Below are 144,179 nucleotides of genomic sequence, written 5' to 3' on the forward strand. Positions count from 1 at the left end.
CCCTCACCCAGTGTTAGTCTACTTACTCTAAAATCAAATTGTGCCCTTCCTTTAACCCCTCCACCCCCCACCCTAAGGAACCCTCTCTACTTCCACTGGAGCAAATACTCCTATTTTGGAGTCCCAGGAACTTCAACATTTCCATCTAAAAAGGATCACTTTGCTCTGCTCTAATAATGAGCGCACCTCATCAGGTTCTCTTATGTTATATATTTTGTTGTTCCACATAATTCTAAGAGCTGCAGGGAACCTCATCTGAACAGTTGCCCCCAAAGCTCGGAGATCTTGCATGTATTTCCCCAGTTCCCATTGCCTGTCTTGGGTATCCGACCTAATGCGAAAAAATCAATCTCTTTGGATAAACCTGTTTGTTCTTAAGGCCACCGTCAAAATCTTTTCTTTCACATAATAAGATCTAAAATGAACCAAGATTTTCCATGGGTTCTTCCTATTTAAATTTTTCCCATAGGAGTCTCAGTGAACTCGTTGGATATCCTCCTCCAAATTTATGTGCTGTAAGTCTGGAAAGTACTCCTTAAGGAGCGATACCAAAAAAGCTTTAATATCCTGCCCTTCAACCTCCTCTGGGACATTCAAAATTCAAATGTTGTTTCATCTCATAATGTTTTCCAGGCTTTCCAGGTGATCTTGTAATAATTTTTCCCTTAATTTTAATTGTTGAATGTCATGTTTATTAGAAGTTACTTGCATATCCAACTCCTTAACGGTATTATCCAAAAATGCAATTTTTTCAGTTAATGTGCTTATTTTGGTATCCATAGTTTCACATGCTGTAAAAATCCTCGCTTAAGTCTGCTTGGAAATCGATAAATTCCCTCAAATCTCTTCCGTTAATGTGGTAAGGAGGTGGACAATATTACGCACATTAGTGTTCATAGGTTGCATGTTTGTAAGCGAACCTATAGGACTTGGTCTGACTTAGGGGTCTGTATAATATCTCTATGCTCTTCAGGAGGGGAGGAAGTGCTTGCAAAATCCTTCCCTAAGGAGCCAAGATCTCCTTCAATGCACCCCCCCCCAATTATGTCCAATATTTGCTTCTTCACCCCAAGGAATAGTCTTTGGCACATTTTATGGTATCCGAACCTCTAACCCCCTAGCTTAAAGAGTGAAAATACAGGGGGTTCCGCTAGAGGAGTCTTTGTTGCCATGTTCTCTTCCAAATCCCCCAGGGTGCCCCTGTGATTTAACTGTGTAAAATTACCTTTAGTGGGGTCCCCCCTCCTCTGGGTGATTGAACTTTGACCAATGAATTGACCTTCTGGCCCCCCCGGGTTTATTTGTGGCTTAATTCCAACCCCACCTTTCCTCTACTCTTCTTACTGGTGAGGCGCACCACGTTACGAGTGCTTCTCTCGGGCGCCTTTCTCAACCTTGCTCAACTTGGCATCATACCCTCTCCAACGTCGAATCCAGGGCTTCTCATTCTGGCTTCAACCAAAGCCAGAACTGCAGGGCTCTGCTTCCAGGAAGAGACAGAGGGAGTGAAACCAACAATGCTGCCTCTCTTCCCCCGGAAGTAGAAAATAATCATGAAGCGGTGTCCCCGGACAACGCTCTGGGCTGCTGCTGCTTCAGAACACCGCCCAGAGCAGAGCTAAGCCATCTCCTGCTCCTGAAGCCCAACCTGTGATCTTCGGTCCTCTCCAGACACAATCTGGACCTTACCTCATGAGAGGTAAGGAGAGACTGTGCACCACCCCTTGGCGTGCAGATCCTACGCCTCCAACTATCCGTTTCCTGGCAGCCCGCGACCGCCTTCCCACTCGGCTGCCATGTTCCTCTGAAGTTCCAGGAAAGTTCTCCATTTTGCTATTGATCCCTTCTCCCCCTGGCTCATCCCAAACCTTGTAACTACTACGAACTCCCAAAATATCCTTCTCAATCTTTCAGTGCAGTCCATTGACAGTGATCAAAATTGAATTTGAATTTATAGTGATCAAGTATTCCTCTCAAAGAAATGTTGAATTTTAAAGGACATTGGACCAGCACATCTGCTCACAATTGGATGAAAATAATGAGTTTTTTATATAAGGGCTCTGACAGCTGTCTGCATGTATGCTGGTAACTGTTAGACTTGTCAGCCTAAGGGTGATTGTTCTCCAAACCTTTCGCCTTTTCCCTCAACTTTTTGCTGAAATCAATTTTGTTGGCCTTTGGACTCTGCACTTTACCAATGCTAACCAGTGCTGAAATGCTTGTGCTCAATCCCTAAAACATAGTAAAAGTGGCTTACACATGATTTGCATAATTAATTTACTTATAAGTTATTTGTAGAGTGGTCTCCTTATTTCAGACACTGGCAGAATTTCTCGTTATGGTTGGGAGCTCACCAAGGTCTCCACACTGTCTTTAATGAGGCCAAGTTTACTTTAGACACAAGTTGCTTTCCCTATGTTACACACTGTGGGAGCTTACTAAGGTCTCCATTATTATAATATATAAATATGTACTTCTACCAGAACCACCACACATCTGGACTGGTCAATTTTGCTCAAAACGTTTAGATACTATCTGAAAAGATACTCTAGCCCTCAGTCCGTTCCATAGGATTTAAGATGCCTTTTCCAACTCTTAATTACACACCAGTTTGTGCACCTAAAGACCTCTTTAGACCCACAGGGTTTCTTGAGGATTTTTCAAAATACCGTCTCTGGGCCTCGTTATACATCATATTTTTGTTAGCCTTGAAAAAAATCACTCTTTGTGATGAAACACATGTCGGCTGTTGTTGTTATGACTCATACACTGGAGACCACAGAGCATTGTAATTAAAAGGTTGGACATGCACTTTTAAGTTTTACATGTCCTGATAGTGAAAAACTCCTAAATTCCTTCTTCACTATAATGAGATCTGCCTCTCCCATAGGATAACATTGGGTTGCATTATCAAACTTAACAATTGATAACTTTTAATTGGAATCAGGTAAATAGGCAAACATTTCATGTCTGGTGTCCGATAATTGTAATTAAAAACCCTTTTTAAAAGTAAGGTCTTTTTTTTAAGATACACTTTTTAAAATGCCACTTATAGAAAGTTAGCATTCTCCTGCACTAAACTGTTTGGAGTCTGCAGCCTTTCCTGGGTCACATGGAGTTGGCACGTGCACTTTGTTTATCACCCCTATACAGCCCCACAACAGAGGGATTGGGTATGCCTGAATGTGCCATCAACTGGCAGAGCTGAGAACAGCCCAATTTGCAACTGAATAGACTGTGCTCTGCCTTTACACAAAGGACTTGTCACTCCTACATTGTCAGGGCAGGAGAAGCAGGAAACTTCAAGCACATCTAAGGGAATTATGTAGAAACGTATCCTGCTTCAAATGAGGCACCATGTATAAAATGGGGACCCTCAGACCCATTCTTCACTTCACTTTCTAGGCCTACAGAAGTACTGTCAAAAGGACTGCCTGCAGCTGTGGCCTGCTCTGTATTCCACAAGACTGCATTGCTGCACTTGCAGGGGCAGCTTTGCTGCACCTAGAAGGACTGCTTTGCTGCCCGGAGACTGCCTTGAACCCTCAGAGGCCTGCCCTGCTGCTTGAGCCCTGTTTCATCACTTGAACCAAGGCCTGCAATATTGATTCTAAGGGCTAGCTGGCTGGCCTCATTACAATCTCAGGGACAAAAAAGCTCCAACCATCTTGAACAGACAGCTGTACCTAGCCTGAGTGAGCCCTAATCCCCCTGTTGCCCCTCCAGCCCTGGACCATTGGTTGTGGTGCTAAAGGTAGCCAGATAGTCAAAATCCAAAACTTGGGATTTAGACTTTTTTTGGGCTAAAAACTGCTCTGAGAAGACCAGGACCAAACTGCTTGTCTGTCCATCCAAGGTGCATTGCCAGTCAGCCTGAATTTGCATCCTCTCTCACTATGTTCTTCTCTGCAGTAGCAAATCCTATACAGTGGTCCTTTGGAAAAGGGGTGTCCGCCTCCTGGAACTTTCATTGGCTACAGCCTCCAGCTTCGGTCCACGGGACATTTTCGACTTCCAAAAAAGTGACTCTCTCCGAAGTTGGAAATCTTCAGTGTGAGTTTGCCCAGTAGCTCCCCAACAACATGCTTTCTCCTCAAACACAGCCTACAGCCTTGTTACGCTGAAATTTACCTTCTTAGAACATTTTTCACAGAAATTGTTTTAAGTCCAAAGAGTAGCACCAACCAGAACCAATCCACTTCTTTGATCTGAATCGTGCTCCATTGCTGTCGGACAGTTTTTTCAACTTTGACTCGGTCTTGCACAACCAGATATCTGTGGTTGAAGCTTTGATCTTTTAGGCTCTAATTTTTACTTTTTACTTAATAATTCACAGCTCTGGCTCTATTGACTGAATTTTAGTTGTTTTGGTGTCTAATCATTTATTAATATGTACTATATTGTTCGGTATTGGTGCTGATTTTTTCTTGTGCTGTGTTGTCACTTTATTACTGTTTGTGTGCTGCAAAAATACTTTACATACTGCCTCTATTTTAAGCCAGACTGTTTTTGTGCCAGGCTTCAAGATGGTTAAGTTAAGTACAGGTTAATTTAGTGACCTTTGTGGTTTACCCTGGCAGGGATTGTGGCTGTTGCTTGAACATGGGTCACCCCCCCATTCAACCAACAACCTAATTTCTCATAGTAACATTTGTTGCCACATGGAGCCGTCTGAAGAACATCTGGAAAGTAACACTGGCACAACCTTGTTTGGATTTAAATACAGCTGTACACAGATGATTGGGGTTATCCCACAGAGAACACTTAGGAAAGGTAGTGACAAATAGCCTATTTCCAGGTCATCACACTAGCAACATTATTCAAATACTAGTAAGGGTAAAGAGGGTTGGACAATCTCAAGGAACGTCTAGTAAAAATTAGTGGGAAATTGCGCATTTTAATTATATCATTTCATTAACGGTGCTCACAGAGGAACAAGCTATAAAAGGCCAATTTGTAGGGGTTTAAGGGATCTCTTCAGATGCCTTTTCGGAGGTTCTGTGATCAATAATAAAATTACGCTAGTAACACTGTGGAATTTGGCAGAATGTAAGAGCATTTTACAAAGGAGTCTAAACATACTTAGCACTTTATCACAATGCCACTGGTATTAGACATTGCAAATTCACATAATGCATCATTTGGTGTACTCTGTCCATTATTGCCCTGTAGGGAAGTCCACAGACATGCTGCAATGTTGCTCCAATTTATGAAGTAGTTTGTATTTATCCTTGTGAGGCTAGGGTCCTGAATCAAAGTTCAATTTTCTGCACTAGATGGCATTTACTTTAAGTTGTCGAGCTAGATATGTGTTAGTGTTAGAAATGGGGTTTATGGTTGCCTAGGGTATGCACCTAAGCCAGTAAAAACCCACCCACTCCAGTCAGGGCAAGGGAGTTACAGGTCCAAGATAATCCGTGCTCATCCCCTTGGTAGTTTGGCATGAGCAGTCAGGCCTAACGCGGAGGCAATGTGTAAAGCGTTTACATAACATACACAACACACGTGACACAAAACGTACACCACAAAGTAAACACAACATTGAGCTATGTAAAAATAAACTGTATTGCACAAAACATAATTAGACCAACATTACACGTAAGTAATACCCAGCTACCTTAGCAGTTGTCAGAACGTCACACAAGTTACTAATAATCTGCAAGAATACGCAGTTGTCACATTAGAACACGTAAGTACTCAGGATTCTGCAACATAAGCAGTGGTCAAGAATCACATAAAAGTAATGCCCGCACTTGTCATAAAAGTATTATAACTGCCTATACTAAGAGCATTATAAAGCATATGGCCGGGCAGTGCAGGGGGGCCTCCGATGAGGCTCCAACCCCGCTCACAAGCTTTAGGGCGACCGGTGGGAGGGTTGCAGCCTGATTCTCCTCTAGGGGGGTGCAAGGACCATGTGTGCCCCCAAATGAGGTCCCACTTTCCCCTTCTGCAGTGAAGCAGCAGCCGCAGAGTGCGTCCTCTTAGTCTGGCTGCCGCCAGAGAGTCGCGGCTCCTCTCTCTTCTTTCGGCCGGGCTGTGTCGGTGAAAAACACTTAAAAGAAGGTGATGGTTGGTGCCCCAGGGCACTGTTAGGAGCCCGATTGCTCCTTCCCTCACTTGGCCGTACCCCGGGGGTCCTGGGCAGAGGCGATCACTCGCTCTGGGAGAAAGCGGCCCACCAGGGCTGCGGTGGTGATATTTGTCGGCATTTAGGAAAGCGCTTACGAGCACGGGGGCATTCCTAAGGAGCCTGGGTCGTGGTGGTGAATCTCCTGCAGAATAAGGTGCTATGAAGCACAGAGGCATGGGAAAAGCACTCACCAGGCACTATATCAGAAGCAAAGCAGCCCTCCTTGGCCTGGTGATTTACAGGGGTCAGGGGCCATGGCACCCTGCCCCTAAAGACAGAAAAGAGGAGGAATCACAGGGCTAGCAGGGCCTAACAACAGGCCAGCACAAGGGATGCAGATGGTGGCAGTTCCTCCTAGTGACCTAGCAGGTCACTAGTCAGCACAGCAGCAGCAGTCCAAGGTGAGTCCTGGTGAGTCCATTCAGCAGCATCCCCTGTACTTATACTCAGTTTACTGTGGGTTTCACAAAGGAAAGGGAGAGGAGGTTCCAGCAGGTTACAACCGGTCCTGGGAGTCCCCCCTCTCTCCTCCAGCACAGGCTCCAAACATCAGTGGGGGTAAACAACCCTATTGTGTGAGGCCAGGGCTCAGCCTTTACAAATGCATGCGTGCCCCACCTCTTCCTTCACTCAGCCCAGGAAAACTATTCAGTATGTAGATGCACCTCTGTGACATCTCCACCCTCCCTGTGTACAGGCTGTCTGAAAAGTATGTACAAAGCCCAACTGTCACTCTGCCCAGACGTGGATTGGAATCAAGCTGCAAAACATCAGAGTCATAAGCACAGAGCAATGCTCACTTGCTAGAAGTGGCATTTCTGTAATGATAATAAAAAATCCACCTACATCAGTAAGCAGCATTTCTCACTAGCATTACAACCATGCCAAACATGCCTACGCTACCCCTCATAAATCAGACAATACCCCCTACACATAAGGCAGGGCATTTCTAATGAAAACCTATGAGAAGGCAGCACTCACAGCATTGAGACACCAAGGGCCAGATGTAGCAACTTCCGAGTTTGCGACTCGCAAATTGGGAGTCTGAGAGACTCGCAATTTGCAAGTCGCAAACCCGGATGCAGGATGGTGTCCCTGACACCATCTGCGAATAGCAAGAGGGTCGCAAAGACCCACCTCATTAAATTATTGAGGTGGGTCGCAATTTGCGCCCCCCCTTGCGATTCGCAGCACTCACAGGGATGGTAGCCTGCTGGAGACAGCAGACCACCATGTCTGTGACTGCTTTTTAATAAAGCAGTTTTTTTTTGTATTGCAGCCCGTTTTTCTTAAAGGAAAACGAGTTGCAATACAAACGAAAAAATGAAACCACTGCCTGCTCTGAAAATTTTTTGCAGGGCCATTCACAAAGGGGGAGGGGTCCCCTGGGGACCCCTTCCCTTTTGCGAATGGGTTACCACCAGTGTGACACTGGTGGTAACTGCGAACTGCTTTGCAACCTCATTCGTAGTGGTATCCCTATACCCAGGGCCTGTAAATTAAATTCTACTAGTGGGCCTGCAGCACTGCTTGCGCCACCCACTGAAGTAGCCTTTCAAACCTGTCTCAGGCCTGCTAGAGCAGGGCCTGTGTGTGCAGTTTTCTGCTACAGGTACCTGGCATCTAACATTTACTTGCCAGGCACACCCCTTTTACTACATGTAAGTCACCTCTAATGTAGGCCCTAGCTAGCCCTTTGATCAGGATGCCATGTATGTAGAGGGCAGGACATGTGCCAGGTAGCATGGCCTGTCCTGGTAGTGACAAACAGCCTAACTTGGGGCCAGATGTACGAAGCTTTTTGCACGGCGCAAACAGCGAATTTCGCTGTTTGAGCCATGCAAAAAGTACATCGCGATGCTCATGTTAATGTTTTTATAACTCTTCTCTCAGTTCACTTTGCACTCATCTGCAATGGTAACACTGGGCATTATTTGTCAATTTCTCACTGGAAAAAGGGACTTTGCTTGTGTCAGCCTGCCAGTGCAGATGTGTTCATAGATTCATATTCAAACGAAGTATTCTACTGCCCCATCAGCCTTAGAAACAGAAGGTGGTAGTACTGGCCGAGCAATTGCAGAGTTGCATGTGCTGCAAGAGAAAGTAGGTTGGAGAAGAAGAGATATTCTGTCTCCTTATTTCTCTTCCTCTCCTAAGATGGTTTGCAGCCTTTTGATGCACCCATCAAACAATTGATGCCTCCTACTCTTCACTCTTGTGAGTTCTTGTGAAGACTGTATGAGAACAAAGTTTACAGTACCCTTTAAGAAAAGCCAAACTACAATTAAAGAGAATCAAACCTCAGTGCCACAAATCCTTGAATGACAGAAACCAGGTGCTTCTGCAAACAATGCCCTAGGGAAAATGTATCAGGGTAGCAGCCTTGCAGAAAAAAGCAATCAAGAAAGTTTCTTAATTAATTGATTCCTGCACAGGGTAGCACCTACAAAAAATACATCCGGCGGACATTTTAGGGTGCCATCAGCGACATGTAGATCACAGGCTAGTCACTTAGGGCCAGATGTACGAAGGTTTTTGCATGGCGCAAACAGCGAATTTCGCTGTTTGCGCCATACAAAAAGCTCATCGCGATGCTCATTCCCATTTACCGACTCGCAAAATGGGAATGTGACTCACAAATAGGAAGGGGTGTTCCACTTCCTATTTGCGATTCGCAATGCAATGCAGAATTGCTATGTGACCGCAAACGTGGTCGCAAAGCAATTTGCAGTTACCACCAGTGCCACACTGGTGGTAACCCATTCGCAAAAGGGAAGTGATCCCTATGGGACCTCTTCCCCTTTGTGAATGGCCCTATTGCCCTATGGACCACTGCCTGCTCTGAAAAAATGAAACAAAAACGTTTCATTTTTTCATTTGTATTGCAACTTGTTTTCCTTTAAGGAAAACGGGCTGCAATACAAAAAAAAAATGCTTTATTAAAAAGCAGTCACAGACATGGTGGTCTGCTGTCTCCAGCAGACCACCATCCCTGTGAGTGCTGCGAATCGCAAGGGGGTTGCAAATTGAGACCCACCTCATTAATGTTAATGAGGTGGGTCTTTGCGACCCCCTTGCGATTCGCAGATGGTGTCAGGGGCACCATCCTGCATCCGGGTTTGCAACTTGCAGATTGCGAGTCGCTCAGACTCCCAATTTACGAGTCGCAAACTCGGAAGTTGCTACATCTGGCCCTTAGTAACACTGACCTAGAACAAGGAAAGTAGTAGAACATGGGAGAATTGCACTGGGCGTAGTCTTGATGCAGTACAGGAAACCCCACATTCTCAAATGAAGAAGGAAAGGTTAAGGCAAAGTAAGAAAAGGAGGTAAAAAAGGTAATTTGTTGTCTTTGTTAGGTCCCATTATGTGTGTTAGGTAGAAAGGAAATGTACTCCTTAGATCTCAAAGGCCAAAGGAAGATGAGTTTTCAAAATTCAGGGACTCTGAGTGACTAATGTAACTGTCAACGAACCTCCTGTCAAGAATCTGACGTGAACCAAGACAAAGATTTTCAGTCAACAGCACTAAGCATGCTTGAAACTCTAGGCTTCTGCATAGAATGGGAGTGTAAAACTACAAGTGATAAAATTCTCAGAGGTGACAGACAAAGAACCAACGGCATGATGTACTAAAATGCAATTTTGCATTTCTTAAATAGCGACTTCATAGAAATCGCTATTTAGGAAATGCAAAATGCTATGTACAGAGATACTGATTTCCTAATAGCTATTCCTACAAAGTAGGAATCGCTATTAGGAAGTCACACATTAGGAATCCCATTGCATTTGTGTCAATGGGCTTTTTTTGCATTTCCCAAATAGTGACTTCCTATTAGAAAATCTCTATTTGATGAATGCGAAACCAAGGATGGCAATGGGCAAAAGGCCCCCCTTGATGCAACTCAAAAATAGAGGTGCACATCTAGAGCACACATATGCCCAAGGGGCATGTGTGTTCTCTATTGAAATTTTTAAAAAAAACATTTTGGTGGTCATTACAACCCTGGCAGTCGGTGTTAAAGCGGCAGTAAAACCGCCAACAGGCCGGCAGTAAAAAAAATGGAATTACGAATGTGGCGGAAACCGGCAACATAGACAGCCACTTTAACACTCCGACCGCCACTGCGGTACAAACAAACACCGCGGCGGTATCCGCCAACAGACAGGTGGAGGACAATGTATCGCCCACACTATTACAACCCACCAATCCGCCACCTTTTGCGGGGCGGATTCACCGCGAACAAAAACTCGGCGGAAACAGGACTTCGAAGGGAAAACACTCACCTCTACACACCGCACGAGGAACCAGGACGCCATGGAACCGGAACTTCAAATACTCCCAGCCTTTATCTTCCTGCTCCTCTACCAGGAGCACGAACGCGGCGGCGAAGACCACGGTGAGCACTGCACCTACGACACAGGGGAGGGAGAAAACAGTGACACACACACGCAGCACGCAACACCCCCACCCCCACCCTCACCCACTACAACACACACACTAATACATATTGATACATTACAGTTACACCTTCAACCCCCCCTGGAAGAATGCAAGGACAAAAGGAAATGAGTCGAATAACTGTGATATATTCAATTAAATAAATCAAAAATATTTACAAATTTATACATTTATACTATATAAAATTATATACACCAAGAACACAAGTCCAAGGGATTCTAGCATCATAGTCCGTGGATCACTGGGCCCAAAAGGCATGGGCGAGGCCCACACTCAATACCGGAACAAGACGGAGAGAACACTGCAGGGGCATCAGATAGAAATAAAACAGGCACCTCAGGGGGAAGGGAACGGGGGCACCTCAGCGGTTGAGTGCACAACGCCAGATCCACGAGGGGGCTCCATGCCCACTGTTAAATCCTGGGGAGTGCAAAGCCACAGTCTCACAATTCTCTACAGTGGGTGGTTTGCCCACTGTTCCATCCTGGGGAGTGCAAAGCCACAGTCTCTCAAGTCTCTACAGTTGGCGGGTTGCCCACTGTTAAATCCTGGGGAGTGCAAAGCCACAGTCTCACAAGTCTCTACAGTGGGTGGTTTGCCCACTGTTCAATCCTGGGGAGTGCAAAGCCACAGTCTCACAATTCTCTACAGTGGGTGGTTTGCCCACTGTTCCATCCTGGGGAGTGCAAAGCCACAGTCTCTCAAGTCTCTACAGTTGGCGGGTTGCCCACTGTTAAATCCTGGGGAGTGCAAAGCCACAGTCTCACAAGTCTCTACAGTGGGTGGTTTGCCCAATGTTCAATCCTGGGGAGTGCAAAGCCACAGTCTCACAAGTCTCTACAGTGGGTGGTTTGCCCACTGTTCAATCCTGGGGAGTGCAAAGCCACAGTCTCACTAGTCTCTACAGTGGGTGGTTTGCCCACTGTTCAATCCTGGGGAGTGCAAACCCACAGTCTCTCAAGTGGATGTAACTCTCCACTGGTTCTGGAGTGGGCTTTGTGCCCAGAGTGCTTAATCCTGCCAAGGACTCAGGTAGTGGATGTAACGCACCACAGGTTCTGGAGGGGGCTTTGTGCCCAGAGTGCTTCACCCTGCCAAGGACTCAGGTAGTGGATGCTTTCTCCACAGGTTCTGGAGGGGGCTTTGTACCCAGAGCGCTTCATCCTGCCAAGGACTGAGGTAGTGGATGTAACTATCCACTGGTTCTGGAGGGGGCTTGGTGCCCAGAGTGCTTCATCCTACCCGTGGCGGCCTCAGTAGCGTCAGAATCATTGGCGCTCACTGGCCTGCGTTGCTGCTGGCGGTGGAGTCCTGTGCAGCTGTTCTGCTGGTGTCGGTCTTGTCCTGGCCTGCGGTGCTGCTGGCGATGGTGTCCTGGGCAGCAGTTTTGCTGGTGGCGGTCTTGTCCTGGCCTGCGGTGCTCCTGGCGGTGGTGCCCTGGGCAACGGTTCAGCTGGTGGCGGTCTTGTCCTGGCCTGCGGTGCTGCTGGCGGTACTGTCTTGGGCATCGGGGCTGCTGCTGGCGGTCCTGTCGTGGGCAGCTGGGCTGCTGCTGGCGGTCTTCTCCTGGGCAGCGGTGCTGCTGGCGGTCTTGTCCGCCGTGCTGATCTTTCCAGACTTGCCAGTTTTAATGTGCCTCTTCCCCACCTTGGGTGGTGTCGCAGCTGTCTCCATACTCCCAACTGTACCCCTGGGAGCGGCTTTGGTGGCTGATTTCTTTCCCCTCTCCCACCGGACACTGGCCAACTTTTTATGCTTGACAGGTGGGGGACTGTCCGTGCTCTGGCTCCTTGTTGCACTGGCTGCCCTGCTGCCTGCTGCACTCCATAATCCGGTGACTACTAGCACCACTGGTCCCGCCGATGTTGTGGCTGAGGTGCTGAGGTGGGACCTGGAGAGTCGGGCCCTAGGAGACTGAAGGGGTGGGGGAGGTGAGGGAAAGAGGTCAAGGCTCGCCAGGAAAAGTTTCTTAGAAACACTGGGACGGGTAGCTGGAGGGGGTTTGGGAGTGGAGGAAGAGGTTGTGTTTGTAGGAGGTGTACGTTTGCTGACTTTGGGTGAAGGTGCATGGGCTGGAGGCTGTCGTGAGGTAGATGGCTGTTGGGTGGGTGTGTGGCTGCATTTGTGTAGCTTGGGAGGTGGCCTCACAGACACACTGGGAGAGGACACAGGGGATTTGTTTATGGTTGTGGGGGTGGTGACTGCACGTGAGCGGGGTGTGGTGGTGGGTGTGCTGGTGATGTACGTAGTGGCTGAGGATGTAGTGCATGCAGGTGTGAGTGGAGACGAGACAGGGAGGGAGGAGGGAGACGAGGAGGTGGCGGACACAGTGGAGGCAGCGGATGTTGGTGTGTCTGCATGGGTCTGATGCTTGCGTGAGTGCCTGTGGGATGTGTGGTGCTTATGTTTGCCAGAGCTTCCCTTGTGTGTTGAGGTGTGTGCATGCTGGTCTGATGGTGTGCTTGGGATAGGCTGAGGTACAGGGGTGTGGGTCTGGGTGGAGGAAGTTGGAGGGGTGAGGCTAGTGACAGGGACAAAGGCTGCCATCAGTGCCGAGGCCAGAGTCTGAAAAGCTCGCTGAAGGGCTGCCTGACCAGAGTGAATGCCCTCCAGGTATGCATTGGTTTGTTGCAACTGCCTCTCTACACCCTGGATGGCATTTAAAATGGTAGACTGCCCAACAGTGAGGGACCTGAGGAGGTCAATGGCCTCCTCACTGAGGGCAGCAGGGGTGACTGGGGCAGGGCCTGAGGTGCCTGGGGCGAAGGTGATGCCCACCCTCCTGGGTGAGCGGGCACGGGGCAAATGCTGAGGGGCTGCTGGGAGGGCGGTGCTGGTAGGAGGGTGGCAGCTGTACCTGTAGATGCGGGGGCAGAGATGAGACCGCCACCGCAAGGGAGCTCCCATCAGAGGAGGAGTCCGTATCGCTGGTGTCAGCTCCTGTCCCCGCCATGGAGCTCCCCTCGCCCTCCGTCCGTCCCACTGGTGACTTGAGACTCCGTAGTGTCGCCCTCCAGGGCCATGTGGGATGCAGCTCCCTCCTGCTCCGGTGCCACTGCTCCTCCGCCTGATGATGCTAATGCACACAAGAACAGGGAGACCACAAAAAGGGGGGGGAGACAGAAGAAAGACATGTTCAGTGCATGCAATACCGCTACCGTTGGTGGACACGACAGACACAGAAGCCCCCTGCTCTACGCCTCACACTTGGAGTCCACTATTCAATCCCTGGGACATGGCTTACAAGGCTATGGCCGATTTCTGCACACATGGATGTCACAGGAGCCTGACTAGGTGTAGTTGGCACTGTACACAGGTGGGGATGGAGTGCCACAGGGTCTGCCTGAAGAAGGGACCTTAACTACTAAACTCGCCCTGGCCTAGGGGAACCCACAGCCCACCTCCCCCACCCAGACACCTACAATGCAGGCTGAATCAGCAGAATGAGAGTGTACTCACCCCCTTGTTGCTGATGTGATGCCCTCAAGCGTCCATCCAACTCCGGGTACGCCACCGCCAGGATTCTGAACATCAGGGGGGTCATGGTGCGACGGACATCCCTCCCACGTTGGGAGGCCATCCCCAGCTGGGCCTCCACCGTCTTCTTGCTCCAGCGGTGAATGTCCTCCCATCTTTTCCGGCACTGGGTGCTCCATCTGTGTTAGACCCCCAGGGTCCGGACTTCATTGCCGATGGCACGCCAAATGTCCTTCTTCCGGTGGGCGCTGACCTACAGGAATTGTACAGAGGAAAAAGAGAAGTTATTACCAACTGTACCATCACAGTCATTGGCCCGCAACCCTACCCTTGCCATGACGCACATGCACTCACCGTCGTTTCATGCACGCCTCATTCTCACCCCCCCTATCTTTCATCCACCCTACTCCACACAGGCATTGCCCATACAGCATGCTCACAGTGTGAGACCTGTTTGTCTGGAGGACCGTAGAGTAGTGTGTACTGGGGGAGGACCCCATCCACGAGTTTCTCCAACTCCTCCGTGCTGAAGGCAGGGGCCCTTTACCCAGACACACGAGCCATTATCTCTTCCAGACTGAGGTCACAGCAGCACTTGCAGTGTAGGTCCTCTCCCGTTGAAGATCAGGTATCGAGTGATTGAACAGAGAGAAAATGGTGGTCACGTCCGCGGCGGTGCGTACCGTCACCGCCGGCGTACATCGTCATTGGCTCCTGGCACCCCTAGGTTCCAATGTTAACCAATGCAGAATTGCGCCGCGGCCTTCGACCGCCTACCACGACGGGGTACAACGCCAGCGCAGTTACCTCATATCCCATTGTCCCACCTTACAGGTCAGGCAGCCGCCATTTCAGGGGGCCACATGGCATTATTTTTTACTGCGTCACACATACCTAGGCCTTGCCTAAACACTCATACAGGCAAATTTCGATTTATGAATATTTTCAGAGTAAGCTGTGTTTACGTACCTCAGAGTTGGTTGACTCTCTGCTCGCTGTTCTCCTCCAAAGGCACTGTCTGCTGGGGCATGTGAGGAGATGGCGGCATCCTCCGGTGTACAGACCGCTGGTGAACCTGTCGATGATGGAGGAGTGACATGTGATCATCACCTACAGGCTTGATCGTGCCGCAATCCTAGAACTGTGTGCCCAGTTGGAGCCAGACCTGATGTCAGCTATCCGCCATCCCACAGGAATCCCCCCTCAAGTGCGGGTGCTGTCAGTACTCCATTTCCTAGCAAGTGGGTCTTTTCAAACAACAGTGGCCATAGCATCAGGGATGTCCCAGCCTATGTTTTCCAACGTGTTGTCCAGAGTGTTGTCTGCCCTGCTGAAACACATGCAGAGCTACATCGTTTTCCCTCAGGTGGAGGATTTGCCTACAGTGAAAGGTGATTTCTATGCCCTGGGACATATCCCCAACATCATAGGTGCCATTGATGGGACACATGTGGCCTTGGTCCCCCCATGCAGGAGTGAACAGGTGTACAGACACAGGAAGAGTTACCATTCCATGAATGTGCAGATGGTGTGTTTGGCAGACCAGTACATCTCCCATGTTAATGCAAAATTCCCTGGCTCAGTGCATGATGCTTACATCCTGTGGAATAGCAGCATCTCTTATGTGATAGGGCAACTACAGAGGCACCGGGTGTGGCTATTAGGTGAGCACATGGACCCAATACAGTGGGAATAGTTGTCTGGGTCTGTGGATGTCCCTATGAGTTAGTGTGTGTCTAACAGTTGTCCCTCGCCATTTGCAGGTGACTCTGGTTACCCCAACCTGTCATGGCTACTGACCCCAGTGAGGAATCCCAGGACAAGGGCAGAGGAATGCTACAATGAGGCCCATGGGCGGACTAGGAGGATTATAGTGCGGACCTTTGACCTCCTGAAGGCCAGGTTCCGGTGCCTCCATATGACAGGTGGTTCCCTATTCTACTCACCAATGAAGGTATGCCAGATCATCGTGGCCTGCTGTATGCTTCACAACTTGGCTTTGCGATGACAGGTGCCTTTTCTGCAGGACGATGGTCCAGATGGAGGTGTTGTGACAGCTGTGGAGCCTGTGGACAGTGAAGACGAGGAAGCAGAAGAAGAGGACATCGACAACAGGAACACGGTGATCCCGCAATACTTCCAGTGAGACACAGGTAAGAAGACAACACTGCCTGCTACATCTAATTTGAATCTACTACCTCTCTACTGTCTGTCATTTTCACCAAGTGTATGGTCACTGAGTTGTCACTTTCCCTTACAATTTCACAGATGTGGGTCCCACTGTGTGACATCTGCTTTGTTTGCTCATGGACTAGAGCTGTGTGACATAGGTATGTTGACATTACATTTGAAAGAGCATTTTGCCACTGTAATTGCTAATACACTATTTCAAAATCACAGACAGACTCCAGATTGTTTTGGGCTTTAAGGGTGCTTATTTGAAGTGCTCAATATTGTAGGGGGTTGTAAAATGGTGAGGGGTGATGGTGGAGAAATGTCCATGGCAGAGGACAGTCTATTAGTCTCACAGGTGCATTGTCAAAAGGGGCATAGGAAGTGGAGCTGGGACGGTTTAAGGATGGACAGGGTGACAAGGTGGGACAAATGGAGGACAATCAAGGTGGTCTCATTTCTTGGCGGGTGTCTTGGCATCATTCTCTGTCTTTGTCCTGGATCTCAGGGACCGTTTGTGGGGTGGTTCTCCCTCTGCAGGGGGTGGGGTGCTGGTCTGGTGGTCCTGCGTTGACCCTGTCCACAATTCTGTGCCATAGCTCCATCTTCCTAGCTATGGAAGTGTGCTGCACCTGTGATCGGAATAGCTGTGGCTCTACCCGGATGATTTCCTCCACCATGAGCATGAGCTCCTCCTCAAAGAACCTGGGGTGTCTTTGCAGGGCCATGGGGTGCTGTGGGTGATGTGTGGGGTGGTGTATGTTGTGATGTGTGAGGTGATATTTAGAGGTGTGCTGTGTGAGGTGCGTGGATCTTATGTGAGTGATAGTGTTGAGTGCCTATGGATGCTAGTGTTGTTTCTGGTGGTGTCTCTCTCTGGCCTTCAGTTGCAATTGTGGTCGTAGGGGTTTGTGGGTGATGTGGGTGTGTGTTTTATATTGTATTGGATGTGTGGGAGTGGTGTGTATGTGTATCAGGTGTGTATATTTTGAATTGTCCAATGTGGATGTGTTTTGTAAAAGTGTGTGTATTTTGAGCGCGGCGGTGTGTAACGCCAATGGAATACCGCGGTTGAAAGACCACCGCGTGGATTTGTGGGTCGTGATAGTGTGGGAGTATTCCTGTTGGTGTGACGGTGGAGGTTTTGTTATCGCCAGTTTATCACTGACCTTTGGTGTGGCAGACTTGTGTGGGTGTCTAAATGTTGGCGGACTCCAGGCTTTGGGTCATAATGACTGTGGGGGAATTCCGCGGCGGTGTGTTGGCGGTCTTCTGCACGGCGGTAAGTGGCTTTTACTGCCTATGTTGTAATGACCCCCTTTGTGTGCTTTTTTTAAATTGCACTTGTTTACCATTGGCTTCAAGTCGGTGGTAATTGCATTTCTTAACTGCTCAAATCACACTTAGGAAACTCTTTGTACATCAGAATAGGAATCACAAATAGGTAATCCCTCTTTGCAATTTCCTATTCTGGGGATCGCAAATTGCAATTTCTACAGGGTAGAAATCGGAATTTGCGATTCCTAAAGGCCTTTGTACATCAGAAAAGGCCGTTTTGCATTTCCTAACAGCCTGAAATTCCGACTCAGACCGTTAAGAAATACAGGAGGGCATTGTACATCTGGCCCCAAGACTGCTTGAAAGTCACCTCAAAGACAAAAGAGGAGTTAATCTCTGTTATAGAATCCTATTCCTGAGCATATTAATGTTCATGGAAACCACTTGCTACCTGGATAAACATACTGGGAACTCCAGGAACCCTCCTCCTTTTCCACAAGGTATCACCAACAAGAATTTCAGTGTGTGGCATTATGCAAATTAATTTATTTATTCATCTTTTAGTGTACATATAAGGGCACGCTACTTTAAAGGAGGTTGAACATTCTTCTCAGGAACGTGTATGAGAAAAGGCATGATGCCATGTCCATCTTGACAGTAAAGTATAAATGATAGTGTTGTGAAAGAACAGGGTGGCATTTAGATAATTTGATAACGAGAGGTAGATTTCCAATGTGAGTTTATGAACTGGCCTGCACGAAGTTGCTATATCTAGTGGTTCACAACTCTCTGCAGTGCACTGTAACAAAAAAGTTTAGCAGATTCACGAAATGTGAGCTGCCATAGATTTAAAGAAGTGGAAAAATAATTGGTTAAGAAGGGGCTCAGCACTGCAGCAGGATTTCTCCTTCTATTGCACATGGTGGAAAACGGTATTTGTTTTGGCTGTCATGCTCCTTGTGTGTTTACCAGTCCGGAAAGGGAAATTGGACAGCAGGAGTTAAGAGACAGGAAAAAGGTGGTGACATGGCCGCGTGGCTGCTTGGATGCTTTATTTCCTTTCCTGGATCCCAGAGGGCCTGCCGCCCGGTTTCCAGGATCGAGCAATGGAGAATTTGCCCAATCACGCAGGCATAACTCCAAATCTGCATTGCTCCATTTCTGAATATGAGGTGGACTGTGAGCTTTAAAGAGGCGTTTTTTGTGTTATTTTTTCATATTTTCTTCTAGTTGTTCAACACATAGCACATACTTAGGGCGGTCTTTGGGTGAGATCCTTGTTCATGATTGGATGGCTTTCTTGTGTCTATCAGGTGTCGGCTTTAGAAATGAAGGATTTCTACTTTATTATTTTGCTTGTCCAGCCCAAGAACATTTCTTTCTCAGTGTTTTGATCGAATGACTTGAATGACTTGAATTCTTCCATTGCTTACTAGATGGGACTCGTTTTTTATTTTGCTTTTAGTACTATGTGGGTGTGTATGTATTTCCTTCCTGTTTTCCCTGCTTGTTTATGTGTCCCCCTGCTCTATATTTTCTCCATTTCCCAACTCTGCGATACTCCTCGTAGCTATTCATTACGCCTTTCTTATCTCATTTTGCGGTTCAAAACATATTACCAAATTGCAAAATAAGGTTTAACCGATTAAATTATTGCTAGGTTTCTAGGTGACTTCATAAAACCAATACTTAATAATAACACAACAAAACAACACAAATAATATTAAAAATACTAATGAAAACAGTGCTAATGATAATCATATAGTTATCAATAACAGTAATAATAATCAGCACATATAGGGGCATATTTAAGAAAGGTGCATCCCTGAGCATCCGCTACCGCCACCATGTGCATACCCTTTTTAAAATACAGCGCACCATAGTGCACGGTAGGGGGCAAAAGCATCATTTTTATTGACGCTTTTGAGGCACTCTGTAGGAAGAGCACCAAAATAGCAGAGTACATAGGGGCCCACTGTATTCAATGGTGTGCCCCTTTTAAATCCTGCTCTGAGCAGGTATTAAAAGTGCAGAACAAAATGAGGCAAAGAAATCAGTTGGATTTTCTTGCACCGTTTTTTAGCCCACCCGCCCCATGGGGGAAAGCCCCTTTGCAAACATTATGCCTGGTGCAGGCATAATGTAGTGCAAAGGGTTACAAAGTGGCGCAATGCATACATTGTGGAACTTTCTAACTATGGTGCAGGTATTTTGGCCATCTATTGAAACATTAGCGTCAACAAAATGACGCTAATATGTTGGTAGATGGTGCTAGGAGCTCTTAAATAGTATTACATTAATTTCAATTTGGAACTCACTTTTCTATGGGAAAAATAAACATGTTTTCAGTTGCTCCAACTTGTACCTAGAACAAAGAAGTGTACTCCAAGAATCATTTGGCTGACCGTTAGACATGTTATAGTACCACAAAGTACTGCAAAAACCTTTTTACAGTTTCAACTGGAGGTACCCTAGACCCTGCTGCTAGCTTCTGCTGGGCTGAGTCTTAATCCCCAAGCATTGTTTCTGAGGTCCAGGTGTAGTTAGAAACTTTGGGGCTCTGAAGACTTCCAGAGGACCAGGACAAACTACTAAGTTGATTCAATCAAGGTGCATTGTTGCTAAGCTGAAGATTTAGGTTTTTCAGCTCAGAGCTTTTACGCAGCAATGAGGAGAGTGTGTGGATGTGGATGGGAGACAATTTTCCGGTTATGCCTCATGGCATAATGTCTATTTGTGAAGCGTATGTGCACCTCCTGATGCACGTTGCTGCTGAATAACATGTTTATTACGCCATCTAGGTGTGGATAGGTGCAATGTAGGTAAATTATATATGAGTACTGATTTGAGCCATATTAGAAGCAAAGGACCAATCCATTTGAAGATCATTTGAAAACTGATAGTCACTTTCTTATGTTCATTGCACATCCTTGGGAGACCAATGTTGTACTATTTTTATCATATCCTTGGCACCGTCCATGTGAGGATGCAAATGCATTTTGCATCTTCACATCTACTGTAAAAATGCCTTGAATGCAAAGAAAATGTGATTAGTGTATTGGTGAATATTTCAAGCTGTGCAGTTATCTAACACATTGCTTACTCCACTCACAGTATATTTATGAACATTTCATACTTTCTTACACAATTATCATCATTCCTTGTTTTATGTTCTGTGAATTATCTTTACACATCGAACACCATCTGTTGCTTAAATAATTTATTGCTTTTCTCATTTCAAACTTCATTCATGCTTTAATGTTTTACACATCTTGTGTCTTGTTAATTCCAAATGCATTTCACACTTCGTAATGCTTCTTCAGATGAAATATCAACGATTTTAAACAGCATATCTCAAGAAGGCCTTTCTTCTGAATTACTTGTCCGGATAACCTGTAGTGATTCATTTAGACTGTTCTCAGACACTCCTACTCGGAGCTGAAGGACATAATTTTCCCTGTTTTTGTTGCACTGGTGGTATGATACCCGCTTCAGAGTTCCACCCTCGAACTGAACACGTCTGTCTCTTCTGTTTCCGAGTCAAGTGAACACCAAGTGCAGTCGGACAATTCTTTCTAAACCACTGTGTATGTGTTTAATAAATTAATCCGCCGCCACCCATGGCACTCAACGTTTGGAGATGATTTAGTGAACCAACAGCGGCCTGTCAGTACGGGCTGAGGGACCAGGCTGCCACCACCTTTTCCCTGATGTGAAGAGTATCTGTCAGGCTGAACAAAAGTCAGTTTGACAGATACTTTTCTGGTTCAAGTCAGGCAGCCAGGAACTGGACATGCACTAAATATGCAGACTCCTGGCTGCCTGAGCTGAATTTTGTCAGACTGAGGAAATCACAGCACACCCCTGTAGGTGTGACCTCTTCAGCCTGGCAAAGGTGCCTCAAGACACTCCCCCTCATGATGAGGGGGAACGTAGATGACTGCTTCAAACCTGGCACCTCAGTTTTAAGACCTAAAGTGCCCAGGACCGAGTGACAATCAGTGACACCTCGTCACAGAGTGAGTGGGGTCAGTAGTCTCACCGACCCCATCCCACTCTGTGACAAGATTGGGACTGCTGTCTTCCCTTGTTGGTTGACCTTAAGTCAGCCAATGAGAAAGGCTGCAGTCGCAACACTCCTGGGACCTCCGAGGCTTCAGAGCTGCTGAGGTGAGATTTATTTGTTTTTTTATGTTTGGTGCCTGCATGCTTGTATGAATCTATGTGTATTTGTTAGAGAGTGTTGCGAACGGGTGTGAGAGCGTGTGTGTGAATGTATGGGTGTGAGTGAGGTGTATGTGTACAATTAATGGCTGCCGCTGCAGTGAACACACCTAAAGGAAGGAGCATTATTGTGAAAGAATTGCTGGAAGGTTCATCAGTTAGTTGTGACAGACAGCAAGTATGTGCAAGAGGCAGTCTGTGAAAACAAAATTGCACAGTTTGGAATATTGACAGAGAATTTCAGATGTTTGGGATTTCTGGCTATGCATCTAGACATGCATACAATGAAAACAAGCTGCTTCTGAAGAGTCAGTCTAAAAAGCAAAGGAATGCCTCCAGACAAAGGATTATATGTTTGTGAAAATAGACATTTTTTTGGTGGTAACAATAAGATGAATGAAACACTTTTCATACAATTTTATTTATGTTTATTTGGGTTAAACACACATGGATATTATTTATGCCAAAACAGATATTCCTTAATAGCTCCCCTTTGATTTTTCATACAGTTTTCATTTGAGAGCAGGCCAATGTTATGGAAATTAAAAAAAGTTGTACATATCACATACTTCCTTGGTGCCATCCCAATTGATTGCCATAGGATAATTGTTTATGCTATTACTACAAGTCTGTTTTTTGGCCTTGAGCCATACCCTATGTGTATGGTGTCTCATATGACCCAATTTGAAGTGTGTTACATGTAGGCATATATTGCTCTAGCGTTCATTGTGGCACATATGTTTAATAATTGCACATCTGTAAACCTAATTTATTTGTACTCCTCAAACTCAACATCTGCTTCATGTATTTACAAGCCAAATGTAATATCCATTACTAACAAATCACTGAACCAGTATTAATGTATGAATATCAGATGCAAACAAACACATTCTCATGTGCGCCCACTCTGCTTATATACTTTTTGCGCAACCTAGGACTCTTTAGTAAGTCAGAGAAACCCTTAATCAGGTGGAGTAAAATCTGATTTTTACAGGGATGTGCATTTGAAGAAATACTTGTAATACAATTGGTCTCTAGAGCACTATGCATTGATTTTTTTCCACATTATTTAGCCAGTTTACATCACCTGAATAAGTACTGTGTTTGCCCCATACATTATCCAGCTAGCACACAGTCGTCTAGTCTCAAATGTTTAATTGATGGAGGGGTTGAACACACTTTTTTTGGGTGGTCAGCAAAACTGCCTCATTTCCTCAGCTATAGCCCGCCCTGCCAAATTTACGCATTAGCAGCTGGTATAATAGCGGAAAGGTTCTCTGCATGTATGGGAGGAGCTCTTTCAGCATATGGTTGGCCTGGATGATTTTTTTTTGTTTTCAGAAGACAATCCCCCAAAGCAAGGAGTTGCTTTTGGAACTTTCTCCCCGAGCATAGGTCGTTGATGGGTTTTTTCTGCTCCACACCCACACCTCTGCACAGTGATCATAGGTAGGAAAAAGTACAATATGAATGGTGATGGGAGGCCACCATAGACAGAGTGGTCCTTCTTACGCCATGACTCATGCCCTAGTTTGAACACTAAAATGGACTTAACAATAGTGGAGGGGGTTGCTTCTGACAACTACATTTGGTGTTAGGAGCCCTACAGACTCCGCATTCCTTTAGTGACAAAATATATATTTGATTCAATGAGTCTCCAGGTAGGAGACATCATCACACAGTCTCCTGGAGGCAATCTCCAAACAAAATGTCAGTATCATCTAAATATATTTTGTTACTTATTCATTTTCCTCTTACTTCTTCTGTGCTTTCAAAAGTGCATATAAGCAACAAGGGTGCAGTAATTAGCTTGGCTATTTACATCATGCTTCTAAACCTAGTGCCTTTTTTTATCAGGTGAAGACTTCCTTGTTGTAAGACAATGGATTTTGACTGTCGTAGCCACCTATTTTTTGCCATTGGATTACCTGGTTTTGGGCCTTTGTTGTAAGTCTCACTAATGAATCTCATTCACTGTAACATCTGTCAAAAAGGATTGTGATTGTTAGCCACCAGCACCCTCCTTTTAAAACATGATCCTCTGGTGTGCAGATGGAGTAAGAGGCTCTGTGCTGGTTTCATGTGAACATTTGTGCATATGCTTGTGCCTACATGTATGGGCTAAACAAGTAGGAACATATGGGCTAAACAAGTAGGACTATTGTCCCACTCAGCATTGTATCTGCACATGGGGGTGCCCTTCCTGAGTTGGTGATGACCTGTGCAGGCCTTACTAGGTGAGAAGATATTCATAGTGTAAGTCTGTAGTGCTTTACTAGAAAGAGTGTTGTGCTTCAATGTATTGCACATTATGGCTGAAAACTGCACCAAATTACAGTTTCAGTTTAGTTAGGTCTAGAGACTAACTTAACATACCAATTTTGTTGTTACCAAGGATCTCAAATGCCTGTTTAATATTACGTTGAACATATCCGCACTCCTTCTGGCACTTCATGTTTTAATAATTTTGTGAGCCATCACATTAATTAAATTCTGGCTTTGGATTCACCTGCTGGTCAAAGTTCATTACTCCATTTGTCAGTGATTAGTCCTGTTTCTGGTAGAGGAAAGGGAGAGGATCCAATTAGCATGTTCTAACATTATTTTCATATTGCACCAGGGCTTGGAAAGATTAACCAGCAGAAAATGAAGTGGAGAATGCCAGACCTCTGGAGCTTATTGCAGGAAGAGGTCCCCTTTGAAGTTTTGTAGGAAAGGGACCAGGCAACTGTGAAAGTTAGGGGCAGGGTTTCAGGGTCTTAAGGTGTATTTTCCACAGATCACTAGAGGCCACATGTTGAAAAGTTTCAAACTGCTGCGCAGGAGAGTGGAACAGGGCTGGAATGAATATATGTAATCCTAGGATTGAACAGAGGTCATTCTCTACCTTCTGGAACCTTCAACTCTCTCTTAAAATACTTTGTACAAACGAGAGAGGAGGAAAGAAGATAGATTTTGCAGGAACCTGATGAAGACTGGACCCTTGTCTGGGTTACCGTGAAATCTTTGGCTTGTTCTGAATGGGACTTTGTGAACCAACTTCTGCAGGGCCAGTGGCACCGCCCCTCTACATCTTTTGGGGAATCATAGAGGAGTGGCCCTGCTGGATGACCATAGAAGGAAAGAGGAATGGGTATGTAGGTTGGTAACCCTCAACTGAAGGGTTGCCCTGAATCCTGCTGATACAAAGGGAGCTTTGCAAGTAGCCAACGAAGGCCATGGGACCAGAAGAGTACAGGATGGGAGTATATTCTACCTTGAGGGATTTGGGGTGATGCCGAAGGTGATCCAGGTCTCAGGGGAGCGCCAGGCACAGGCCAAAGGACTGGTCATTGGTCTGGAGCAAATGATCAGTGAGCAAAACAGCTTCAGGAAACTACAAAATCCTAGAGGTAAGGAAAGCAAAATGTAACACTTGTGCTGGCCGGACTGTGCCATCATGACCAATATGATCCCAGAATCATCAAAATCATTAAGGGAGAGGCAGAAGATCTTCATTTGTATGGGCCGTTCATTCTGGTTTTCCTTGGCAAGTCATCTTGGCTGTCAGGCTCTTGGAAGCAGAGGAAAGTGCCTCCAGGTGCCCCTGGGAGGGCCAATGCAATGGGGAGAGGTTAGTTTATGCTGGCCATGAAAGGCATCCCCCTTATTGTTTAATTGGTACCCATTGGGCTCCCACTGCCTTGTAGATCAACACGAACAAAGAAATGATTATTGTTGCAGTCATCAGTCAACCTTGTCGCTGGGGAGACCCAGGGCTCTGGGGACAGAAGCCTGTGAGTACCACCACGCTCCAGAAACATCTGTCAGATCCCCAGGAGTGGTGTTGTGTTCTTCCCCCACTCCTATGCCCTTATCTGGAGGGGGAAATCTGGAACTGCCACAACGTGATCTGGTGGATGGAACACAGGGGGCATCATGGAAATAGCTAGCTGGTTCTCATAATTGCACAGTTGAATGTGCTGGGTGGGGTTAGGGGCTGCCTGGCTTAAAAACACAAGTGCCTTATATAAAGGCAGGGGCACCCAAGTTGAAAAATAAAAGGAACACATCTGAGAGTGCATGTTTTAGAAATAAAAAATAAGTTAAAAGCAGCTCCCAAAGAGCAAACCAAATCAAAAACAAAGCATAGCCTGAAGGCAAAGCATGCCCCAGAAGCCACTGGACTGCCTTAAAAGAAGACAGGGGCATCCCCAACTGATTTCAACATATTCGGGGGGCTACCAGAAGTGCAGCAATCAGCAAAGGATCCCCATTTAGGGTTTGGGCAAAGACTTCCTATGCCTTTAAGGTTATCAAATTCACAATGTTGGGAAACTTTTCCTCCCTTTTCAACCACTCATGCAGATAGGCATTTTGTTTGAAGTATTTTGAGGTGTAGGGTCTTCTGTTTGTGAGTTCTGAAGCTGCTTAGCAGCAAGTTAAACACAGAATAAACTCACACACTACCATATTCAATGTTAAAATGCTTTATTAATGTTGGCAATATCCTATACTACTTTACATTGCGCATTACTGAAAGGTCTACCATTTGGCAATGGTGCAGTAGGGCTATAGTTGATTTTTGGTTATATGTTTATGCTTATATTGTTGAGGTTGTATCCTGACAAAATCAGTAGGTCTGACATTCATTAAATGGATCCAACATATGTGTGAGGTGCTATTGTTTTAGAGATCGGGATTTGCTGGTGTGTATACTGTCAGGGTGCACATAGGTATTTTCACCTGCCTGCTTGTATATATTTGCAAATTAATGCATAATACTAGGAATTGTATGCATAGTAAAGTGCTTTTACTTTTTATAAGAAAAAGGAATGACTGGACAATGATTTACTAAGTGTTGTTTTTCTCGAGCCTGAGGACTGAGATACTGGCCCACATTACATCCCCTGAGAAGGCGTTGAACTCCTCTTCTTCATTACCCTGAAAGGGTAAAGTTCTACTAAGAGGTGACGGGTTACCAGTAGAACATATATGCAATTTTGGCTTTGGAAAGGTACTTCAAAAGTGGTACTCTACCTTATTTTTACATGTAAGTCACCCCTAAATTCTCCTCTAGGTGCCCCAGGGGCGGGGTGCTATGTAACTATATGCAGAGACAAGATGGCGGCCGCATAATTCGGCCGCAAAGCGTCTGCTCCGGCCGGAACTCCCCAGTGCCGCGGCTGCCTTCCTGCGAGTCGGAGGCTTTCTCAGCGGCGGACACAATGTAGCGGCTTTGTTTTTTTTTTTTGCCCCGTTTTTTTCGACTGGATACTTTAAAGCCGGCAGAACTGCTACTTTTAGAATAACTGAGGATACTGTTGCCTAATGCAAAAGAATCATATGTTACTCTCATGAGAAGTGCTTTAGCTTGCTCGGCTCCTGGGTTTTTTTGGAAAGTAAAATTACGTGGGTATTGCTGACAAAGGATAGCATATTGCCTCCCCTGGAATGTGGCCTGGTTCGCTTCTGCTTTTGCCTGAAGGCAACGCCTGGTCTGTGCTCCCGGATGTCAATTAGGGACAAGTTCTGACGTGGACAAAAAAAAAACGGTCAGAGTTTCTTTCCTTTATTATAAATGTTTGGCATATACTATAATAACGAATCTTTGCTTCAGAAAGTAAAAAAAAAATGTAAAAATGCCACCAAAGGGAACGAAAAATGTGACTTTGTCTGGACAAGGCAAGCCGGCAAGGACTAGTTTGTCAACTCGGCAGGGGGGAGCTATGGATATAAAACACAGCTCAGGTGAGAAGGCTGTCTCTAAAATTAAGAATGCCTCATTGGAGAGGTTTCTTGAGAGAGGGAAGGATATACTGGTGGGGGGTATAAATACCCCCCTACCGTCGTGGAGGAGGTTGATCCCTTAGTAACCGGTGAGATGGCGGCTGCAGACGGGCCCCCCCCCAGGAAGATGGGGGGAGGCAGAGTGATGTCGTAGACGTGGCAGGTCTAGAAAAACAAGATACTGGGAGCCAGGCGGAACAGAGGAAGAGCTTGCAAAGTGTTATGATATTGACACAGGTAGATGAGGGAAATCAACAACAATCACAACAAGAATTTCTCAGCGGTACTGGAGATTCACTACACCCTGCCGGTTTGTTAAAGCAGGGGCCCGCGATGGTACGTGATAATGAGACAACACAAGGGTACAAGTTTTTTTCATTATCGGATCATTCAAGTTGGTCAAGCAATGAGCTGCTGGACTTAGAGGCAGATAAAACTTCTTCTGAACTTGATTCCGAGGTATCCTCCTTGGCACTGGCAATGGGGAGGGAATCACATGAGAGTATCAAGAGTGCTATGGTGAGGAAAAAACAGAGGAAGAGAAGTGAGCAAGTAGGATCTAACAAGCACTCTATTAACTCACTGGATACTAAGGGTCCTCAGGGTCTTCAGTGGGAGTACTCTAAAGATGATTTAACTCTATATGACAATGGCGAAAAACAGCCCAATCCTGTGTCACTGGAAACCATATATCAAAGCATTATGGAACATCGAGAGGAATCCAAATCAGAGAGCTGTAGGACTCAAGCGGCTTGCCGTAAGATGCAAATTTAGATTCGTTGGGTGGCGCAGAGACATTATTAGCGATGTTTATTTGCCTCCATGTGGGAAAACTGCCCACTTTGCTGTCCCCCATTGTAGATACCTAGCTCCATATGCTAACAGTGGAATATTTTATTTAAGTATAGTATTGCTAAGGAGCTAGAGATGTAATTCAAGGACTCAAAAGTTTGGTAATGACAAATCCAACAATTTGCCACTGTTGAATTTATCATAACAATTGCAGAACAGAAGCTATAAGTCTTTCTTTTTTGCGAGTCTCAATTCAGTCTTCTAGCACCCTCTCCTGATTGCCAGGCTGCTTTGATGAGGTGATAAGTGGCCTCCATAGAGCAGAGGTTATCTAGTTGAGAGGGGCTCTGCAGCTGCAGAGCACAGGCCAGAAAGTGGTCTGGGTAAATAAAACTGGGCAGAATGCTGCACATAGAAAGAGCAAAAAACGAGGAGAAATGCCTCCATTGCGACATGCCAATGCCATCCCAGGGGTGGCGTTAGATTTTGGCACTGCCACAAATTTACAATTTCTTGTAAATCTGCGGCAGCATCAAAATATAATAGGTGTTGCTGTGGAACACCCACAGCAACACCCATTGGACGCCCCTTTCACAGAAAGTGTTGCATGTGAAATGGCTTATTTACAAAGTGGCTTAACCCCACCTTGTAAATATGGCTCAGTGCAAAGCCCCACCAGAGCATCACAAAAAGTGGCACTCTGGTGGTGCTAGGGGCTTGCAAATATGACCTGGGAGCGGGGCAAATAACTTTCAGTTATTCAATGAACACAGTTGCAGCTTCAGTTTAGGAGACAAGCCCTCGTCAGCTCATAACATCAAGTTGCCTTCCGTGGCCCTGAATTAGGGGTTTTCACTCACTGATTTTGCTGGTCTTTGTAGATTTCGAAAGACTTTTCACTCAGACAACATGTCCCACTGGTGCCCTCTGTGTTTCTGTGTTTTTCTCACTTACAACTTGTCAGGGCATTTCACCAATCTAAGAGTAATGTAAGGTTTAGCCTGTCATTGTGGATGTTGCCTACTGAGCATACAAACATTGAAGAATAGTCACAGGGGAGTGCTTGCAAGAGGCATGCAAAGAAGCGAAATTGCCATTACTTAATTAATTACAGAATCATTTCACCTACTACAAAGAACACACCACTTTTGGAACTTGTCCAAGAATCAGAAATGAAAAGAGCTTTGCGGGTAGCCTGAATGAATTCATTTTTCAAGCCTTTTGCCACAAAGGAGACTCCAAGTCCTTTGAATACTGCAGATTTGAACAATAGGTGAACATGGTTCATAGAACATTGGGATTGACAGGTGAAATGCTCAGCTGTGCCAGAGAGTGTAGAGGAGAGAAAGGGGAGCTCTGCTGCAAGAATGCGATTGGATGCGCTGAACGGTATGAATAATTGCAATGTGTATTGTTGCTGAGTCATATCAAACAGGTTTTTTGCAGGTCAGCTATCCACTGGATGGTATTAGCACCTGAGTGGGATTTGTTTTAAAAGAGTAATATTTTACTCCACAAATCGCAGGCTAGGTGATTGGTTCAAGCAACGTATTTGAATGGTTGCACAACATACTTACAAAAAGGAAAAAATATTGGAGGTAAAGGCTTACTACGAAAGTGTAAGTTACTACAAAAGTGCAGTTTGTAAGTATGGAAATAAAATAAACGTACTCAAAATTGTAAGTTACTACAATAGTTCAGTTTTAGAATACCACTTTGTAGTCTGTTTTTAATACTCAGCAGTGCTACAGAGCTTACTCTAACGTACACTTGTGGATCTGGGCCACACTTTGGAATATGAAAGAAGAAAAAGCTACACAGTGGACCTAGTAATTAAACAAATTTGCAGCACTAGCAGGTTGAACTCTGAACTGTGTAGTGCATTAGTATGTTGATTATGAAGTGAAAGATTTATATCATAGTTGAGTGTATTTGCTCTAATATGATAATTCCCGCTGATATTTTAAGAGCCACAGTGTCTATCTGCATGGTGAGCCTGATTCACAATGGTAAATTGACACTTTTGTTAGTAACTTTACTGTCAGGCTGGAGAACTTCTCAAGAAAGGCCTGTCCTGTCTTTTTAGGTTCGGAGATCTCCATCCCAACTGCTGTGGTCTGCACCGTCTATAGTTACTATTCAGTCGTACATTGTGACAACCACTAAATAGTAAACCTATCCCTGTGTGAATTAGGCACAAAGGGGGTCAAAAGTAACCCCGTCAGAACACCGCACCGCGGTCGAAAGACCGCTGCGGTGATTCTGAGATTTGCCCTGGGCTGGCGGGCGGCCGCCGAAAGGCCGCCCACCAGCCCAGGGCGAATCAACCTTCCCACGAGGACGCCGGCTCAGAATTGAGCCGGCGTAGTGGGAAGGTGCGAAGGGTGCAGTGGCACCCGTCGCGTATTTCAGTGTCTGCATAGCAGACACTGAAATACTTTGCGGGGCCCTCTTACGGGGGCCCCTGCAGTGCCCATGCCATTGGCATGGGCACTGCAGTGGCCCCCAGGGGCCCCGCGGCACCCCCTACCGCCATCCTGTTCATGGCGGGTTTCCCGCCATGAACAGGATGGCGGTAGGGGGTGTCTGAATCCCCATGGCGGCGGAGCGCGCTCCGCCGCCATGGAGGATTCAGAAGGGCAGTGGTAAACCGGCGGGTGACCGCTGGTTTACCCTTTCAGAATGCCCTTTGGAGCACCGCCAGCCTGTCGGCGGTGCTCCCGTGGCCGGTGACCCTGGCGGTCACCGGCCGCCAGGGTCAGAATCAGGCCCAATGTGTTTACACTCCCACCATTACATAGGTAATGTATTGTAATGGTTGGAGTGTAATCAATGCACGTAGACTAGGATAAGTCAATATCGTGGCAACTCCCAACAACACAGGTGTATTTAATGTGCCCAGAGTTGTTTATCTCCCATTAATGACTATTTATATGTAGATTTCTAGATAAAATGGCCTGAGACAAGGAAGGCAATCTACACCAATGCTCTGCAATGTGATCTCCATGTACTCTATTTGAATGCAAATATTTTGTGGAAGACTGTGACAATACTGTGTTTTGGGGAGTTTGCACTTGGATCCAAAGTGTAGAAGTTCACCTAAAATGCATTTGGCGATTGCGCTGAGGAAATATGCACAAAACCAGTAGGAAACTTCGTTACCACTAGCTGTGCCTCATTTTCCAGTACAGAATGCAAAATGGTGTGGAATTGATCAGCGTAGTCAGTATATGCGCTGCAGTTACTTTGTCTCCCTGTTTTGCATATTCCGTCAAATGATTACCAAAATATGTTTTTTAACTGTTGCAGTAGGAAGGGCAAAGAACACCAGACTACTGCGGTCATTTAGAGAATGGTGATCATTCTGAAACTTTAAAAAATCTAAATGACACTCAAAATGTATTGCATTTGCCTATTTAATGTTTGGTGTTATTGGCACACATTCAATAATACTTCATAAAGAGAATTAGCCCCTTTGCTGCCAGGCCTTTTCCCCCACACTTAGGCCCTCATAACTTTTTGTCCACACAAGCTACCCATGCCAAAGGTGTGGCCTTTTTTCTACATCCTAGGGATTCTAGACGTACCCAGAGTTTGTGGGTTCCCCTGAAGGAGACCAAGAAATTATCCAAAATACGGTGTTTTTTTTTTTTTTTATAAAAACGGGCTGCAGAAGAAAGCTTGTGTTTTGCCCCCTGAAAACGGCATTAACAAATGATTTGAGGTGCTAAAGCCATCATATTCCCATCCTTCAGGAACAGGCAGACTTGAATCAGAAAACCAAATTTTTCAACAAAATGTTGGCATTGTACTGGGACATACCCCATTTTTACTATTTTTTGTGCTTTCAGCCTCCTTCCAGTTAGTGCCAGAAATGGATGTGAAACCAATGCTGGATCCTATACAGCTAAACATTTCCGAAAAGTAGACCAAATTCTGAATTCAGCGAGGTGTGATTTGTGTAGATCCTTCAAGGTTTTCCTACAGAAAGTAACAGCTATAATGAAACAATATTGAAATTGAGGTGAAAAAAAGAGCCATTTTTGGCCACATTTTCTCCTATAACTTTTTGCAGCTATGGCAGATTTTTTAAAGCAATATACCACTACGTCTGCTGGACTGTTCTAGCTGCGGGGATATATTGGGCTTGTAGGTTTATCAAGAACCCAGGATACCCAGAGCCAATAAACGAGCTACACCTTACAATGGGTTTTCATTGTATACTGAGTATAGAACAATTCAATTGGTGAAATATAAAGAGAGAAAAATAGGTATCAAGAAAACCTTTGTATTTCCAAAATGGGCACAAGATAAGGTGTTGAGAAGCAGTGGTTATTTGCACATCTCTGAATTCTGAGGTCCCTTTACTAGTATGTGAATTACAGGGCATTTCTCAAATAGTCGTCCTTTTTACACTCTGTCTTACATTTGGAAGGAAAAAATGTAGAGAAAGACAAGTGACAATAGCACTTATTCTTCTCTTCTGTGTTCCCCCAAGTCTCCCAATACAAATGGTACCTCACTTGCTTGGGTAGGCCTAATGCCCATGACTGGAAACGTAACATGGACACATCACATTTTTACATTGAAATCTGACGTGTTTTTTGGAAAGTGCTTAGCTGTGGATTTTGGCCTCTAGCTCAGTCGGCACCTCGGGTAACGTAGCAAGCCTACATATTTTTGAAAACTAGACACCTAGGGGAATACAAAATGGGGTTACTTGTGGGGATCTCACCAGGGTCTGGTATCCAGAATCCATTGGAAACCTCAACATTTGGAGAAAACAAACACTTCTTCCTCACATTTTGGTGACAGAAAGTTCTGGAATCTGAGAGAAGCCACAAATTTCCTTCCACCCAGCATTCCCCCACGTCTCCCAATAAAAATGGTACCTCACTTGTGTGGGTAGGCTTAGTGCGCACAACAGGACATGCCCCAAAACACAACATGGACATATCACATTTTCCCAAAGAAAACTGACATGTGTTCTGCATAGTGCCTAGCTGTGAATTTTGGCCACTAGCTCAGCCGGCACCTAGGAACACCTAGCAAACCTGGACATTTCTGAAAACTAGACACCTAGGGAAACCCAGGATGGGGTAACTTGTGGTGCTCTCACCAGGTTCTGTTACCCAGAATCCTTAGCAAACCTCAAAATTAGGCAAAAAAAACATTTTTCCTCAAATTTTGGTGCAGCAAAGTTCTGGAATCTGATGGGAGCCACAAACTTCCATCCACTCAGCATTCCGGCAGATCTCTTTATAAAAATGGTACCTCACTTGTGTGGGTAGGCCTAGTGCCCGTGACAGGAGATGCCCCAAAACACTGCATGGACACATCAAAATTATCAAATGCAATACTACCTGTTTTTGCGGGGGCACCTGCGTTTTTGGTCCTGGGCTCAGCAGCCATCTAGGGAAACCTATAAAATCCAGACATTTCTGAAAACTAGACATCCGAGGAAGTCCAGGGAGGTGTGACTTACGTGGATCCCCCAGTGTTTTCTTACCCAGAATCCTCAGCAAACCTCAAATATAGCTAACAAATCACATTTTTCCCACATTTCTGTGTGGGATCACCACACCAGCACACATTTCCTACAACCCAACGTTCCCCTCAGTCTCCTGATAAAAATGATACCTCACTTGTGTAGGTGGGACAAGTGCCTGTGACAGGTAACAGCCAAAAACATGTCGAAATTGAGAGGGAACCAAAGCGGGTCCAAAAGGGCAGTTTGAAAAAAAGAAAGTTTTTAGGTTGACAAGTGGGGCAGAATCTTTATCGGTATAAATGCAACAATGCTGAGTGGTAGGAATTTTGTGGATTTCTTCAGATTCCAGAAGGTTCCATCACAAAAATGTGGGACAAATGTGTGATTTCAAGCAAAGTTGGAGGTTTGCAGAACATTGTGGATATGAAAATGGTGTGGGGTGCATGTGAAGCACAACAGTCTGGACTCACCCAGATGTTTAGTTTTCAGATGTGTCTAGGTCTAGAAGATTTTTCCACATGGCAACATCCCTGAGGGCCAGGTGCAGGACGTAACAGTTGTGTCCTGGGCACCCGAGCAGTCCTGCCCAGGACGTAACCCTTACATCCGAGGCACCCAAGGGGATAACACATCTTTGGAATTATCTGATGCAGTAACATCTTGAAATGCAAAGCTGTCCTGCACTTGAAAAAACAAAAGAAACTGTGAGGGACAAATCTCACTGATGAACATGCTGCTTACAGCCAATGCAGCAACTGCTGGTGCTGATTTTTATTTGTCACTTTGAGGAATTGGGTTGCTGGTTGAGGGGGTGTGAGCCCATCCCAAGCAACATCAGCAATCCTTGTCAGGGTGAACCACAAACAGTCACTAAATTAACCTGTGCTTAACTATCTGGTAGCTTGACACAAAAGCAGTCAGGATTAACTTAGAGGCAATGTGTAAATTATTTGTGCAACATACAAATAGCAACAAAGTGAAAACACAACACAAGAATAGTCCCACATCAACTTTGAAAAATAAAGTAGATTTTAATAAATTATTTGACATAAAAATGACAAAAATCCTATCAGCAGAATAGGAGATATGCAATTTTAAAGTTTTAAGGTAAGTGTAGTGCCTAAAAGCACACAGCTCCAACTGGTATCTGTTTGTGTCGGACAGGGGGACAAAGTCACACATTTGGGTTGCCTGCAATGGAATTTGGGCTGGATACAAGGACTCACTGAGGTTTGTACTTTATGTTCTTGTTGCGGAGCATTGTGTTGTGCTGCTTCGGTTCTGATGAGAATCTGCAAAGCGAGGTCCTTCTCTGAGTTGCATTGTGCTGCATAGTTTCTGATAGGAGGGTACTGCATTGCACCATTTTGGGTTTCATCCTGCTTCATCGGTTCTGAGAGAATGCACAGTTTTGCAAGGAGAAGTACATTCTGATGCCAACCAAATGCTTCCTTCCTCAGGCAGCATTTTTGGTTAAGTGTCATTGTGAGTCCAGTTTTTCTTCACTGATCAATTATCAATTATCTGGGTGTCTTTGTAGTTAGATACAATGGCCCACATTTACAAAGATTTGGCGCATCAGTACTGATGCACCAGACTTCTTGCACCCCCCCATGGCCACCTAACAGCAGTATTTATAATACGGTCACCACGGCGCACGTTTGGCCAATTTGATGCTATTGCAGCACTTTGCTCCTCTAGCATCAACAATTTTGATGCTAGCGGAACCAAGTGCAAGGCGGCCATTTCAATGGGTGCGTCCGTTTAATGCCTGCTTTGAGCAGGCATTAAAAATTACGCCAAAAATGACGCAATGGAATCTTGTAGATTCATTGCATCATTTTAGAAGGCTTCCTAATGCCAGAATACCCTCCTGGCATACATTATGCCTGGTGCAAGTATGATGTGGCGCAAGGGAACGCAAAGTGGCGCAATGCATCCATTATGCCACTTTGTGAATATTCTGCATCAATTTTTGTCTTGTTGAGCCACATTAGCATAAATAAATATGATTCTAATGTGGTGCAAGGAGGTGCTAGGGCCTTGTAAATCTCGCCCAAAATGTTTTCATGGACTGACCAAATACAGATGTAGAATTTGATTCACAAAGAGTTTTGACACGTTTAAGAACGGTGCACAAATAATTCACTTGTGCCTTCGATTACCACATCATGATTCACAGAATTAGGATAAGTTTAAATGACGAAGTAACAACAGACACAAATTATTTGCATGGTGAATTTCCCACCTTTTTTTCAAATATTTTTCAGATGTAAGCTTCTAAATGCAAATATATGTGGGAAATACATAATAAACATTTATGAATGCTGCAAGAAAATGCATTATTATCTGGAGTAGACAATAGCACCTTAAAAAACAATCACAACTCTTATCAGGGTGAACCTTCAAAGTCATTTAATTAACCTGAGCTCAGCCCTATGGTAGCTATGGCACAGAGAGGCGTAGCTTAAGGCCATGTGCAACATATTTGTACAGTACAAAAACAGTAATAAAGTTGAAACACAACCAACACAAATACCAAGCCAAATTAGAAAAACAGAGTAAAATGTAATCAGCAAAATTACACCAGGAAGGCAAAGATCCAATAAGGATACTTTGTAATAATCATTTTAAAAACGTTTATGTTAAAACAGGGCAAAAAAATGCTATTACCCGCAATACATGGCTGGGTCCATACTGGGGTGGCATGGGGAGCAAAAGAGTTGATGGATTAAACCCAGATCTGTGACTGAGGGTGAATGTTTGATTGGTTCTGCATTCCATCTGTCATTTGTGCTTGTTGACAATATAAAGAGTAACAGTAATTAATTCAGAAAAGAGCGCTACTGTATGAACACCATGTAAAACAGATTAAGAGGGAATAGAACCTTTTACAGAATACTTAGAAGAAATGCTTTGAAACATAGGAGCAAAAACCGTTAAGGGCCAACTACCATCCCAAATTTAGATAAGAAACAGAAAAGAATAAAATACTTTTGCTTTGTCAAAAGCAGCAGAGAGTTTAAAGATGATGATAATTGATGTGCAAGATAGAGAGACATAAATATTAGGTAGAGTTGCATACAATATGGCATAGAAATTGCACCAGTGGTATGAAAATCAGATGTTACATGTGGACTGAAGCATCATCTTAATCCACCCACATGTGATGTTTCAAGAGGATAGCTTCTGGCCTAAAATTACAATCCTGAATGGCTGTAGACAAATCTTTTGGCATGCGGGAACCCCCTTTTTTCATTAAATCCAGAGGTAGTGCCTTGAAGCTCACGTCCATATTAAAGCGCACGAGCAAGCAAAGAGATTCCCTAATTTGAATGAGGCTCACCATTATGCAAATGAGGGAACTCCCTCTCGAGATAGCGCTGGTGGTACATGTGCGCCAGGGCTCTCAGTATTACAAAAGGGGGCACACAAGCACCTACCGCCTGTTCTGCAATATCAAAGCACACAAAGTGGGCAAACATGTCTGTTGCACCCCAAGTCCACATGGTGTAATAAGTCCATAGGTCTTATAAGGGCTCCTTCCACCAGTGACAGAAATTAACTATTTCAGAGTGATAATTACATGTGAAATATATTTCTGGGAAAACAAAGAACATTGACTTGTCATGGATCATTGGGAGGAGGGCAAGGGAGCTTAATTACAGAACAATCACCTCTAGTTACCTGCAAATGTGAAGAGAGGGGAGTGACAGAATTACACATGATCTCAACATTAAACTGTTTGGATTAGAGCTCTGCAATGAATGACTTTCTGAAGATCACTGTTCATCTAAGAACGTCTTGTCTCTACACTTTTTTCTGATTTGAAGCTTCAATAGTATATGCACGACACAGGGTCTTTTGATTGAAAACTGAAATTTCCCTGACTAGTGTGAAAACCTAGACGTGCTTACTCTTGCTTTGTGCACACAGAGCTATTAGGCTGAACGTATGGGAATATTTTTAAATGCCCTTCAATATTTAGTGTTTTGTACTGAAACTTGTTTTACCAGTTTTTTGGCAGAAGGCATAAACAAATTGATTATTACCAAAGCCAGGTGCAAAATGAAAGACACAATTACAAACTCTGCCAAATCAAAAGTCATGGATACGTTGCATTTAGTCTACATAGCACAATAAATAGTGGTAAGCGTAGTGCCTCAGGAAAATATTGTGAATGTGCCTAGGGAACCAGACAGGATAGCAAATGCCAGTGATTGAGACAAGTTCATTCCTTACGTATATTACGCAATGGTTTTCTCAGTAAAGCAACCTAAGTACGACAGGAATGCCCTGGCATGGGGTCCACAGCTGCAGTCCCAGCCTGTCTCACTGTTGCACCTCAACACCCCTGAAACATGTTTGGAGTAGTTTACTTTCCTTTTCAGATAGAGCATGGCATGGCCTACAAGTTAAGGCCGGATGGTCCATTTGGGCGTTGTACAAAAACAAATTGATCTGCATATTGTTGTTCACTTTCTGCAACTGCAAAAAACTATTCAATTGAATGTACCGGTAAGTCATTACTGAAATAAACTTAGCATTCCATCCCTCACTTTTTTGTCTTTCTTGGTTGTGTTTGAGACAACACTTTCCGAGCGGTAATGTATGAAGTGTCCACTTCCAGCTTATAATGGGATTTTACACATGGATGGAGTATTGCAGACACTATTATGTAAGTTACCTTTCAATTCGATAAATGGATCCTGTGTTTCTGAGGCCCTTTGAAAAGGAGACGCCTTCTCGATCCTAAATCAGCAGTTCAAAAGTCAATCCATAACCAACAATTGATAAAGAGATTGCAGGGAAAATCCTCAAGAAGGGTTGAGATCGCTTCTCGCCTCCAGCTCCGGACATATGAGTTCCAAACCATAGTTCCTGTCCCCTCGCTATCCTGTCTGTGGGCTGGGGTATCTGCTTCTGCACATGCCTATTTGAGCAGCACATGGAGTCAGCATTGCTTCGTGAGGGATGCTGGCAATTTCCAGGACGTGGCAATAAACTGCACAAATGCCAAGTCATCAAATCTATGTAGATATTTGTACCCCTTAGCCCTCGTGTTGGTCTCCAGTAAGCTGGACTCACGTATAAGGGGGAGCTCTGTGTCAACCAGTTTGCATGTTACCGCTATTGTGTCTGTGCAAGTGCACACCAGCACTGTGCATTCCAACGCCATATGGAAAAAACCTGCATCCTGTGTTTCACATCTTGGGCAGGTTGGAGAGGCAGTCGGGAACATTTGTGCTATCCGTCGAGGCGTTAAATATGTATATTATATAGTTAAGTCGTGTGTAGTAAAGACGTGGGTTGCGTGATACATATTAGAGCTGATTCAGGGATTGTTCCCATTGTTTAACCAAGAGTGGCATATGTAGATCGCAAGACAAATATTTGCGTGCTTCAATATCAGGTGGAGAGTTGTAAGATAATAAAGCAGTGTAAAGGGCTGTGATAAGCCTGCATGCATTTCCATGTGTGAGGGCTGTGTTAAGTGTGGGGGCCATGGAAGGTTCTTTCCACCCTGTCCTCAGTAAATGTTATTGCCTAGTATACAGCATGTTATGTCAAGAAGTGACCAGCGGTGATGTCATAAAAGGCCCCAAGATCTTGGAAAGAAAGAATCAGGCCATGTACACAGAGGTCCTCTTGCCATCCCTGAACCCAGTGGTGTTGAATGGCATCCTGGAGTGCCGCCATCTGCTACAAATAGATAATGGAAAGTATGCCTGTGTTGCAGTTTTACCAACAACATACCACAGCCAAATGTAGTATGCAGCCCATATCAGGTGTGTCTGGCAGTGGGGATACTGACGCAATGAGGTGAGCCTGGAATAGATTGGTGTTCCTCCTAGCAGCCTCCCTATCGCACTTGCTCTGAGCAGGGGGCCATACCCAGCCAATGAACCGGCCACTGTAGCTGTGCTGTGGCATAATAGAGCTCGTAATTAGGGGCCCCAAGACCACCTTTCTGCATGTGTCTGAGAAGACATGAGGGTGTACCATGCAGTGCCTACTAGAACCCCATATCAGTCCCACAAGGAGCTTGTTTAGGTCACCAAAGAAGTGAACGGGGAGTCAGCGGAAATGCTGCAAAAAGTATATTAGGTGGGGAAGGATAAGCATCTTGGAGATTGCCACCCTGCCCATCAGGGACTTGGCTAGCGATGTCCAGAATAGTAAGGATCCACATATGAAGACAGGGCACCACCTAAATTTCCAACTAAGAGATCAACATCATTATGGTATACCTTAATACCAAGGTACGTAAGTGTGGTGAACTGCCATACCAACCTAGACTAGGGTAGACCCTCCCTGTCTTGGTGCTGGATCTGATGTAGAAGGAGCAGCACGACTTGGACCAGTTAACTCAAAGGCCCAAAATCAGAGGAGGCGTTAAAAGGGGACAGACCATAGTTTTCAATGGGCCCCTATGTACTGTTCTGGGTTAGCACAAAAATGTTGGCACTAACCCTGAACAGCACATCAATAGCATCAAAGTGCGCCATGGTGTGCCGTATCTTAGACATAGGCAAAAAGAACAGTTGATGGACGGAATGTAGACCAAATCAAACATTCACCCCCAGTCACAGATCTGGGTTGAATCCATCAGTTTTTTTGCTCACCATGCCGTTCCACTTTGGACCCAGCCATATGCAAATCAGTCTTGACCGTGTTCCCCAGTGTTGGAAAACGAGTTATTGATAAGGGCAGGTAGGTACCTACACCTAGCAATAGGCCACTAACCTCCCCTTAGGTCCAGTTAGGTCTCAGTAAATTAAACCCAGCTCAACCGTTGGTAGCTTGGCAATGAGCGACAATGCTTAACTTAGGAGAGAGAGTGAAAATCATTCAAATATCACAAAACAGTAATTAAATAAAACACAGGAAATAGTTTAAAAATCCAAAACCAATTTATAAAAATAGATTATATTTTTATCTTTAAAATGACACAAAAATAAATAAAATTGGATAAGGGGAACTGGAGATATGAATTTTTAAACAATTATTGTTTTTTTAGTGCCTACAAAACAAAAAGCGCCAATCGGGTCATCTGGTTGCACCTCGACCGAGGCAAAGTCAAAGTTTAAGGCTGACCGCGATGGAGCCCGGCTCGGCTACAGGCCACGGGAGGCCTCGGTCAAAAGTTTACCTTCGCACTTAGTCGTTTTTCTGAAGATTTTCTTCAGCGGGACGAACCTGCCAGTCCAAAACCTACCTCCTGGAACTCTTCTCTGGATATGCGTCACGGGAATCCTCGGTGGAGATTTTTACCTTCAGACTTAGTCGTTTTTTCGAGGTGAAAATCCTTTGACCGGGGCAAACCTGGATCTTGATCTGACGTCGTTGGAGCCCTTCTCGGATACGCTGGCTGTGAGGTCCAAGTCAACTTTGTACATTCGGACTTAGTCTCTTTTTTGGAGATTTTTTTCACCGGCACGAACCTGCAAATCAGGCCGGGTCGCGGTTGAGGCAAGCCGGCTAGAGTTGCTGCGGCGGGTCGATCCCTCTATGGAGCTTTTGTTCAAAAGTTCTCCAAACTTCTCCAAACTTCTGGATCTTCTCCCAGATGCTCCTTTAAGGTTCTTTTGGAGTCCATAGCTCACCCCAAGGGTCCAGAAGCTCTGAGATGATCCTTGGGGGTGTGGACTACAACTCCCAGAATGCACCTGGCACAAACTCCTTTTTGGCCACTGGGCAGTGGTCAGCTGGTTGATTTCTTCAGGAGTTGGTGCAGGGGACTCTGGTTAGCAATTTTTCACCTGAAGCAAACAGGGAGTCCCTCCTTGAACCAGTTGAAGCCAGGCAAAGTCCTTCTTGTGGTGAAGCCCAATTGTGCAGCTGGTGCAGTCCTTCAGAGTGCAGGTTCCAGGTGCAGGCCAGGGGTCCAGCATGGCAGTCCTTGTTCTCCTTTGGTACTTCCTTGTTGGAATCTGATGGGGATCTGAGGTGTGGGTGCAGGTCTGCCAGTTTTATCCTTGCTCCTGGGTGAAAAACAGGGGGGTCCTGATTCTCCAATCAGGTGCAGGGTCCTTCCCCCTGTGATGACCACTTCCTTGGAAGTGTGGCAAAAATCAATCCCAGGAGGCAACATTCTTCAAAAATCCATCATGGCTGAAAATGATTTTTGGAGGTTTCATCTGGCTGAGTCCACCCACTGGTGTGGCTAAAAATCATAAACACACCCCTCTCCTGCCCTCTCCTAATCTAATCAAGGGGGCACCTAGTTATTTGGGGTTGCAGGATGTGGGGGTGTTGCTAAAATGCTCCAAATGTCCTTCTCTGCCTTTGAAGACCAGTTTGGCAGCCCTCCCCCTTCTTGCCTCACCATCTTCTGAGGGGAGATTCCCTCCCACAGGCACATCTCTTTGTGTGAAGCCAGGCCACTTCACACCTCATCAAGGCAGCCTGGCCAGGCTGCCAGAGGCTGGCCAATCAGAGCACAGCAGCAAAAACAATGCAGGGCTGAAATTGGCAGCTTTTCCGTTAAAGTTTAAAACTCTTTACCTGAACAAGTTATATTAAATCCAACCACTGGAAACTGTGGGATTTATTATAACAATTAATTTGATACCAACCTCTTTGTATCTGTCATTTAAGGGGACTTTTAAAATTAAAATAAAGTCTCCCCATTCTAGCCTATGAAGGCCATTCACTACAATGAGGAAAAAACGAATGTGGCTGTTTTTTCTCACCAGGGCTTATAAAACTACTTTTATAAGGTCCCTGCTTATAGTTACATGGCACCCAGCTCTAGGGGCACATAGGGCACACCTTAGGGGTGACTTATATGTAAAAATAAGGTAGTTTAAGACTTTGGAACTACTTTTAATTCCAAAGTCGAATATGCATATAACTTTAATTTTAAAAGCAGCCAGCAAGGTAGGCCTGCCTTTAAAATGACATTGGGCACATTAGCAGTGCACCTATGGGTGCACTACCTATGCTGTGGTCCCTAAATCTACATGCCCTACCATATACTAGGGACTTATAGGTAGGTTAACTTAGCCAATTATAATTAGCCTAATTTGCATATCCATTTTACACAGATCACTGGCCCTGGGACTGGTAAGCAGTACCCAGGGCACAGCCAAGAGTCAGTAACCACCAGTACCTGTCCAAAAAGTGTGGGGGTGACCAGGGCAAAAAGGAGGACTTTCCTACACCCAGTGTTTGCATTGTTCAGCACTCCGTCCATCATCCTTTTGTGTTGCTTAAATTGCCCTAAGTGGGAAGGCTATGCCCAGACGTGGGACCCTTGCTCACTGTGCCACTGGATTTAAGCTAGCCTGGCTGATGAAGGGTGAAACCCTAAAACCGGTCCCAGGATGCTTGTTTCCATCCAGGGGGGACCTGGATTGGCAGTTCGGGCTGGACTGTTCCCATGAGGAACAGGGTCAAGACTGATTTGCATATGGATGGGTCCAACTTGGGGTAGATGGTGAGCAAAAGAATGATGGATTAAACCCAGATCTGTGACTGGGGGCGAGTGTTTGCATTGTTCAGTACTCCGTCCATCATCCTTTTGTGTATCTTAGATATAGCGCACATGGTGACAGTAGGGGGCGATAAGAAGTGGTAAGGAGGGCAAGGAAAATGGTGCTGCACTCGGTGCAGCACCACATTCCTTAAAACTGCCCCTTAATGTCCCACTCTGGAGTCTGGACAGTAGAACTAGCACTGGACGCTGATTGTGACTGTGCCCCCAGTGCTTTACAAAGCCAAGGGTATAAACTAATGGGTTCAGTCACTAGTCTGAGTCAAGTGTCATGCTGCATATAATAGTGGCCCCAGGTTTGTGTGTTTATGCATGATATCATGCAGGAGAGGCTTTCTTGGCTGGAGGAGCACTGTCCACCTGCCCCCAGCATTTCGAGCAATATCCTTCACTGGCAGCAATGAGTGGGCACCTGGTGGCATGGCCTAAGCCTGGAGATGTGGCTATAAGCAGGGAGATCTGTCGTCCCACAGGGAAGATAATGGGTGCTGTGGCCGGGACAGCTCTCAAAGGCCTCCAAGCAGCATGTCCTACAGCAGAAGCTTCAGGCAGTAATTAGAGCTTCCCGTGACACTGCTAAGGACAGGAGGCCCTGCCCAGTCATCCACTAGTGCTGATGCACAGGGGGGCTTAGCCAGCAATCCTCTGTGGGTATCACTCAGCGGCTGATGGAGCTGCCATTTTGTTATGAGGAGAGGAGACATCGGCTCCAGCTGTGCTTCACTGATTTGGTGAAAGGACCATCGATGCACCGGTCGAACAGAAAGGGAAGGATGATGCTGGATGCACCCCATGCCAAGCCAGAGCTCTCGTTCATTTGACTGTTCCAGCCACCATCTTGGCCACACATCCCCAGTCCTCACCTTTAAACAGACACCACATTGTGTTGGGGGACATGACATTTTGCTATTAACATTGTAACTATAGGCTCAAAAACCCCAGCAGTAAAGTGCAGATCAAAAAGAAGCCAGGATTAGCTGAAGTTTCACACATATCAACGGGACATTTTGCAGCTATTAATTTTGTTGGCATGTGGAAAGTCTTGTGTCATGTTATCAACACTGTTCCTTGTGTGTGGTAACAGCTCCTTTTCACAGCTACCTTTCACTGGATGTTTAGAGTCTGGCGTGTTTGGCAGGTAACCTGTTATCAGTAATAGCTTTTTAAAAACAAGCGCTTATGAATAAAAGCGTTTTGCTTATCTGTGTCTGGGGTAAATGTGATAGTTAATTTTGGCCAAGACTCTTATGAGCCAATGATTTCACCAATCAGTGAAATAATTAAACACTTCCAAAAGATCAAATATGGTTGTAATATTTCCAGATTCTCTACAGTGAATATTAAAAGTGGATCAGACCTAAAACATGCTTCTAAGCCCTTCACTTTTAATCCAAGCACACAACACTGGAAGAAACTAAAGGAAGAATAAATTAATATTTTAGTGACATCCCTAAACAACAAAGCTCAGGCAGAATAATCTTAGACCAGTCTTTCTTGTTGCTACTATGTTAACAAAGTTACAGTGCGTTGGCCACGTCCGGAAGAAAACAAAAAAGAATAACTCCTTCTCTCCAACTTTCCTTTCTTTAAATGGCATTTTAGTTTGTGGCTTTGCAGTTGTTTAAAGGCTTATGCTGATAAGGGCTGTTTTCCTTACAGTGGGTAATTATAGGTTCAACCCTCAAACATGATAGCCTATAAACGATTCATTGATTTTGTGATCACTGTTTGCTTTATTTTGGCTTCTTAGTCTGCAGCAGGCACACTTTCTGTAGGGAGGACTTTGCTTGTTTCTTCATCTCTGTCCTGAAGTAGCCATGAGGTACATGACATAAAAGTGTTTGATCATGTCAATTTCTGCAAATGAGTACACCCCTAGGAGTCTGCTTGGTAGAACCTGATCTGAAAAAACTCACGCCACTTTAATGAAGATACCCTACTTTCCCCCAATTGCTGTTCTCTTGAGTCACAGGGTTCTACTGATCATCAGTGATTCATGTGTATGTTGGATCTAGGAACTTTGAGACATTCTAAAGAATAGTTCAGGAAAGCATTGTCAGTTTGTTGGAAGTGTTTTTATTTGTAAGCAATCACATGTTTTCTTATTTTATTTAGTGTTCTTCAATATTCACAGAGAGTTTGTTGTTCCCCTTGATATCAGAAGACAAGACTTTCATTCTGTGGACTGTGGTACTGGGAACGAGTTCTGTGAAACCTGTACATATTTTTTTAAACCTAGAGTTTAATTTTTAAGTTTAACAAGAAAGTTAATACTGCAATGTAGTTTGAAAGTAGACCTAATACAATAACAGAAATAAAGATGAATCTAAATTCCAGACTTTTTATGGTGAAAAGATCACAGTGCTACTTGTTGTAATCACACGTTTTGCACACTTACAGAGGCAGAATTTCCATTTAGATTACTGCAATACTAAAAACAAGCACCACAAACACTGTAAATTATAATATGCATATTGTTCTAACCAAGTTGAATGTAGATATATTTAAATACAAAAAGTCAGAAATGTATGTTTGGATTTGAACCCAGTTTTGGAGACGTCAGCAAATAGCTGACATTTGTTCTCCTAACAGAATGCATCAGTTGGCCATTGGCTGATGCTGGAAAGGGTTTAGAAAAAACCTCATGTGCTTGTCCCGGAGGTTTCCCTTTTTTGAAAAACTGGGTGGGTGCAAAGTGGAGTCGCTTCCGCTTCTACCCCACCCCCTCTTGCATTTTTGTGATCTCAGTGTGATGCAAGGTGTTCTGACATCACAGATTCCCACTGGATGTGGAAGAGAGAGAATATGAGTGCTCTGCCACGACATTGGGGTTTTCTTCACCCGGGATGCCTCCCCATTGCTGAGAGAGGCATCGCTGAAAAGGTGGGGGGTCCTCTTTCCAGTGATCCCTCCTTCAAACAGTTTACTGCTTGTGGAATGTGGACATGCCACAATTCAGTAGCAGGAAAAAACTAGACACCAGGGAAATACTATACCACTAGGGAATGTAGTGTTTTTGGGCAGTCAGCCCACATGGTACATGGGCTGACTCCCCTTGGGGGCAACAATAATTAAAAAAAAATGTTTGTTTTTCTCTGAGGGTGCAATCTCTCCCCAAGGGAAAACAAAATTGCACTGAGGGAATCTGGAGGGGTCGGGTTTACCCAGGCCCAGGCTGATCCCCATTAGAAGCATCATAATTAATTGAATAAAGTGTTTTTTTCCTGTGAGGGAACAATTGCACCCCATGGATGCCGCGATTGGGCCCCTAGGTGAAAACAAAATGGTGCTCAGATATTTTGGGAGTCAGCCCTACCCAGGCACAGACGGGCCCCATTGGGGGCAACTATATTTTAAGAAATATTAATGAAGAGAAAAAAATAAAGCGGTGCCCCAACTTTTAGGGCAGTTTTGATCTTATAGAGACACACTGTTGAAGTGTTTTGCAAGTATGGAAGTTTGTATTTGTGCTTGGTGCAGGCAATGCTTGATGTAATATGAGAAATAGCAACAGTAAAATCCCTTTTGTGGCGTTTGTGGTCCATAAAACTAACATACGAGTCCATAATACAGGACCACAAACACCACATACTGAGCTGTCAGACCAGCCCCCCTGCATTGCTAGATTAATAGAATGATATATACCTGCTGCTAGAATGTAATTATCTAAGCGGGGTCATGGGGCCTGATTCACAAAAGTAAACTTACACTTTAGTTCACGTTTATGATTTATTTTATTTTCACAAACAAATTGTACGAGTAGTATCTTAATGACTGCGAAGTCTCTGCACTCAATTCAGAAACCTCACATAAAAAGATAGGACAAACCTACATTCTTATGTACAAAGCCTCTGCTTATGAGTGCGGAGACGCCACAGTCTTAAAGGTGCTAATCATCAATTTTTTTGTGAATAGCAAAAAAATATACATTTATAATAAAGGGAAAGTTTACTATTGTGAATCAGTCACATTGTGGATGAGTCAGGTGTAACCGGGATGGTTATTACTTCATAATTCATCACTGCTAAACAATACATGAAAAGGAAACAATATTTAAAAAAGCGACCTCTTTCAATGGATAATTGCTGCAAGATATACCCTTGCCTCCTTATGACACTTTTAGCTCAGTACTTTCTTGTGATTGTCTTATTATAGTCGCAGCCGATGCTAGTTGTAGCATTTGATTAAAGCTGCCAGCTCACTATCAAACAAGGAAAGATAAATACATACCGCATTTGTGCTATATATATATATCATTGGTGGCAGCGGGTATGACATATTATCAGCATAGGCGATAGTAATATGTAAACATCTTTGGGATGCATCGACACAATTTTAAATTCAAATGCATTTGTGTATTGCTACTGATGATGTCTACATTAGTACAGTATTAGAAACTGTGTTTCTGGTTGGCAGAGGTATTCACCCTGTCCAAGCAGGAAACCCATTCCTAGTCACAAACACACGCTAGGTTAGCCTGTGCTCAACCTCTGGTACCTTGGCACAGATTAGGAAGCACTGTTTAAAGAGTTTGTGCAACACTTCAAATAGTAAAACAGTGATAACACCACATAAAAAGGTACCACACTTGTTTAGAAAAAAAGAGCTTAATTTAATAAATAAAACAAGACTAAAACAACAAAAATCAAATAAGTAGAAGCTGAGATATGAATTGTGATAGAATAAATGTAAAATAGTGGTTGGAAGCAATACGCTCTTAAATGGTCACGAAGTACTGGCAAAAAGTCAAAATTTCAGGCTGATTGTGATGAAGTATGGGCCAGATAAAGGGCCCCACTTGGGCCTGCTGAACCAACGTACATTGATTCGGGGTACGTGATACTCAACAGAGATGTGAGGTGCATCTGAAGCAACGTGTCAATGTCCAGCAACATGGTGGATGAGATGCATTGATTTTCTCCCTGCAACAGCAGAGGTGTGTCAGTTCTGAGTGCGACACACTGGTTCCATATGCGATATGAGGCTGCTGCTGCAGTAGGCAATGCATCAATTCCGAAAGTGATGCGCCGAGTCTGCTCTATGTGACTACAAGGAAGCGCTGGTTCCAACTCACTCAGAGACGAAGATGCACCAGTTCCGATGAGGATTCCTGGGTTCTGGTTGAAGTAGCACTTTATACCCACGTCCAAGGGCCCAGGACTGGGTTGGCACTCTAGGCAGGGAAAGACTTGCAACAAGCAAAGTCCAGGTGCTGTAGCAGGGTGAGTTGGAAGTCTTTTGTGTCCCCTAGACTTCAGAAAACAGGAGGCAATCCAGCAAGCCCTTGGAGTAACTTTGGGTTGGAGCGAAGCACGTCCTTTCCTTCTCACTTTCAGGCAAGCAGGGCAGCAGGCAGCACACTAGACCAGGTGTCCAGTAGATTAGCATTCCTTGTAGCAGCACAGCAGTCCTTCTTCCTGGCTAAGTATCCACAGGTCCATAAGTGTACTGAGTTGGTGATGTCAGAGGTCCAGAATGTATACACCGTTGGGTTCTTTCAAGTGGGGAGACTTCAACGAAAGATCTTTGAAGTGCACAGAAGTTCTGCCTTAACTCCAGTCCCACTACAGGGGCTAGGGGTATGCACCCCTTTGTGTGGGACAGAGCAGGTGTAAGTCTCAGCCCCTCCATCCCATCCTCCTCAGAATAGCCCATCAGGCTATGGATGGCCCATCAGTCACACTTAAGCTCTCTTTGTGCTTGGCTGCCTAGAGAGAATGCACAAGCCCAGCTGTCACCTCACCCAGAGACACCAAACTTTACAAACTTATTGCTTCCAGATTGTGAATTACACTTATAAGATGTAATAAGGTAATCCCATTGTTATCCTGTGGGAGAGATAGGCCTTACTATAGAGAAAAATGACTTTGGGAGTTTTTCACTACCAGGACATGTAAAATTTAAAAGTACATGTCCTGCTTTTTAAATGCATTGCACCCTCCCCTCTCGGTTGTCTAAGGTTTACATTAGGGGTGACATGTGAATACAAAGGGAAGGTTTGTGCCTGGCAAAAAGGTTATTTTGCAAGGTCAACCTGGCAGTGTAAAACTGCCACACAGGCTCTGCAATGGCAGGTCTGAGACATGGCTAGATGTATACTTAAGTAGGTGATACAATCCATGCATCAGATCCACAAGGAGCATTTCATGTACATGCCCTTGCACATGTAGTGCACTTTATTGTAGATTTATAAGTAAATTAAATATACCAATTGGGATTAAGCTAATGTTACCATGATTTAAGGGCGAGAACACGAGCACTTTAACGCTTGTTAGCAGTGGTAAAGTGCACAGAGTCCTAAAGCCAGCATAAACCAGGTCAGAAAAGTGAAGGGGATAGGCAAAATGATGGGTGGAATACCACCCTAAGGCTGTCAGTTCTAACATACACATTCTAATATAAATGGTTTTATAGTACCTGTTTCGTCCTTTGGCAGCTGGCTGATCACTTCTCGTTCCTCCCTTGTGATATTGTTGAATGGAGTTGACAGATACCACCTACCAATCTCCTTGTGTGTAACAATGGTTAACCACTGTGAGGAGAAGGGAAAAGAGGAAATGAATAGCATATACCCTCCTACATGATCTAATTACCTATGAACAGGTATCCTACGAACTGAAAAAGTGAAACAATGGCCTACTTTATCAAAGTATGCAGAATGTTAGGCTTGATTGATTGATTACTTTGTAATGTAGACCCTCACTCAGTCTTTCAGTGGCATGCTTCATCATCAGATCTCCTCCTGGTCCTTAAAAACCGGGATGGGCTCAACCATGTTCCAGGGAGCACTTTGGATAATCTCCTAATTGGGTCTTAAAAGAAGATAAAATTACCTCTGAACACCTAGCTATCCTCTTATTGGTGGTGTTCTTGGTATGATTAAAAAGGAATCTAATAAATGGGGTGAGTGTTGGGAATAATAACTTTACACCCTATATGAAGTCAACATGTTTCCGCCCCACACCACCCTTCATCAAAGTCTTGATTACCTTGGGTCCTGTAAGAACAACAGTAAAACATACTAGTATTAAGCTATCCATGGACCTCTTAGTGCTATATCATATTCACCCCGATTCAGTGATTGCACAGCACCCTTTAAAATTTTGCATAGAACCACTGAGCGAACATTTATATATAACTATAACTTGTGTCCTACGGTAACTGTAACTCGCGCCCCTGCCATGCACAGTTATCTGATCAATAATTTTACTGCACTTGTTACAGTGACATTATCAGTGATGTTATCAAATATGTCATGAGTGCTGTAATTTGTGGGGTAATTAGCAGTGCATGGCGAGGGCATGAGTTATAGTTAACTTACAACCCGTGTTGTAGTTACTTAAGATAACTCTATGGTTTGGTACATTTAAAATGTGAGCCTAACTATAACTTCCCCGTAATCTTAATTTTTTAAATGAATTTCTATGTTTTTTTTTAAATTCTATTTCCTAAATTTGACATCCCTGTAACCTTTGGATTTTTCAGTGAATTCTATGTTTTTTTAACATAAAGTAATTTTTATTACTATATGTTAATCCAACCACTGGTGCACACAACCTTCAGCTTGTAGCCAGACCCTGCGGCCAACCCCCCTAACCTCACAACTCCCCGCTACACATGGTCCTTTGGATGTGCAGTGCGGGAGTTGGCAGCGGAGTGTCTCTGTCTATTGAGAGTAGGTGTGACAGGCTGTATCTGGGTGTGAGAGTGGCTGCGACAGTAAAGTGGGATCATGTGGCCCCCCGTGGCCCTGTGGACCACCACCTCCCCACCGGAGCTGGCCTGTACAAATTGAAGTATGGGGGCAGTGCTTCCCCCTTCCTGGAGTCATTAATGGCCCTAAGGAACACCAGCTACCAAGGCTGGCTACAGCTACTGCTATCTCCCAAGGGGTTGACCATTGGGAGATACCAGTTTGCCTTCGCTTGGGGGGTGCTGTCACAGCAAGAGCAATCACTCACTCTGCTCCTAACGTGCGGAAGCTGTAAAACTACTTCCGCTTGCTGGGAGCAGAGTTCTAATTTTGTTCCCTGCCCTAGGTTATGTTTGCAGGGAAACAGATCAAATATTGCATTTCTTTTAGCCCCCTACGTAAGGAAGCAATGCCGACTCTCACAGGAGGCGGGGAGCTGGCTGGGACTGCAGGGCGGGGTCAGAATGCCCATCATTGCATACTATGTGGGGCCAGGGTGCACAGTAGCCAGGCCCCGGGGGGTGGGGTCCAACAGCTGAAAGAGGTGAGGGGTGCTGTTTGGCCCTCCTACCCCTTTTTGTATTGGCCGGGCCCTGGGGGATGGGGTCCCTGGGTCAAAATTGTTCCAGGGAGGAAGGTCACACAGCCCTACTCCTCTAATAATAATTGGTCAGGTCCCAGGGGATGGGTCCCCAGGGCCAAAATCGTACCGGGGAAGCAGGCTGCATGGCCTCCTCCTCCTTTTAATCATTGGCTGGACCCGAGGGATGTGGTCATCAGGGCCAAAATTGGCCCAGGGAGGGGGGCCATATGGCTCTCTCCCTCTTTCAATAATTGATCCGGCCCCAGGGGATGGCGGCTCTGAGGCCCAATTCAGGCAGGGAGGGGAGCCCTTTGGGTGTTGGCTGAAGGGACTCTTTGTCAAACACATTTCACAGATACTCACACTCAATAATAGGCTAAGTGCCTTTACACTGTGTCACACACATTTCACAGGCACATCCACCCACCCACTGATTGAGAACCATACTTCTAACTTATATGTAGGCTAAAGTATTTCAGAAGGAAGGTTTTAGACAGGGTTTAGACAGGTACCAGAAATTGCATCTCAGTGGATATTTGCTGCTCATGCCCTAACTCAAGTTATGAGGGACAGAACTGAGGCAGGATCAGATACTGAGACAGTATCCAAGAGAGAAGAAAGTGGAGCAGAATCTGGAAGTCATTTTTCAGTTGGTGGAGTTCCATCTGATGACTTGTCTTCAATTGATTCTGATGAACGTGGTCACTGCAGTCATGATGTCCCTTTGCAGGCTATGCAGAGGAGAGGCAGTAGCAGGGTAGACCATCCCAGAGACTGGGAATATGTGGATGCAAGCACAGACTGAGTGCTCTCTTGGCAGCCTTCTAACTTCATGCAGCCCCAAATTCCCCTGATCGCTGCAGACGCTGGAGGTAAAGTCAATTCAGAATTTGTTTTGCCTGTTGACTATGTCCATCTTTTTCTGTATGTTGACTTCCTTGAAGATCTGGTCCACTAAACAAATCTTCATGCTGAACAGTTTCTGAGGGAGTTTGGAGGTACTTTTAAGCCTCATACCAGGGCAAATCAGTGGACTCCGACTTCACTTGGGAAGTTGAAGTAATTTCTGGGCCTTAGGCTCCAAATGGGTATAGTGCAGAAACCAAGCATACAGTCCTACTGGTCTTTTCACATGGTTTGGGTAACACTCCCCTTCACAACGGCCGTGAGAGGAGATCATGTTTTGCTATTGCAGCATATGTTGCATTTCAATAATAATTTCGTTGCATTGCCTGGGACCATCCAGATCATGACAGGCTTTTCAAAATTTGTCTGCCAGGTTTCCAGAGGTCTATACTTCTAGAAAGAATATAGCCATTGATGAGTTCTTGATCTTCTACAAAAAGTAGCTATTGTTGAGGCATTGCATACCATGCAAAAACAAAATGTGTACAGCCTGTGCCCATGTTGAGTTTTGGGCCCTTTCCTGTCTCGGGGGCTAGGCATACCCACACAAGTGAGGTTACCTTTTTATTGGAGGCTTGTGGGACTGCTGATTTACATTAAATTTGTCTCCCTGCATATTCCAGAACTTTACATCACAGAAATGTGAGGAAAACGTTTAGCCAAAGTTTGAGGTTTGCAGGGGATTTTCCCAAAAGTGAGTTATAATTTTTTTCGAGCGACATGGGGAACAATGGTTGGCATCTAGGTAAAAACACTTTGAGCCTGATTTAGATTTGGGCAGACAGATTGCTCCGTCACTACTGGAAGAGATATCCTGTCTGATGAACTATAAATGCCACAGGAAATATTGGGATTTATATTCGGCAGAAGGGATATCCGTCACCGTTGTGACAGAGTGACCCATCAGGCCCTTTGCTAGAACCACTGAAGTCACACAATCCTGGACACCCCGGGTTGTCTAGTATTCAGAAATATCTGGGTTTGGTGGGTTTTCCTGGCTGAGGTATGCCTGAAAATCCCCATCTAACCATGTTGAAAAAAGCATAGATATGATGTCTTCTGAGTAGGTTTTGGAGTGTATTGTGTCACAGGTGGTATGCTCAGTGTTAGAAATTGAGTCTCTAGTTGGCAGTGGTATGCACCCTATCCAACTAGGTAGCACAATCCTAGATAGGTTAAGTCAGATACACACTTCAAATTAAACAGGGCACACCCTCAGGTAGCTTGGCTCAGAGCAGGCAGGTTTAACTGAAGAGACAATGTGTAAAGTAACACAATGAAAATCCCACAAAAAAACTCCGCACAGGTTTAGAAAAATAGAGAATATTTATCTGAGTAAAATAAGACAGAAACCACAAAAATCCATGCAGTAGAATTTGAGATCATTATTTTGAAAATTTAACTCCAAATAGTGTTTAGAAGTTACTAGTGGTCAAATGTTGCTTGAGGTTACAAGGGACCGGTGCAAATCCAAAGTTCAGGCCAATCGCTATGGAGGGTAGGCCGGCTACAGAATAAATGCAGTGTCTGCTAAAGAAGTATCTTCCATGGAGCAAACGTCAATGTAGAAGAGCGAATGTGAAGGTGATGCAGTGATATTTTCCATTCAGGTGTTTCCTGCATGGAGTCCCGTAGAGATGAATGTCATGTGTTGTCGTTGAGTCACGTGGTGCATCGTCGCCAGGCTGTGCAAGCTGTGAATCCACTGTAATTGAGGAGCCTCTGCATTGGTGTTGAAGGGGCGATGGGTCGGTTCTGACTGGTGCAGTGGTGACAATGCATCAGATTTTGCAGAAATCCACTGCGGAACCCACTTCTAAGGCACAGGACTGAAGGGGGGCACATCAGGCAGGGATGGGACTCACAGATGGCAGAGTCCAGCACCACCAGGAAAGTTGCAGGCAGCCTTTGATGTCCCTGATACTGCAGGAGACCAGAGAGTAAGCCAGCAAGCCCTTGGAGTCACTCTGGGTTCAATTGGGTTGGATCCAGTCCATGTCCTCAGCAGGGCAGACATCAGCTGGCAGCTGGGCAGCTCAGCAAATCAGAGAAACAGTTCCTTGAACTGTCAGTCCAGGCAAGGTGCACAGCAGTATTTAATCTAGCAGAGTTCTTTCCAGGTCCAGTAGTGTACTGATTTTTTAGAACAGAACCCCAGTACGTATGCCAATATGTGCCTTTGGAGTGAGGGTGACTTCAAACTAGCTCCCTGAAGTGCACAGGTCCTCCTTACATCACATCCCTTGCCCTAGGCTATCAGCAACAGGTAAATAGCTCTTGGTGTGGGGACAGGCACTTCCCTTGAAGTGTGTCAGCTCCCCTCCACCTTTCTTGCCCAGGACGGCCCATCAGAATGCAAATGAATGCAAATGAGCCCTTTGTCCCCACCTTTCCTGTATTTGTGGCTGGCTAGAAGAGACTGTCCCAGGTGTCACTGTTTCCTACCCCAGACTTGTATTGGAGACTGGTTGCAGGGCACACAGAGCAGTAAGAGCAGAGAAATGCCCAATTTTTAAAAGTGGATCTCTAAAATAGTAATGTGAAAATTTACTTTACCAGTACAGAGGATTTATCATTACCATTCTAACGATAATTAAGATGATGTAGCTACTCCTTTCTGATCAGGATTTAAAAGTATATTAAGTAATTCCAATTGCTGACCTATGAGAGCAGTAGGCCTCACAGAACTGAAAAATGACTTTGAAAGTTTTTCACTACCAGGACATGCAAAACGTATACGTACATGTCCTGCCTCTTACCTATGGGCTACCTAGGGCTTACCTTAGTAAAAGGGGAACTTAAGGCTTGGCAAGAGGTTTTAAACTCAAAGTCGAAGTGGCAATGAAACTGCACACACATGCCCTGCAATGGCAGGCCTGAGACATGTTTAAAGGGCTACTTACATGGGTGGCACAATGAGTGCTATGTGCCCGCTAGTAGCATTTAATTTACAGACCCTGGGTATATGGTATACCACTTTACAAGGGACTTACAAATAAATTAAATATGCTAATTGTGGCTACAACAATGTTACCATGTTTAGAGGAGAAGCACATGCATTTCGGCACTGGTCAGCAGTGGTAAAGTGCTCAGAGTCCTAAAGCCAACAAAAGTATCCAGCAAAAATGAGAGGCAAATAGGCATAAAGCTATCAGGTGTAGCACCCAGCCACGCAAGTGGCATACCATTTCTCATGGGAGACGTGTGGCACTACAGAGTAGTAGAACGTTTGCTATTATCAATAGAATTTCTATACATGTGTGCTGTCCAAATGTAAGCTAGTGTGTAAAAAAGAAGACATTTTGTAAAGTGCCCTCTTCATCACATGCTAGTATGTGTACTAACAAAATCAGAGATGTACAAATGACTGCTATTCTTAAATTTAGCATCTTAGGTACATTTCAGAAATACATAGGTTTCATACCCATTTTTCACTCTTTAAATGTTACCATATAAGTTGCTCCACACTCAGAATATTTGAGAAAACCTTACGGGATCCACACATATCACCCCTTTCTGAATTTTAAATGTTGTCTACTTTTCAGAAATGTATGGGTTTCCAAGATCACCCATGGATTTGCCACCAGGTTGAAAGTACAAAAATTGGAAAAAATGGGCTACATTTTAGAAAAATGCCAAAACTGTGGTAGAAAATGCTTTTTGATGAGACTCTGCTTGCTCCTGAAAGCAGTGAAGATGGAAATTTTAGCGCAAAACCTTTTTGTTCCCATTTTTTTTGGGAAAAAATTACACTTTTTTGTGTGGCACTTTTTCTCATTTTTTATTGTCATTTTATTGATAGTTCGTGACATCAGTCTCATCATTGACACACATTAGCAACATTATTGAAAACACAGTAAATTCATTCAGAGCAATTAAACACAAATAAATAGTTATAAAACACATAGTGCATCGTCACACAATTAAGAGTAACTCAAGTTTGGAAACAATGCATTTTCTATTTTTTCTGGCAAAAATCCAAAATGTAGCTATATTTTGACTATTTTCTTTTTCCCCTCTGGGGGAATCCACAAACCCTGGGTACCTATAAAATCCCCATGATGTTGGAAAAAAGGACCTCAATTTGGCGAGGATACCTTATGTTGAAATAGTTACAGAGGCCTATGTGCAAACTACCCCATATAGCCAAAAAAAAACTCAGCATAAGAGCCTCACCTCAGCAATTAAGGGATTAACTTCAACACTTTTTAACCCCTTCGCTGCCAGGCCTTTTCCCCCTCCTGTGCCAGGCCTTTTTTTGCCTATTTGGGGCAGTTCGCGCTTAGGCCCTCATAACTTTTTGTCCACATAAGCTAACCAAGCCAAATTTGTGTCCTTTTTTTCCAACATCCTAGGGATTCTAGAGGTACCCAGACTTTGTGGGTTCCCCTGAAGGAGGCCAAGAAATTGGCCAAAATACAGTGAAATTTTCGTTTTTTTCAAAAAAATTGGAAAAAGTGGCTGCAGAAGAAGGATTGTGGTTTTTCCCCTGAAAATGGCATCAACAAAGGGTTTGCGGTGCTAAGCTCAGCAGCTTCCCAGCTTTCAGGAACTGGCAGACTTGAATCAGAAAACCCAATTTTTCAACACAATTTTGGCATTTTACTGGGACATACCCCATTTTTGCAATTTTTTGTGCTTTCAGCCTCCTTCCAGTCAGTGACAGAAATGGGCATGAAACCATTGCTGGATCCCGGAAACCTAAACATTTCTGAAAAGTATACAAAATTCTGAATTCAGCAAGGGGTCATTTGTGTAGATCCTACAAGGGTTTCCTACAGAAAATAACAACTGAAAAAGAAAAATATTGAAATTGAGGTGAAAAAAACATAAATGTTTCTCTACGTTTTACTCTGTAACTTTTCCCTGCAATGTCAGATTCTTGAAAGCAATATACTGTTACATCTGCTGGACTCCTCTGGTTGCGGGGATATATAGGACTTGTAGGTTCATCAAGAACCCAAGGAACCCAGAGCCAATAAATGAGCTGCACCCTGCAGTGCGTTGTCATTCTATACCGGGTAAACAGCAATTCATTTGCTGAAATATAAAGAGTAAAAAATTGCTATCAAGAAAACCTTTGTATTTCCAAAAAGGGCACAAGATAAGGTGTTGTGGAGCAGTGGTTATTTGCACATCTCTGAATTCCGGGGTGACCATACTAGCATGTGAATTACAAGGCATTTCTCAAATAGATGTCTTTTTTACACACTCTCCTATATTTGGAAGGAAAAAATGTAGAGAAAGACAAGGGGCAATAACACTTGTTTTGCTAATCTATGTTCCCCCAAGTATCCCGATAAAAATGATACCTCACTTGTGTGGGTAGGCCTAGCGCCTGCGACAGGAAACGCCCCAAAGCGCAACGTGGACACATCCAAATTTTTGGAAGAAAACAGAGGTGTTTTTTGCGAAGTGCCTAACTGTAGATTTTGGCCTCTAGCTCAGCCGGCACCTAGGGAAACCTACCGAACCTGTGCATTTCTGAAAACTAGAGATCTAGGGGAATCCACGGAGGGGTGACTTGCGGGGCTCGGACCAGGTTCTGTTACCCAGAATCTTTTGCAAACCTCATAATTGGGCTAAAAAAACACATGTTCCTCACATTTCTGTGGCAGAAAGTTCTGGAATCTGAGAGGAGCCACAAATTTCCTTCCACCCAGCATTCCCCCAAGTCTCCCGATAAAAATGATACCTCACTTGTGTGGGTAGGCCTAGCGCCCGCGACAGGAAACGCCCCAAAGCGCAACGTGGACACATCCAAATTTTTGGAAGAAAACAGAGGTGTTTTTTGCGAAGTGCCTACCTGTAGATTTTGGCCTCTAGCTCAGCCGGCACCTAGGGAAACCTACCAAACCTGTGCATTTCTGAAAACTAGAGACCTAGGGGAATCCAAGGAGGGGTGACTTGCGGGGCTCGGACCAGGTTCTGTTACCCAGAATCCTTTGCAAACCTCAAAATTTGGCTAAAAAAACACATGTTCCTCACATTTCTGTGGCAGAAAGTTCTGGAATCTGAGAGGAGCCACAAATTTCCTTCCACCCAGCGTTCCCCCAAGTCTCCTGATAAAAATGATACCTCACTTGTTTGGGTAGGCCTAGCGCCCACGACAGGAAACGCCCCAAAGCGCAACGTGGACACATCCAAATTTTTGGAAGAAAACAGTGCCTACCTGTGGATTTTGGCCTGTAGCTCAGCCGGCACCTAGGGAAACCTACCAAACCTGTGCATTTCTGAAAACTAGAGATCTAGGGGAATCCAAGGAGGGGTGACTTGCGGGGCTCGGACCAGGTTCTGTTACCCAGAATCCTTTGCAAACCTCATAATTGGGCTAAAAAAGCACATGTTCCTCACATTTCTGTGGCAGAAAGTTTTGGAATCTGAGAGGAGCCACAAATTTCCTTCCACCCAGCGTTCCCCCAAGTCTCCCGATAAAAATGATACCTCACTTGTGTGGGTAGGCCTAGCGCCCGCGACAGGAAACGCCCCAAAGCGCAACGTGGACACATCCAAATTTTTTGAAGAAAACAGAGGTGTTTTTTGCGAAGTGCCTACTTGTAGATTTTGGCCTCTAGCTCAGCCGGCACCTAGGGAAACCTACCAAACCTGTGCATTTCTGAAAACTAGAGACCTAGGGGAATCCAAGGAGGGGTGACTTGCGGGGCTCGGACCAGGTTCTGTTACCCAGAATCCTTTGCAAACCTCAAAATTTGGCTAAAAAAACACATGTTCCTCACATTTCTGTGGCAGAAAGTTCTGGAATCTGAGAGGAGCCACAAATTTCCTTCCACCCAGCGTTCCCCCAAGTCTCCTGATAAAAATGATACCTCACTTGTTTGGGTAGGCCTAGCGCCCGCGACAGGAAACGCCCCAAAGCGCAACGTGGACACATCCAAATTTTTGGAAGAAAACAGTGCCTACCTGTGGATTTTGGCCTGTAGCTCAGCCGGCACCTAGGGAAACCTACCAAACCTGTGCATTTTTTAAAACTAGAGACCTAGGGGAATCCAAGGAGGAGTGACTTGCGGGGCTCGGACCAGGTTCTGTTACCCAGAATCCTTTGCAAACCTCAAAATTTGGCTAAAAAAAAAATGTTCCTCACATTTCTGTGGCAGAAAGTTCTGGAATCTGAGAGGAGCCACAAATTTCCTTCCACCCAGCGCTCCCCCAAGTCTCCCGATAAAAATTATACCTCACTTGTGTGGGTAGGCCTAGCGCCCGCGACAGGAAACGCCCCAAAGCGCAACGTGGACACATCCAAATTTTTGGAAGAAAACAGAGGTGTTTTTTGCGAAGTGCCTACCTGTAGATTTTGGCCTCTAGCTCAGCCGGCACTTAGGGAAACCTACCAAACCTGTTCATTTCTGAAAACTAGAGACCTAGGGGAATCCAAGATGGGGTGACTTGTGGGGCTCGGACCAGGTTCTGTTACCCAGAATCCTTTGCAAACCTCATCCACGAGTGTGCCCTCCACCATATATGGTCACGGGCACCTATAAGTAGTATCAATAAAAAATGTGAGCCTGTTCGGGCAGCTTCATGCCCCGGCCTTCTTGAGCAGAACAGTCAGCTACCTAAACAATTCTGAGTTCCAAATTCGGCAATCTTTAACTGTCTTTGTGAAAGGATAAGGTAAAACTTTCAACATCTGTACCCCTTGTCCCGAGGCCATCACATGGGTTTCTTCAATTGAGTACATGTTCTTAATGCTGACTAATTCCACATCATTGCTGATAATCACGGCCACATCACGCTCGTTACAACTTAAAAAAAAACCTCAGAATCTGGTAATTCATTCAAATGCTTCTTTCAAGTATAGCTATCTAGCTGCCTTTTTGAGATTTACCGTCCCAATAAAATGTCAATGGCATTACACTGTTGTCTAAAAATCTGCATTAAATGACATGGCAGAGGAAAAGGTAACCTAACATAATGCACTATACTTTAATGTAGCATAACATGATATCATTGTGTAACACAATACTGCATAATTTTATAAAGGAAGATCATTAAAGACCGTTCAGTTGTATCTTTTTTGAAGAGTGGAAAGAAGAGTTAAAGCAATGAAGCAATGTATAATGGTAAGAAAGTTTAGAAATGAGAAAGAAAGCATGCAAATATGTTTTTAATAGAAATATTTTTTATGAACAAAATCGTGCCATGTCATTTCATAAAATGATAAATTATCAAACGTATGTAATTGCCTGAGATTTGGCACTCTCTTGAAGCATGTAAAATCCAGTCATTAGTTTCCCACCATAAAGCTTATAAGAAACCATTTATGAATCGAGAGTATAATTTTCACACAGGGGTGTATGGTGATTCACTGTAGGGATTCTTCTAGCTTCAATCTTTGTCTATGATTTACTTAGAAAATCCTTTGAGGGATTGTCTAAAAAGTTGGTTTAGTGAGCAAATGTGTTTTTGTATGCTGACAGCTGGCATTTTGAAACTGCTTGCTCCTAGGCTAATGGGATGACAATAAAATGAAACATCAATATTCTCATGCAGAGCCATTCTGCGGGCTGGAAGAAGAACTGTCAGAATCTTGGATAGATCTTTTTCAACTAATAGAAACTCTGTATTAAAGTTAAATTACTCAGAAATTTAACTTAAAAAGTTTCATGATTATAGGGGCCATTCGCGTTTGCGGTAATTTAGCTTTTTAGTTCAAAAGTTTTTTTGAGTAGGAATGTGACTTATTAAACTTTTGTTCTGCCATTGGAGTAAGCTTCGTATAGAAGAGACATTCACACTTTATGTGGGATTTTCTTAGGAGCACTTAATTTTTCATGCATTTACCCGAATAAAAAATAATAATAATTTGAAACTTGGAGAACAGTATTTTTGTTTCAATCATTTTTTTTGTTTTTTTCAAAATACAACTAGGAGCACATCCATATGAATATATGCACCAAACAAGTGGCCATGTAACATAAAAACGTTCTAAATTATATAGCCATACCATCAGCAAAGCAGGTAACATTATGTACTACAGAACTGGAAGGGGGGAAACTGGGCTGATTGCAGAAGTCACATCACTTTTTGCCCCATTTTAACAGATACTGGTGTTTTCGGACTCTGACTGTGTCCTGGGCCCTGCAAACCAGTCCCAGGGCCAGTGCTCTGTTTACATTGGTATATGCAAATTATGCCAAATTATTATCAGCTCTGAAAACCTATCTATAAGGCTGTGATACATGGTAGGACTTGTAGGTTTAGGGACCCTAATATAGTTTGTGAACCCATAGGTGCACTGCTGTGGTCCCTGGTGTCATTATAAAGGCACACCTGCGTTGCTGGCTGCTTGTAAGTTAAAATTAACCCCAAATTCGACTTTGGAATGAAAGGTACTTCCAAACTCTCAAGGTTTGCTCTAGGTACCCCCATGGTTGAGTGCAATGTAAACATAAGTGGGGACCTTATACAAGATGTTTTATAAGCTCTGGTGAGGGAAAAACAGCCAAATTCATTTTCCCTTTTGTAGGTTATTTTAAAATAATAAAGTCTTATTTCCAATAGAGAGGAGCTAAATATAGCAAGTTTGGTACTAAATTAAATGTTATAATAACTCCAACAACTTGCCAATGTTGACTTTAATATACCTAGCACAGGGAAAAAGTTTTGGAACTCTTCCTGAAAGTTACCAAATTCAGTGCTGTAGTGCCCTTTCCTGATAGGCCAGCCTCTGGCAGCCTTAATCAGGCTACCTTAATGAGGTGTGAAGTGTCCTGGGCTGAGACAAAGGAAGTATCTAGTGTGCGGAACTGCAGCAAATGGCAGAGCAGGATGAGGGAAGAGTAGCCAAACATGTCTTCAAAAGAGGGAAAGCCACTTGGGACAGTAACTGGACCTCCCCCATTTCCTGCTCCCCAGAAAGATGGGCGTCCCACTGATTAGATTACGAGAGGGCTTCGAAGGGGTGTGCTAAGGGACACTTAGACACACCAGTGGGTGGACTCAGCCAGCTAACCTCCAAAGATGATTTTTTTGCAATCTTGGATTTTTAGAGAATGTTGCTTTCTGAGATTGATTTTTGACACTTTTCACAGGAAGTGGTGACCTCAGAGGGTGGTGGCCTGCTCCCCACTGAACAGGAGCACCCCTCTGCTTCCCAACCCAGGAGCAAGGATAAGAATGACACCAAATGTGTCATGATATGGTCGGAGGCGTTCTACTGTCGTGCAGCACCAACTTACCGTCATCCGCAGCCATGACCGTAGCTGGAATTCCACTAGCCTTCTGGCGGAAGTCTGGCTACGGTCATTATATGGTGGACGGTAGATAGCTATGGCGACGGTCTTTTGGAGGCCGTGGTGGTAGGTGGCATTTACTGCCATTATCATAATGAGGGCCTTAGTCTTTCTGCCCCCTGGGGAGAAGATGAGAGCAATAGCTACTGATCTGCCACCCTGGGGGGCAGAAAGCCCACTAGTAACCAAGGATCATTTCTTTTATACATAGGGTTGGAGGCTGACTAAAATGGGCATGCCAATGTCCCCACCTGCCCCCATAAATGAATGAAAACACTTTTTTCTGCCCCCTAGGGGACATATGGGGTTATTACCCTCAATCTGCCCCCCACAGGGAAAGAAAGCCCACTAGACACCGTGGATTTTTTTTGTTTTTAAGAAAAGAGGAATAGGGGCTGCCCACAATGGGCAAGGCCATAACTCACCCAAAATTAAATGTGGACTAAAGTCTTTCTGGCCTCATGAGGGTCCAGATGAGGGCAATAGCCCCTGATCTGCACCCTCCAGAGACAAAAAGCCCACTAGGCACCAGGGATTTTTTAAAAATACGTAGGGGTGGGAGCTGCCCAAAAAGGAACCCAATGTCCCCTGCCCTCCGAAACACAAATGGGTACAGTGTTTCTGCCCCCTGGGGCAGATGGGCGCTATGACCCCCAGAGGGGTCAGAAAGCCCACAAGACACCAAGGACTATTTTGTTGTTAGTGTAGGAATAGGGGACTGCCGAGAATGGTCCTGGCAATGCCCCCACCCCTCACAAAATAGCCAGTGTTTCTGCATCACCTGGGGGCAGATGGAGATTATTAATCCAGATCTGCCCCCCCCCCCCCGGGGGTGAGGAGCAGAACATCCACCTGACACCAGGGAATTTTGTTTTTAGAAAAAAAAGGTGGGTCATTGCCAAAGTAATGGGGACAAAGGGACTCATTAGGAGTTTGGCGGTCCCATCATAGGACACATTATAGCGAGGAGGACACCATTGTCACTGCACTAGAGCATTCATCAGACCAGCAGAACAGTGCTGTGCAATAGCACTCGGCTTCCTTGAAGGAGCTGAATGCTATCTTGTAGCACAAGAGGGGCCAACCAGCACCCTCGGAATGAGCACTGTCTGCATAGGAAGGAGGCCCCTTCATGGCCCATGTCAACATAGTTGTGGACAGTGCAGTAGCCCTCCTGTGGCCCCCTGCACAACCTTTTTCACCAGCCTATTTCTGGCAGAGTCCCAGCCATGAAAAGGGTGCTGAGTTCATTGTTGCCATGGCTGATTACAAGCCTGACTGCCGTCATGCCATCGGGAACCATGTTCCCAGTGGGGACATTGGTCCTTTGGCAGTCTGCCCATAAAAGTCGCAATTTGGCAGTTGGACAGTCAAAACCCAGTGGTCCAATCGCCACCGTGAGTCTGGCGGTCTGAAGACCACCAGACTCATAATGAGGCTCAAAGTCTTTCTTTCCAAGTGGGGGCAGACAGCCCACTGGATGCCAGGGAATTGAAAAACAATAGAAGAGTGTGGGCTGTCCACCACCATGGGCATGGTTATGCCCAGCACTCCAACTGAAGGGGACAACAGTCTTTTTGCTCTCCCTGCAAACTAAAGCATCTCATTGCAATGGCAAGCAAGAGGACATTTGACTCTTTGATTTGATGATTTTTCCATATTACCGAGCATTGTCCCACTTACAATGGTGAACGACTGTAAATTGTGGGCATGCTGCCATGTGGAAAAACCTACCAGACCCAGACACTTCTGAAAGCAAGACATCTGGGCAGTCCAGCGTGGTGTGCTTCACATGCACCGACACCATTTTCCCATTTTCTTGCCAGTAATGCCCTGCAACTTTGCCTGAGATCATGCATTTTTCTCATATTTCTGTGATGCAAACTTCTGGATCTGCAGCAATTCACAAAATTCCTACTACACAGCATTGCCCCAAATGTACCAATAAAAACTCTGCCCCACTTGTGTGACTAGGCCCAGCGCCAGTGACAGGAACAGATCCAACTGAAGTCAATAAGAGTCTCCAGCCAATGGCTCTTATGGTCTTTGGTTTGATCTGTGCCTGTTGCTGTACTAGGCCCAACCACACAAGTCGGGTAGCGTTTTTATTGGCCTGAGTGGGGTTGTGCTGGGTGGTAGGAATTTTGTGGATTCCAGAGGTTTCCTTCACAGAAATGAAAGGAAAATGTGTGATTTTAGGCAGAGTTCATCTATGGATAAAACTCTGCCTCACTTGTGTGACTGGGCCTAGCGCCAGGAACAGGTCCATACAAAGTCAATAGGAGTCTCCAATCAAGGACTCCCATTGTCCTTGGTTTGATCTGTTCCTGTTGCGGCACTAGGTCCAGACACACAAAAGGTGCAGCAGTTTTATTGGACCAGGTAGGGCAATGCTGGGTGGTAGGAACTTTGTGAATTGATGTGGATTCTGGACATTTCCATCACAGAAATGTAAAGAAAATGTATGATTTAAGACAAAGTTTGAGGTTTGCAGGGCATTGTGGGTAAAACATCCTAATGGGATGCACACAAATCACAACATCCAAGATTCCTCTAGGAGTCTGGTTTTGAAAAATGTACAGGTTTACTAGGTTTCCCTAGATGCCGGCTGAACTAGGGTCTAAAACCTAGAACTATCCACATCAGAAAAAGAGGGTCAATTATCGGTGGAAAAATGTGCTGTGTTCATGGTGTGTTTTGGGCTCTTTACTGTCGCTGGCACTAGTTTTACTCACACAAGTGAGGTACCATTTTTATCTGGAGACTTGGGGGAATGCCAGGTGGAAGGAAGTTTGTTACTCCCCTCAGATTCCAGAACTTTCCATCACCAAAATGTGAGGAAAGAGTGTTTTTTTTTTGTTTGAGGGTTTGCAGGGGATTCTGAGTAAAAAAATGTGTGTGAGAGCCGCACAATTCAGCCCACCTGGGTGTCTAGATTTAAAAAATGTACACGTTGGCTTGGTTTCCCTAGGTGTCAGCTGAGCCAGTGTCCAAAATCATGAGCTACCCACATTGGAAAAAGAGGGTCAGTTTTTAGTGGAAAAACGTCCATGTGGCATTTAGCACCATTTCTTGTTGCGGGTACTAGGACTAACCACACAAGTGAGGTACCATTTTTATTGAGAGACTTATAGGAGTATACAATAGTAGAACGTTTTTGTTATTACCAATTGGATTTCAGTGCCTTTCTGCCTTTCAAATGTAAGCCAAAGTAGAAGAAAGATTAACATTTTGAAAAATACCCTCCAAAACATAGGCTTGTACGGGTACCCACAAATTCAGAGTTGTAAAAATAACCACTGCTCCTAAACTCTATATCCTGTGGTGATTTCAGAAATACATACGTTTCCTTGATACTCATGATTCACTTTGAATATTTGGCTATAAGAATTGGCCTATACTTGGTACTCAATGAAAACCCATCGAAGGGTGCAGCTCACTAGTTTGCTGGGGGTAATTAGGGTTCTTGGAGAACCTACAAACCTTATTTATCCTTACAACCAGAAGGATTCTAGCGGACATATTGGTATATTGCTTTAGTCAATCTGCCATTATGACAAAAACTTACAGATGAAAATGTTGTCACAAGTGCCAGTTTTTTCCTAGTAATTTTCAATATTTCTTTTTTACAACTGTTATTTTCCTTAGGAAACTCTTGAGGGATCTACACATATGATACCTTGCTGAATTCAGAATTCTGTCTATGTTCCAGAAATCTATAGCTTTTCTGGATCACTCATAGATTTTATACTGCTTTCCACCACAAACTGGAAGTAGATTGACAGCACAAAAAAATGTGGGAAAATAGGTTACCTTTTAGAAAAATGCTAAAACTGTTGCACAAAATTAGTTTTGTTTGATACAGGTCTGCATGTTCCTGAAAGCTAGGAAGATGGTGACTTTAATACAACAAGCCATTTGCGGATGCCATTTTTAGGAGAAAAAAACCAGAAACTTTTATCAGGAGCATTCTTTCAATCAATCAATCAATCATAATATTTATAGAGCGCACTACGTACCCGCTAGGGTTTCAAGGCGCTGGGGGGGGGGTGCTGCTACTGTTCGAAGAGCCAGGTCTTGAGGAGTCTCCTGAAGGTGAGAAGGTCCTGGGTCTGCTGCAGGTGGGTCGGGAGGGTGTTCCAGGTCTTGGCGGCAAGGTAGGAGAAGGATCTGCCACCGGAGGTCTTGCGTTGGAAGCGGGGAACGATGGGGAGGGCGAGGTTGGTGGAGCGGAGATGGCGGGAGGGGACATAGAAGTTGAGTCTGTTGTTCAGGTAGGCTGGTCCGGCGCCGTGGAGTGCCTTGTGAGCGTGGGTGAGGAGCTTGAAGGTGATCCTCTTGTCCACGGGGAGCCAGTGGAGGTCTTTCAGGTGGTGGGAGATGTGGCATCGGCGGGGTACGTCGAGGACCAGTCGGGCGGAGGCGTTTTGGATGCGTTGGAGGCGCCGGATGTCTTTTGCTGGGATGCCTGTGTAGAGAGCGTTGCCGTAGTCTAGTCTACTGCTGACGAGGGCCTGGGTCACCGTTCTCCTGGTTTCCGTCGGGATCCATTTGTAGATTCTACGGAGCATGCAGAGGGTGTTGTAGCAGGAGGAGGAAATTGCGTTGACCTGCTTGTACATGGTGAGGGCGGAGTCGAGGACGAAACCCAGGTTGCATGTGTGGTTGGCTGGCGTAGGAGGGGGTCCCAGCGCGGAGGGCCACCAGGAGTCGTTTCAGGCCGAGCGGGTGCGTCTGAGGATGAGGACCTCCGTCTTGTCGGAGTTCAGCTTCAGGCGGCTATTTCTCATCCACTCGGCGATGGACTTCATTCCCTCATGGAGGTTGGCTTTGGCGGTGTGTGGGTCTTTGGTGAGGGAGAGGATGAGCTGGGTGTCGTCGGCGTCGGAGAGAATGTTGAGGTTGTGCTGACGGGCCTGTTGTACGAGGGGAGCCATGTAGACGTTGAACAGCATCGGGCTTAGGGAGGAGCCTTGGGGTACGCCGCAGATGATTTTGGTGGCTTCGGAGCAGAAGGGTGAGAGTCGGGCTCTCTGGGTTCTGCCGGAGAGAAAGGAGGAGATCCAGTTGAGGGCCTTTTCTTGTATTCAGGCTTCGTGGAGGCGTGTTAATAGGGTGCGGTGGCAAACCGTGTCGAAGGCTGCGGAAAGGTCCAGAAGGATGAGGACTGATGTTTCGCCGTTGTACATTTGCTGTCTGATGTCATCTGTGGCGGCGAGGAGAGCAGTCTTGGTGCTGTGGTTACGTCTGAAACCGGACTGGGAGGGGTCCAGGATGGAGTTGTCCTCGAGGTGGTGGGTAAGCTGAGCGTTGACGATCTTCTCGGTGACCTGCGCCGGGAAGGGGAGGAGGGAGATCGGACGGAAGTTTTTGAGGTCATTGGGGTCTGCCTTGGGTTTCTTGAGGAGGGCGTGGATTTCGGCGTGCTTCCAGCTTTCCGGGAAAGTCGCGGTTTTGAAGGATAAGTTGATGACCTTTCGAAGTTGGGGGGGGTGATGGTAGAGTCGGCTTTGTTGTAGACGTGGTGGGGGCAAGGGTCTGAAGGGGATCCTGAGTGGATGGAGTTCATGATCTTGCAAGTTTCAGCGTCGTCTACGTGGGTCCAGACGGTTAGGCGGTTGGTGCAGGTGGAGTTGTCGGGGGTGGGGTCTGGTGGAGGCGTGGTGTTGAGGCTGTTGTGGATGTCGGCAATCTTCTGATAGAAGAAGGTGGACAGGGTGTCGCAGAGTTCTTGGGATGGTGGGATGTCGTTGACGTTGGCGTTGGGGTTGGAGAGCTCCTTCATGATGCAAACGAGTTCTTTGCTGTCGTGTGCGTTGTTGTTCAGGCGTTCTGTGAAGTGGGAACGTTTGGCGAGTCTGATTAGCTGGTGGTGCTTGCGGGTGGCCTCCTTGTGGGCTGCAAGGCTGTCGGGTGTGTGTTCGAGGTGCCATTTCTTCTTTTGTTTCTGGCAGGTGCGTTTGGAGTTGAGGAGTTCGTCAGTGAACCAGGCGGCTTTTTTCTTTCCTTGGTTGTCGGTGGCCCTCTTGAGTGGTGCGAGGGTGTTGGCGCAGTCGGTGATCCACTGTTGTAGGTTGAGTGCGGCGGTGTCTGGGTCGGTGGAGTCGGTGGGCGGGTTCTGGGTGAGGGTGCTGGTCAGCTGGTCTTTGGTGACTTTGCTCCAGCGGCGGTGTGGTGGTAGTTGGGTGCGGTGGTGTTTGATGTGCTTCTTGAATGTGAAGTGGATGCAGTGGTGGTCGGTCCAGTGGAGTTCGGTGGTGTGGTTAAATGTGACGTGGTTGCTTGCGGAGAAGATCGGATCAAGTCTGTGGCCAGCGATGTGGGTGGGGGTGTTGATCAGTTGTCTGAGGCCGAGGTTGAAGAGGTTGTCGATCAGAGATGTGGTGTTGGCGTCGTTGTTGTTTTCCAGGTGGAAATTGAGGTCACCAAGGAGGATGTAGTCCGTTGAGGTGAGTGCGTGGGTGCTCGTGAGGTCGGCGATGGAGTTGCAGAAGGGTGATTGTGGTCCTGGGGGTCGGTAGATGAGCGTTCCTCTGAGAGTGGTGTTGGGGTCAGGGTGGATCCGGAAGTGTAGGTGTTCGGCGGTCTTGAGGGTGTCGTCCGTGTGGATGTGGATTTTGAGGGTGGATTTGTGGGCGATGGCTATTCCTCCTCCGATTCCGTTGGGGCGATCCCTCCTGGTGATCTTGTAGCCGTCCGGGATGGCTATGGCGATGTCCGGTGCTGAGGAGTCGTTCCACCAGGTTTCGGTCTGGAAGGCTACGTCTGGGGCGGTGGTGTCGAGCAGGTCCCAGAGTTCGATGGCGTGCTTGCGTGCGGAGCGTGTGTTGAGGAGTATGCAGTGGAGGTGGTTTTTTGTGGTTATTGCAGGTTTCCTTGTTCTGTTGCAGGTGAAGTTGCAGGCGTGGCAGGAGAATGGTCCCTTGGTGTTCTTTGGGGATGACTGGCAACATGTTGTGGAGCGGCCGGGGTTGAGGGCGATGAGCTGGTTGGCTGAGTAGCGGCGTCTGGTGATGCAAGGGTCGTGCGGACCAGGGGGGGTGGCGCTGGTCGCGGGCCAGGCGCAGACAGGTGCAGACGGGCTTGCCTGTGGCGCGCCTCCGGCACGCCAACAGCTCGGACACGCAGCGCCAGCCATTAAGAAGGGAGGCGGGAGGGAACGGCGAATGGGGGCGCGAGAGGGGCGGGGCAGCAGGGAGGCAGCGGCAGGGAAAAGCGGCAAGGGGGAGTGCACAAGGTGCAAAAAAGCAGTTACAACAGTAAAAAAGGCACAAATGGAAGCAAAATGGAGCAAAAGGCACAAAAAAGCAAGGCACAGAATACATTCACAAATACAGTGAAAACGGCACAATGCACACGAGTACAGCGACGCAAATGGGGCAAAAAGGCAGAATAAAGCAAGGCGCAGAATACAGTCACAAATACAGTGAGAATGGCACAATGCACACGAGAACAGCAAAGCTTACCAGAAGCCCACTAGACGGGCCTCGAACACGCTAGCAGCAGCGTGGGCGGGGTCGGGACACGGGCACAGCAAAGTGGTGCTGTGGACGTGGGGGAGCGAGCCCTTGACCGAAATCAGGCCAGAGGTCGCTTCACCCTCGACGCGCAGCGCCAGCCATTAAGAAGGAAGGTGGGGAGGGAGGAGCAGCTGGGAGGCGGGAGGGAGCGGTGAATGGGGGCACGAGGGGGGCGGGCCGCAGGGAGGCAGCGGCAGGGGAAAGCGGCAAGGGGGAGCGCACAAGGGGCAAAAAAGTGGTTACAACAGTAAAAAAGGCACAAATGGAAGCAAAATGGAGCAAAAGGCACAAAAAAGCAAGGCACAGAATACAGTCACAAATACAGTGAAAACGGCACAATGCACACGAGTACAGCGACGCAAATGGGGCAAAAAGGCAGAATAAAGCAAGGTGCAGAATACAGTCACAAATACAGTGAGAATGGCACAATGCACACGAGAACAGCGAAGCTTGTCCAGAAGCCCACTAGACGGGCCTCGAACACGCTAGCAGCAGCGTGGGCGGGGGTCGGGACACGGGCACAGCAAAGTGGTGCTGTGGACGTGGGGGAGCGAGCCCTTGACCGAAATCAGGCCAGAGGTCGCTTCACCCTCGACGCGCAGCGCCAGCCATTAAGATGAAAGGGGGGAGGGGGGAGCAGCTGGGAGGTGGGAGGGAGCGGTGAATGGGGGCGCGAGGGGGGCGGGCCGTAGGGAGGCAGCGGCAGGGGAAAGCGGCAAGGGGGAGCGCACAAGGGGCAAAAAAGTGGTTACAACAGTAAAAAAGGCACAAATGGAAGCAAAATGGAGCAAAAGGCACAAAAAAGCAAGGCACAGAATACAGTCACAAATACAGTGAAAACGGCACAATGCACACGAGTACAGCGACGCAAATGGGGCAAAAAGGCAGAATAAAGCAAGGTGCAGAATACTGTCACAAATACAGTGAAAACGGCACAATGCACACGAGTACAGTGACGCAAATGGGGCAAAAAGGCAGAATAAAGCAAGGCGCAGAATACAGTCACAAATGCAGTGAGAATGGCACAATGCACACGAGTACAGCGAAGCTTACCAGAAGCCCACTAGATGGGCCTCGAAGACGCTAGCAGCAGCGTGGGCGGGGTCAGGACACGGGCACAGCAAGGTGGTGCTGCGGACGTGGGGGAGCGAGCCCTTGACAGAAATCAGGTCAGAGGTCGCTTCACCCTCGACGCACAGTACCAGCCATTAAGAAGGGAGGGGGGAGCAGCTGGGAGGCGGGAGGGAGCGGCGAATGGGGGCGCGAGGGGGGCGGGGCCATAGGGAGGCAGCGGCAGGGGAAAGCAGCAAGGGGGAGCGCACAAGGGGCGAAAAATCGGTTACAACAGTAAAAAAGGCACAAATCGAAGCAAAATGGAGCAAAAGGTACAAAAAAGCAAGGCACAGAATACAGTCACAAATACAGTGAAAACGGCACAATGCACACGAGTACTGCGATGCAAATGGGGAAAAAAGGCAGAATAAAGCAAGGTGCAGAATACAGTCACAAATACAGTGAAAACGGCACAATGCACACGAGTACAGCGACGCAAATGTGGCAAAAAGGCAGAATAAAGCAAGGCGCAGAATACAGTCACAAATACAGTGAAAACGGCACAATGCACACGAGTACAGCGACGCAAATGGAGCAAAAAGGCAGAATAAAGCAAGGCGCAGAATACAGTCACAAATACAGTGAGAATGGCACAATGCACACGAGTACAGCGAAGCTTACCAGAAGCCCACTAGACGGGCCTCAAACACGCTAGCAGCAGCGTGGGCGGGGGGCGGGACACGGGCACAGCAAGGTGTTGCTGCGGAACGTGGGGGAGCGAGCCCTTGACCGAAATCAGGTCAGAGTTCGCTTCTTTCCCTATTTTTTTTAAAACATTATAATTTTGCTATATTTTGCCTACTTTCTCAGTCCACTCCAGGGGAATCCACAAACTCTGGGTACATGTAGAATCCCAAGGATGATAGAAAAGATGAACATTTTGAAAAATACCCTCCAAAACATAGGCTAGTACGGGTACCCACAAATTCAGAGTTGTAAAAATAACCACTGCTCCTAAACTCTATATCCTGTGGTGATTTCAGAAATACATACGTTTCCTTGATACCCATTCACTTTGAATATTTGGCTATAAGAATTGGCCTATACTTGGTACTCAATGAAAACCCATCTAAGGGTGCAGCTCACTAGTTTGCTGGGGGTAATTAGGGTTCTTGGAGAACCTACAAACCTTATATATCCTTACAACCAGAAGGATTCTAGCGGACATATTGGTATATTGCTTTTGTCAATCTGCCATTATGACAAAAACTTACAGATGAAAATGTTGTCACAAGTGCCAGTTTTTTCCTAGTAATTTTCAATATTTCTTTTTTACAACTGTTATTTTCCTTAGGAAACTCTTGAGGGATCTACACATATGATACCTTGCTGAATTCAGAATTCTGTCTATGTTCCAGAAATCTATTCCTTTTCTGGATCACTCATAGATTTTATACTGCTTTCCACCACAAACTGGAAGTAGGTTGACAGCACAAAAAAATGTGGGAAAATAGGTTACCTTTTAGAAAAATGCTAAAACTGTTGCACAAAATTAGTTTTGTTTGATACAGGTCTGCATGTTCCTGAAAGCTAGGAAGATGGTGACTTTAATACAACAAGCCATTTGAGGATGCCATTTTTAGGAAAACAAAACAGACACTTTTATCAGGAGCATTCTTTCCCTATTTTAAAAAAAAAAAACGAATTTTGCTATATTTTGCCTACTTTCTCAGTCCACTCCAGGGGAATCCACAAACTCTGGGTACATGTAGAATCCCAAGGATGATAGAAAAGAAGGGCCCAAATGTCTCATGGATAGCTTATGTGCACAAAAATGTATAGAGGCCTAAGCGTGAACTACCCAAAAATAGCCAGAAAAGGACTCAGTACTGTTGGGAAAAGTCTTATCAGCGAAAGGATAAATATATGTTTTATTAGAATAGAATAAATAACTGTATATATTTTATACTATTATTTTATTTATACTTAAAAAATTTCAAAATTTGTTGCAAGATTGTTTGATGGGGTTCACATGTTTGATCATTTTCTGCATCTTTTGCACATTTTTTCAACATTTTTAAAATATTTCCCATTCGTTTTTATGGGAAGAAAGTCTTTTTTTTAGTTTCATTGTTTTTTACTGCTATCTTCTATTTTTTAAACTATTTGTCTTATTTTTAGTCTATTTTCCTGAACCAGGTTGTGGTAATTGCTGCTGTTCTTCAAGGCAGGTAAGTCCTTTTTAAGTTATTTTTTTAAGGGTTTTCAGGGTAGATGTGATATAGGAGGCAGGCCTGAAAGTTACAGTGTTGTTTGTGGCTTTTCTGTATATTTAAATGCATTACTGTTTGTGTTTTTCTCTAGCTTGTAGTTTAGCATTTTTGCACACCATTTTAGTAATATTTCCTTATGCTTTGTTAAATTGTGTAATGTTAGTTATATTTTGATGATTAACTGTTCTGTATATGTATTTTTTGGAATGTAATATATTTTGTGGTAAGATTTTTTAAAATTTATTTAGCAGGTTTTGTCTACGAATGTGTTCAGTTTGCGTTTGGAGTTTAAGAGCCTGATTACGAGTTTAGTGGTCCATGGACTGCCATGGCGGCAGCGGCAGTCCGACCACTGTTGGGTTGGAGGTCAAATCAACATATTACGATGCATGTGGTTCCATAGACAAAAGACCATGGGATTGGCCAATGAGGCTGTCAGAGGTCAGACTGCTAGTGTTTCTTCCAGACATATTATGATGTTGCTTTCTGCGGATGTCACTGTGGATGTCCAACCACCACGTCTCAGCTGGCAGAAATGGAGGCATATAAGGCAGGAACTCACCTATAGGCAGATTCACACAACCTGTGCTACCATGGACCCGCTACTTCACATCTTGCCGCTGCTTCTGCTGATAGAAGGAGACCAAAATCAACACCACCAAGAATGCAACCAGTGGTAAGACAAAACTCCAACCTGTGTCCCCAACCTCAACAGCAAATCAATGCACTGCCATGGACCTGGTATGGGGGCTGTTCACTCTGGGCCAAGTATAAATTTGTGTGTCTTGGGTCAGAGTAGTACACAATGTATGACCCAACCACAGCCCCATGACACCTCCTGTAGGCAGGTCACTGACACTGCACCGCCACACTCCACAAAATCACACATTTCTGAACATCCCAGTTTCAGGGACAGTGAAGTGTACATAACATTGTGTCACATAACAACAACACCAAATCAATATCACACCTACTAATTGAACTGACACCCTCCCATAGCTCAAACGCCATGGCCTGTTGTGATATTGAAGACACACATGTATGGATGTGTCATTTAACCCAAACACCTCTTCCATGCAACATCCCTATAATAGACCCACACATCCCACCCACATTGCAAGAGAATAAAAGGTAAATAGGATGCATATTATTTTGTGAGACAAATATCCAAAGCTCACAATGTAAACAATACCTACAGAATAGGGATGGTGGCATCAAAGGGACCCCAGTTAGGATGTTGTCCTGGACCATATTTCACACTGCACATGCCCCTAAAACACTATTTGCATAAGAACTGGGGCTCCTTGTATCTCTGGGACAGCCAATAGTATAACCACATGGACACATGATCAGTCAAATATGTTGGAAGGTAGCACAATTAAACACTCTCCATGTGTGCACAAATGAAACTCTAGCTTGTGCACGACACAAATGTACAATTGATATCTGGGGGACAAATGTAACCCAATAGATGTTTACATTGGCCAAGCCAGGATGAAATACTTTCCATATAAAACAACACACAATGCAATGACACCTTAGTTGGATCCCCATGCACATATCCATCCATTAAACATCTTTCTTTGTCTTGGGTGACACTAGCACTGCTCCCAAAGTCAGATCTTTCCAACCACAAAAAATGGATCATCAATCAGGATGAATCAAACCCAACTGTAGGCATACAACACAAATTACTCAGGACCAACACAAAACAAAAGTAATGACACACCATTATTAACAAAACTCAAATTTTGATTAAAGGCCAATGGCCAGTCAACAAAAATCAGTGCATACATACTGCTGTGCAGCACAACTTGACTTCTTGATCACTGCCATAGGAACTTCCACTGGAAGGGGCATCAAGTGGGCATGCCAGGCACTTCAGTGATCACCCTTGGGTGGGGTGGGCTCTGATTTAGAATGAGTGGGTTTGGTTTTGTAAGGGGTGGGCTTAAATGTCGGAGGAGTGGGCTTCTTTTTAGGGGGAGGAGCATGTGGCGGTGGTGTCTGGGGGTATGGAATATGTGGGGGCTGTGTCTGTAGGAGTTGGGGTGGTATTTGGGGGTATAGTGTGTGTGGGTCTGTGGGTGGCGGGGTGGTGACTGGGGATATGGTGTGTGTGGGTCTGTAGGTATTGGTGTGGAGTCAGGGGGTATAATGTGTGTGGTGTGTGGGTCTGGGGGTGTTGTGGTGGTGTCTGGGTTTATGGTGTGTGTGGTGTGTCGGCTTGTGGGTATGGGAGGTATCTGTGGTATGGTATGTGTGGTGAATGTGTCTGTGTTTGTTGGTGCGGTATCTGGGGGTATGGTGTGTGTGATGTGTGGGTCTGTGGGTTTAATGGTGGTTACTGCGGGAATGGTAGGCATGGTGTGTGGGTCCGTGGGTGTTGGGATTGTGTCTGTGGGAATTGTGGGTGTGGTGGTGTCTGTGAGTGAATGTTGAGTGCTTGCATGCTGGTGTGTCTTGTGGTGCTTGTACTCATGTGTGGTGCTTGTGTGTGTTGAGGTGGGTGCAGTGGATGTGTGTGTGCTTGGGACTCATATGGGATTAGGGAAATTGGACAGGGAAGAGGTAAGTGGTGGGGGTAGGATTGTGGGGGGGAAGGCTGCCATCAGTGAGGAGGCCACAGCCTGAAGAGATCTCTGAGGACCAGACATGGCACTATGAATGCCTTCCAGGTACACAACCATCTGCTGAAGCTGGGTGCCCTGCCCCTGGATGGCATTCAGAATGGCAGTCTGACACACAGAGATACTCCACAGGAGGTCAAAAGCCTCCTCACTCAGGGCAACAGGGGTAATGGGGGTAGGGAGTGAGGTGTCTGACATGTAGACACCCATACTCTTGGGTGTGTGGGCATGGACAACTGGGTGGGTAGCAGCAGGAAGGGTGGAGATTGAACTCAGGGTGTCGGACAAGAAGGGAACAGGTACAGGTTTTTGGAGTGGCCACTGGCGGAAGAATCTGAATCTGAAAATTGAAGATGTTAATCATGAGTCCTCCGTGGTACTGCACTCACCCTCCGGGTCAGTGAGTCACTCAGTGTCTGATGTCTCGTGACTGGAGGTACTATAGCCAGCTGCTTCCCCACTGGCTTTGACCATCTCCTCCTATTACCTGTGCTGATGCTAAAATTACAAAGACAAATAGGGCCACTAGATGTGTCTGATCACACTCGAACAACAGCTTTTATCACGAAACACTACCATGATGTACAGTAGCCACAAGCTACAGCAAGGTGGCTCCAACATTTGCTACACCATCTGCATGCATTCTACTTGAACTGTGAACAGCTGGCCACAGGAAAATCTGGTCTCAGCCAACTCCAATTTCATGCGTTGAGTTGTGCAATCACAATAACCGTGGAGCAGGTAGGATATCTTGTCAACTTGAATGGTTTGGCTTACATAGCATCCTTCAAACACCTGTTGTCACAAAATAGTATGGCTAAGCCAAGTTCAGTCTCACAGATCCCAGACAAGGTCATGTATCCAGCTAATCTTGATACACCACAACATGATGGAATAATGGCCAAATAGTCAAGCCATGATGCAGCAAGAAGTACAGTAGCAGGAAGAAGGTGACATGGAAACACCCATGTCACACTATGAAAAATCCCCAATGGTAACTTTACAATATGCTCATTGACTAAATAGACTCATCGAAGTTGTACTAATGTTGCTCTGATAGATAACACATCCTGCACAGAAAAGTACCTGTCTTGATTGGTACTGCTGGAAATACCCTACTGAGATTACATAGGTAAAAGCCAATAGTCCATTAGATATTGTAGATGCTCAGGGAATCTCCAGCACCTGTACAAGGCCCTTAACACGTTGCCCAATGGAAAGGCACATCACAGTCCCTTTTTGTCTTGCAAAAACAGATTCACTTGAATTAATAAGTGTACACAACCCCATATGATTCCCACATTCCTGCATGCAAGTCACTCCCTTGTGCATGTCAACAGTTAAATAATGGTCTTTCACCATTTAACATGTGCAAAGCACTTTGCCAAATTATTCTACATCAATGGTATGGAAATGCACTATGTGAGTAAAAACTGTAGTCTTACCTTTCATGTCCTTCATTGTTTCTGCAATTGTACTTGCCAAATTACATAGAGTGATGGGTGAGGGTATGTGTGAGCCCCTAAGCAATGGTGATACACTGTTGTCTGTGCCACCACATGAACTGCAGCCCCATCACATATTTCTAATTCCAAACACATGTTGTCATACTCACATATGTGAGGGAATCAGACAATCAATCAATCAATCAATCAATCATATTTATACAGCACGCTACTCACCCGTGAGGGTCTCAAGGCGCTAGTGGATGGGGGTCACTGCTGCTCCAAGAGCCAGGTCTTGAGCTGCCTCCGGAAGGCGAGGTGGTCCTGGGTGGTCCTGAGGTGGGCTGGGAGGGAATTCCACGTGTTGGCTGCCAGGTAGGAGAAGGATTTCCCACCTGCAGTGGTTCGGCGGATACGAGGGACGGCGGCGAGTGCAAGGCTGGTGGAACGAAGTTGACTGGTGGGCGTGTAGAAGGTGAGGCGACGGTTGAGGTATTCGGGGACCTTGTTGTGGAGGGCTTTCTGTGCGTGGGTGAGGAGCCTGAAGGTGATCCTTTTGTTGATGGGTAGCCAGTGCAGGTGTCTCAGGTGGGCGGAGATGTGGCTGTGGCAGGGGGCCGTCGAGGATGAGGTGTGCAGAGGCATTTTGTATTCGCTGAAGACGTTTCTGAAGTTTTGCGGTGATTCCTGCATATAGGGTGTTTGCGTAGTCTAGGCGGCTCGTGACGAGGGCGTGGTCACAGTTTTTCTGGTGTCGGCGGGGATCCAGCAGAAGATCTTTCGGAGCATGCGGAGTGTGAGGAAGCAAGAAGACGAGGCGGCGTTGACTTGTTTGGTCATGGTGAGAAGGGGGTCCAGGGTGAATCCAAGGTTGCGTGCGTGGTCTGAGGGGGTCGGTGCGGTGCCCAGGGCCGTGGGCCACCAGGAATCGTCCCAGGCGGACCGGGTGTTTCCGAGGATGAGGACTTCCGTTTTGTCTGAGTTCAGCTTCAGACGGCTGAGTTTCATCCATTCTGCGACGTCTTTCATTCCATCCTGCAGGTTGGTTTTGGCGGTGGCTGGGTCTTTGGTGAGGGAAAGTATCAGATGGGTGTCGTCGATGTAGGAGATGATGTTGATGTTGTGTTTGCGTGCGATGTCGGCGAGGGGGCTCATGTAGACATTGAAGAGAGTAGGGCTGAGCGAGGAGCCCTGTGGGACGCCGCAGATGATCTTGGTGGGATCCGAGCGGAACAACTGGAGGTAGACTCTTTGGGAGTGGTCAGAGAGAAAAGAGGCGATCCAGTCCAGGGCCTGTCCTTGGATACCGGTGGAGCAGAGGCGGGTTATTAGGGTGCGGTGGCAGACGGTGTCGAAGGCAGCCAAGAGGTCGAGGAGGATGAGGGCGGCTGTTTCTCCGTTGTCCAGCAGAGTTCGGATGTCGTCGGTGACTGCGATGAGGGCGGTTTCCGTGCTGTGGTAGGCCCGGAATCCGGATTGGGAGGGGTCGAGCAGGTTGTGGTCTTCGAGGAAGTTTGTCAGTTGTTTGTTGACGGCCTTCTCGATGACTTTGGCCGGGAAGGGGAGGAGCGAGATGGGGCGGAAGTTCTTCAGGTCGTTGGGGTCCGCCGTGGGTTTCTTCAGGAGAGCGTTGACTTCCGCGTGTTTCCAGCTCTCAGGGAGGGTGGCAGATGCAAACGAGCTGTTGATGATGGTCTGGAGATAGGGGGCAATAATGTCGTCGGCTTTGTTGAAGATGTAATGTGGGCAAGGGTCCGAGGGGGCACCGGAGTGGATGGTGTTCATGGTAGTTTTGGTCTCTTCGGCGCTGATAGGTGTCCAGGCGTTGAGGGTGACGGCTGGGGCTGTGGGTTCCGTGGTGGTCGGCGGGGTCTGTGGACCGAAGCTGTCATGTAGGTCGGTGATCTACCGATGGAAGAAGGTAGCGAGGGAGTTGCAGAGTTCTTGTGAGGGCGTGATGGAGTTGGAGCTGGCGTTGGGATTGGAGAGCTCTTTGACGTTGTTGAAGAGTTCTTTGCTGTTGTGAGTGTTCTTGTCCAGTCTTTCTTTGAAGGATGCTCTTTTGGTGGTGCGGATCAGCTGGTGGTGTTCGCGGGTGGCGATTTTGAGGGCTGACATGTTTTCTGCGGTGTGATCTTTGCGCCAGGTTTTCTCGAGGGTAAGGCAGGTTTTCTTAGATTCTTTGAGGGCGTCTGTGAACCATTGAGGTTTCCTGGTGTTGGTCTGTCTTGGGAGACGTCTGAGGGGGGGCGAGGTTGTCAGCGCAGTTGGTGATCCACTGTGTGAGGCTGAGGGCTGCGTTGTTGGCGTCGGAGGTGATGGTAGGTTGGTTGTGGTTGAGAGTGGAGAGTAGCTGTTCTGTGGAGATTTTGTTCCAAGGTCTGCGTGAGATGGGTTGTGTGCGAAGGTGGAGAGTCTTGCGTCTGAAGGTGAAGTGGACACATCTGTAGTCGGTCCAGTTTATTTCGTAGGAGTGGCTGAAGGATACGTGGTTTCTGGCGGAGAAGATGGGGTTGAGCGTGTGTCCGGTGATGTGGGTGGGGGTGTTCACCAGTTGCTTTAGACCGAGGTTGGCGAGGTTGTCGAGCAGGGTGGTGGTGTTGGTGTCGTTGTTCTGCTCCAGGTGGAAGTTCAGGTCTCCGAGGAGGATGTAGTCTGGCGAGGCTGGGCGTGCGGGGAGATGAAGTCTGTGATTGATTCGCTGAAAAGGGCGCGAGGTCCAGGGGGCCTGTAGATGAGAGTTCCTCTGAGGGTGGTCCTGGGGTCAGTGTGGATCTGGAAGTGCATGTGTTCGGCGGCGAGGGGGGTGTCTTCGGTGGAGGTAGTGACGTCGATGGAGTTCTTGAATATGATGACAATTCCTCCTCCGACTTGGTTGGTGCGGACTTTCCTGGCGATCTTGTAGCCGTCGGGGATGGCTATGGCGATGTCGGGGGCCGATGAGGCGTTCATCCAGGTCTCAGTGATGAAGGCGACGTCCGGTGCGGTAGAGTCCAGGAGGTCCCATAGTTCAATGGCGTGCAACATCCCATGAAGACAGGTAGAAGATGCATGAAACAGCAGTGAAAATGAAATGTCAAAATTTAAAGGTCCACATGCTAACATGTAGGCTCAAGGAATGATGGCAACAGTGATGTTACCAAAGTCATATCAGTGTACATTCACTCCTTACCATGTAAAAGTATAACTCTTTGACTGAGCCCAAAGGGCAATGTATGCTCTGTCACATGTATGATGGCCACTTTCACACAAGAGACAGGAGTGAGGCACCAGAACTCGCCACATACTGTGGACAATTGGCCTGTAGGGGACTGATGCCAATATACTCACTTGAGCAGACACACATCAGAGAACACGGTTCTATTACATCATGTTGTTTGTTTTTGGGGCTGACACACTGAAGATAAGTTGACTGTTGGGTACAAATAGACCACACACCACCAACATGGCTTGATTGGACACTGCACTCAGCCATGTGTTGGCCCTGGAGAGTATATTGGTAGTGGACTGAACTCAGTAGTGTCCTAGATCACTGGACCAATAGGCAATGGCACATCAGCATGCACCAATGTCCAAACCTACACAACACAAAGCTCTTGAGGGGAAGATGGCGGACTCTAACACTTCAACAGGGCTTGGCAATGTAACAGGGAGGAAAATGCCAAGGACTCACCCCTTTTGTATTGTGAACACACCACAAGTGTGAAGCACAAATGTTGATAAGTACAGAGCCAGAAATACATAATTTTGGAGTCACCTGCAGACCAAACCACTCCCCTGCTCATGGCCTACATTGACTAAGCAAGCCCACTGATATCAGGTAACCCAGGCTGAAGCAACATGAACTGTGCAGTGAGCCACAATGAAACAAAGCACACCATTTTGACCTTCTGAAGGGTAAACCTACCTTGGCCTGACTGGGCACACACATTTACATCCAGCCACATTGACTCAATGTATACAGTCCAAGAATTAAGTGACAATGAAAGGGCTGCCTTGGGTGGTATGGAAACCTCTTTCCTATGCATGTGTGGACATGTTGCCTTCCCAATAAAATCTCATACAACTTCAGATTGGGTTAGTGTGGTATGTACTTGTAGTGCAGAACCCACCTTTTAATATATATATCAATCCTACAAAGGTGCCATCCAACATACTAAAATATATTTGGTCTGAGTGGCTGAATGTAACCAACCTACTGAGTCACGCGTCATGCCCTCTCCTAAATCAATCAACTGTCTGCACTGTAGGTTTGTCACTTGGGCAATACATCTGTATGGTACAAATATGACCTGTCATAAGTCAATGACACACCTTGCAAATGAGGATCAATGCAAATATGTACTAGGTCAGGGGGTTCATCAGTACACATTACTAATGTAGTGAATGTACAAAAGCTTTCAGGCCAAGTCTTGCCACTGAAGACTCATTTTGGCCACATCCAAGGATCTGCAGGGAGTGGAACTCATTCTACAGTAGCATAGCCACAGTAACTCTGGCCCAGCCTGGTCTATGTCCAATACTCGAATAAACATTTGACAGGACATGGACCCTCATTACAACCCTGGCAGTTGGTGTTAAAGCGGCGGTAATACCGCCAACAGGCCGGCGTACAAAAAAAATGGAATCACGACCATGGCAGAAACCGCCAAGATAGACAGACACTTTAACACTCCGACTGCCACGGCGGTAGAAACAAACACCACAGCGGTAACCACCAACAGACAGGCGGAAGACAAAGTACCACCCACTGTATTTCAAGACGCCTATCCGCCACCTTTTCCGCGGTGGAACCAACGCGATCAAAAGCACAGCAGAAACAGTACACAGAAGGGAAAACACTCACCTCGACACCCATCGAGGAACCAGGACACCATGGAGCCCGAACTACAGGTTTTACCAATGTTGGTTATCTTCTCATCTACCAGGAGTACGAACGGCGGCGGTGACAACCACGGTGAGTACTGCACCTACAACACAGGGGAGGGGGGAAGAGAGTGACACACACACGCAACACGCAATACCCCCACCCCCACCCTCACCCCCAACACCATACACACAAATACATGCAGCAACATTACATATACACCCCTCACCCCCTGGAAGAACGCAAGGACAAAAGTAAATGATTGTAACCAGTGTAATCATGAAAAATCTGATAGTCAAAAAGAAAAATGTAGTATATACAAATATGTGCACCAACTACACAAGTCCGGATAGTGTACAAATCATTGTCCGTGGACCAATGGTCCCAAAATGCATGGGCGAAGCCCACACTAGATACCTGACTCGAAACAGAGAGAACACTGCTGGGGCATCAGACCGAGGGGGCTCCATGCCCATTGCTGTATCCTGGGGAGTGTAAAGACACAGTCTCTCAAGTCTCTCCAGTGGGTGGTTTGCCCACTGCATTATCCTGGGGAGTGCAATGCCACAGTCTCTCTAGTCTCTCCAGTGGGTGGTTTGCCCACTGCATTATCCTGAGGAGTGAAAAGTCACAGTCTCTCAAGTCTCTCCAGTGAGTGGTTTGCCCACTGCTTTATCCTGAGGAGTGCAAAGCCACAGTCTCTCAAGTGGATGTCATTCTCCACTGGTTCTGGAGGGGGCTTGGTGCCCAGAGTGCTTCATCCTGACAAGGACTGAGGTAGTGGATGTCATTCTCCACTGGTTCTGGAGGGGGCTTGGTGGCCAGAGTGCTTCATCCTGCCAAGGACTGAGGTAGTGGATGTCATTCTCCACTGGTTCTGGAGGGGGCATGGTGCCCAGAGTGCTTCATCCTGCCAAGGACTGCGGTAGTGGATGTCATTCTCCACTGGTTGTGGAGGGGGCATGGTGCCCAGAGTGCTTCATCCTGCCAAGGACTTAGGTAGTGGATGTCTCTCAAGTCTCTCCAGTGGGTGGTTTGCCCACTGCTTTATCCTGGGGAGTGCACAGCCACAGTCTCTCAAGTGGATGTCATTCTCCACTGGTTCTGGAGGGGGCTTGGTGCCCAGAGTGCTTCATCCTGCCAAGGACTGAGGTAGTGAATGTCATTCTCCACTGGTTCTGGAGGGGGTATGGTGCCCAGAGTGCTCCCCGTGCAGTGTGGCCGGTACAATTCCCTCACCTGGGTGTGTGTGCCACGAGATTGGCGAGGTACAGGTAGCATGGTATGCCATGGAGGCAGCGACATACCCCACACTGCTGCAGCTTCGCCTTCCACCTGCAGGTGCAAACAGTGATGGAAGTCATGCCTCATGGCAGGTGCCCAGGGTCCAGGTACTCTCCTCCAGCCTCCAACGACTGACCACTGGGGATGGTAGCCATGTCAGTGTGGTGCCACTGTCCGAGTACGTCGCGGGGCTGGTGGCGGTGCTTGCGGCAGTGTCTGTGGCGGCAGTGCTTGCGGCGGTGTCTGTGGCGGCGGTGCTGGCGGCGGTGTATGGGTCAGCACCTGCTGAGGGACACAGCAGGACATCTCCTGCAACCTCGGACGGCTGCCCACTGGGGAAGAGGCTGGGGACTGTCGCTGAGGCTGTAGACATGCTGGTGGCGGTGCAGGTGGCGGGGCAGCTAGCGGTGTTCGCCGCCGTACAGGTTGGTGTGGTCATGGACAGAAGGTGTGACACTGGTCCATCAGTCGGTGCCAACCTGCCATCTCCTGACCTGCTCTTCTGCTTTTGGCTCTTCCCCACCTTTGATGGTGCCGCAGTTGTCATGCCACCATCCCCTTTTGTTTTTGCTGAGCCCTTGGTGGCTGGTAGTTTCGGCTTCTCCCTCCAGGATGTGGGCACCTTTTTCACCTTGGCAGGTGGTGGAATGTCCTTGCCCTCACTACGTGGCACACAGGCAGCCCTGATGGGTGGCGCACTCAATGACCCCACAGTTGCTGGCACCACTGTGCCTGGGGATTTGGTGGCTGAGGTGTTGGGCTGGGACCTGGAAAGCCTGGCCCTAGGGGTAGGACGGGGGTAGGGGTAGGGAAGAGATCAATGTTAGCCAGGAAGAGTTTTTTAGACACACTGGGATGGGAAGATGGAGGGGGTTTGGGAGTGGAAAAAGAGGTAGTGGTTGTAGGAGGTGTACGTCTGCTGAATTTGCGTGAAGGTGCATGGGCTGGAGGTTGTTGTGAGGTGGATGGCTGTTGGGTGGGTCTGTGCCTGTGTTTGTGTACTTTGGGAGGAGGGCTCACAGACACACTAGGAGAGGACACAGGGGATGTGTGAGTGCATGTGAGTGGTGAGTGGTGATGGGCGTGCTGGTGATGGAGGTAGTGGCTGAGGATGTAGTGCATGCAGGTGTGAGTGGAGACTAGACAGGGAGGGAGGAGGAGAACGTGGAGGAGGTGGATGTTGCTGTGTCTGCATGGGGCTGGTGCTTGTGTGAGTGCCTGTGGGATGTGTGGTGCTTATGTTTGCCTGAGCCACTCTTGTGTGTTGATGTGTGTGCATGCTGGTCTGATGGTGTACTTGGGATAGGCTGAGGTACAGGGGATTGGGTCTGGGTGGAGGATGTTGTAGGGGGAGGCTGGACACATGGACAATGGCTGCCATCAGTGCTGAGGCCAGAGCCTGAAATGCTCTCTGTTGGGCCGCCTGCCCAGAATGAATGCCCTCCAGATATGCATTTGTTTGTTGCAAATGCCTCTCAACACCCTGGATGGCATTCAAAATGGTAGATTGCCCAACAGTGAGGGATCTCAGGAGGTCAATAGCCTCCTCACTGAGGGCAGCAGGGCTGACTGGGGCAGGGCCTGAGGTGCCTGGGGCGAAGGAGATGCCCACCCTCCTGGGTGAGCGGGCACTGGACACATGCTGAGGGGCTGCTGGGAGGGTGGTGCTGGTGGGGGGTGGCGGCTGTACCTGAAGATGCGGTGGGCACAGAGGTGCCCGCCACCACAAGGGAGCTCCCATCAGAGGAGGAGTCGCTGTCACTGGTGTCTGCTCCTGTCCCCGCCATGGAGCTCCCCTCGCCCTCTGTCCCACTGGTGGCTTCACACTCCGTTGCCTCACCCTCCAGGGCCGAGTGGGTTGCAGCTCCCTCCTGCTCCGGTGCCAATGCTCCTCCGCCTGATGATGCTATTGCACACAAGAACAGGGAGACCACAAAAAGGGGGGGAAGACAGAAGAAAAACATGTTCAGTGCATGCAACACCACTACCCTTGGCGGACACAACACACATAGACTACGCCATGCACTAACAGTTCCTAGAAATTTCCCCCGACCATGGGGTACGAGGCCTAAGCCCAATTGCTGCACACCTGGAAGTCACAGGAGCCTGACTAGGTGTAGATGGCTCTTACCACTAGTGGGGTTGTGGTGCCACATAGCCTGCCTCACCAGGTACCTTGCCTACCAAGTTCGCCTTGGCCTAGGGGAACCCACTGCCCACCTACCCCACCCAGACACCTCGTTATGCGCACAGAGTCAGCTGAATGAGAGTGTACTCACCCCCTTGTGGCTGCTGTGATGCCCTCAAGCACCCATCCAACTCCGGATACGCCACTTCCAGGATCCAGGACATCAGGGGGATCACAGTGCAACGGGCACCCCTTCCACATTGGGAGGCCATCCCCAGCTGGGCCTCCGCCGTCTTCTTGCTCCAGCGGCGCAGGTCCTCCCATCTTTTAGGGCAGTGGGTGCTCCATCTGTGGTAGACCCCGAGGGTCCAGACGTCCTTGGCGATGGCACGCCAAATACCCTTCTTCTGGTGGGCGCTGACCGATAGGAATGGTACGGGGTAAAGGAAATTACTCACCCGTCCGGACCATCATACTCATTTCCCACCAGTTCCCACCCATGCCCTGACGCACATTCACTCAGCATCCGCACATGCAGGCCTCAGCCCCGACCCCATGTATCTTCCATCCATACCACTCAAAGTAGGCATTGCCCATGCAGCATGCTCACAGTGTACTCACCTGTTTGTCTGGAGGACCGTACAGTTGCGTGTACTGGGGGAGAACCTCATCCACCAGTTTCTCCAACTCCTCCGAAGTGAAGGCAGGGTCCCTTTCCCCAGACACTGTAGCCATTGTCGCTTCCAGACACAGGTCACAGCAGCACTTGCAGTGTAGGTCCTCTCCTGTTGAATGTCAGGTGTCAAGTGAGTGAACAGACAGAAAATAGCGGTCACGTCTGTGGCGGTGCGTACAGTCACCGCCTGCGTAGATCGTCATTGGCTCCTGGGACCCATAGGGCCCAATGTTAACCAATGCAGAATTGCTCTGCGGTCTTCTACCGCCCACAGCGATGGTGTACAACACCAGCACAGTTACCTCATATCCCCTTGTCCCACCTTACAGGTCAGGCAACCGTGATTTTAGGGGCCCACTTGGGATGGATAATAACTGTGTCACACCTATCTAGGCCGGGAATACAGACAGATACCGGCACATTGCGGAATAATAAAGTTTCTGCAAATAACACATTGTGATACCTCAGTGTTGGATGACTCTCTGCTCGCTGTTCTCCTACATAAGGCACATCTGCTGGGGCAGATGATGAGATGGCGGCATCCTCCGCTGTACAGACCCCTGGTGGACCTGTCGACAATGGAAGAGAGACACATCATAATCACATACAGACTTGATCGTGCAACAATCCAGGAACTGTGTGCCCAGTTGGAGCCAGACCTGATGTCAACTATCCGCCATCCCACAGGGATACCCCCTCTAGTGCAGGTCCTGTCTGTCCTCCATTTCCTGGCCAGTGGGTCTTTTCAAACAACAGTGGCCATGGCATCAGGGATGTCCCAGCCAATGTTCTCTAACGTGTTGTCCAGAGTGTTGTCTGCCCTGCTGAAACACATGCGCAGCTACATCGTTTTCCCTCAGGTGGAGGATTTGCCCACAGTGAAAGGTGACTTCTATGCCCTGGGACATATCTCCAACATCATTGGTACCATTGATGGTACACATGTGGCATTTGTCCCCTCCCCCCGCAGGAATGAACAGGTGTACAGAAACCGGAAGAGCTACCATGCGATGAATGTGCAGATGGTGTGTTTGGCAGACCAGTACATCTCCTATGTGAATTCCAAGTATCCTGGCTCTGTGCATGATGCTGACATTTTGAGAAATAGCAGCATCCCTTATTTGATGGGGCAACTCCTGAGGCACCGTGTGTGGCTAATAGGTGAGGCCAAGGTCCCAATACAGATGACATAGGTGTCTGTGTATGGGGTTGTCCCTAAGGGTTAGTGTGTGTCCAACAGTTGTCTCTCGACATTTGCAGGTGATTCTGGTTACCCCAACCTGTCATGGCAACTGACCCCAGTGAGGAATCCCTGGACAAAGGCAGAGGAACGCTACAATGAGGCACATGGGCAAACTAGGAGGATAATAGAACGCACCTTCAGCCTCCTGAAGGCCAGATTCCGGTGCCTCCATCTGACAGGTGGTTCCCTGTACTACTCACCGAAGAAGGTGTGCCAGATAATCGTGGCCTGCTGTATGCTGCACAACCTGGCTTTGCAACGCCAGGTGCCTTTTCTGCAGGAGGATGGACCAGATGGTGGTCTTGTGGCAGCTGTGGAGCCTGTGTACAGTAAAGAAGAGGAGGCAAAAGAAGAGGATATTGACAACCGAAACAACATCATCATGCAATACTTCCGGTGAGACACAGGTAAGAAGATGTCACTGATTCCTACATCTCATACTATTGTTGGAGCTAGCATAAGTATGTCATTTTCACTCAGTGTATGGACACTGACTTGTCACTTTGACTTTCCATTTCACAGATCTGGGTCCCACTTTGTGCTCTCTGCTATGTTTACTCCTGGCCTACAGCTGAGTTACAGTGGTATGTGAACAAGTAAATTGGCATTGCTATATTCCATAGATATTGCAATTACACATTTGTAAAAACACAGGCTGACTCCAGATTGTTTTGTGATTGAAGTTTATTCCTGTGCAAATAAGTGGAGGGGGTTGTAAAATGGGCTGGAGTGATGGTGGAGGTATGTCCATGGCAGAGTCCAGTCTATTTGTTTTACAGGTGCATTGTCCAAAGGGGCATAGGAAGTGGAGCAATGGCAGTTTAAGGATGGACATGGTGACACAGTGGGACAGAAGGGTGACATTCAGGGGGGTATTATTTCCTGGCGGGGTCTTGGCAATGTTCTCTGTCTTGTTCCTGGATCTCAGGGACCGTTTGCGGGGTGGTTCTCCATCTGCAGGGGGTGGGGTGCTAGTGTCCTGTTGTTCCTGTGGCGGTGCCTCCTGTCCACTAACGCCGGCGGAGGTGGAGGGCTGTTCATCGTCCAGGCTAGTGTCAGGGGCCTGTTGGTGTGCTACTGTGTCCCTCCTGGTGTTGAGAATGTCTGCCAGCACCACTGCAATGGTGACCAGGGTGGTGTTAATGGACTTCAAGTCCTACCTGATTCCCAGGTAGTGTTGCTCCTGCAGCCGCTGGGTCTCCTGAAACTTGGCCAGTACCGTGCTCATGGTCTCCTGGGAATGGAGGTAAGCTCCCATGATGTTGGAGAGTGCCTCGTGGAGAGTGGGTTCCCTGGGCCTGTCCTCCCCCTTTCACCCAGCAGTCCTCCCAGCTTCCCTGTTATCCTGTGACTCTGTCCCCTGAACTGTGTGCCCACTGCCACTGCCCTCAGGTCCCTGATTGTCCTGTGTTAGTGGGGTTGCCTTGGTTCCCTGTAGTGGTGGACACACTGCTGATTGACGTGTCCTGGGGACAGAGGGATGGGCCCGCTGGGTGGGTGCTGTGGTGGTGTTTCCTGAGGAGGGAGGCTCTGTGGTGGTTTGTGACTGTGTCAGGGGAACCGACTGTCCAGGGATCCCTGATGGGCCGGCCTGGTCATCTTGATCCAGGCGTACAGAGCTGTTGTCATAACTGTGGGTCTCTTCTTTGGGGGGACTGGATATGTCTGGCACCTCCTGTCCGGTGACGTTGGGTATGGGTCCTGTTGGGGTGTAAATGCACAGTTATTGTATCTGTGTGTGCCATCTTGTGCAATGGGTGAGTGAACCTCGTCTCCTGTGCTTGCATTATTGGCTTGGTCCTTGTGTGATTGTTGATTTGGGGGCATAAGTGAGTCTCTGTACTGGACATGCTTTTGTGATGGGTGTCCATGCATTGGTGTTACATTCAGGGCTTGATTTTGGGATGTGTGGGTTATGTTAGTGGGGTATCTGTGGGTTGTTGGGGTGATGGGTGTGAGGGTAAGGGTGGCGGTATGTGATGGCATGCAGGTGGGATGGGGAGGATAAAGTAGTTAAGATATGACTTACCAGAGTCCAGTCCTCCTGCTACTCCTGCGAGGCCCTCAGGATGCAGTATTGCTAAAACTTGCTCCTCCCATGTTGTTAGTTGTGGGGGAGGAGGTGGGGGTCCACCGCTAGTCCTCTGTACAGCAATCTGGTGTCTGGATACGACGGAACGCACCTTCCCCCGTAGGTCATTCCACCTCTTCCTGATGTCATCCCATGTTCTTGGATGCTGTTCCACAGCGTTAGCCCTGTCGAGAATTCTGTGCCATAGCTCCATCTTCCTTGCAATGGATGTCTGCTGCACCTGTGATCCGAATAGCTGTGGCTCTACCCGGACGATTTCCTCCACCATGACCCTGAACTCCTCCTCAGAGAATCTGGGGTGTCTTTGAGGTGCCATGATGTGTTGTGGGTGATGTGTGAGGTGGTGTCTGTTGTGATGTGTGAGGGGATGTGTTGGTGTCTGTTGTTTGAGGTGCGTGGCTGTTGTGTAAGTGATGGTGTTGTGTGTCTGTGGATGCTGGTGTTGTTTTAGGTAGTCTCTCTCCCTGGCCTTCTTTGAAAATGTTGGTAGTAAGGGTTTGTGGGTGATGTGGGTGTGTGCTTTATATTGGATTGGGTGTGTGGTTGTGGTGTGTGTATGTGTATCAGGTGTGTGTATTTCGAATTGTCCAATGTGGTTGTGTTTTGTAAATGTGTGTGTATTTTGAGCGCGGCGGTGTGTACCGCCAATGGAATACCGTGGTTGAAAGACCACCGCGTTGATTCGTGGGTCGTGATAGTGTGGGTGTATTCCTGTTGGCATGACGGTGTCGGTTTTGGTATCGCCAGTTTATCACTGACCTTTGGTGTGGCGGACTTGTGTGGGTGTCTGTATTGTGGCGGATTCCGAGCTGTGGGTCGCAATACCTGTAGCGGAATTCCACTGCCGCAGCGGTATGTTGGTGGTCTTCTGCACGGCGGAAAGCGGGATTGTAATGAGAGCCTTGGTATCTACAGACTGAGCATACAGAACCTACATGACACCTACATTTCCATCACTTCCGTGCATGACAGCACATTCTGTACCCGTCCTCTATGTGGGTTCAGGGCTGTGTGGTACTCTGGAGGGTGCAGGGAGTTTTACATGGGTCTCATACAACAGTTTGACAAGGCTAAGACCCTCATTACAACCCTGGCGGCTGGTGTTAAAGTGACAGTAACACTGCCAACAGGCCGGCGGTAAAAAAAATTGAATCATGACCACAGCGGAAACCGGCAACACATACAGCCACTTTAACACTCCGACCGCCACGGCGGTAGCAACAAACACCGCAGCAGTAACCGCCACCAGCCAGGCGGAAGACAATGTACTGCCCACAGAATTACAACACGCCCATCCGCCAGCTTTTCCGGGGCTGTACCAATGCCATCAAAAGCACAGTGGAAACAGTACTCTGAAGGGAAACCACTCACCTCTTGACACTCAAGGAAGAACCAGGACACCATGGAGCCCAAGCTGCAGGTTTTCCCCATGCTGGTGTATCTTCTCAAACACCAGGAGCATGAACGCCAGCGATGAAGACCACAGTGAGAACTGCACCTAGCACACAGGGGAGGGGGGAGAAAAAAGAGACTGCCACACACATGCAACACGCAACACCCCCACCCCAACTCCATACACACAAACACATGCTACAACATTACATACACATCCCGTAACCCTCAGGAATAACGCAAGGACAAAAGGAATGGCGTCAAATGAGTGGAATATTAGTAATACATAGAAATACGTTCATAAAGCAAAAACAGTATGGACAATATATACAATATAAACAAAATGCGGGACAATGCCCACTCAAAAATTGTCCGGCCCACTGGGCCAAAACACATAGGCCAAGCCCACACTTGACTCCTGCCTCAATATGGAGAGAACACTGCAGGGGCATCAGGTTGAAAACACACAGGCACCTCAGGGGGACGGGTAATGGGGGGCTCCTCAGCCGAAAGATGGTACTACGCCACTGCTCCTGGAGGGGGCTCCATGCCCACTGCTTGGTCTTGGGGAGTGCAAGGCCACAGTCTCTCAACTGGGTGGTTTGCTCACTGCTTTGTCCAGGGGAGTGCAAGGCCGCAGTCTCTCAAGTGGGTGGTTTGCCCACTGCTTGGTCCTGGGGAGTGCAAGGCCACAGTCTCTCAAGTGGGTGATTTGCCCACTTCTTGGTCCAGGGGAGTGCAAGGCCACAGTCTCTCAAGTGGGTGGTTTTCCCACTGCTTGGTCCTGGGGAGTGTAAAGCCATAGTCTCTCAAGTGGGTGGTTTGCCCACTGCTTGGTCCTTGGGAGTGCAAGGCCACAGGCTCTCTAGTGGATGGCTTCTTCCACTGGTTGTGGAGGGGGCCTTGTGCCCAGTGTGCTTCATCCTGGCAAGGAGGGGCTGAGTGGATGCCTTCTTCCACTGGTTCTGGAGGGGGCCTTGTGCCCAGTGTGCTTCATCCAGGCAAGGAGGGGGCTGAGTGGACGGCCTCTTCCACTAGTTCTGGAAGGGACCTTGTGCCCAGTGTGCTTCATTCTGGGAAAGATGGACTGAGTGGATGCCTTCTTCCACTGGTTCTGGAGGGGGCCTTGTGCCTAGTGTGCTTCATCCTGGCAAGGAGGGGGTGAGTGGATGCCTTCTTCCACTGGTTGTGGAGGGTGCTTTGAACCCTGTGATGCAGATGTTTTAGAGTGGAAGGTCACAGTCTCTCACCTGGGTGTCACAACGACAGCTTTTGCAAGGGCCAGGAGGCACTGCAGCCCATGTAGTCACCACTACACACTGCTCTCCGGCGGTGACGGCTGCTCAGTGAATCGCTGTTGCGCTGGACGTGGCGGTGCTAGCAGTGGTGGTGGTAGCCTCCAGGCCTTCATCTGCAGCCTCAGACGGCTGCCCACGGGGGCTGCTGCTACTGGCAGTGGTGCTGCTTGCAGCGGGGCCGGTGACAGTGCTGGCTGCGGTGCAGGTGGTGTTGCTGGCTGCGGTGCAGGTGGCGGTACTGGCCACGGTGCAGGTGGTGGTGCTGTCCGCAGTGCAGGTTGCGGGGCTGGCCGCGGTGCAAGTGGTGCTGCTAGAGGTTGTGGTGGTAGCCTCCAGGACTTCACCTGCAGCCTCTGACGGCTGAAGTGCCATGACTGGTGTTCTGTGCCCCTTCCTGCCCTTGTCAGACGGTGGTGCCTCCTTGCTTCTGCCAGCTGGAGTCTTTGACTTGGCCTTACTGGCTGGTCATGCCTCCTTCCCCTTGCTGGCTGCTGTCCCCTTCTTGCCATTGCCAGGTGGCAGAATCTTCTTGGGCTTGGCAGCTGTTGGTGGCACACTGGCTGGGCTGACGGGTGCCTCCTTGGATCCTCTGACAGCTGCAGAAACCACAGCGGACGTGGGCTGGGTGGCAGATGTGCTGGGCTGTATTCTGGCCACCCTGGCCCGGGGTGAAGGACGGGGGAGGGGTAGGGAATTGGTCAATGTTTGCGAGGAAAAGCTTCTTAGGGACACTGGGGTGGGAAGAGGGTGAAGGTTTGGGAGTGGAGGAAGAGAGAGTGTTTGTAGGAGGTGTCAGTCTGCTGTGTTTGGGTGCAGGTACATGAGCTGGATGCTGTTGTGAGGTGGACGGCTGTTGGGTGTGTGTGTGCTTGTGTTTGTGTACTTTGGGAGGAGGGGTCACAGACACAGTGGGAGAGGACACAGGGGACATGTGCATGGACGTGGGGGTGGTGACTGCCAGTGAGGGGGTGTAGTGATAGGCGTGCTGGTGATGGAGGTAGTGGATGAGGATGTAGTGCATGTAGATGTGAGTGGAGAAGCTACTGGGAGGGACGTGGACGATGAGGATGAGGGGGACAGAGTGGAGGCAGTGGATGTTGGTGTGTCTGCATGGGGATGGTGCTTGTGTAAATGCCTGTGAGATGAAGTGTGGTGCTTGTGTTTGCTTGAGCCACTTCTGTGTCTGGTCTGAAGGTGTGCTTTGGATAGGTTGGGGTTGAGGGGATTGGGACTGGGTAGAGGAAGTTGGAGGGGGAGGCTAGAGACAGGGATAATGGCTGCCATCAGTGTAGAGGCCAGAGCCTGGAATGCTCTCTGTTGGGCTGCCACGCCAGAGTGAATGCCCTCCAGGTATGCATTTGTTTGTTGCAAATGCCTTTCGACACCCTAGATGGCATTCACTATGGTTGACTGCCAAACAGTGAGGGATCTTAGGAGGTCAATAGCCTTCTCATTGAGGGCAGCAGGGCTGACTGGGGCAGGGCCTGAGGTGCCCAGGGCAAAGGAGATGCCTACCCTCCTGGGTGAGCAGGCACGAGAAACACGCTGAGGGGCTGCTGGGAGGGCAGTGCTGGTATGGGGGTGGCAGCTGTACCTATTGTTGGGGTGGGCACAGAGGTGTCCGCCACCACCAGGGAGATTCCATCGGAGGAGGATTTGCTTTCGGTAGTGTCCCCTCTTGTCTCCATAGTGGTGCTCCCCTTGCATTCCGTCCCACTGGTGCCCTCACCATTGGTGGATTGGGCCCCCAGGCCCATGTGGGATGCAGCTCCCTCTGGTGCCTCTGCTCCTCCGCCAGATGATGCTAATGCACAAAAAAGAACAGGGTGACAAAACAAAAAGGTGGAGAGAGACAGAGGATACATTTGGTGAATGACAGCAACAACTTCACCGTTGGCGTACACAGCACACAGGGATCAGCCTTGCCTAACGTCATTAGCTGCACACCTGAAACCAACAGGACCCTGCCCAGTAGTAGATGGCCACTAACACTATTGGGGTTGGAGTGCTTCAGAGCCTGCCCAACAAGGGATCTACCCTGCCAGTTCGCCCTGGCCTAGGGGCACCCACAGCCCACATCCCCCACCCAGGTAAAACCTTAACGCGTGCAAAGTCATGGTTCTGAATCTGTACTCACCCCCTTGTGGCTGCTGTGATGCCTTCAAGCACCCATCTAACTCCAGATAGGCCACCGCCAGGATGCGAACATCAGGGGGGTCAGGGTACAACGGGCACCACTTTCTCTTTGGGAGGCCAGCCCCAGCTGGGCCTCCGCTGTCTTCCTTGCCCAGCGGCGCAGGTCCTTCCACCATTTGTGGCCGTGGGTGCTCTGTCTGTCAAAGACCCCCACAGTCTGCACCTCCTTGCCGATGGCACACCAAATACCCTTTTTCTGATGGGTGCTGACCTGCATAAAAAAAACTGCAGAAAAGGTATTATTCATACCGTCCGGACTGTTACACTCATGGCCCACAATGTCCCTCCCATCCCCTTACGCACAGACAATGACCACCAGATATGTAGCACTCTGCCCAGGACCCCTCAGCCCCCCTACACAAGTCTTACACACAAAGCAATCCCTACATTCATGGCCCACACATCATGCTCACATTGTACTCAGCTGTTTGTGTGGAGGACCATTAAGTAAAGTGTACTGGGGTAGGACCCCATCCACCAGTCTCTCCAACTCCTCCGAAGTGAAGGCGGGAACCCTTCCCCAGACACTTGAGCAATTGTCGCTTCCAGACACAGGTCGCAGCAGCACTTGCAGTGTAGGTCCTCTCCTGCTGAAGGTCAGTAGCAAGTGAGTGCACAGATAGAAAATGGCGGTCACGTCTGCGGCGGTGCATACTGTCACCGCCGGCGTACATCGCCATTGGCTCCTGGAACCCATAGGGCCCAATGGTAACCAATGCAAAGTTGCGCAGCGGTCATCAACGCCAGCAGAATGACCTCACTTCCACTTCCTCACAGGTCAGGCAGCTGCGATTTTAGGGGGGCACAGGCCAGGGCACCTAACTGCGTCACAGCAGACATTGTCACATCAACTTACTCTCGAATACATTTTACTGTTTCTGTAAAGGAAGAAATGCATTTTATTTTAACATGTGTGTGAATATGACCCTCTGCTCACTGTTTTTCACCCTAGAGTTCAACCACTGAGGATGAATAGGAGATGGAGACATCCCCTGTGGCAAGAACCCTGGTGGACCTGGTGACAATGGAGGACAGGCACATTATCCTGACCTACAGACTTGATGGGGCCACAATCCAAGAACTGTTTGCCCAATTGGAGCCAGACCTGATTTCAGCTATCCGCCAGCCCACAGGCATCCCCCCTCTAGTGCAGGTCTTGTCAGTGCTGCATTTCCTGGCAAGTGGTTCCTTCCCAGCGACAGTGGCCATGGCATCAGGGATGTCTCAGCCAATGTTCTCCAACGTGCTGACCAGAGTGTTGCCTGCCCTGCTGAAACACATGCGCAGCTACATCGTATTACCCCAGGTGGATGATTTGGCCACAGAGAAGGCTGACTTTTATGCCTTGGGACATATCCCCAACATCATTGGTGTCATTGATGGTACACATATTGCATTTGTCCCCCCTGTGGAGAAACAAACAAGTGGTGAGGAATAGAAAAAGCTTTCATTCTCTGAATGTGCAGATAGTGTGTTTGGCGAACCAGTACATCTCCCATGTGAATGCCAAGTATCCTGGCTCTGCACATGGTGCCTTTATCCTGAGGAATAGCAGCATTCCATACATGATGTCTCAACTCCAGAGGCACCGGGTGTGGCTAATAGGTGAGCCCATGGTCCCCACCCAGTTGATGTAGGCATATGGGTGTGGGTTTGGCCCTAAGGGTGAGTGTGTGGCTAACAGGCATCCTTCGATATTTACAGGTGACTCTGGTTACCCCAACCTCTCATGGCTACTGACCCCAGTGTGGAATGCCAGGGCAAGGGCAGAGGAACGTTACAATGAGGAACGTGGGTGAACAAGGAGGATAATTGAAAGAACCTTTGGCCTCCTGAAGGCCAGATTCCGGTGCCTCCATCTGACAGGTGGATCCCTGTACTACTCACCCAAGAAGGTCTGCCAGCTCATCGTTGCATGTTGCACAACCTGGCCTTGAGCCAGGTGCCTTTTCTGCAGAAGCATGAGCCTGGAGATGGTCTTGTGACAGCAGTGGAGCCTGTGGACAGTGACAAAGAGGAGGCAGAGGAAGAAGATGTGGACAACAGGCGTACACTCATTCAACAGTACTTCCAGTGACACACAGGTAAGACACTGTAACTTCACCTTCCATTGCATTTTTGTGTTTGACATTGAACATGGCAGCCTGATTTCCCTATGTCTATGGCCACTTACTGCACCCTTTTGCATCTCTATTTTCAGATCTCTGTGCCACACTCTGGCTCCTGGTGTGTTTATTGCTGCCCACTACAGGTTACACCTATGTTAATATTACATTAAATTTGAAATGCAATGTTTACAGCCAGTTAAACAAGTACATATTTCAATCATTTGACAGCCTCCATACTTGTAATTGTTCCAAAGGTGTTTATTTAGGTGCTAATAGGTGGAGGGGGTATTGCAATGGGCTGGGTTACTGATGGAGGAAAGTCCAGGGTAGAGTCCAGTCTATTTGTATCACAGGTGCATTGTCCAAGGAGGCATAGGAAGTGGAGCAATGGCAGTTTAAGGTGGACAGGGTGACAGAGTGGGACACAAGGGTGACAATCAGGAGAGTCTTATTTCCTGGTGGGTGTCTTAGCAATGCTCTCTGGCTTCTGCCTGGATCGCAGGGACAGTTTGCAGAGTTGTTTTTCTTCTGCAGGGGGTGGGGTGCTGGTGGCCTGTTGGTCCTGTGACGGGGCCTCCTGTCCACTAGCGCCAGTGGAGGTAGAGAGCTGTTCTTCGGTGTGGCTAGTGTCAGGGGCCCATTGGTGTGCCACTGCCTCCCTCATGGTGTTGGCCATGTCAGCCAGCACCCCTGCAATGGTGACCAGGTTGGTGTAGATGTCTTTGAGGTCCTCCCTGATCCCCAGGTACTGTCCCTCCTGCAGCCGCTGAGTATCCTGCAGCTTGTACAGTATCTGGTCCATGGTCTCCTTGGAATGGTGGTGTGCTCCCAGGATCCCTGCAAGTGCCTTGTGGAGAGTGGGTTACCTGGGCCTGTCCTCCCCTGTCGCACAACAGTCCTCCCAGCTTTCCTGTTGTCCTGCGCCTCTGTCCCTTGAACCGTGTGTCCACTGCCAGGTCCCTGGTTGTCTTGGCTTTGTGGGGTTGCCTGGGGTCCCTGTAGTGGTGGACACACTGCTGATTGACATGTCCTGGGGATAGAGGTATGGGCCTGCTGGGTGGGTGCTGTGCTGGTGTTTCCTGAGGGGGAAGGCTCTGTGGTGGGTTGGGACTGTGGCAGGGTAACCGACTGTCTGGAGGTCCCTGATGGACCAGGTTGGTCATCGGGATCCAGGCGTGCAGAGCTGCTGTCTTCACTGTGGGCCTCTTCTGGGAGGGGACTGGATGTGGCTGGCACCTCCTCTCTGGTGATGTTGAGTGGGGGTCCTGTAGGGATGTAAATGCAGTGTTATTGTCTCTGCGTGTGCCATCTTGTGCATGGATATGTTTCCCTCTATAGTTGTTATTAGCAAGGCAGCTTTGGCTTGTGTGAGTTGTGCTTGGTTTGGTTAAGTGATTGTCACTAGTGTGCATGCTGTGGTGATGAGTGTCCATGCAGGTCTGTGATGGGTGTCCATGGATTGGTGTTGCATGCAGGGCTTGGTATTGGGATGGGTGGGTTGTGATAGTGGGGTATATGTGAGGTGGTAGAGTGATGGGGTGGGGGTAGTGGTAGGAGTTTGTGGTGTCATGCAGGTAGGGTGGGGGATATAGTGGTAAAGATCTGACTTACCAGAGTCCAGTCCTCCTGCTACTCCTGCGAGGCCCTCAGGATGCATGATCACCAAGACTTGCTCCTCCCATGTTGTTAGCTGTAGAGGAGGTTGGGGTCCACCCCCAGTACAGCTACCTGGTGTCTTGCAACCACAGAAGGCAACTTCCCTTGTAGGTCGTTCCACCTCTTCCTGTTTTAACCCTTTGTTCTGGGGTGCTGTCCCACGGCGTTGACGCTGTCCACGACTCTCCGCCATAGCTCCATCTTCGCAGCAATAGACTTCTGCGGCACCTATGATCCGGATAGCTATGGCTCTACCCCAATGATTTCCTCCACCATGACCCTTAGCTCCTCCTCAGAGAACCTGGGGAGTCTTTGGGGTGCCATGGGTGTAGTGTGAGTGGTGTGTGTCGGGTGATGTGTTGGGGTGTATGCTGTGAGGTGCGTGGATGGTGTATGGGTGATGGTGTTCTGTGGCTCTGATTCAGTGGGTGCTCCTGGCTTGTCTCTCTCTCAGTTGTCAAATTCTTTGGGTCGTAAAGGGTTGTGGGTAATGTGGGAGTGTGTTTTATAGTGTTGTGGGTGTGTGGGTGTGGTGTGTGTATGTGTGTCAGGTGTGTGTAGTTTGAATTGTCCAATGTGGTACTGTTTTGTTAATGTGTGTGTATTATGAGTGTGGCGACGTGTACTGCCAATGGTTTACCGTGGTTGAATGACCGCTGTGGTGATTCGTGGGTCATGATGCTGTGGGCGTATATCTGTTGGAGTAACGGTGTGAGTTTTGGTACCGCCAGTTTATCACTGACCTTTGGGCTGACGGATTTGTGTGGCTTTCTGTATAGTGGTGGATTTCTCTGTGTGGGTCATAATACCCGTAGCGTTATACCGCCGCAGTCACAGTATGTTGGTGGCTGTCAGCACAGCGGTAGGCGGGATTTACTCCAATTTTGTAATGAGGGCCTAAATGTGGGCTAAGTGAACTGTGGGAATTTACACATTGCTAACGAGATCCTGAAATGACTCAAACAGTATACATACACAGCTCATGCTGTAATGTACATACACTTGTTTTACATTTGCAAGCATCATATCTAAAGATATGTCATTGTATGGCTCTAAAGTCTCTTTGTCTAGATATATGAATGCATCAAAAAGAGGATCTAGGGCTCATCACACAACAAAATGATAATGTGAAATACATAGAGTATTGTTCTCTACTACCAGCACCATGTACATCCCATGTATGGAACACCAGATGTGACAAAAGGAACCTGAAAAGTTTCACTGACACTCTGAGGCACATTGTAGCCCATGAGGAAGGAAAGGATGGTATCAAACAGAGTCAAATATGCCTATGAGGTTCTTACCTGCTTCTCTGTTGAGCCATAGAGCTGACCATACAGGGGAAGGACTGCCTCAACAAGCCTCCCCAGTTCCTTAGGAAAGAAGGCAGGGGCACTTTCACCTGCTTGGCCTGGCATGATAGTTCCCAGAGGTGGCATACAGCAGCTGAAGTGGTGGAGGTATTTTGCTGGCAGCAGTGTCAGGATTCAAGTGAGCGATTTAGCAGAATGTGGCATACTTGTAAGGCATGTATGTGATTGTCACTGCAGAAGGCCACAGCGATTGACCCGCACTCATCACCAACGTTAGCCTGTGGCTGTATCAACCACGATTGAAACCCCACTCTGCGCGGTCAAATACTGCTGCTGGCGGTACCTAATGTCCAGTAAAGTAGGTCAGACATCTGCCATTTTGGCAGTTGTAACTACAGAGTTGGGCCCTGTTAAATGTGGCACAACATCCATACATGTGTGTGAATATTTCAAACAATGTAAAGCAGCCTTGTTGTGCGGGTTATTCTACACAATCACCAGTGCAGTGTGTCGCTGGTCACAGATGACATATTACTGCAGTGCACTGTCAACCGTCAGTGACTGTATTTTTGGCGGTCCGTACAGACTGTTACATTTCGAGGGGCACATGAGGAGCAGATAGTATAGTAGTATCCAAATCCACATTGTAGACGTGTGTAGACAACCATAGGGCGCACTTGAGGAGTAGGCAACTTTGATTTGTAATGGGTGTTAAGTTTTTCCAGTCAGTAATGCTTTATCACATGATTTTGGGCCTATTCATCATGTATGTTGGTGTGGACCCAGTGACTAATGCTCTAACTCATTTAATTTCACAAATAGGTACCCTTGGAGAGGGAGGAGGCGACAAGCTCCAGCATACCGTCCCTTGACAGACCTTCAAACAATGGAAGAACGTCACATCATCAGATAGTTCTGCCTCAATAGGCAGACTATTGTGGATTTATGTCATCAGTTGGAGCCAGATCTGATGCCTGAAAACACAAATCCAACATGTACACCATCCATTGTTAAAGTCATGGTAGTTTTACACTTCCAGACCACAGGCACCTTCCAATATACTGCGGTCATATCTCGTCTTATGTCCCAAACCATGTTAAGTGGTATGTTAAGAGACGTTATATCAGCAATGATGAAACACATTGACAGCTATATCATGTTCCCCAGGCTTGAGGATTTAACCAGTGTGAAGGCAGACTTCTTTCACATTGGTCGACTCTCACAGTTGGTTTGAACCATTGATGGCACACACATTGCCTTGGTGCCCCTGCAGGACAGTAAACAAGTTTAACGCAACAGTAAGCACTTCCATTCTATCAATGTGCAAGTTGTCTGCTTGTCAGATCTCTACATCTCAAACGTCTGTGCCCGGTTTCCTTTGTAATGTGCAACCAGAGAGGACCTGGCTGATTGGTAAGTCACATCTGTCTTGATTTTGTGTGTGCAATGTCAGGTGCTACAATCATGAAGGGAGTGACTCATTGTGGCGCTTATGTCTCATTCCAAAACAGGAGACTTAGCATATCCAAACCATCCTTGGTTGTTGACACTGCTGATGAATCCAACTATGCAAGGGGAAGCCCACTTCACTGAGGCCCATGGAAGAATATGGCAGGCAGTGGAGTGGGCTTTTGGGCTCCTGATAGCCAGATTTTTCTGTCTGTACAAGACTGGGAAAGCCCTCCACTACTTACCTGGGAAGGTGTGTCAAATCACCCTGGCATGCTGCATGCTCCATAACACTGCCCAGAGGTCAGGCAGCCAGAGATGCTACCAGGTGAGAATCCTGAAATGCCAAATGAAGATGATAGTGGTGAAGAGGAAGGTGCTGACTTGTGACAAGATCTCATTGACAGCTTCTTCTCATGAGTGTATGTATGTAATGAGATGCCAATACTTTGACTGCACAATGAACTGTACTAGTGATAATGTGTGAAATATATTTTGGAAGTAGCTGGGGAGTTTATGCACAGGCAAAATCTACCAAAGGGAGTATTTATGAGGAAGCTTTTGACACATTCATATTTTGATGATGTTGCTTTGTTTGTGTCAGATGTTTTGAATGGATTTTGTTCCGTAGACTTTTGCTATGTGACTTGTGTCATATTTATGGTTTCAGAACTATACTCCTTGTTTTGTTCTTTATTCAGGTACCTTCACCATGAGATCTTCATTTGGGCATTTCAGAGTTGTGACATTGGCAGTTATGTTGTGCTTTTGTGACATACAAAGTGGACATGAATTGTTCCTGGGAATATATTTCAAAGGCTTTGGGTGTAGAAGACCTGTGTCAAGACAGCTGAAGCATGAAGCATCATGGCCACAACAACGATCAAGTCCAACGGATTCTTCTGCACTTCCACCCTCTGTATCTGAAAGTAGTGTTCATAGTATAAATATATCTATTATATTTTAACTTTAGCATGTTTGTTCTTTAGCATGTAAAAACATTTATCTACTTTGATTGTGTGCACCAATTTGCAGCTTTTCTATGGGTGGATGTTCTAATGTGGAGCGGATGCTTTGTTTTGCATTGGATACAAAATGTAAGTTTAGTTTTAAATGTTACTTTGTTGGTAGTTTGTGGAGGTTGAGGTTGTTAGGTGTATTTTTGTTAGCTATTTGGGTGAGTTTATAATTTGCTATTTATTTGTGTATACCTACTTGCTTATAACTTTTTGCTGGTTTGTAATAGTTGTAGTTTTCTGGCAGTTTATCAGTTTTCAAGTTGTAGATTTTTACTTTTAGGAAGACTTTGTAAAAAGATAAAAGTTTCAGAGTGTGTTATTATTTATTTGCTATTTTACATTTTTAAGTTTAAGGGTTTGGTTTAAATATCAGTATTACTTACTTGATTATGTAGTTGTTAAGATGTTCATATTTTTTCTTCAATGGTTTGTTGAAAGAAACTGCTGAATTTCCTCGTTTTGCAACATTTGTTGTTTTTGAAGTATTTAGTTGTTAAAGTTATTGTGCTTTTTATATTGATATTTTAACATTTGTTTGATTTTATTGGTTAAAGTTGGCATAGTTTTATTTTTTTATCATTTGAGCCACATATATATGGATGTGTGTTTAAATGGTTGTAGTTAATAGTATTTTGGAGGGGTTTATTGTTTATATTTTAGGTGTAGGATTTTATGGGGTGAAGGGTATAAACTTTGATGATGTAATATATTTTAATTTAATTTATATATATGTATAACAAGTTTAGGTTTATTTGAAAGAATTGTTTTATGTAAAAAATGTTTTTATTATCTATTCAATAATGATTATTTAATTAGTTTGGTAATAATATTGTAGTTGATATTTTATTAATCAATACTTTTGTCATATTATATCGTTCTTTAAAAGCAACAATATTTTTGTATCTGATATTTTTGTTTTCAATATATGTAAAAATTGATATTTTTAACAATGATATTTAAGTTCTTGATTTTTGTTGTTTTTATAGTTAAGTATAGTGAGTCAATATTTTTGTTATCAATGAAAAAGTTCTAGCAATTTTGTGTTTTGATATTTTAAGCAGCAATATTATGTCAGTGATCTTTTCACAATTCAACAAGGAAGACAAAACATATGCAATAATAGCTTCTTCTCCATTTTGTATTTGACAACACAGATTGAAGTTCATACATGATAACGCATGTAGTTATAAAAATTTTGTTGACCATATTAACACTACCAAAGGATGGTGCAACTAGAAATTGTGTTCCATGAAATCAATGCAACACAAGGCCCACATACCACATAACTTTTTTGACAAATCTATTTTTCAAACTAGCAACCAATCAGAAGATTCTAGCATTTGTAATTGAATGTTGACAGACTCTTACTGTCAGTAGGTTCCTGACCTTCAGCACTCTTGGTTAGACTCCTCTCTTTAATAACGTTTTATGTTTGAAACCTCTAAGATTCCCAAGCTTATCTGTAAACACTTCTAAATAACGTTGCACCACCTTATTTGTTCATTTTAACACACTTACTAAAGTTATTTGTTCTTCTGCCCCTGAACATTATGCCTAATGCAGCCTGTTAAATCAATCCCAACAAAGGTTCATCTTTCTGTGCTACATATACTCTTCCACTACCTTGTCTGCCTCTAAAAGTTACATTTTCAATAAATAGTCAAGGGAACTCAACAAATTCCCTTTCATACCCTTTCAACTTTCTATCCGCTTTGTTGATTTACTTGCAGTCCGATTCTCAATACTTTCAAACATCTTATATAATGGAGTATCAAGTACCCAAATCCATTCACGGTTCAAGCTTTGTGCCATCTACCAATATGTCATATGTAATATTTTAGAATTTTTTGTGTCTTTCTTTATCTTTATCAGTTATATAAGTTTGTTGCCCCAAACTTCAAATTGTCACTGTTTTGTTGACCCCTACATTAGCTCCATGACATTTATCATCCTCTGTATTGTGCATACTTCCTGGAGTATCATTTACCAGAGACACGATTCTACTGTTCATGCTGATACTCATTCATTATGGCTCAACTCCTTGCATTTATTGCATGTAGTGCTGATGTATACTTCCACATCTTCTACATTCATTTGTAGATGATCATCTAGGTTTTGTTTACCACTGTTAATCTTTTTACCCTTCCATGCACTGTTTTGAATATTACTTAGTATTTCTTTCGCTACTTTGGTTTGTCACATTTGTTTTAATGTTTATCCATTAAATTGTTGATTTTAATTCATGGTGGATTTTGTGTTCTCTGTAATTTCTCTTGAATTTGTATTTGGATGTGTGAATCAACATTTCATCCCTATTGGAATAATTGTGGGTATGATGGTTACCATGGAACACATCATTCACAAAAAATGCCCTGAAACTTGTGTCATAACTATCTATAGTTACTTTCCTATTGTACTGCAGTGAGAATTTCTAACATTCAAGATTAGCATTGGTCTTTTGAACAAAACACCACCTTAGCTGCTTTAAATGTTTTGTTTACAGAGTCAAATCACCACCACCATCTTTTGTTTGCATTTGTTTGTGTGCAATACATTCTTGAACATTCTTTAGCCAAAGAATGTAATAATATTTATTGGTTTTTATTATCTCTATATCTTTCTCCTAAGGAAGATAGCATGTAGATTTTGAAGACATCTACCAATTCTTCCTATGGTGTTTCTGGATCTCCAGGATGAGGTAAAAAGATTGGAGGGGTTGTCAGATGTGACAGTATTTGTTTATTTATTTAAAATTAATAAACCTGAATGTTAAAAGTGGTCACCATTGTCTTTAGGCACACAATAATACATGCAAACAATAAAAGGGGTCACTTTTGTCATATTTTTCATTTAATACATTTTGTTGTTTTGTTTATTGGACTTAGGCCCATATTTATACTTTTTTAGCGCCACATTTGTGTCATTATTTGAAGCAAAAGTGGCGCAAACTTAAGAAATACAACTGTATTTTGTAACTTTGCGCCTCTTTTGCTTAAAAAAGCAGCGCAAATGCAGCACCAAAAAAGTATAAATATGGGCCTTAGTTTGTCGCTTTTCAATGAAGCACAGTATTGATATTGCTGTCACCCCTTAAAATACATATGCTTGTCCTGTCACTATATGAGAGGCTCAATTCACAAATTTGAACTTACACTTTTGTGTAAGTTTACTTTTTTGTGGTATTTACAAACTATGAGTTAATACTAAGTTTATGACTGTGGATACTCTGAAGTTGGGGTGTAGGACTCTGCAGAAAAAAATATAGGGCTGCAGCATCTGCTGTTAGTGAGTAGCACTTGCCCCTATGCCAGAACAGAGGCTGGGCATCTTTGGCGCTTCATCGTGTAAAATGGTAAGCTCATCTGATCCTTCCCACAGGTGGGGGGATGATTGCTGCAGTTTCAAGCCTAAGTCAGTGGTTTGGGCCTGCACGAGTCACCACAGCAGCCTCTCCTCTCAATGACGACTTGAACTATGCAACAAACCTTGTTCTTTCCGCTGGCCTCCTCTGGCATACGGGGTTATTAACCTTTGCCTGCACATAGGCAAATGCATGGCAGGAATTTCCTCTTCATGGTGAGCCCCTCTGCCAAATGGGGTTGCCAACATCACTTCACACATAAGCTATGGCCTGATTGGCACAACTGTAACTTCCTTTTCACTGTGGCTCCCTCTGGTACATGGGATCACTGAATTCACACTGCACACAGGCTACTGACTGATTGGCAGAGCAATTCTCTTCACAGCAGCCCCATCTGGCATAAGGGGTCACCCACCTGAACCTGTGCTCAGGCAATGGCATGATTGAAGCAGGAGAGGTCTTGTCACACCTCACTAGATGGAAACATCCACAAGGATCCCCCACTGACCTTTCTGACATGTGCCCAGACCCCTTCCTCCAGTGTGTGTCCCACCCAGCTCACAAGAATGCAGCAGTCCACAAATCTGGATTCCTCTACCTTCTTATGCTTCTCTTGCCATCCCTTGATCTCTGAAAACGGAACTCAGACTCTTCCATGTACTATACAAATCACAGACACACACACAGCACATGCATGCAACAACAACAAGAAGTACTGAACAGCACTACATTCTAGCTTCATGTTGGCCACAGCTGAGTTAATCACATAGCAGTGGAACTTTCCATTAGGGAGTCAGTAGGCCTCCCTCCAGTGACACAGGTGAAAAGGCCTGTTCACTTCTACTGATCACAACACAATACGCTGCCACCACCTCATTTGTGCTACTTTACTCCTGGGAAAGGCAATAGTCTTTCACCACTATGAGGGGAGCGAGTTGGGTGTCCCACCTGGTTCAACAAGACCATAATTCATGACAAAAGCTTATGTCATTATGCCCACGCATAATCGTTGTTCGCCCATGACAACTAAAATCAGCACAAGGAATCTAGACATCATTGCAGCTGGGTCACTTTCATTACTATGCGAGGGACTTTTCTGTCTTAACATCTTCCAACTGGATGTATGACTTTAACTCCAGGAGTGAAGTTTATAAGCCAGCTGGTGCCATTGGATGTTTAGTTATCGCTTGTAGATACATAATTCTTTTTCCTTAGGTTTCAGTTTCATAAAGGTACTTCTCTGTTTGTTTTGTCACATCCTTGGAGATGTGGCAAAGAAGCAACAAAAATAGTCTTTTATTGGAGTTGAGTTTTTCTTTTACTACATTCCAACCAGTGGTATTTTTCCTTATGCAATTTTAAAGGGGACATTTTCACAAGAAATATTTAAGGTCTTCCAATTCCCCCTAGAGCAGTTTTGGGCAGGAGAGCATTCTTCTTCAGCTTAGCACATAGTTTAGGGGCAGAGTGCTGCTCCTGGAAACAGGAAAAGTCTCCTTTGCCTATGGTCAGTAAGATTGAGCATATACGGTTGGGTTTTCAGAAAAAACTCAAACAATCATTTTAACTGTATCAAGTAAAGTTATTGTAGCATCTTGTGTCTTTCTTTAGTTCTTAAGAAGGTGAATTGGTTTTGAGTGATCTGCTTGATTCTCTGTATTGAGGTAAGCTTCAAAGCATTGATTTCTGATGACAGATCTAATCCAACACTTCTTTTTCCCGACCTACAGCAAATGGAGATTTCTTACTGAGTGAGAAGTGCTCTTTCTATGCTTTGTTATTCAAGTTTGTGTCTTGGCATTTTAGTTTCTTTAATTTGTAGGTAAATAGGGCAGTTTAACATTACTATGTATCAAGTTATAACTTACACTGGCCTCAAGGGCAACTGTGGGGATCCACTGGGTAAGGAGAGGAGCTGTTTCCAGAATCTTTCTTCCTGATGTCCTGATTGAATTACATTCTTTTTCAGGTCCCATAGTTTGGATCTATAGGGGATTTGCCACCCTGATTTATGCCATGACAACCTTGTCTATATTGCCTGAGCAGCACTGACCAAATTCCTTGACCATCCTTTTGACTGCATTGTAAACTGATTTTGATTTCTCAAACACCCTCTTGATGTGTTACCCCACAGCTGGTTGTTTGAAAGTGTTAGGCCTTAGTGTGTACATTTCTTGACTTCTAACTGTTTTTAATTCTTGATATGGAAGGTTAGGGGTTCTCTTCTGCTTTCCTGAGTTCGGTTTTGAATGTGGTTATTTTCACGATTTTCATTTTGCAATATTTGGTAAATGTACTAAGTTTGGCATGGAGGCCTCTCCTTCTTCCAATCAAGACGGAATCATCTGCAAATAACAGGGATAGAACAGGGAAGTCACCAGTAGACAGGACCTCTGTGATTGCTTTTAGTACTTCCTCATGCAAGTCGTTGGTGTATAGGGAGGAAAGTATGGGAGCTAATAGTCAGCCTTCTTTCACCCCATTTATCATTTTAATTTCCTTATTTAAGAGGCCTTTCTGATTGCTCTTAAAGTGTGCTGTATCTGAGCAGAACATCCTGGTCTGCATTAGTAACACATACACCATGCCCATGACTCTCTGTTTTTCCCATAGTCTTGGCAGTGTTGCACAATTAAATGCAGCATCAAAGTCTAGGCAGGCATTTTTTTATGTGCTGCTCTTAAAAATGATGTGTGGGAAATTGAAAATCTGGTCTCTTATGGAAAAGTTCTCTATAAAACCACCCTATATCAAGTTCAGGCTTTCCCCTTGTCTAATCCAGGTCTTTGGAGCAGTGCTTCTCAAACTGTGGATCGTGACCAACTGGTGGGTCACAAGTTGATTTTTGACGGGTCATGAACGTTGAAGCAATACAAACAGATGCCTTTAAATTTTATATTTATTGTACCACATTTGCTGCACTCCAAAAACAAAGGTCAAATTTCAGGTTATGTCTCCTGAGAAACTGTTGCTTATATTTTTAACATAGTAATTGGTGTTTACAAAATCCTCTCACTTTGCAGTCAGAGAAAAAAAGCTAACATTAATTATGTGACATTCATCCTGGGATACAGGGGTATGAAAGGGAAAGTTGCAGGGTGTCATTTTTTGTAATTCAAAATAAAATGTAGATATATTTTTGTTACAAATGGGGTCTTTAGTTGGCAGTCAGGTTACCCTCTGTCCAGGCAAGGACCCTCACTCTAGTCAGGGTAAGTCACACACAATCCAAATTAACCTGTGCCCACCCTCTGGTAGCTTGGCACTGAGCAGTCAGGCTTAACTTAGAAGGCAATGTGTAGACTATTTGTGCAATAAATCATGCAATAACACAGTATTGTACACCACACAAATACACCACACAGGTTTAGTAGATTAAGGTCAAGATTTGCAATAAGCACAAATTGAAATATGAATTTCAAGAGCTGTAAAATAGTCTTTGAATAAGAAACAATTAATGCTTGGTTTTCAAAGTACCTGGTGTGCATCAAAAATTACATGCATGAGGATCGCAGCAGAGGAGGTTGCGTGGGAAAAGAGGGGGGCATCGTATTTTTGGGTGCCAACAGAGGATGCGTCATTTCTTTTTTGTGCAACACGGGACTTACGTCGTTTGGTCTGGGGTTTCTCACTGCGTTGCAGGGATCTTCGTTGCACCCCGTGATGATGTGTGGAAATCATGGCTGTGCGGGGCAAAGTTCAGGCTTGCGTAGTTCCAGTAACGTGTTGCATTGGATTTTCTGTCGCACGGCAGGTGCTGTGTCGATTCTCCGTCCGAGAAGTCGTGTTCGGTCATTCCAGATCGGCTGTGCATTGATCCAGGGGGCTGTGCGTCAAATTTCTTGCCGCAACGCAGGTCCTGCATCGATCTTCACTCGGGAAGTTGGGCTGCGTCGTTCCACTTAGGCTGTTCGGCGATTTTCTCATTGCGGTGCAGACTATTCTGAAATAGTAATATAAAATCCAACTTCACCAGTCAGCAGGATTTTGTATTACCATTCTAGCATACTAAAATGACCTGTTTACCCCTTTCTAATCAGAATCTACCACTCAAACAGTTTATGAGGGTAGCCTTAATGTTAGCCTATGAAAGGAGCAGGCCTCACAGCAATGGGAAATGAATTTAGGAGTTTTCCACTACCAGGACATACAAAACACATAGCTATATGTCCTGCCTTTTACCTACACTTCTGGGTTACCTAGGGTCTACCTCAGGGGTGACTTATATGTAGAAAAAAGGGAGTTTAAGGCTTGGCAAGTACTTTTAAATGCCAAGTCAAAGTGGCAGTGAAAATGCACCCACAGGCCTTGCAATGGCAGCATACTAAAATGACCTGTTTACCCCTTTCTAATCAGAATCTACCACTCAAACAGTTTATGAGGGTAGCCTTAATGTTAGCCTATTAAAGGAGCAGGCCTCACAGCAATGGAAAATTAATTTAGGAGTTTTCCACTACCAGGACATACAAAACACATAGATATATGTCCTGCCTTTTACCCACACTTCTGGGACTTACCTCAGGGGTGACTTATATGTAGAAAAAGGGGAGTTTAAGGCTTGGCAAGTACCTTTAAATGCCAAGACAAAGTGGCAGTGAAACTACACACACAGGCCTTGCAATGGCAGGCCTGAGATATAGTTAAGGGGCTACTTATGTGGGTGGCACAACCAGTGCTGCAGGCCCACTAGTAGTATTCAATCTACAGGCCCTGGGCACATGTAGTGCACTTTACTAGGGACTTAACAATAGATCAAATATGCCAATTGGGTATGAACCAATGTTACCATGATTTAAGGGAGAGGACATATGCATTTTAGCACTGGATAGCAGTGGTAAAGTGCACAGAGTCATAAAACCAGCAAAAACAGTGTCCAAAAAGTGGAGGGAGGCAGGCAAAAAGTTGGGGTTGACCACCCTAAGGCTGTCAGGTCTAACATGTGTCCCCCCCAGCTGAAAGTGGGGAGAGCTACCCAACCCCTTGGGAGCTCTCATCGCTAAGGCAGAAGTATCTGGGGAGACTATCTACATTGGCGTGGTGGATCCCTGGGTGATGCTCCTCTGTAAACTCTATCTCCTGCAGGGAAATGGACCACCTCAAGAGTTTATGATTTTCCTCCCTCATATGCATTAGACATCTGAGGGGCCTGTGGTCTGTCTGAACCAGGAAGTGAGTCCCAAACAGGTATGGTCCCAGCTTCTTCAGTGCCCAGACCACAGCACATGCTCCTCTTGCAATAGCACTCCACCTCTGTTCCCGTGGTAATAGTCTTCTGCTAATAAAGACTACCAGTTGGTCTAGGCCCTCCTCATTTAGCTGTGCTAGGAGCGCCCCTATGTCATGCTCTTGAGTATCTGTCTGCACAATGAATTCTCTAGAGTAGTCAGGGGCCTTGAGCACGGGTGCCGTGCACATGACTTTCTTCAGGGAGTCAAAGGCTTTTTGACAAGCCTCTGTCCAATTCACCAACCTAGGTTGCTTCTTGGATGTGAGTTCTGTTAAGGGGTCCACTATGAAGCCATAACAAATCTTCGGTAGTATCTGGTAAGACCTAAGAAGGCTTTCAACTCTGTCTGGGTTCTAGGTGGTTGTCAGGCCTTGATTGTTTCAATTTTGGCCTGGAGGGGCTGCACCTTGCCACCATCTACTAGGTGTCCCAAGTACACCACTGAACCCTGCCCAATCTGGCACTTACTGGCCTTGATGGTCAGGCCTGACTGTTGCAGTGCCTGAAGCACCTTCTTGAGGGTGAGCAGGCATTCCTCCCAGCTGGAACTGTAGATGGCGATGTCATCTAGATAGGCTGCACAGAAGACATCCTTGCCATCTAGCACCTTGTTAACCAACCCTTGGATGGTAGCGGGGACATTTTTCAGTCCAAAGGGCATGACCTGGAACTGGTAATGACCCTCAGGAGCAGAAAAAGCTGATCTCTCATTTGCCCCTTCAGTCAAGGCGATCTGCCAGTACCTTGACGTGAGGTCAAAGGTACTAAGGAACTTGGCAACACCTAGCCTGTCTATGAGCTCGGGGGATGGGTTGAGCATCTGTATTTGTAACAGAGTTGAGACCCCGGTAGTCCACGCAGAACCTAAACTCTGGTTTGGCACCAGGAGCAGGAGCCTTGGGAACCAACACCACTGGGCTGGACCAGGCACTGCTGGACTTCTCTACCACCCCAAGAGGCAGCATCTTGGTAACCTCCTCCTAGATGCTGGACCTCACCTTATCTGACATTCTGTAAATGTTATTCTTTATAGAGGGAGTTTCTTCTGTGTCAATGTCGTGGACACACAATTGTGAGAGTCCAGGGTAGAGGTCTCCCTCTACCCTGTTCTCACAGGGAAGAGAACTTATCCAATAACTCATAGCAGTCCCCTCTCTGATCTAGGGTAAGGTGAGTCTGAGAGATTGACACCATCCACTGAGCCATTACCTTCTTTGGCAGAGAGGAGGTCAGGGAGGGGCTCACTGTCCTCTTCCATACCCTCATCTGTCACGAGAAGCATGCTGACTTCAGACCTCTCAAAATGAGGCTTCTGTCTGTTTTGATGGAGCACCCTCAGGGGGTTTCTAGGGGACTTGAGGTCCAGTAAGTAAGTGGCCTCTCCCTTATACTCCTTGATTTCAAATGTGCTTGATTTCAGCAGTCCTGGAGGGCTCTAGGATCTACTGGCTGCATTACCCAAACTTTGTCTCCAGATGAGAATTCTACCAGGGTCGCCTTCTGGTCGTACCATTCCTTCATCACCTCTTGACTGGCCTGGAAGTTGCACTTGGCCTGTTTCCAGAAGCGTTGTATCTGGTTGCGAAGGGCCAGCATGTAACGGACCACATCCTGGGGGTATTTCCTGGGAGATTTCTCGCACCCCTCCTTCACAATGTTTAGGGTTCCCCTGACAGGGTACCAATCGAGAAGTTCAAAGGGGCTGAACCCCACCCCTTTATGGGGCATCTCTATATAAGCAAAGAGAAGGTATGGCAAGAGGACGTCCCACTTATGCTTCATGGCCTCAGGTAGGCCTGTGATCATGCCTCTTAGCGTCTTGTTAAATCTCTCCACAAGCCCATTGGATTGAGGATGGTAAGGGGTAGTGAACCGGTAGGCTACCCCACACTCATCCCACATGGACTTCATGTATGCTGATATGAAGTTTGTGCCTCTGTCAGACACAACCTCCTTTGGGAACCCCTCATGGGTAAATAGGTAAATATTCCCATCAGAGCTCTGGTCACCACTGGTGCAGTCACTGTCCTCAGAGGGATTGCCTCTGGGTAGCTGGAGGCATGGCCCACCAAAACCAGGATAAACCTGTTGCCTAGGGCGGTTATGGGGTCCAAGGGATCACTGATGTTGATGCCCACCCTTTCAAAGGGGGTGCCAACAACGGGGAGTGGGATCATGGGCGCCTTAAGACTTTTCCTTGTCTTTCCACTAGCCTGGCAGGTGGGGCAGGCCCTACAGAAGCTATCTGAGGCTACCTGCATTCTAGGCCAATGGAAGTGTGTGACAAGCCTGCAAACGATCTTGTCTTGGCCCAAATGTCCCACCAGGGGGATGTTGTGAGCCAAGCCTAGTAGGAAGGCCCGGTAACACTGGGGGACCACCAGCACACGTGCTGCCCCAGCGGCCAGTAACTTTAACTCACTGTATAGGAGATCATTCTCCCAATATATGTGGTGATTGCCAGAGGTGTCACCTGCTGCTTGGGCTGAGGCCTGCTGCCTCATACCCTCAAGAGTGGGGCACTCCTTCTGCGCTTTGCAGAGTTCCTCCCTGGTTGGCCCACCCTCCAATTGCCAGCCAGCAAGTTCAGGCAGATTACCTAGGTCGGCAAAATCCTCCCCAGTTAGCTCAGGGGCCTCCTCCTCTGGGACACTGTCCACAGCCATGGGAATATCTGGTGCGGATTCCCGAGGCCCTTGCCCTTCTTCTGTGCAGCTGTCTGGGCCATTGTTCCAGGCTCCAGACGCCCTTGACTCCCTTCCCAGGCAGCCATTGACCTTGTGGTCATGCAGACCCACTGAGGCAAACCTAACAACTCCAGGTGGGATCTGAGATTTACCTCCTTCCAGGCAGTATGCTCAAGATCATTGCCTAACAGACAATCTATAGGCATGGCAGGACTCACAGCTACCTTTAGAGTACCAAAGACCCCCCCACTCAAAGGGAACCAGAGCCACCGGTAGGTGACTCTTGCGATTGTCAGCGACTATGACCTGGTGGAATGTATTAGAGATGATTTGCTCTGCTGACATCAGCTGACTCTTGACAGTAGTCATACTGGTTCCTGTGTGACGCAGAGCCTCCACCCTTTGCCCATCAATGATGACCCACTGCCTATACTTGAAAGTATTGCCAGGTATGTAGGTTTTTGGCACCATTTCTTTATCTCCCAGGGATAATAGTGACACCTCTAACTGCTCCCCAAAGCTAACTGGGACTGTTTCCCCCCCAAGCGCTACACTAGCCAACCCGGGTGTCTGCCCTCCAGTGGAGGGCTGGGCCCTCTTGGGACAATGGCGGTCGCACTTAGAGTGCCCATGCTTGAAGCACTCTAAGCATTTGGGGATATATTTCCATTGCTTTTTATCAAAGTATCCTGGCTTTTTCTCAAACGCAGGTCGGAATGGGTACCACCACCCCCCTGGGAATTGTCTAGAGGACCTTTGGAGAACTCCTTATGTTTAAGATCCCCCCCTCTTTCTTCTGTTGGGAACCCTGACCACCTTTGTGGGTGTCCCCCCAGGTACCTTTTTAGACACTTTGGTTCCAACCCAGATGTCCGCCTCCTCACTAAGTGCTGGTGCAAGTCTTTAAAGCAAATACTGAGCATATGCTCTCTCAGGACCAAATCATATAGGCCCTCATTACAACCTTGGAGGTCAGTGATAAAGTGGCGGTAATACCGCCAACAGGCCGGCAGTAAAAAAAATGGAATTATGACCAAGGCGGAAACCAACCACACAGACAGCCACATAAACACACCAACCGCCACGGCGGTAGCAACAAGCACTGCGCCGGTAACCGCCAACAGCCAGGCAGAAGACAATGTACCACCCATAGTATTACAACAGGTCTATTCACCACCTTTTCTGGGGCGGTACCAATGACATCAAAAGCACGGCGGAAACAATACACAGAAGGCAAAGGACTCACCTCTGGAGGCTCAAGGAAGAATCACTATGCCATGGAGCCCGAATTGCACATCTTCCCCATGCTTGTATACCTCCTCATGCATTACGAACAGCAACGCTGGCGAAGACGACCACAGTGAGTACTGCTGCCTAGCACACAATGGAGGGGGGAGGAAAAAGGGAGTGACACACACATGCTAGTGCACCTTATCCTTAGTAAGTAAACTTACAAGGGGACGTATATAGGTCGATGAACCTTTTAGATCGCCTGGAGTATCTTAGCTATGCGGTAGACAATTGAACCATCAACAACACTAACCTCAAAATCAAACGTTAATGAAACCCTATCTGATAAGAAATACCATCACTCTCGAGAAGGTTAATTGTTTTTATTCCCTATTGTTTAATCATGACAGAAACGTTATTCATCCTTAGAGTCACAAAATCAAAGCAACATTAAACTAATACTTCCTCAACACATTATATAATAATTCAACAAAGCAATTTTCATCAGTCAATTGTCACCGTCAAAGTCACCCTTTTCAGCCTACCTAACCAAGATTTGCATCTGCATGTGGGTCTTCATGCGAAAATAATTTGGAAAAATCTATCTAAAGGAAAAATTTACTTTAAACAGCGCAGTTGGTACCTGGAAGAAAAGGCACAATTTAACCAGTCACATTATTATAGCTGCCTATCCAAGATAGGTCAGCAACGAGTCAGTCTTCGGGGCATATTTATACTCTGTCTGCGCCGATTGTGCTTCAAAAATTGTGACGCACAATCAGCGCAAACGTTGCCCCGTATTTAAACTTTGACGCCCGAGCCCGCGGACGGCAAAATTCTGCTGTGTGCGTCATTTTTGGATGCGGCAACCTGCCTTGCGTTAATTATATGAAAGGTAGGCGTTCCCGTCCAAAAAATGGCTTAAAGGGCCGTGCATCGTATTTATGCTTTTGGGCAAAAATGACGCACGGCCGGGAGGCGGAGACAGAAAATGACGCACAGCCCAATTTGCGTCAAAAATTAATGCCTGGGTCAGGGCAGGCGTTAAAATGGGGCAAACACACCTGTATTTAATCAGAACACACAGAACAACCGGCAGAGCAGCAGAGCAGCAACAGGGAACCATGGAAGTGATTCTAATCCAGCGTGCACGCAGACGCAGAGCCCAGCAGCAACAACAGCAGCTACAACAACACCTGCAGGGAGCCCAAAGGCAGCGCAGAAGACAGGAGAGGATATTCCACCCAAGAACCACCCTTCAGGGCCTCAGGGAACACAACATCATCCAGAGGTAAAGGTTGAACTGGCAGTCCATTCAGCAGCTGCTGCGCAACATTGAACAGCAGTTGGCCCCCACTTTGGTGACACCCCGCACCATCCCAACAGAAACAAAGCTGCTTGCCATACTTCATATGCTGGCAAGTGGCTCTTTCCAAACAACTGGTGCCCTGGTTGGCGGAATATCACAACCATCATTCTCCGCCTTTTTGCCCAAAGTACTGGATGCCATCATTCGACTGACACACCGCCACATCTGCTTCCCTAACACACTGCAGAAGCAGCAGGAAACAAAACAGGGGTTCTACCTCATCAGTGGCTTCCCACACATCCTTGGTGCAATCGACTGCACACATGTACGCCTTGTGCCACCTGCTGCAACTGAACACCTCTACCACAACAGGAAGCACACACATTCCATCAACGTGCAGGCCATAGTCGATCACCAGGGATTGATCACCAACATCGTGGCTAAATATCCTGGGAGTGTACATGACTCATACATCTTCTGTCACTGCACCATCAATGAACACTTCCAGGATGGACGGTATGGCAATGGACTACTTGTTGGTAAGTACAAAAACCTACTTATATACACACTGCACAGCAACCCTCTAGGACACACAACACATACACCACAACAGCAACATGTGAACAGGAACACACTGAGGTCGTGACACCTCTAGTCATGTTTCTTAAGTCACCATTGAACATGTCACACATCGGAAATTACTGTACAGCATAATGTTAAGACGTCAATGAGTGTGGTTGCCTAAATGTCACCTTGCAAATTGTAAGTGTCCCAATGACCTTTACATTAATCCATTGCATAAGTTTCAAGGTATGGGATGTCCAGGGTACATTGATATGAACGTGTTAACTACACTTTCAATTTTAACTGTGCATGGAACTATCATCTCACCCCCAGTGAAGACACACGGACACCTGTATCACAAGTCACAATGAAAGGGAGGGCACACTGTACTGCAAATCCCAAAACATACTGCTGACAAACGGTTAGCAGACAAACACTTGTTCAGCCAAGGAAACAACACAATGCAGATGGTACATCCTACAAGCATAGGATGCCACATTAGTACACAAAAGAGTCACAGACAACACAAGACAACTACTGCCATTGAAGACTTTTTTTCAATAGTGCCAGCTACATCAACATAATCCCAATCATTTTCTCTTGCAGCTGATCAGGGGTATGGCATCCAGCCATGGATTATGACACCATTTGGCAACCCAAGTACTGCTGCAGAGCGTACCTACAACAACGCCCATAGGAGGACACGCAGCATTGTCTAGCGGACCTTTGGCATCCTCAAGTCAAGGTTCCACTGCCTCAACATCACTGGTGGTAGCCTCCTATATTTCCCTGAGATGGTCTGTAGGATCATCCTCACATGTGCAATATTGCACAACATTTGTATCAAAAGAAACATCCCCCTCCTGGAACCAGAGCCACACATGCCTGAAGAGGAGGAAGAGGAGGATGCTGGCCTGCAACAGGGGGGGGGACTACAGAACACGGCCGCTGGTATACACAGGCGGCAACAGATTGTAAATAATTTCTTCTGAATATGATCACCTTCAGCACTTTAGTTAACGAATTTAAATAAACACCTATTCTAATCACCATATCATGGTCTGGCTATTCCTTTTTGCACACCTTCATCTCTACTTATCAGAATAAGAGTGTTGCCTCATAGAGCATTGCTGAGATACTGAGTAGGACACGGAACATCCCAGAGCTTATGTGATGCCTAACATACAATAGTCACATACACACACACTCTTAATGACATATATTATGTACATATCTCCTTTGAAGGCCAATAGCAGAGGACCACAACTATTTCACACATACATGTTGAAAGCAAGGTCCAACGCAGCATATGGCACACAACTAAGACACCATCACTCAATAAGTGGAAAACAAGCCTCATACATGAGGCAGTCAATGTGCTTTGGCATCAGTAACAGGAATGCCTGACCAGACCCTTGACAGCAGTAAGTCCAACTGCATCCAATATTTGCAAGGGCTATCTGTGACTAGAGTTCCCTAGAAGCAGAACATCGACAGCACAAGTGCCACACATATGACAAGCATTGCGCACATGACATTCCATGTACATGTCAGCCCATTTCCTAACTCCTGACACACCCATGCACCTGGTCACAACCCACCTGTCGGAAGAGGTCCCTAGAATACTAAGATGTGTACCCTGATATTATCTCCTCTACGCACACAGACCAACTTTAGCAAACCAGTGAGCTACAGCCTTTCCTATGGTATGCCATTGTCATAGAGCATCTGACTGCAAGGACGTCAGGTCAATTTATACACTGTCTTCTAGTTTCAAAGCCCTGTTAGCACATGTAGATTGCTTCCCCTTGTGAAAATGTCTGTTGGCCCTTAGAATGCAAGTCTCACCTACAGGACTGGAAAGAAACAGATGCAGACGATAGCTGTGAACACCTCCATGCACACCACCCATTTAAAAAAGCACTGCCCCTGATGATGCCTGGAACAGCATAGGAGTTGCCATTATGTCAAATACACCGTCAAGCATTGATACTAATTAAGCTGTGTAACACAGCCCTTGGGTTCATTTGTCACCTTCAAAAACACAGGACGTTCACAGTTTGACATGTCAACTCTCTAGTTTGTCCTTAAAACAGTCTCAGTCAGACCACTGATTACGTAACTTGGCAAGTAACTGGATCCTGAATCACCTTGCATTCTGTCAGCCTGACTGGCAACTGTCTGTGCGTCACACTAAAGTATCCCTGTGTCTACATATGTACCACACTTGTGTTAGCAAACCTCTCATTCATCAGGGGGCATTGGGCATGGGCTTCTTCCATGCATACCCAAATACATTGTATAGCATCATCTGCCTTTTAACTGTACCATTTGAGTTAGATCCTCTTGGAAAAGCAAAATTCATGGTCCATCCCTTGTCTGGGTTGCATTTATGCATGAATGACAAAGTGTGACAGTGTCCCAGGGCCGTAGGCAGGGATTGGATACGGGGCTTTCAGCACAACCAGCAACCTTTGATAATGTCCATGAATAATACACAAATGTCAGGACCCTGACAGTTCACACACAGCATCACAGTGCGCACAACATAGTGATGGGCCGTGTGTGGTGAATAGCTGCGAGAATAATCAGCACAAAGCCTATGATGTTCCCAGATGCAGTGGGAAGTGCAGAGGCCAACCTGTGTACAAATGTTGTAATGACACCTGCCGGAACATGACACCTGAGACATTATCTCACTCAGCACACCAAGGTTGACCTGTTGACTGTCTCATTACATGTCTTTAGTGACAGGATGGGACCATCCACATGTTGGTTCACATGTCCACATATACTTTACTCACATTGATCAACCAAGGATACTCAGTAGATACAGGAATAGCTGCCACTGACTCATGATGAGTCCTGGACCGAACTGTGACAAATTACACCCCAAACAATATACAGGATCATCATTGGACCACACACATGAACAAGACACCTATGTGCAATTGATCACTGGAAATAAGTGGACATGTGCTGTCTTGTATGCTAGTCCACCACAGCCACTTGATAGTTGGGGCTCACTTCTATGGCCTCAACTGTGGTGTCATCATACATATGAGATTCACCTTTGTCTGTCTGTGCAAACAACATGGTACCCACTTCCTCAATACATGTGTATGACTCACTGTGGGATTCTCCAAGTAGTGCCTAGGAAGCTCTTACCAATATTCTAGGACATAGGATGTAGAAAATGTGGACCATTGACATGAACAAGCGTCTGCCATCCATCTGGTGCATGCTATGTCACATGTGGTGTCTACGTGACCCTAAAACTTGGAAGTACACTTTACGGGTGTTGTTACATGTATGACTACCACATGCCCTCGCTCCTTTCTAATATGACTTGCATCTAAGGATTGTACACATGGACATCACATTCATACAACCATATGTACAATTATGCTTCATGTGATACACACACACTTGGTCAACCAACACATTAGTTGTCAATGCACACAATTTGAGCCAAAGGCATTTAGGTATTGTACATATGTGCGTCACATTGATATCCTCTCCTTATGCCAAACATGCACAATTTGTGCAACACATATATGTAGGTCACACTTATGACCATCTATTGCGTCAGCCAACTGTAAAAACATTGTGAAGGGAGTAGTGGATCATGTTCCGCTGCAGTATAATGTCACACATGTGAACATAAACCATCAACACCATACTGTCTTCAATAAGCCAATCTCTGATGTGTTCCAAATGTAAAATAACCAAAAACAAGTAAAAATGCCCCAAACCAGTTAATTCACTGTAATTTTGACGTCCCTAGCGTTGTGCGTCATTTTTTGACAACCAAAACTGTATTCACGTAAAACAAATTGACGCACAGGAGTGAAATTTAGCCCGCTTCCAGATATTTGTACAGTCCATGTATCATTATGTGGATGCGGGTTAATATTAACTTCTTTGCGTCAAAAAAATGACGCAAATACAGTTTTGGTAAACAAAAAATGACGCATAACGCGAAAAAGGCGGGACTTTTCATACAGGAAGTGATGTAATAGGATATCCTGTTTACAGATCATGTACAGTGGGTGTACGTTTACTTTCACTTTGCAGTCTATGATCCTTCTAGACTGTGTGGCTGTGTAGAGAGTGTTGTCCTGAGATTTTGTGCTGTTTTTGTCCTGTGTGCTATCTATATTGTCAATTTGTGAAATAATTATTGTTTGTGTATACTGTACTACTGTGTTTTGTCTACATTTGTCCATTTATCTTGTGTTTTTCTTGTTTATGGGAGTCTGTTGTGGGTAGTGTTAGTTTGGGGATAGTTGGGCTCTTTAAGTGTTTAGGTTTACTTTTTTTCTGTCTTTGTACCCCTACGTTCCCCCTTTTCCCCTTTCTATTTCTTTTACCTCTATTCCATATCACCTATAAGTATGTCTGGTAGGCCACGTCTTGGCAGGATGGGTGAAGAGGAGTTGGGGGGCGTCATCTGGCTGGTGACGCATTTCTTGCCACTCATGATCCAGGCAGGGGGCAGGGTGATACAGGGGTATCCGACAGAGGCGCGCAGAATCCGGTGGGGAAAAGTGCTGCATCACCTGCAGCGTGTGTATGCCAACCAGAGGAGTGACCACCAGCTGAAGCACCGGTGGGCTGACCTCATCACCAGGGAGCAGGATCTCTTGGACCACCTGGGAATCATGATTGGTGGCACTGTTGGTGAGTACGAATTATGTTAATGTGCACGATTAAATGCTCTGTAGTGACATCAGGGGATTAGTGCAATGTCTGCCAGCTAACTTGATGACTGTGTGTAATGCTGGGGAAATATAAAGGGATCATTGATGCACTATGGCAAGGATCACAATTGCTAGCTGTCAGGTAGCACGTGCTCAGCAAACTTACAGCTTACTTTTCCATGAAGGAAATTGGTGCGACTTTTTTGTCAGAACAGCTAACAAAATATGAGCCGATCATGTCTATATAGGGTAATATTGACAGAGAAGTACAGATGTACCAACATTTAGGCCAACTATGTTGACGCAATTGCTAGACTGACTTTAGAATCACTACATGATGCTGAAAATGAGTGCTGCCTTCACGTCAATTGATAATAGCAAAGTGGCTCAGACATATGTCTCATGTGAGTCTGGTGAGAGTGGAAGGAAAGTGTTCACAGAAGTACTATCAATGTGTGGGATTATTGTGGTCCTTCATCTTTTTGGATGCATGTCAGTTCTTGATTTGAAAACATCGTGAAAAGGTGTAAGGTGCCCTCAGCTAACATCTTAAGATGTTTGTTGGAATTGGTTGAGCCACAATCCAAATATGGATGGCAGTCCAAGTGTATGCACATGGCCTCACATCTCCATGGTTGGTGCAAATCACCATAGCTGGGCCACATCAATTGACTATACTGTAAAAACAGGATGGCTTACAAAAGTCCCTGCCCCTCCCTCTGTACATTGGGCCTATGTGCAATAAATGTGTCATGGCCACAAGGCATGTTTCACTGGCAATGCAGTCCTTAAGTAACCAGGCTTTGGATGTCTCTCTTGGATGCACATGATGAGACGATTACACTCCATATTTTTTAGTGCTCACCAGTTATGGGGCATGTTTGCAACCACATGATAGTTAGGGCCAATGTATGTGTGCAGATATGTGTGTAACTGTCACAGGAGACCCATGCTATGTACAAGTTGGCCGTGATATATCAGATGCAGTACCATCATGTCTGAATGGCTGCCATTTCATTATTAAGCCCACACATTGTAAATGTTTATGAAATTGTTGCACTGTGCACAGATTTTGAGCACATTTCTTCCTTCCATACCTTACAGGTGGACCGGCACCCTACACTGTGGGAGAGGTGGCAACATTTGAGGACCCCGACCACTCCAGTAAGTGTTGATATGTCTGTTATGTGTTGTGTTTGCTGGTTATGGACTCGTGTGAGTTGGACGCATAGCAAGGTGTGATGCGTTGGGCAAGCTTTTCTCTTGTTCCATGAGTGGGAATGCAGTTCTCACATGTTTTGAGTTTGCCAATGCGTATCCAATGGTATCATGTAGGGATTGTAGGACATCCCTGTAGGCCCCACTGTGAGTACAGGGGATAGTCATGTGTATGACACTTGTATCACCAAGAGTTGCATGCCTGAGACCAGACCAGACCAGAGTCAGCCTGTCAGACCCACATTCTCTAAGATTGGTACAGCAAATAGCTTTCCAATAGACATCTGCTTCCCTATTTACCTACGTTATTTTGAAACAGTAGGTAGAACCTCCTAGCAGCATGTACTTCCACATGTAGTGCAACAAGTCTGTGGAACCTGAGTGCAATGGCCTAGGTGTGCATGCAATTCATGATCATGGGTGTTCTAGCAACTCTGTGTCTGATGTAAGTCAGGCCTCACTGGAAGTATATGTTGTGTACCAAGTTCTGCATTTCCTGACATGTCTGACCCTATGAGTGCTCTAGGGTTTGCTGACTCCTAATTGTAGATAGACTTTACCTGTGGTGTGTCTGTAGAGACAAACATGTGTGGCGTTTCCTATACACTCCTCGGTGTACATGTTGTTGGCAAATTATAGTTGTGTATCCACCGCCCCCCCCTCAAACACGGCCATGGGTTTGTGAATGGGGTACCTAGTACTGATGCTACGAGTATGTTACACATACATGTGAATAAGTGACAGCTTGGTTGCATACTAGTATACACACTCAGGTTTGGCACTTGGTACTATACTGGCAAGTCCAGTTACAACTTGCAGACCATGTGGCTTTAGTTTTGCTTTCCGTACACTTACATTTGTAGCCCAGGTCTTGGCGGAGGATATGCAGCATGATTCTTAGATGATAACTGGCAGAACTCAGATTGCAAGTCAAAGCCAGTTATTACTCATCTTGTAGGTTATGGATGTGCTTTGTTTGATGTGACCTTTGTAGTCTGGCCTGCCATATACTTACTCAGGGACATTCAATGCTCTGTATTGTGATATGAGCTGTTACAAGTACAGAAGATGTAATGTCTGATTAACTTGCTGTGCCATTTCACACAATGCAGTTACTAATGTAGAATATCTGCATTTGTCTTCACAGCTGCTAACATGACTCTAGACCAGGTCCGTGAATTTCAGCGCCGGGCCATGCGATATCAGCACATCCTGCTGGTGGAGTCGGGGTTCTGGAGGATGGCCCAGCGATATGCCATGAACGGGCCTCCGGGGCATGGAGAGCCTTCCCATAGGGTGGGCCTACTTTGCCCACCACAGCCACCACCAGCACAACCACCAATGCTAGCCAGGTGGCCCCACCCACATCTGCCTCTGTTGGTCCAACATCTGCTGGACTTCCTGGCCCCAGCATTGCCACCGGTGCAGGACAGCCCACTATGCCTGGCACTACACCCACACAGACCTCCTCCACCGGTACCCAGACTGCCACTGCTCCATCTGTTGACCATGCAGCCTTCAACAGAATGGAACATAAGATGGACAAAGTGCTGCGCAAGTTGAGCCACCTGAGCCGGGACGTGCAGCATATTAACCGGCGGGTCAAGTCCATTAAGAGGACCCTCCAGAGGGCCAACCTCTAGACACTTTTTTTGATGGACATGATTCCCTCCCCTCCCTCCTCTTTCCTTGTTCTTATAGTTAGTGGGCTTAGGGGGCTTAGTGTTAGGTTAGTATATGCTGTCAGGTTAGTTAGTGTTAGTGGGTGGGGTCCTCATTCTTTATATTTGTACTTATTAAGTGTGTGGGTGGGGGGCTATGTTGGGGTTCCTGTGTGTTTAAAAAATAAATAAATAAATAAAATACCAAAAAAATATATATTTGTATAGGATAGTATATTATGTGTTTAGGTTAGTATGTGTTGTCCTCCATGTGTCCCGTCTCATAAGGGGGGTTGGGGGTAGATGTTTAGAACGTTTCATTACGTGTGATAAGTAAGTGTAGCTTAGGTTAGTTAGGGACGGTTGTGGGTAATGAGTAGTCAGGGTAGATTAGGGTAGGTAACATTTTTCCCTGAGTTTCCTCATCTGTGGTTAGCATTTAATAAATATTTGGTTACCCCTTAATAGTATGTGTTGAATGGTACTTGATCGTGGGTTTGGATTCAGTGTACATCAATTTGGTACTATAACATCTGTGTCCTATGCAACAAACAAATCCCAACTGAGCTGTACGATTGGCAGCTAGCCCAGAGCTACCTTGCAAAGTGTCGACCCTTTGTTGCAACCACCAATCACAGTTAGTATGGATCCCAATGTGTTTCGGTTGATAAGTGTGTTTTCAAAGTCACAAACAGTGCTTCCAGACTTGATATTGGGGAAATAGTTTTAGGTCTGACTGCAGTGTGATGATCATGCACACCCCTATAAGATGAGTTCTCATTGGCAATCCTGTATTCTTGTCTTCATGACGCTCATACATCATTTGTGACACAGTTCGGCATGATTACCTATTTGTATGTTAACTCAGACACCTTCATTTGTGCAGTTTTTTTAGTGTTTACTTAGATTAGTGTGGCATGTGTATTGTGTTATTTTTCATTATTTACAACATCTTGCGACCACTATTTGATGACTTAGTTATCCCTTGAGGAAGCATTCTTCTTTCCAACACAGCATGGTGGTGTATGGTTTCTCACTTCATCCGATTTGTCCCTCAGGAAGGGCAGAGTATGATGCAATCATGGGCACTGTGCAGAATTCTCTGACTACCTATTATCAGGACAGTTGTATTGACAAGCTACGTAATTTGACAGTAGGCACATTTCAGTTATCTACTTCACAGTTGATATGTCACATTACCCAAAGACAGATTTGTTGTATAAGTGCTATTTATTGAAAAGTGCTGTAGTGCTATCTATACATTGTCCATGATTGTGAGTCCATTATAGTGACATTTTAAATTGGGATCCAACGCAAGGGGTTACGGAAATGCTTTTGACATGCTGGGGTTGATGTTTCAGACAGTGCAGAGGGACAGGATTTGGCAATGAGTAGGAGAGAGACAATCACTGGGCTGGGTGACAAGATATAGGGGGTCATTACAACCCTGGCGGACGGTGTTAAAGCGGCGGTAAGACCGCAAACAGGCCGGCGGACAAAAAAAGGGAATTATGACCCTGGCGGAAACAGCCAACAAAGACAGCCACTTTAACACACTGCCCGCCACGGCGGTACAGACAAGCAGTGCGGCGGTCACCGCCAACAGACAGGCGGGAGACAATGTACCGCCCATAGTATCAGAACACACCAATCCGCCACCTTTTCCGGGGCGGATTCACCGCGGATAAAAACACAGCGGAAACAGCTTTTGCTATGGGAAAACGCTCACCTGAACACACTCCACGAGGAACGACGACTCCATGGAGCCGGAACTCCATATACTACCTGCCCTTGTCTTTCTGCTCCTCTACGACCAACAGCAACGTAGGCGCCGAAGATACCGGTGAGTACTGCACCTACGACACGGGGGAGGGGTGAGCCAAAAGTTAGGGGGACACCCACCAAACACCCCCACCCCCACCCTCGCATATCACAACATACACACCAATGCAGTAAAAAATATCACATGAACAACCCACAATCCCCCCGGAAGAATGCAAAGACAAAGCGAATTGCGGTCAAACAGTGTAATGTACCAATATACATGTCATACAAAAATATACTGATATATATCTCGAAATCTGTCATAATTAGATATACAATACAAGAAGTAGTGCAGATATGTACACAACAATGTCCGTGCACCAACAGTCCAAAAATGCATGGGCGAGGCCCACAATAGATTCCTGACCAAAATCCGAGAGAAAACTGCCGGGGCATCAGATAGAAACACTACAGGCACCTCAGGGGGAAGGGAAGGGGGGGCACCTCAGCCACATGAATGCGAAGCCAGATCCACGACGGGGCTCCATGCCCATTGATGTATCCTGGGGAGTGCAAAGCCACAGTCTCTCAAGTCTCTACAGTGGGTGGCTTGCCCACTGTGCCATCTTGGGGAGTGCAAAGCCACAGTCTCTCAAGTCTCTACAGTGGGTGGCTTGCCCACTGCTGCATCCTGGGGAGTGCAAAGCCACAGTCTCTCAAGTAGATGCAGTTTCTACTGGTACTGGGTGGGACTGGTGCCCAGACTGGATGAGTCTCCCCGTGAAAGTTCCTGTCCTGTCACTGTCCCAGCTACACATGGGATAAGGATGCCTGATGTGGAGGCCTATTCATACCTACACGGTCTTTGCTATGTTCAGCGGTGCTTTGACATGGCGGTCTGTGCCCTGTTCAGCAGTGCTTTGACATGGCGGTCTGTGCCCTGTTCAGCGGTGCTTTGACATGGTGGTCTGTGCCCTGTTCAGCGGTGCTTTGACATGGCGGTCTGTGCCCTGTTCAGCGGTGCTTTGCCATGGCGGTTCAGGACTGTTCATCAGTGCTTTGACATGGCGGTCTGTGCCCTGTTCAGCGGTGCTTTGCCATGGCGGTCTGTGCCCTGTTCAGCGGTGCTTTGACATGGCGGTCTGTGCCCTGTTCAGCGGTGCTTTGACATGGCGGTCTGTGCCCTGTTCAGCGGTGCTTTGACATGGCGGTCTGTGCCCTGCTCAGCGGTGCTTTGCCATGGCGGTTCAGGACTGTTCATCAGTGCTTTGACATGGCGGTCTGTGCCCTGTTCAGCGGTGCTTTGACATGGCGGTCTGTGCCCTGTTCAGCGGTGCTTTGCCATGGCGGTTCAGGACTGTTCATCGGTGCTTTGACATGGCGGTCTGTGCCCTGTTCAGTGGTGCTTTGACATGGCGGTTCAGGACTGTTCATCATTGCTTTGACATGGCGGTTCTGATACTGACATTGGTGTGTGGCATGACGATCTCCACACTGGACATTGGTGTGTGGCATGACGATCTCCACACTGGACATTGGTGTGTGGCATGACGATCTCCACACTGGACATTGGTGTGTGGCATGACGTTCCATCATTGCCCAGTGGGGCTGTGGCATCCTGGCCCCTCCTGGACTGTGACTCCGGCGGTGGTCTCCTGACCAGTGACGATACTTGGGCCCTCCTGGGCTGTGACTCCGGCGGTGGTCTCCTGACCAGTAACGATACTTGGGCCCTCCTGGGCTGTGACTCCGGCGGTGGTCTCCTGACCAGTGATGATACTTGGGCCCTCCTGGGCTGTGACTCCGGCGGTGGTCTCCTGACCAGTAACGATACTTGGGCCCTCCTGGGCTGTGACTCCGGCGGTGGTCTCCTGACCAGTAACGATACATGGGCCCTCCTGGGCTGTGACTCCGGCGGTGGTCTCCTAACCAGTGACGATACTTGGGCCCTCCTGGGCTGTGACTCCGGCGGTGGTCTCCTGACCAGTGACGATACTTGGGCCCTCCTGGGCTGTGACTCCGGCGGTGGTCTCCTGACCAGTAACGATACTTGGGCCCTCCTGGGCTGTGACTCTGGCGGTGGTCTCCTGACCAGTAACGACGGTGCTGGTGGTTGTGTCTGGACCGCCAGAAATGATGGCGCACTTCTCTGCCATGACACTCACAACAGTCTGAGGAGACTTCCTCGGGACCTTCCCCACCTTTTTTGGAGTTACAGCTGACTCACCAATCGCCTTCGATCCCATTTCAGTTGTAGTCCCACCAGGAGTCTTGACACGGTCCCGTCGTCCACTCTCCAATTTGAGAGCCTTTACAGGGGGTGGGCTGCCAGTGCCTTGGCTCCGGTCCTACTGCCTGCCCTGGTGGACGGTGCACTCCAAAAACCTGGAACACGCACCACTGGTACTGGAGGCTTTTTGGCTGAGGCGCTACAACGGGACTGATGAATTGGAGGGGGGGTGGGGCAAAAAGGTCAATTTGACATAGGGACAGTGTCTGACGGACACTGGGATGGGTAGTTGGAGGGGGTCTGGGAGTGGAGGAAGAGGAGGTGGTTGTAGGAGGTGTCACTTTAGGTGTTTTGGGTGCAGGTACTGGAGGCTGTTGTGAGGTAGATGGATGTTGGGTGAGTGATTGCCGGCGTGTGGGTACTTTGGGAGGGGGCGTCACAGACACACTGGGAGAGGACACAGGGGACGTGTAAATGGCAGTGGGGCTGGTGAGTTCAGGTGAGCGGTTTGTGGTGCTGGGTGTCCTGGTGCGAGTCCTAGTGCCTGTAGATGTGGTGCATGCAGGTGTGTGTGTAGACGAGACTGGGAGGGAGGAGGGAGAAGAGGAGGAGGGGGACACAGTGGAGACAGTGGATGTTGCTGTATCTGTGTGGGTGTGATGCTTGTGTGAGTGCCTGTGGTGTGTGTGGTGCCTATGTTTGCTTGAGCTACTTTTGGGTGTTGACTTGTGTGCATGCTGGTCTGTAGGTGTGCTTGGGATGGGCTGGGGTACAGGGGATTGGGTCTGGGTGGAGGAAGTTGGAGGAGGGAGGCTGGACACAGGGACAATGGCTGCCGTCAGTGCTGAGGCCAGAGATTGCAGGGTTCGCTGAAGGACAGCCTGACCAGAATGAATGCCCTCCAGGAATGCATTACCGTGTTGCAACTCTCGTTCTACACCCTGGATGGCATTCACAATGGTAGACTGCCCCCCAACAGTGAGTGACCTGAGGAGGTCAATGGCCTCCTCACTGAGGGCAGCAGGGGTGACAGGGGCAGGGCCTGAGGTGCCTGGGGCGAAGGTGATGCCCACCCTCCTGGGTGAGCGGGCACGGGGCGAACGCTGAGGGGCTGCTGGGAGGGCGGTGCTGGTAGGGGAGGTGGCGGCTGTACCTGTAGAAGTGGGGCGCACAGATGGTGCTGCCACCACAGGGGAGCTCGCATCGGCGGACGAGTCAGTGTCGCTGGTTGGTGATCCTGGGGCCTACGTGAAGCTCCCCTCGCCCTCCGTCCCACTGGTGCATTCAGAGTCTGTGGTGTGGCCCTCCATGGCCATGTGGGATGCAGCTCCCTCGTGCTCCGGTGCCACTGTACCTCCGCCTGATGATGCTGATGTACAAAAGGACAGGGAGAGCAGGAAAAGGGGGGGAGACAGAAGAAAGAGAGTTTTAGTGCATGGCATACCGCTACCGTTGGCGGACAAGACAGACGCAGCAGCCCCATGCATTACGCCGTGCTCCTGCCCTCTGCACATGCAATTTCTGGGATATGGCCTACATGGCAATGGTAGAAATCTGCGCACATGGATGGCAAAGGGGCAACTATACATCAACTTGCCACTGTTTTGAGCTGGGGTAGAGTGCCACATGGCCTACATTACAGAGGGGCCTTGCCTACCTAACTCGCCCTGGCCTAGGGACACCCACTGCCCACCTCCCTCACCCAGACACCTCCACTGCATGCAAAATCCACCGTATGAGGTTGTACTCACCCCCTTGTGTCTGCTGTGATGTCCTTAAGCGCCCACCCAACTCCGGGTAGGCCACCGCCAGGATCCGGAACATCAGGGGGGTCATGGTGCGACGGGCACCCCTCCCACGTTGGGAGGCCATCCCCAGCTGAACCTCCACCGTCTTCTTGCTGCAGCGGCGAATATCCTCCCATCTCTTACGGCAGTGGGTGCCCTGTCTCTGGTGGGCCCCCAGGGTCCGGACTTCCTTGGCGATGGCACGCCAAATGTCCCTCTTCTGGTGGGCGCTGACCTACATGACATGCACAAGGAAAGAGGAACAGTCATTACCTACTGCACCATCAATGTGAGTGGCCCCCACCCTACTCTGGCCATGTGGCCCATTCATTCCCATGCATTTATGTTCTATGAACTCTGCACCCTTCTCTCTTCCAACCAGCCCTCTCCACCCAGGCATAGCCCATCCAACGTGCTCCCTGTGTACTGACCTGTTGGTCTGGAGGACCGTAGAGTAGCATGTACTGGGAGAGGACCCCATCCACAAGTTTCTCCAACTCCTGTGCAGTCAAGGCAGGGGCCCTTTCCCCAGACGCAGCAGCCATCGTCGCTTCCAGACCGAGGTCACAGCAGCACTAGCAGTGTAGGTCCTCTCCTGTCGAAGGTCAGGTATCTAGTGATTGAAGAGATAGGAAATGGCGGTGACGTCCGCAGCGGTGACGTCCGCGGCGGGGCGCATCATCCCCGCCGGCGCACCTGTTCATTGGCTCCTGGGACCCATAGGGTCCGATGTTAACCAATGCAGAATTGCGCCGCGCTCTACGACCGCCTACCGCGACGGTGTCCAACGCCAGCGCAGTTACCCCACAATTCCATTGTCCCATTTTAGAGGTCAGGCAGCCGCCATTTCAGGGGCCCACATGGCTTCATTTACTACTGCGTCACACATAGCTAGGCCTATAATCAACACACATACAGGAAGGGGTTTTGTGAGTCGTGTAGTCTTGTGTGTAACTGTGGGTACATACCTGGAGGAATAGTGACTGGTTCTTCGCTGTTGTCCTTCTTAGGCACCGTCAGCTGGGACATATGAGAAGATGGCGGAATCCTCCATGTACCGACAGCTGGTGGACCTGTTGACAATGGAAGAAAGGCATTTGATCGTGACCTACCGGTTTGACCGTGCCAAAATCCAGGAACTATGTACCCAGTTGGAGCCAGACCTGATGTCACCAATCCGCCATCCGACTGGAATCCCCCATGACGTGCAGGTGCTGTCAGTGCTCCATTTCCTTGCAAGTGGGTCTTTTCAGACAACAGTGGCCATGGCATCAGGGATGTCCCAGCCTATGTTTTCCAACGTTTTGTCCAGAGTGTTGTCTGCCCTGCTGAAACACGTAAGGAGATACATCATTTTCCCTGAGGTGGAGGATTTGCCTACAGTTAAAGGTGACTTCTATGCCCTTGGACATATCCCCAACGTCATAGGTGCTATTGATGGGACCCATGTAGCTCTGGTCCCCCCCCAGAGGAGTGAACAGGTGTACAGGAACAGGAAGAGTTATCATTCCATGATTGTCCAGATGGTCTGTTTGGCAGACCAGTACATCTCTCAGGTAAATGCTATGTTCCCTGGCTCTGTGCATGACGCCTACATCCGGCGGAATTGCAGCATCCCTGATATGATGGGTCACCTCCAGAGGTACTGTGTATGGCTATTGGGGGACTCTGGTTACCCCAACCTTTTGTGGCTATTGACCCCAGTGAGGAATCCCAGGACCAGGGCAGAGGAACGGTACAATGAGGCCCATGGGCGGACTAGGAGGGTGATCGAACTCACCTTTGGCCTCCTGAAGGCCAGGTTCAGGTGCCTCCATATGACAGGTGGGTCCCTATTCTACTCACCGAAGAAGGTGTGTGACATCATCATCGCCTGCTCCATGCTCCATAATTTGGCATTGCGACGCCAGGTGCCTTTTCTGCAGGAGGGTGATCCAGATGACGGTGTTGTAGCAGCTGTGGAGCCTGTGGACAGTGATGAGGATGAAGCTGAGGAAGACGAAAACGACAACAGGGAGTCAGTCATACAGCAATATTTCCAGTGAGACACAGGTGAGTACATTGTCAGGTTTAACATTACATCAACTTTCACACGTCTACCTCTATCCTGTACCTACATTTCACTCACTATTTGTTAATTGTGTTGTCCCCTTCCATTTCAGTTTCACAAATGTGGTAACCTACGTGTCAACAGCTTGCACCCTTGAAAGGCTTGTGATGTGTGACATTGGTATGTTGGCCTTCCAATGGGTAACCCTTTTTGACACTGTAATTGACAATACAAAGTTCAAAATCATAGACTGACTCCAGTTTTATTAGTGTTTCAAGGGTGTTTATTTAAGTGCAGAAAAATGAAGGGCGTCCTGTCCACTAGCGCCGGCGGTGGTGGTGGGCATTTCATCATCGTGGCTAGTGTCAGGGGCCCCTTGGAGTGCCACGGTGTCCCTCAACGTCTTTTGAATGTCCGTCAGCACCCCTACAATGGTGCCCAGGGTGGAGGCGATGGTCCTGAGCTCCTCCCTGAAGCCCAAATACTGCTCCTCCTGCAGACGCAGGGTCTCCTGCAACTTGTCCAGGACCGTTGCCATCGTCTCCTGGGAGTGGTGGTATGCTCCCATGATGGAGGAGAGGGCCTCGTTGAGAGTAGGTTCCCTTGGCCTGTCCTCCCTCTGTCGCACAGCAGCCCTCCCAGTTCCCCTGTGTTCCAGTGCCTCCGTCCCCTGGACCGTGTGCCCACTACCACTGCCCCCAGGTCCCTGTTGTTTTTGGGGTGGTGGGTTAGCCTAGGTGCCCTGTAGTGGTGGACATACCGCTGATTGACCTGTCCTGGGTAGGGAGGTATGGGCCCGCTGGGTGGGTGCTGTGCTGGTGTTACCAGAGGGTGGTAGTTCGGTGTTGGGCTGTGGCTGGGCAAGGGGAACCGACTGTCCTGAGGCCCACGATGGTCTGGGCTGGTCATCAAGATCCAGTAGGGAAGAGCTGCTGTTGTCACTGTGGGCCTCCTCTGGGGGTGGAGTGGTGTTGTCTGGAGCCTCTGGTGTGGTGACGTTCCTTCGGGTTCCTGCGGGGGTATAAGTACATGATTATTGCATGTGTGTGTTTCATGGTGTGCAATGGTTGGGTGTGCGTGTACCCCAGTGCAGGCATTCCTGTGTGAGGGCTTTTGTGCTGATGGTTGGGGGGTGTTCTGGGTATGTGCAGTGAGCATGCTTTAGTGATGGGTATCCATGCTTAGTTGTGTCATGCAGGTCTTGGGGTTGGGATGGGTGGTTGGTGTTATGGGTACATTAGTGAGGAGTTAGGGTGATAGGGGAGGGTGTGAGGGTGGGGGGTGTGATTGCATGCAGGTAAGGTGGGGGATATGAAAGTTAAGATTTGACTTACCAGTGTCCGTTCCTCCAACGACTCCTGCGAGGCCCTCAGGATGCAAGATGGTCAAGACTTGCTCCTCCCATGTTGTTAGTTGTGGGGGAGGAGGTGGGGGTCCGCCGCCAGTCCGCTGTACCGCAATGTGGTGCCTGGATACCGTGGAATGCAACCTTCCCCCGTAGGTCGTTCCACCTCTTCCTGATGTCCTCCTTATTTCTTGGGTGCCGTCCCACTGCGTTGACCCTGTCCACTATTCTTTGCCATAGCTCCATCTTCCTGGCTATGGATGTGTGCTGTACCTGTGAGCCAAATAGCTGTGGTTCTACCCGTAGGATTTCCTCCACCATGACCCTGAGCTCCTTCTCAGAGAAGCGGGGGTGTCTTTGGCGTGACATGGGGTGGTGTGGGTGATGTGTGGGGTGGTGTATGTGTTGATGAGTACGGTGAGTGTAGTGGTATGTGGTGTTTTGTGCGTGGATGTTGTGTGGGTGATGGTGTAGTGTGCCTCTTTCTGATGGGGTTCTCTATTCTGTGCTGTCTCTCTATGGCGTTCTCTCTAATTTTGGGTTGTAGGGGTTTGTGGGTGATGTGGGTGTGTGTTTTATATTGTGTTGGATGTGTGGGAGTGTTGTTTGTATGTGTATCAGGTGTGGCGGTGTTGTGTGGGTGTCTGAGTTTCGGCGGATTCCGTGATGTGTGTCATAAAAGCTGTGGCGGGCTCCCGCGGCCGCGGCGGTGTGTTGGCGGTCTTCTGCACTGCGGTAAGCACCTTTTACCGCCAATGTTGTAGTGACCCCCATACAGTGGTTTGCAGAACAGTGCTTGAGTAAAGTTGTTGCAAGACTGGCAAGTTACAATGCGCAGGACCTTGGTAAATGTGGGCCATGTGGCAGGGACTAGTGCTTCCGGGTCATTTTCCTTGTGAATGTGATCTGTTCCATGTCTTCTTCTTCTGATGTGTGTGTTGCCTGCTTTGTCCTTGTTGTTCTTGGTTGTGAAGGGGCAACACACACCTCAGTGTTAGAAGACGTGGAGTCAGACATCCCGGTCGCTGCTCCCTGTGAAGGTCTTAAGGGCAGTACTGCAGCAAGGAGGGTCTGCTGGTTGTTGAGAATAGCAGCCACATCACGATAGTAGGCAGCCAGGTCGGCCCTGAGGGAGTCATGATTGCATTCGTGCATGCAGTGGAAGGTTTGGGGTGCGAGGTGTTGTGGCAACTCCCTTACTGCAGTGGTGAATTCCTTGACAGTTTCTTGTAGTCCTTGCAGTATGGATGTTAGGGCTTGCATAACTGCTGCCTGATCTGCAGACGACATTATGCACGAACGCATCCCCTCAAGGCTGGCTGCCATAGTTTGCATCCCCACCCGCACCTCCTTGGCCAGCACCCGCTGTACTCCAACTACAGTTCTCTCAAAGCTGGTGCCAGTGTCGTCTGAGTCCTCAGCTGTATTGGAGCTGGCTGGTCTTACAATTGGGGTGCTGGGTGGATCCTCTGCGATGGCTGCTTGTTCTGTGCTCCTCCTTGTGACTAAAGGTGGGGTCTGGAGGGTTTCAAGGACCTTTTGGATAGTCTCCTGGGGAATGTTTATCGGCTCGTCATCCATGTCATCAGGGAAATCTGGGACAGGCATATCGGCAGGAGATCCATCTTCCTCTGCAATGAAACAGGGTACAATTAGTGTGTCTGTGTTGTGGCAATTTTGATGTGACGTGCCTGCCTTTTGATGAATTCACTTTGTGATCTTGTTTTGTGTTAATTTCTCCAGTCCTTCAGATGGGCATTCTTCCAGGCCTATAGCCCACCTGCGTGTCACATGTATGTTATTGAGTTATCAGACTTGTCAGCCTCATTGCCTCTAGGTGTTGATTTATGCCAAATAGAGAATTGCCACCTTCTTTTCCTACTCGATTCTCCGTTTACATCCATTCTCATGGTGAGACCTTTCACTGGCTGTGGGTTTACTGATGGCCCTGGCAGCACACTTAACAATCTGGACCTGCCCCAATCTCTGATCTTTCACATCCACTTAAATGTAATTGACATGTGGCATATCCTATGCATGGCAATGTTATGATCCGATATGGATGTTGACATTGTTAATGTGTCCTGCTGCTGTTGGGGAATGTGTGTTACATTGGATTGCCCTGATTATCGTATCAGTGTCCTATTTCATCCTCTGACTGTGCAAGTGTATTTCAGTGACCAGTTACATGTGTCCCCTCCTCAATGCTGTTGTCTGAGCAGTATGACATTTGGGATGTTGCCTTGTTACCCAGGCACAGGATGGACCCTGATATATGCAGCATGGGTGTGTCCTTAGTGCTGTGTAGCTCCTATTGTTGTTTACATTGGCTGATGTTTGCGACAACTATGGGTATTGACATTTGAGAGTACTGGGGCCTTTGTCTTGTTTCTGGGGATTGTTGCAGTTGTCATCCTCACCCCCTAATGTAGGTGTGTATGATCCATGGGGAGGTTACTGCCATTGGCTACTTGAGCTGCACACAGAGCAGAGGTGGTAGTGGCAACTGTTGTCACAGTTACATTCCTGTTGTCGGTATGGCTAGAGGATTGCTAATAGGGCCCTAGTTAATGTAGGGGGTATGTTGGCTGACGTGTGCCGGGATATCAGTTTGACGTAGTGGCCTTCCCTCCTTGCGTGGCTTTCCCTTTGCTCCATCGTTGGCATGACAGCATGCCCCCATAGGACTGTTGTTGGTGTTGTGTAATGGTGTGCCCCAGGTCTTCTCAGAACGGGCCATGCCCCCCTGCCCTGCCCCTTTACCCATGCCACTCCATGTATTAGATGACTTCCATGCATTTAGTGGTCGGTATTCCCCCCCCCCGGTTGTAGATGACATTATTGCATTTTAATTCCCCATGCGACTTAACCTGCATGTGCGTTGTCTCCTGGTAGTCTGCGCTGTCCTGTCCATGAATCCCTGTGACGATCTCCTCAGGGATGACGGCTGCGACCATCTCCTCCGTGTGGTCCAGGGCCTCCTGGTGTGCTGGACTCCCACCTCCAGTCTGCAGTGCTGCCTTCCTGTTCCTGGCCATCTTATCCTTGGTCCTGCGCTTGCAGTCATGCCAGCGTTTCTTGCACTCGATGACTGTTCTGCATACTTCTACCACACTGTTAACCTTGTCGACAATTTGTGGCCATATAGCCTCTCTCCTACTGATTGGCAACTCTGAGGTGACAAACTGTTGGTGCTGGTGTTCCGTCACCGCTTTAACCAGAATTTCCTGCTCCTCTGCACTAAAGCAACACTTTCTTTTCTTCTTAAAAGTGTCCTGGTTCTTGTGTGGGTCCTCCTGGCTGGTTCCTGGTCTGCTGTCATCTTCCTGGGGTCTGTAGTGGCATCTGGGATCCATTTTGGCTCTCCTCTGGTGATATGGCTGTGTTCGCAAGTTTTTTTTTATGCTATTGCGTCAAAAAAAACGGCGCATATCCGGTTTGACCCACAGTCATTTCTACCGCATTAACGTCGTTTTCCTTTACGACTTGACGCCGCGGTGTGCATCAAAAATAATGACTCCCACCTGTTGTTTGCGCCGACGTGCGTCAAAGTATAAATATGACGCCTGCACGGCGCACCAAAATGGTGTTAGCCGGCGGTAATATTTTTGACGCAAAACTGCGCCGGTGCAGTTTTGCGTCAAAAGGTATAAATATGGGCCTTCGTCTCCGGGGCATCAGTAGTCAGCAAGCATCAGGCTCACGGAGTGTAAGCCCAATTATCAGCACTTCGGACAGCGTCTCCTGACGCCATCAAATTTTCTCTTCTCTGCTCCTAAATTCTGAATTCTTAGCCCCTTGTCATGACTTTTTATTAGGGTCTTTCAGTACATCCCACTAATTGCTAATTGGTCAACCTTATTAGAAGATATGATTCTAACCTATAGTTTATGTTTACTGCATCTACATGTCTACTCAGGATTCAAGTTCCATTAATTCGGTTGGGTCCTCTGTTGATGAGAACATCATCTGACTCTTCAGGTAACTAAATTGTTGAACACAGTCTTTTAGTCAGTGCTTCCAATGTTCAAGTCCTGTGAAAGTGCATTTAGCCTACACTACAAATAATTGTATCAAATTGACTTCATCATCTCCTGTCCGAGGGTACATTGCAGAATGTTCCAGTAGAGCCATCTGAACTCTGCGCAGTTCAAGGTCCTTTACTCCGGTTACCAATCCTCGCAAGCCTTTTTGCGTCTCCACATTATAGCAGGCAAGGCCCAGTGAAACCCCGGCCCTTAGTATGGCTAAGTTAAGAATGCGAATTAACACAAAACATAGGTTATACATCCAAATATGACATACTAATAAGTTTTTCATGAATATTTTTCATTATTTAGCATCTTATTAATACACATGGTGACCACTCCCCATGGGCACATTTTGCTTACACACGTTATTTTCAAATATTAGTTTCTCTGTCAAATTTTCTCATTCGTAAACACATGCAAATCATTAGATATTTCTCATATTAGCATATCTGCTCCATCAGTCCCTCCTCTGATGACTAAATATGTCATCACAACTTCCCTTGTCAACATTTCATAAATTGGTCTCATTTGTATTATGTCTAATTCTTACATTTCCCCTATAAATTCTTCTTCTGGGTAATTCTTCCCTCCTCTGATCATTTCTGCTTTTCTTTAATTTTACTTTTTGCCACAATTTACATGTACCCCATAACCCTAATATAGAGACAATCACAATTAATATCCCTTGGACAATCTTCCTTCATACCCCATTCCAAATTTGAGTAAACTAATTTCCCACAGGGACAAATCCATTTCCAACCTTCTCCCAAACTCCTGGTTCTTTTAATTCTTTCATTAGTTAAATTAGTAAGAAAGTCTTTTATCTCCTTATCATTCTCAGGAATATAGGAGCAGAAGTGCCGAGCATTAATCATTTTACAGACTCCGCCGTCCTTCGCTAATGTCTAAAGCAAGCCTATTTTGAAGCGTCATAGCTCTATCAGCAGCTAATTCAGTATTTAATAAAAGTATCGCTGCTGTAAAGTTTGTCAGCATATTATCCACAGTAGTAGACAATTTTCATATCTTGTTTGCATTTAAAATAACTCCTACAAAAGGAATTATTGCCCCAAAAACATCCCCTACGATTACAGAGGCTTATTCTCTCTTTTGTCGCATTTGGTGTAATTCAGTCACTTTCGGTATCTTCTTTAAATCATCTATCTGATATATCTTAGGAAAAACTACTCCGAAATAACATGTCCCATACCAACCTCTAGGGTGACGTTTAAAAGCGTTAAGCCCACAAATATAATATATCCAAGGAATCACAGGGTCCGCACCATTCAACATAAAAGTCTACTTACTCTGAAACAAAAACACATGCCTACATTCACTCGTTCCCACAAACAATGTGTTAGTGCATGATTTTGGCCTATGTATACAAAGCTTTCCTACCTGTAATGCATCTAAAGCTAATCTCTCTTGTGTTTTAACAGCAGTGTAAGCATAGTAATTTTTATAAGTCCTTTTCTCTAACCCTTTTTCCAGTTTCTCTTTTAGTGCTTTTCTCCTATTGTCAGTGTGCCCTATAAAGCTCTTCTCCATTGGGTTAATAAGCAGGTTAAATTGTTACGATGCGCATAAGCCGTGCCAAAAGTCAGAGTTGGGTCAAAGAACCCTCTTACACTATACCATGCTCCTTAGCTATCTTACTCAAATATCTAATAATCGGAACAAAGGAAAACACTAAATCATGATTCGAGTAAAAATACTGTATATACTCTTGATTATAGAATCGGGTTAGTAGCAAACGACAAGTTATTCCATAAGTCAAGGGCAAGCTATGTTATGTAACCTCTTCTTCCACAGAGGAAGGGATTTGCGTGCACACAAGGCAATTCTTTGTATCCATTGTCTCCACTTACTCACTCAACAACCGATAGAAAATGTTAGAAGACTGCTCTCCTCTTGCATAAGTATAATCATGCAAATATTGTTCATCTAGCTTAAATCTCTCTAAAGCCGTTAGTGTGGTAGTCTCAGGTACGGATGTAATATCAACTTCCTTCATCTCATGAATAGACATTCCCACAATCATTATTATAAGCAATAGTCCACACAAAATTGCCACTCCTACACTCAAATATCTACAATACGTTTTTAATGCTACTATCTAATCCATCCATGATCTGTAAAGAATCAGAAAGTAGAGATAACTCTCAAGTAAGGTGTAACAAGAAAAAATCAAAATCAGAAATCAAAAATATGCTTCTTTTTCACAGTTCAGATTCATACATGAGAACCCTTTTTCTTCCTTTGTCAAATTGGTTGGCAGCTGGTCACATTCAGATTTTCAGATATCATATCAGGTTATAAGAGTCTCTTCCATTTTAATTCAGCAGTCTTTCAATTGTTCTTTTAATTAGCTCAACAACTCAGTCTATTGATTTTCTTCAGGTTGCATCAAAGAACTGACTCAGAACTTCTCTGTCAAAGCAAAAGGACATGAATTTGTTTTGCCAGTCACTTGTCGCTGCATATGCCCACTCAGGACCTGCGTATCTTCGACTTGCCACTCTCTTTCTTTTCAACTTTCGTTCTCCTGCTAACTCTCCTTCACTTAGTTCGTCTTTTCTTGTAGTGTCTATTTCTTCCTCTATTGTCTCATTTCTAACCAAGTCTTTCTTCTTTACTTCTTGAGATTCAGGCCAGTTGTTTCCTTTTCTTGTTCCTTCTGTCAATAATCTTTTTAAGATCGGACTTTTATCCTTTCCCTTATCTGTAGTGTTTTCTCTTGATGTACCTGCAACGGGTCAGGAGGAGTCAAATCACTTTGGCTTTGATCCGCCTCAACTCTTTTCCCCTCAGGTTCTGGCTCTTGGTCCCCTTGTGCTTTACCACCGTCTGTTTCTGGGAGAACCTCCCCAGTGCTTGGCTGTCCAGTCGCCTTCGTTGGATTAAGCTCTTGCTTTGTTTATTGAGCTTCTGCACTTTCGTCCCTCACTGGTGTAATCGATCCATCTTCCACCGGCTCTGGATCCACTTTAGGTTCAGTCTGCTCCGGCTCTGGTTCAGGAAAAACCACTTGCTTTGCTGCTGTTGATGCCCTCAACAACACTTCTTCATGGTCCTGAGGACTCACCACTCTCTTGGTATGGCTCATGTGTATCCAATTAGGAAAACTGGCACATTTTACAGCTGTTGTAGTTGTCAACACCACTTGAAATGGACCCTTCCAAAGTGGCTCTAGGCAAGTCTTTCGCACATGCTTTTTGACCACGACCCAATCTCCAGCTCTCAAGTTGTGACCTGGGTCATGGATGGGTGGCAGGGTAACAGCTTGTACCTGCTGAGAGAAAGATCAAACCACATCAGCCAGACTTTTGCAGGTAGTCCAACACCATATCATTTGTAATATTGACAAGAGCATTTGCTGGTATTGCTGGCAACCTCATTGCTTTACCCATGAGAATCTCATGAGGAGAAAGTCCTATTTTTCTGTCAGACATATTTCACATTGACATCAATACCAAAGGTAATGCATTGGCCATTTCAGATTTGTTGCAGCACACATTTTGGCAATTCTTGACTTTAAAGTACCATTCATTTGCTCTACAAGTCCAGATGCTTCTGGCGAAAACTGCAGTGAAGCTTCTGTTCAATGTTCAATGCTGCACATAAGAGTTTAATCACTTCGGTATTGAAGTGCGTTCCCCTATCTGATTCTAAAGAGATCGGAAGTCCGAACCGTGGTATTAACTCTCTAAGCAATAGTTTTGCAACTGTGAGACTATCATTTCTACATGTGGGGTATGCTTCAATCCAGTGGTTAAACATGCACACAATCACCAACACGTACTTCAGTCCACCACATGCAGGCATCTCAATGAAAACCAACTTCATTCTGCTGAATGGTCCTCCTGCTCTTCCGGTGTGGCTCAAATTCACCACTGTCCCTTTTCCCACATTTAGTTGCTGACAGATCACACATCTATGGCATACTGCTTCTGCTGCTTGCCTGAATGTTGGATTAAACCAATCAACTTTGAACAAGGCATCTCTTTCAATGTGTGCCTGACCATGGTAGTACCGGGCCGTCTGAGTCAATAAACTATTTGGCAGTACCATCTGGCCCTCCTCAGAAAGCCAAATTTCATCTGGTCTTTGTACTCATTTTAGCTTTGACCACAGCTTGTTCTCTTCCTTGTCCACATTTTCTTGCAACGTTTTTGACTCTACTAAAGTGTCAATTATTTTCAAAGCAAAACTTGCACAATTTGTCTCTTCTTCTGGCATTAGTTCCCACTTATCTTTGAATGATATACTGTTCAATGCACAAAACCTTGCGACTTGATCTGCATATCCATTTCCCAAAGAAATGTAATCCTGCGTCTTTTGATGTGCACTGCATTTTACTACATCAATTTCTTCATGTAACTGAATTGCTTACAACAACTCTTTTATCCGGTTGCCATTTCTCACTGGTGTTCCATTTGAGGTCATAAAGCCTCGCTGTGGCCATAATTGACCAAAATCATGAACAATTCCAAATCCATATTGACTATCAGTATAAATTGTGACTCGCAATCTTGCAGAGACATAGCAAGCCCTGGTAAGTGCTACTAGTTCTGCCACTTGTGCAGAATATACTCCGGGAAGCCACGAAGCCTTCAAGGTTCCCGTAATGGTGCATACAGCATGTCCTGCTCTCAAGGTACCGGTCCCATCTCTGAGACATGAACCATCGACAAAGATAATTTGATCATTTTCTTCTAACCAAGTGTCTTTAATGTCAGGCCTTTGTTTTGTGCACATTTCAGTCACCTCAAGACAATCATGTTCAATATCCTCCTCTTTCTCAATTTCAACAGTATTACTTGGAAGTAATGTTGCTGGATTCAACACTGTACATCTTTTCAATGTTACATTTGGAGCACTCAAGATGCTCGTCTCATACCTTGTCAGTCTGGCCCGTCAAATATTCTGTTTTCATCCTTGTCAGTAAAATCTCAACAGAATTTGGAACCATTACCGTTACGGGGTATCCCTTGACTACCCCTTCGCATTGGGAAAGACTTTAACCAACTGCGGCTACTGCTCACAGACAACCTGGTAAAGCTGCTGCAACCGGGTCCAAGGTAGCTGAAAAATAAGCTACCAGGCGATAAGCACCTCTATAGACCTGTGTCAAAACAGACAGAGAACAAGCATCACTTTCATGACACAACAATGTGAAAGGCTTTGTGTAATCAGGCATTCCCAATGCTGGAGCTCTGCACAAACTCTCTCTCAATTCAGTGAATGCTTTCATCTGGTCCTCCTCTAGAGTAATAGGATATGTAACTCCCTTGTGGGTCAACTGCTGTAGGGGTTTGGCTATCTCAGCAAAATTCAGGATCCACTGTCTACAGTGTCCCACCATTCCCAGAAACATTTGAACATCCTTTTGGGAAGTCAGGGGACTTCTCTGCAGAATCATTGTTATCCTTTCTCTGGAGATTCTTCTCAGCCCTTTCTCAATTTGATGTCCCAAATATTTGACTGACTTTTGACAGTACTGTAACTTCACAGGTGAGACTTTATGTCCAAACTCTTCCAAATGATTCAATAGGCCAATTGAGTCATGCTTACACTCGTCCCTTGTTTTGGATGCAATCAATAAATCATCAATGTACTGTACAAGAGTCGATTGGCAAGGTAATTCCAATGACTCCAGATTCTTTTTCAAAATCTGATTGAACAGGGATGGTGACTCTGTGTATCCTTGTGGAAGTCTACACCAGCTATAGACTTTATCTAGGAATTTGAAACTGAGAAGAAACTGACTGTCCTCATAAAGTGATATGGAAACGAAAGCTTGTGACAAATCAACCACTGTGAACCACTCTGCATCGCACGGAATCTGAAACAGTATCACTGCTGGATTGGGTACAATGGGAAAGCAACTAACCACCATGTCATTCACCTTTCGCAAATCCTGCACAACTCGTACCTTTCCACATGGCTTTTTCAAACCCATTATCGGTTTATTGCATGGGCTGCTCCACACCTCCTTTAAAACTCCTTTTTTTAAAAAGTCTCCAATTAGCTGTGCCACTTTCATCAACACATCCCGTGCCATGTTATACTGAGGTAGCTTCGGGAATTCAACATTAGGCTTCAAAGTGATTTTGATTGGTTCCACTCCCTTAATCAGACCCACTTCCTTTCCTGTCAAGTCCCAGACTTCCTCTCTCACAGTTCCCTGTAAATCTGCATGTAACTCTTTCATAGTGAACATGGGAAAAAATTAAATCAATTGATATTCTTCATAGGCATCATTAAATACCATTGCTGACACCTGCTCTTCTTCATCATCACTATTTGTTTGGACTTCTATCACTGTGTCTGTACAATTTATAGAGCATTTAGTTTTGCACAACACATCTCTGTCTAGTAAGGACAAGGGACTTGAATCGCATACCACAAATCTATGCAATCCCACGTAATTTCCGATTTCAACCTGCACTGGCTCCATGATAGGGTTTGTCATCTGCCTATTCTCTACTCCCACAACCTGAATTGTCCTGTCAGAAAGAGGTAAATTCGGTAATTCTACACTCCTCACTGTAGAACGTGTAGCTCCAGTATCAACCAAGAATGAGACCTTGTGACCCATCACATTTCCTTTCACGGAAGGTCCTTTATGATCTACTT

The sequence above is a fragment of the Pleurodeles waltl genome, chromosome 10 (genome assembly GCF_031143425.1).
Source record: "Pleurodeles waltl isolate 20211129_DDA chromosome 10, aPleWal1.hap1.20221129, whole genome shotgun sequence".
Taxonomy (NCBI): Eukaryota; Metazoa; Chordata; class Amphibia; order Caudata; family Salamandridae; genus Pleurodeles; species Pleurodeles waltl.